Below are 139,003 nucleotides of genomic sequence, written 5' to 3'. Positions count from 1 at the left end.
TGCACTCAAACGCATCATTCGGTATGTTAAAGGCACACTTCAGCATGGCTTGCAGCTCACGCCAACGAAAACCTCCTCGTTAACGGCTTACACCGATGCTGACTGGGCGGGTTGTCCCTCGACGCGGCGCTCCACCTCTGGTTACTGCATCTTTCATGGTGACAATCTCATCTCATGGTCTTCCAAACGGCAACACACAGTTTCAAGATCAAGTGCCGAAGCAGAGTATAGAGGTGTGGCCAATGTAGTTGCTGAAACGGTGTGGCTACGCAACTTACTCCTTGAGCTTCATTGTCCCCTCACCACTGCCACACTTGTCTACTGCGACAATGTCAGCGCTGTCTACCTCTCCTCCAACCCAGTGCAGCATCAACATACGAAGCATGTGGAGATCGATATCCACTTTGTCCGTGAGCGGATAGCTCTCGGTCACATCCGTGTTCTACACATCCCTTCGTCAAGCCAATATGCAGACATCTTCACAAATGGTCTTCACACACCCCTGTTCATGGAGTTTAAGTCCAGTCTCGGCGTCATGAACAATCCGGCTTCGACTGCGGAGGAGTGATAGAATAGGAATACTGTAATATTCCAATTATGTCTTTATGTAAACTTAATACACTTGTATATATACTCTTGAATCAATACAATACAATACAAGGTGAATTACTAAGTTACAGGGCGGTGGAAAATAAAAGACGATCCTAATCGTTTCCTTTTCTCTTCCTTTTTTTTTTTTTTTTTTTTTTTTTTTTCTTCTCTTCCTTTTACCAAAGAGAAACATATGTTAAAAGAAAGGAAAAAAAAAACATTTTGACGTAACATATTTTAGTATCACTATCGTTGGTTCTCGTTCAGAAGCAATTGGTCACATAAGCCTTTAGTCGCATTTGTGGCTTATTGCCTTAACCATTACGGCTTGTTTTGTTTACATCCATGTACTGTACGTTGCTATTATCTTCTCTATATATGGGGATTTGCTTTTCCATAAGAAAGAAATATACATACATATATTTTAGTCTTTTACTATCACAAATATCACATAAATTCTTGGGTCTTCTTTTAGATTTCGTTACGCATCTCTATTATATTTTAGCAATAGAATGATTAGACGATACAAATTCAAAAATATGTGTAATATATTTCATGCATAATTTCATAAGTAATAAAGTATTAAGATATGCATATTGAGTTAGTCGAGATGAATTTAATGGCTAATTACGCCGAATATACAGTATTGAGTTAGTCGAAATGATTTTAATAGCTTACGCCGCATCTTTTCATTATCTATATTAACATTTTTACAGCTGTTTTGGCAAAAAAAAGCTTGGAGTTGGAAAATATTTACGTCCTATGCTATTGACATTTAATTTTTAGTTAAAAAAATTTAAACTAAAATATTAAAATTAATTTACTGATTTCGATCCCCAAAAATACATTAAAATCGGAAGTAACTAAAATTTGATAAATATGGTAACTAATTTTTTTTTTATGATGATAACAATAACCACATTTATAGGGGTATTTTCTAGACCTTTTTAATAAAAGAATATATTAATTGCTTACAAAAATCTTGCTATTAATCGTGATCTGCAATCTCGAATAAAGATCTAAAATGAGAATATTCCACATATACTAATGTTTTCACGTTAATCAAATAATTAGTTTTGTTAATTTATTCAGCCATAAATCTAGGAGGGTCCACACTCATTCCATCTCCCATATATATATGTTGTTTGCAAACATTCAACTAAAAATATATATATGCTGATGACGCAGGGCGTGGTGGGTATGTTGCACTACAAATATTGGTTTGTATAGCTACCGATAATATTGTAGTTATGTACATATCTTTGTCACAAAATTTGGCTTGCTACAAATTTGATTCAAAAATTTATTTGCGCCTATAGGTTAGTTGCAAAATACCCGATTGTGAGAAATCGTAGCAAATTAGCTACAAATTTGCTATAATTATTATTGTATCAATTTGCTTCAATTTTGTCTCAGACTAGATATTCACCTGCAGTACACCCGGGACTATAGTTTTGTTTAATGATGTATAAATACTTTATTTATTATTTTATCTATATGTAACTAAATGGCGGTTTTTTTTGCTATTATTTTTGTGAACTAAATGTTTTATATTTTAAAATGTACTATTGTTTTAAAGTATAATATATTATGTATTGTATAATTCCTATTGTGTATATTTATTGCTTGACCGCGGGTTTAAAATTTAAAATATCTTTATTGTTCTAATAATTTACTTTACTTTAGTAAACAGTGAGTATGTTTTTGTGATTTTGTATTTTATTTACAATGTATGGATAATATATTTGTAATTCTATAATTTTTTATAATATAATTTGTCAAACATAATTTAGGTTGTTTCATCTATATATCATTTTAACAATTTTGTATTTATAGTTGTGCAATTCGATTAAAATGGTGACCCGCGGTGTAATTGGTTATTTGATTTATAGCATTTGTTACTTATTAGTATGGATCAAATGTCTTTATAATAATGTATTAGGTATTAAAAAACACTTCTTTAAATAAGGTAGGAAAACTTAATAATTTATGTTAGTTGGGGGCCTTTGGGTAAATATTATGTTTGTTGTCTTTTTGTATTTTTTTTTTTTTTTTTACAACAGAATACAAGATTGGCTCAAACAAGCCAATATGTAGGAATATTGTTTACATAGGTAGCTGTATGCGGTAATGTGCGAACACGTCGCGCGAGATTGTCTGCTTTGCTATTCTGCGTGCCAGGAATGTAGACCAAAGAAAAGGAGACAAACTCCTCCTTATCCGTTTGAATGTCCTCCAGATACGCTGTAAAAGCTGGCCACTCAGAAGGCGAAGACACCATCTTCACTAAATCGGAGCAGTCGGTGAGAAAAATAACAGATTGATTATTTTCCCTAATCATACAACGCATAGCCCAAACAAGGGCTTCTACCTCAGCATGAAGAGGAGATAAGCTACGGCGGTGGTTGGCAGCACCCATAGTAGGAGCCTCACCCCAGGGGCGAAGTACAATACCATCCTTTACCCGCAAAATGATCTGTCACTTTCCAAGAACCATCAACACAACAAATGTAGCTCGATAGAGATCTAGGGATCCCTATGCCCCCAGTTCCATTTCGTCCCGCCTCCGCAGGTACATCTGTAGGTAAGGCCAATGCATCCTCCTGGGCCAAAGCCCAGGATTTTGCCTCATCCTCCGCTAGCCGCAAAATGGCTAGGGGATTGGAGTCAAGATTACCAAAAAGCTTATCATTTCGCGCTTTCCATATATACCACAAAATCCAAGGGAAAAAGGCATAATCTGGAGCGTCTTGAAACCGCCAAAATAGGAAATCCATATTTGTAAAAACAGAATCCGAGAGGAAAAGACCAGGGGCCGTCAGAAAATTTGACAAAGCCCAAACCTGTCTAGCTGGCGGACACTGGAAAAGAGTATGATTAATTGTCTCCTCCAGACATCCACACAACCCACACCCTGCATCACAGCTCATACCCCGTTTACGGAGGTTCGCCGTGACCGCTACACAGCCTGAAAGCACTTGCCAAATGAAATGTCGTAGCTTCGGTGGGCACCTGATTTTCCATACAAAAGCCTGAAGAGGCACAATGCTTGGTCCAAATACTTCCGCATCAGTAGGAGCTGTTATATTTGAACGGAGAACATGGTACCCTGATTTGACCGAATATTTACCGGACTTGGTAAAATGCCAGCCAGATAGATCCGGGTTGTCCGGTTGTCGTATCGGCAAGGCGGAAATAAGAGCCACATCTTCCGGAACAAAAGTCGCCGTAAGCTGAGCCATATCCCAGGAGTTTGAGGTCCTGTCGATGAAATTTATAACTCGAAGCGAGGGGTCAAAAACCGACCCTGTGCTTAGTGCTGGTCTCGGGGATTGAGCAGGGATCCATGGGTCGGTCCATACAGAGATGGAAGTCCCAGATCCTACCCGTTTAATGAGTCCTTTATTCACCATAGAGCGAGCAGAAATCATACTCCGCCACCCATATGAGGGCGAGTAAGATTTAATTGGATCCAAAGGATCAGAATGCCGGTAGTAGCGTCCCTTAAAAACCCTTGCGAAAAGTGAATCCGGTACTGTGATCAGACGCCAGAGCTGCTTTGCTAGCAACGCGGTGTTATAATCATCCAAACTCCGGAACCCCAATCCGCCAGTATCTTTGCCAGAACAGAGTTTATCCCACGCCACCCAATGCAACCCTCGGGATTGACCCGACGAGCTCCACCAGAAATTAGAAATCGCACTAGTTAATTTCCTCGTAACCGTCTTGGGTATTCGAAAACACGACATAACGAAAGTAGGAACAGTCGTGGCAACGGACTTGATCATTACCTCCTTGCCACCTTTGGACAAAAGCCTAGCCGGCCACCCACTAGCCCGAGCTTGCAACTTATCCTGCACGAAGGAGAATATTTTTGTCTTGGCACCCCCTAAGCTTTCCGGGATACCTAAGTACGAGCCCATGCCACCCAGGTTCATGATACCGAGCACCCCTTTCAATTCGTCCCTAAGATCATTATCCACTGTATGTCCGAACTGAACCGAGGATTTCTGAAAATTTATTTGTTGGCCCGAAGCCCTTCCGTAGTTCCCTAGAATCCCTAAGACCGCCTCACATTGTTCCTTTGTGGCCCGACAGAAGAAAAGACTATCATCCGCGAACAAAAGATGGGAAATAGCAGGACTAGCTGTCGATACCCTGATTCCTGTAATAAGTTTCAGCCTCTCCGCCTTCCGAAAATGGGCAATAAGCACTTCCGTACAAAGAATGAAAATATAGGGCGATAGAGGATCCCCCTGACGAAGTCCCCGACAAGGTGTGATGGATCCATAGGCATGTCCATTAATCAGGACCTTATACTGAACCGATGTCACACAGCACATTATCCATGATATCCATTTGTCACAAAAACCGAATTGCCGGAGCAAGTGTTCAATAAAAGACCACTCCACTCGGTCATAAGCCTTACTCATATCAGTCTTTATAGCCATAAACTTTCCCTTGCACGAAGGATTGGTTCGCAGCCCATGAAACATTTCCTGAGCAATCAGAATATTGTCCGAGATCAATCGTCCCTCACAAATGCTGATTGCGTTTCCGAGACCAGGGAAGGTAAAATAGCGCGGAGACTCTGGCACAAAACCTTAGAAATAATCTTATAGCCAACATTACAGAGGCTAATGGACCGGAGTTCTGCAGTCTTTTTGTATTTTTATTTAAAAATTATTATTGTTTTTTTGTCTCAACCGAAGGAATGATTGTCTCCTCCACAAACAAATTAGTAAAAGTAGAAATGAGATGGACTTGGGCTTGTTATATTAACATTTAATTGTCGAACCCAATGATAGATTATTAATTTTTTAATAAATGACAATGGCATGGTTGTAAATAGGTTGGAACTTCATGATTTTTTAAATAAATGTCTCCAAAAATGTATATATAGATATATTGTAACTAGTTGTTACAAATTTCCACAAAATAAGTTGTCACTAAAAGTTACAAAAGACTACATTTAATGTGTAACAAATTTGCTACAAAATTGCTATCAATAAAACAGTGTCAATTTGCTTTAATTTTGGTTTCAGTATAATTGTTATAAAATTGTAAAAATCAGAAATGTGAAATGAAATTCCAAATTTAAAACAAATAAATCCCAATACCAATATTTTCAATTACCACAAGCATTCTTATCTTACATTTCCAAAAGACTCAAATAGTCATACAAAATATCTTAACTAGATATCCAAATGTTTCACAAACAAACTTGAAAGTAAAAATACAAAAACTATGCACACCATGTCTGTGTAGCCTAAACTGGCAAGTAATGTAAACACAAAATTAAATTATCACACATATATTTTCAAAGAATCAGTGTCACCTCTTCGACGTTTTGAGCTGTTCTTGCAGGTGCTTCTAAGAATAGCAGGTCATGTTCCTTGACAAACTGTTCTCCTTCCTCTTTGCTAACAGCTCTCTTGTGAGCAAGATCGCATTTGTTCCCAATTAGCATAATACTCATATTAGGATTTGCATGTTGTTGTGCATCCTCCAAAGCATTATGGTTAAATGTCTCTCCCCTGCAACCAAAAAGAACCAGAATTTTGAGCTTTGAGGGCAGAAAGATCAACACATGATAAAACTCTCGCAAAACCTTCTTATATGTCTTTCATACTTGGTAAAAATTTCCACAAAAAAACAAAACAAAAAACAATGAAGATTAAGTCAAACAAATATAAATTGAAACTAAGATTAAATCAAAGGAAAAAAACAGCAACAAGAACAAATCGAACCCTAACCGCAACAGCCAAAAGAGACAAAGAGAGAAACTAACCATGCCCTTCATCTTAGAAGTAACGTGTCCACTACATTGTTGCTTGCTTGAGCTTAGTAAGGATGCATCTCTCGTGATTATCAGAGGATCCCTATGCATTGGAACATAAGTCACAAATCTACATCATGATTAAAGCAAAGAAAACGCAGTTTTTAAATACTAAAAGAGATTTATGCAAGACAGTCTAGTGTCAAGATTCCAAACAGTTGACATACCAAATCGTAAAAACTATCAATCCAAAGATAATTCCATCAAAAAACAGAACCTAATAGCTCACCTTCTTCGATGAAGACAGACAACCCAAAATCAGTAGCTTTAAGCATAGCATTCACCTCTTTACTAGAAAGCAATAAATTCTCAGGCTTGAGATCTCGATGAACCACACCCATAAAATGACAAATCTGAACAACATTGACAATAGACCTAATTTGATACTTTCTGATCCCTAGAACAGGGTAACGAATCGGAAATAGAAAAGATTAAGGAACAAGGGGCGAGACTTACCTTTGCCGATGTTTGCGGCGGCGATATGACGTGATGCGAGAAAGAGGGATCCTCTGTTTGCTTTGGATTCCATGAATTCTCGTCTGACAGAGGGTTCGCTGTGATGCGAGAAAGAGAGAGAGAGATACATGGGCTCGCTATCGTTGGCTCTAGATCTAAGCAATCTCTCTCTCTTTCTTTCTTTCTTTCTTGCTTTCTCTCTCTCTTCTCTGGGCTGAAACAAGATGAATGTTAGATGTCGGGTCAAATGGAAGATAGGAATTGTGAAGGCTTCGCAGCAAATGGGACAATCGAGAATCTCAAGATCCATTAGCATCGTCGAGCGTTTCTTACCCTCTCTATTCGTTCTGTCACTGGGAGATAAAGAAGAAAGCTGTCTCTTTTGCGGGAGAATGGTGTGAGATCCATTTCCTTGGCCGGAAGCTTTTGAAATCGACGCTCCAACCATGTCAGAGAGAAAATTAGGTCTGATTTTTTCAAAGTGTGGAAGGTGAAAAGGAAAGAGTATTATTTAACAAAATTTATATTTAGAAATGATGTAAATAATAAAGTTAGCATCATTTTGATAAATGATGTTAAACTAAATATTTAACATCGTTTTTGAGAATTGATGTTAACTAAATAATTAACATCATTTCTATTTTCTGATACTAATAAAATATTTGGCATCATTTATTAAGTGATGCTAAAATTAATATAGATTAATATAAATGATACTAACTAAAAAAAAGATGCTAAAAATGAATTATCATATCATTTAATAAATAAAGTGATGTTAATTTTTTTAGGTTTACTGGATTTGAAATTAAAATTATGTCTACATTATAATTTGTAAGGATAATTAGTAACTAATTATTACAAATTTTGTTATGATACACAATATTGATTATATTTGTTACACATATATTGTTACTTATTTATAGCTAATTTACCACAAAAAATAATTAGTAACTAATTATTACAAATTTAGTCACGTTCCTAAATAGTTACTTATTAGTAGCAAATTACCACAAACTTTATTAGTATCTACGGTTGTCACTATTATTTACAAATGGTTACAATTTTGCTACAAAATTTTTTTATTTTAATTTTGTCACTAATTAGTAATAAATAGTCGCAAATATTTGCTACAAATTTTATTTGTGACATTTGTTGAAGCTATGTCATCCAATATTTGTAGTGTTGGTAGATACCGTGGTGGCAGTGGTACGTTTCAAATTATGTATATATTTTTTCATTGGTGAATCAGCTGATGTTGAATGACCACAAAAGACTTATGAGCATCGTAGCGGGACATATCGTGGGTAAGCTTTCTTTTTGTTTTGTTCACTATTTTGGTTGGGTTGTTTAACTTCTGATGTTTTGTGTTTTTTTTTGTTACTTGAAGATGTTAGTAAGTGATCTACAATGTGAGGGAGTGGTCATGGAAATTGGGGTACTATTGAAGATGAGATTCTTCCGTAAGTATCCTGCCTTAAGTCTAACTTTCACTCTCTATGTCGTGAACTCTATACTGTTTTACGAATTAATTTTTGTGAAATTTACTCAAACAACACTTATAAGTTCGTAGTTTACTCAAACAACACTTTTGACCAAACTTTTACTCAAACAACACATATAAATTTGAAAAAGACTTTAAAGCATTAGGTAAAACTATTATTTACAGGAGTGCCACTATTATCTGCTAAACCGATTAAAAATATAGTTTTGACCCTAAAACTTTTAGAGAGGATAAATCTTTCTTAAGAGGCTGCGAAAAAAAAATATTGGCAAGGACGAATCGTTGATTCCCAATACAAATTGTACGGGGTTTTGGAGATGTGGTGAATTAGAGTGGGGATAAATATTATTTATCTGGTGAGAGTGTTTGATTTAGAGGAAGAGAAGCAATTTGTGAAGGTTCGCGGAAGAACGAAGTCTTGGAGGATCTGCAAAAATCCGTTAAAGGTAAGTTTTGAGTGAAAGTTTTAGTTGTATATACTTAATAATTTCGGATGTGTTGTGTAAGTACAGTTGAATAAGATTAATTTTAGTTTGCTGAAGGTGGGTTGGGTAGATGATGCGACGACAGAGATAGATTGTCAAGAGCGACGGCGGTGAATTAGTAGAAAGACTGGGTAAAGGGTTGTAGTTTAATTTCGAGTGGCCCAGAAAAGTAAATTAGTAACACATTGAAACCATAACTGGAATTTTGATATTATGAGTTGGTTGATAGTAATTTGTGGCGGTTTGAGGTAGGACGAAGATAGATGTGGGTTGTCAGCAATTTGTGTGTAGAGAAATAAGTAAAAGGTAACTTGATTTGAATTTGGCGGGGATTGGTTGTGAAGATATAGGTTTATTGGTAGAGTTAAAGAGCCTATTATGTAGTAGTGGTAGAGATGGTATAGGAAGAGATCATTTGTAATGTGGTAGAGTTAGGTTTGGAGAGAAGATATTGTATTGTTAAAGTAAAATATTTTTGAAGTGATATGTTTGTCGCATAGATTCTGATAGGTTTAATAAATGTTGTTTGCAGGACATGGCATCTAGTAGTAGCGAAAAGAAGTTAAGGTATCCTCCGAGGCTATATCCGCCGGGAAAATTTCCTTTACAGAAGAGGAGCCTGCACATTAACTGCACATTAAACAGTTTTGGGCTGTTGAGAGATTGCATTGGGGATGATGTCTACAACGACATCCGTGACAAATCGCAAGTGGGAGTGATCTTGAAGCTCGCTGATAGTCGTTATGTATGGGGTTCTTAGATTGTGCATTATTTCTTAACTCAGCAATCGGCAATACAAAGGAGATATGAGATGTGGTCGCTAATAGAAGGTAATCCAATAAGGTTCTCGTTACATGAGTTTAGTGATATCACCGGCCTGAACTGTGTGAAAATTGATGAGGAAGACAGAGTGGATGTTGATCACATAGAGTTGTGGGGCCAGATGAAGGTAGATTCAAGGGTGGGACCAAACTGGAAAGAGTTGACTGACGTATTGAGGGAATGTAGGACATGGGATGAGCCGACTAGGAAAATGATTGGGCTATTGTTTGTGTTGCATGTCGGAATTTTAGGGATTTCACGGACTAGAGGATCCCTTTGGATTATGCAAAACGTGTACTCAATATGGATGCGTTTGAGAGATTTCCATGGGGTCGAGTAAGTTTCAAGCGACTAATAGACTCCATAAAAGTCGTGTCTTATGAGAACATCTCACATGTGGTCCATGGACGTGCCCATGTTCTTCTAATATGGGCTTTTGAGAGTGTGAGAGAATTAGGCAAAGTCTTTGGGAATAAAAATGGAGGTGATGATGTCCCCCTGCTTAGCTGGGATGCAGGCCATACCAGAGGAAATATAGGGGACTTTTTATTCTCAGAGACGAAAAAGAAGAAGGTTTGTGAAATGGATATATAGGTTTATTATACGTGCAGTGAGATGCAAGATGTTGCTATTTTTACTGACTTGATTATAATTTCTTCTATTTTGTAGCTCCAAATTTATCATTTAGTTGTTAAACCACAAGCAGAACTCTTTTCATACTGGCCTGACGAGACCAAAGGTTACGGTCAAGCAGATGGTGGTTTTAAATTGTTGGATCATTTGTTGGATGATATAATGAACGGGTGTGTTGATGTGCGATCATGGGATGATTCTGTTGTTGAGAAGAAGGCAGGAAAGAGGAAAGCCGTGGAGTTGGATGTGGTAAATCTGCATACCCATGTTCTGCTGTACCCCGAACTAATTGTCTAGCACATAGAAGAGTTCGACGTGCCTTCCAATAGTCAACCTACAAAACGAGTTATCTTATAAGGGAATGATGAATAATAAGGGGAATAGACATACACACTTATCCAAACGCATCAACTTGTAAGAAAAATTACTGTTAGACCAAACCTCAAATTTAATGTATCGGTCACAAGCATTGGTCGAACACTCCCTCCAACTCCACCCACAAATTCCTTATACAAATGCCCCAATATATATGGAGTTGCTTGACGGGCACGAGCAGAACGTTCAGTGACTGAGCAAGTATGGTCATTGACATATAATTGAATATGAAGAATAGGGGAATCTTCAATAGTACTAGCTCTGATACGCCATTGACATCCTTCTACCCAACAATTAACAGTATACAACGTAGGATTTGATCGATCCACATCAAAGTTGAATTTTTGTAGAACAGATACTATCTTCAGCCTACTCTCCAATGCTTCTCGTGACTCATATTCCTGACCAACTGCTACATCAACACCACCAACTTCTTTAAGCACTGAATCTTTAACATGGGTTGAACTCTTTGCTCGCAAAGGTGCCCTTCTCCTATTTCTCCTCCCAAATTCAAACTTTTCTTCCACATCTTTCTTCTCTTCGACATTTGAAAACTTAGAATACAAACAATAGTCTTCATCCCTGGAGCTAGCTCCATCACCATCCTCGCAACAGTCAAATCGAGACTCATCGTCCTCATCGTTTCTTTTCGTTTCATCGGGAGCCTCTGTTCTTTCTTCCTCATTCAACTTCGTCTCGGCTCTCTTTGAGTCAAGTCCTTTGTTCTCCTCCATTTTCTGTTCAGTGTGGATCGGTTCCTTCCCAACTACCTTCCTCTTGTAGTAATCCTCACCCCTCCTTTCTCTCTTTCTCTGATTTACTCCGCAGGACCCTGCTCGATCCACACTTTCTATTCCCCCAACAACATCTACCTCAACACATAGACGCTCCGATTTACAAACTCTAAGATATCCTTCAAACTGGCGATGATTGCAGACAAACACAGGAGCTGTATCAGCTGGGATTGTTTGCGACGTCCTTGAAAACTTATAAGTGAGATAAACATCAAACATCTCTCTCTCCAACCCAAAATCCTCGTACACCATTGAGACAAAATCTTCATACAATGTTTTCTTGCTCGCCATTACCACCCTCAAACCTCTTCTCTCGTCAACACAAATTCCCACCGCTTCTTTATTAAAACCCACTTTCCGCAAACTACTGAAACAACATCCATTGTGTACAAAATTTATAAACGAGATCTGTCAAGACAAAGGAGATATTGAACGAGATCTGTAGAAGCAGAGAAAACATATAATGTTTACTGTTCTTTGATGTATTTGCGGCGACTACAACAGTGTGTCTGAAAAGTGTAATCAACAGTATAACCTAAAACAGCAATAGTGTCAATCTGCCAAAATATCTAACTCTATCACGTCTATATGTTTAACTCTACTTAACTTTTGTTATTTCAGTAACAAATATGTCTACCACTTCATTAACTTATAACTCTATCGCTTTTAATTATGTCTATCAATATGGACATATCTACCATCGCGTATAACTAAATCTGTCATATAAATCTATCTCTGTCTATATGTCTGCCATAAAGACTACATAAATCTGTCAAACAAATCTGCCACCCGACATAAACCTTATATATCTGTCACCATTGTGCTAATATCTCTATCAAAAATTATTAATTCTATCATCATTACAATAAATCTACCCAATATATCTACCGCTAACCATAACTCCGTCAACTAAATTTATGTCTCCCATCACTAATCTATCTTTACCAATTTAATCTACTTAATTTTCAAACTCTATCCAATAAGCCTGCCAAAATTTATATAACTCTATTGAAAAAAATATGTCTATCGTCATATAGATTATTTGAGCGGGAATTTTTCCCCCCCAAAAACTTTGAACAGTTGTACAACAAACAGATACGTGGCATTACTTTTTAATGGCATAATTGTAAATTTATTTTTTCCTAACACACCTTCCAAAGGGTTCATATGTCATTAATATTTTCCGAAAATAAAATGACATTCTAGTCTTTTTTAAGCTTTTCTAAGCTATTACATTAAAGTTTCCTTAATTTTTGTTTAGCCGTCTTTCAATAACTCATTTGTGACATATGGAGAGTACAGTGAATGGAAGACAGTGTAGACAGTGAAACGAAGAATGATCTTTAAGGATAAGAGATTATGGTGTAATATACTTAAACTAACAATATATATTGTTGAAAATCTCATAAACACAAACTAGCCTAATTGTTACTTCTATAAGGTTTTTTCATTTGTTTGTTACAACATTTCATACTTTAAATTTATATGAAATCTATGTAGGTAACTTTAGTGAACTAGATTTGAATTGAAATTATACCTTTTAATTATAGGTTCTACGTTTCAAATTATGTATATGATTTTTAAAATTATTAAGATTCTGAAAAAAAACATTGAACATATATGTAATATCAATACTTAGTTACAAATATACTACGGGTTGTATCTAAAATTAAAAAGGTTTAAATCATATATTTTAGTAATAATATAAAAGTAAAATTTAAACATAATTGTATATATAAATAAACTATTTTCTTGCGGTTTATAGGTTTATAGCTGGTTAAAACCAATGTTTAAAAACCAAATATCAAGTTCAATATATATTCATGTTAATTTTTAAATACTAACTATTCTCTAACTACAAAATTTATTTGTTTTTGAAGAATTATTAAGTACTTCATATATGATTTTCATTATTAATCGTATTTACTTTTTTATATTTTATCATGATAATAGAATTTTCATACTTATATATTATATTTATTATGATAATTTATAATATTTAACCACCATCACATTTGCGGGTCAATCATTAATAAGACTTTCGATAACACACCAATTTTCAATTACTAGATTAATCATTCATAACAATTGATAACGCTAGGAGGCTAGGAGCAAATAACGTGTTTCTGCGAACTTTTGCAACTACAACCATTAAAACAAATCTAGCATATATATTTTTCTGAAAATTTTAAAATACAAACATTAACTCGCAGTACACCGCGGGTTAAATCTTAGTTAAAATATTAATACAAGAGTTATAATGTAAAGGTCATACCAATAGCGCGTTAATTATATAATTAAAAGAATAAAACTGTGATAGACACCAACCCATTAATAGCACAGTAGTGGTTTTGCCTTTTGTTTGGTTTGCGGTTTTACTTTAGAAATAACCATATCACTATATTTGATGGTAAAACTGCGATGATGTCAATGAAGTATTACTAAGATATAAAAAGAAGAGAGTTATAGAACGATTAAACTGGACAAGAATGAATCGTCAACACTCATTTCTAAATTCTTTAGTTTAGGTGCAAGATTGGTCATTTCAAAGAAATAATCATGCATAAATCTTGTTCCATCATACTTTATGATTGTAAGATATGCTATAAGTTTTTATATCAGAGATTTATTTGCAGTCTTAAACCGTTCTATTACTACGTTCTATAACTACAAGAGAAGTGTTAGCTTTATCTGCATATGGAAAGGAAGTTTTAACATTGCCAATTGTCACTCTTATAAAAACATCATGCTTAATCTGTTCAGTTTCTTCCAAGCAGAGCCTTTTTCTTCCTTAGTACTAGCAGAGCCTTTTTCTTCCTATGTTCTATAACTACAAGAGAAGTGTTAGCTTTATCTGCATATGGAAAGGAAGTTTTAACATTGCCAATTGTCACTCTTATAAAAACATCATGCTTAATCTGTTCAGTTTCTTCCAAGCAGAGCCTTTTTCTTCCTTAGTACTAATTATAGTTAAGGGATCTGACTCTTCTTCACGAAGTGCCAAATCCATATCTATTATCCTTATTGTGAACTCAACTTTCTCTTTCTATTATGAGAAGTTGGTTCCAGTGAAGATCAAAACAGTAGAGACCATAGAACACAAATTAGCAGGATATGATGTTGCAATTTAGAGAATAATAAGCTTTTTTGGGCTTAAAGTTAAACAACACATTAACTAAAATTATTGAATGCATATGACTATAGATTATAATGCTCATGTGGGTAGTTACTATAATATATCCTAAGATCATAGCTTTCATAAACTTTTCTCGAATGAATCAGAATAATTAAGCTATATGTGGATATACTTAATTAACTCGTATATGAACACTAATAAATTATTGATCATGTTTTATAACTATAGCTAGCCTACTCTGTGGGTAGCTAATTAATACATAAACATATCAAAATTTACTTAAATGTTTTTGTTTCCATGTCCAAATCATTATATGATATACCATTATGGTGATATCAATATCTTAATTTTGCACATTAAGAGAAAAATCTAATCTTTTATTACTTAGGATTATATATATATATATATATAATTAAAATTAAACAAATATTCAAGTATACAAACATCATAACTAGGATCTAACCATAGATCTATTATTCTTAATGGATTTATTAGATGTTCATGACTTGGCTCTCATACCACATGTTAAAAGCTAAGATCTTAAAACATCTATATTAAGCTTATAATAGAATCACAAAGAAGATTAGAGTAATACCTCCACTCATTATAGAAATGATGCTTTCTTGAAGCTTTCTTCTTTAGTGGTTAAGAGATTTGAAAATAAACTCTGAGATCTTTAGGTGGAAGATAAAGTTTCTCGTTCCTTTCCTGTAAACTATATTTTTTTTAGGTATTTTTTTTTTGTTCATGATGTTTTGTTGATTTGTGATGGAACAAATCATCTATTTATAGGAGGGAAGAGATCTTCTAATTTAATCTTATTAGGAATTTGCCTTCTAATTTAATTTCAACCATCCATCATGGTAAAGATGAAGGCATTGATAACAAGTGTGAAGGAATTTAGCTTGGTTCTATTAACCTAAGCATGACATATAATTTACCACTTCTCCTCTTATGAACCTAAGCATGCATGACATGTAGCTTCACACTTGTCCTCTTATGAACTAAACATGACAATTAGCTTAGCATTTTTCCTCTTATGCTTCTCTAAAATTGTAACGCCCCAACCGTCACCTCTTAGTGGGCCCCATGTCCAATTCCAGTCTATGGGCCCACCTTCCTTAATAGGCCTCACTTCCTCTTACTAGGCCCGTGAGCCCATCCATATCCGACGGTCGGTTTGTTACGTCCGGGAGGCTTTAAAGACTTGTTACCGTCCCTACAAATCACCACATGATCTTTCCCTGTGTTTTGTCCTCACTCGCACAGTTCCGACAGTCACTTCCCAGAAGGTCACCCATCCTAGACTACTCCAGCTCAAGCATGCTTAACTCTGGAGTTCTCTCAGGATCTTTGACCGAAAAGATAAGTGCACTTTGATGACATAGGTGGCCAAATCAATTCTTTTAAACTTCTCCGCAAGTCTCTAAAACTGGGGTGTCACAAAAATCATTAGGAAATTAGCTCCTTAAGAACCAATTCTGTTGGTTACTAAATGTTTATCAAAATATAAAATTCTCATAAGAAACATACTAACTATTAGACCACATACATGGATAAAAAATAATTATTTTCTTACATATTTTGTACATTTTGACTTGCCATTGGTGTATCTCCCAGTTCTCCCTCCGCTACCGAATTCACTACCCATTTTCGGATCTCGAGTTGTTGATTATTCCTCGACAGATAGACCCACTGAAAAATTTGCTTTCCATTCGACGCATGTTTGAGGCCCTTGGCTACACTAATCCAGTGGACATCACCATTGTTGTAGAACGCCTGACTCCTAAACTCAATTTGATTTAGGAAAGAACACTTGCGGCAGAAATGAATTTTCAAATTGCGTCTGATATGCAGATTGTAGGAGATCAATTAAGCCTCCGACAGGGCTACTAATAAACTCTTGAAACTTCAAATGCTCATAACATCGGTACATGTGTGATGCATCTTTGTAAAAATCATTAATATAGATGCTATTGAATTAAAAAATTATATAGTAAACACATAAATGGGGTTGATGAAGGCCACATGAATTTAAAAAATAGCTTTCAAAAGTTACTTAAAAAAATAACATGCAACTCCTACTTTGTTGGAGAGGTTGCTTCTCACTGTTTCAAGACAGATTGTGCGGTACTAGTCACGATAATTCAAGTCCCTAAAGACTGGTCCGCATATTTTAATCTTCTAGATGATTTCTACTTGCTCTGCGCTTTCTTTTCTCTCTTTTCTCTGTATAAGATATCACGCTCGTCGAAAACTGATTATCTCTTATTATCAAAAAAAAAAAAAAACTGATTATCTCGCTCGGTCGTCTAGATCTTTAATCTCTGTAATTTTGTTTGTATATACTTTTCATCCGACTTGTGCTACCAATTTTAGAGCTATATTGTAGTTAATGTTTGGTAAAGAAAAAAAATTTCTTATAAACATTTTAATGATTATAAAGGTAATATTGTATAATTGTATAGCTAACTAGTTGTGTTGGACACTGCATGCATGTCACGTAAAACATGGCTTCGATCAAATGAATCAAATCAAAGAGGCCACTAATTTTTGACAAAAAAAAAAGAGGCCACTAATTAAGCCAATGATGTTATAACAAGAGGTTTAGGGAATTGTTCTCTTATATTATTCATCTATCCCACATGATATAACATATATATAGTTATACAACATTAGGGTTTTAGGTTATACATCAGATCAACTAATGGGCCGATAATGGGCATCCATACAATATAGAATATTCATAACACTATCTCTTGGATGACCATTATAAAAATGTAGTCCCAAATGTGCATATGAGCATTCGTTAAAAACCTTACCATGAAAACCCAGTGGGAAAAACCATGGTTAAGGGAAAAAGAGTGCAGCGCGCTTTTACTCCCCCTCTTGAGTACATCACTTGAAATCTTCGAAATGACCGATCCAATATGATGAAGTAGCTTCTTAAAAGTAATGGCTGGAAACGCCTTGGTAAATGGTTCGTCAAATCTTCACTTGAATGAATCTGTAGTAAACGTGTATCGCTATTCTTCTATTGGTCATGGGTCTCGGAAGTGACTCATCTTTATCATTATCTTTGTTTTTCACAATCTCATCAATGTATATCAAAGACTTTGAAGATGATAGTCTTTCACCATTGGAATCATAATATTCCTCTCCAGACATTTATCTTTTGCGTGTTCTTTGTTGTCTCGTTAAAAACCTTTCATGGAAAAACCCAATGGGATAAAAAACTATGATAAGGGAAAAGAGTACAACCACGCTTATGATCATATTTCTCCCCCTGAAAGCATCATCTTCAGGTTATGCATTATGATCATATATATCATCTTTCCTGAACTGTTATAAACAGAGCTTTCAGGTACAAACTCATATGATCATCATATATTCTACTGGGTCATTGAACTTCAAATTATTTGAACCCCTTTCATATAGAAGACCTATTTAAACTTAAGCCCAAATATTCTTTTACATGTTGTAAATGAGAGAGTTCAAAGTCTAGAATCTCTTATTCTCATTAATCATTATCGAATAGAGGTTACATATATATTGCACAGTGTTAAGCCTTATTATGACTAATTCCTAAACATAATAGGGAATACATAAACCAACTTAGACTAATGAGCTTATGTCCGATGGGCTTCATGGATATGGACCGTGTTTGGGCTTGGTTATGGAGTCCATCCTTAAGTGGTTTATAACACTCCCCCTTGGATGACATAACCATGCCGATGCTAAGGGATCGATGCAATGTGCTTGGGGATGCTGCCTCATTAAAACCTTACCAGGAAAACCCATTGGGACAAAACCATGGTGAAGGAAAAAGAGTACAGCACACATTACTCCCCCTGTTCCAAGCATCACTCTAAGTCCTTAAGTCTTCGCATTCCAATCTGGTGCGTGAGCTTCTTGAATGTTGATGTCGGTAGTGACTTGGTGAAGAGATCGGCTGAGTTGTTGCTAGACTGAACTTATACCACTTGAACTTCTCCGGCCTTTTGTAGTTCATGTGAAGAAGAACTTGGGTAGTATATGCTTCGTCCGATCTCCCTTGATGTAACGTTCCTTGAGCTGTGCGATGTTGGCAATATTGTCCTTATATAATATGGTTGGCTTCTTGTCTTCAATCATGCCACAATCTGCTCTAAATGTGTTGAGTCATCGACCTCAACCAAATACACTAAACTTTCTTTGTTATAACTTGCATCAGCAAAACCAACTAAACCATCTTTGTTATAGTTAGTATAATACGGTTGGCTTCTTGTCTTCAATCATGCCACAATCTGCTGTAATGTGTTGAGTCATCGACCTCAACCAAATACACTAAACTTTCTTTGTTATAACTTGCATCAGCAAAACCAACTAAACCATCTTTGTTATAGTTAGTATAATATAAACCCAAATCTTTAGTTCCTTGTAGGTAACATAACAAATACTTAATTCCACTCTAGTGTCTCTGGGTCAGACAAGAACTAAATCTTGCAAGGAGGTTCACGACAAAACATATGTCTGGTCTATTGTGGCTAGCCAAGAACATTAACGCTCCTATAGCACTGAGGTATGGCACTTCTGGACCGAGAATCTCTTCATTGTCCTTCTTTGGACCAAATGGATCACTTTCCAAATTTAAACTCCTCACAACCATTGGGCTGGTCAATGGGTGAGCTTGGTCCATATTAAACCTCTTGAGTACCTTTTCAGTATATGCCATTTGATGCACAAGGATCCCATTATCAATGTACTCAAGTTGCAGCCTCAAACAGAACTTAGTTTTACCTAGGTCTTTCATTTCAAATTCTTTCTTGAGATATTCTACTGTTTGGGCTATTTCACCAGAGGTCCCAAGGATGTTTAAATCATCCACATACACTACTATTATTACAAACCCTTTGTTTGCAATCTTCTAAATAAAAATACATGGACTGATTGGGTCATTCTTATAGCCTTCTTTAGCTAAATACTCACTTAATCGATTATACCACATTCGACCATTCTGTTTCAGTCCATAAAGGGATTTGTTCAGCCTAATGCAATACTGTTCTCGAGAACCATTCTTATCTTTGAGTTCAATACCCTCTGGTAATCTCATATAAATTTCATTATCCATTGGACCATATAAGTATGCGGTTACAACATCCATTAACCGCAGATCCAGTTTTTCTCTTATAGCCAGACTTATTAAATATCTAAAAGTCGTTGCATCCATCACAGGGGAGTATGTCTCCTCATAATCTATTCCTGGTCTTTGAGAGAATCCGCATATCTCACGATTTCATTATTCTCATTTCTCTTCCTTACAAAGACCCATTTATGTCCAACTTTCTTTATATCACATTCCTCTTCTTTAAAGAGTTTAACTCCACGTCAATGGCTTCTTTCCATTTTAACCAATCTTTACTTTTGAGTGCACTCCAATATAGACGTGGGTTTATGATCCTCATTTATCTCAAGTGCTACCTTCTTTGCAAATATTTCATTGATGTCGACATCTTTACGGTTCCATTGAATTCCAGACATGATATAATTTATTGAGATCTCATTATTATCAATACCTTTAGGTCCTTGAGGTTCAGCGTCCCAAACCTCATTTGGTACCTTAGGATTTGCCGCGGCCATGTCTGTTAATTCCTTAACCTCGGTTTTATTTGCACCTTTATTAGATTTCTGAGGGTTCTTATCTTTGGAACCTAATGGTCTACCACGTTTCAAACGTGCCTTAGAATCTGTAGCAACTTGATTATTGTGTTCCTTTTGAACATCAATACGTATTGGTGCATTACAAGCTGGTATGTACGATTTCATAACTCTCTTTGGGTCAGCAAAGGAATCTGGCAATTTATTAGCTAGCTTTGCAAATGAATAATTTTTTGAACCTCTGCATCACATGCTAGAGTCCGAGGATCTTGCCAATTTAAGGATGTTTGATTCCATGTTAATTCTTTAACCAGCTTGCTTGTCTCTCCACCCAACATCAGGAAATTCGGATTCTGTAAACTGACAGTCCGTGTATCTGGCTTTAAATAAATCTCCTGTGGTCGGCTCAAGATACTTAATAATAGTGGGAGACTCATATCCAACATATATTCCCATCCTCCTCTAAGGTCCCATCTTTGTTCTCTGTGATGATGCAATATAAACAACACACCCGAATATTATTTTAGATGGGATATGTCTGGCTCATGACCCGTTAATAATTGAGATGGTGAATATTTATGTTCACTAGATGGCCTGATGCGTATAAGCTCTGCTGCATGTGATACTACATGTCCCCAAGCCGACACAGGGAGCCTTGACCTCATTAACAATGGACGAGCTATTGATTGAATACATTTAATCAAGGATTCATCTAATCCATTCTCTGTATGTACATGTGTTCCACACTTCCCCCCATGTACATACCATAACTATTAAATGCTTGGGATATAGATTCACCAGCCTTATCGTATAGTCTTAAGTGGAAAATCTGGTGATGACCTCATAATGAGTTTCCCTTGTGTACATGCTACAAACGTGAGATTTATAGGGATAACTTTTCTCTCTTTTTAGGAGTGTGCCCATTTGATTTTAATATCAGCTTACGCATCATGTTAGAACCCGGATGGCCAATCCGGTCATGCTATAAAGTGAATTATCTTATTCATTGCCAAATTAGCCTCTATCATATTAATCTTAGCATGGTAAAGACCAGTGGCTAGTGCAGGTATAGTCTCTAGGACTTTCTTATGTCCTTGTTCGATTTTAGTAATATATAGGAACTCGTTGTTTCCTTCACCCTTTATTTCAACATGATGACCATTCAATCGAATGTCTTTAAAGCTCAATAAGTTTTTCTTAGAGCTGGGTGTATACAAGGCATCACTTAGTTCAAGATGTGTGCCATAAAATTTAAGTCTCACCGTAGCTATCAATTTGGCTTACTATACCCGCTATTTTGCTAATGTTGGCATTTTTCATAATGAGATTGTGCAAAATATCTCTTAACCTTCAAAATTGTGTGGCTTAATCCACTATCCACCACAATTATGTTCTTGCCCTTAGCCATTTCTCAATATGGACAAGAATTTATGTTTTAAGCTTTAAAGTAATAAAACAAGCAAGTATATATTGAAGGAAATAAAATCATTGAATTTAAACCAAAATAATTATCCAAAACAATAATTCAATCAAATGCAAAGCATAAAATATAAAATTAAGCAAATACAATTTTTGAGTTTAATTATCTTCTTTTAAGCAATCGGATGTCTCATAGTCCAATTGGTCGTCATTCTCATGGTCAAAGTCACCCTCACCATCGAGATGCACCAAATTGGCTTCTTGATTTTTCTTTAAATTCTCTTGATAGAGATCAATAGGATGCTCAACGTTTTGCCCATCTTGTCCCAATGATTCGGCATACAAACAGGAGATGAGACTTGCATATGTTTTAAAACTTCTTTCACGAATTTGCTGCTGAAGCAGTATGTCATTAGTGTAATAGGTTGAGAGTGTCTTCTCTATCAAGTCCTCATCAGTAACCTCTATACCACATAATTTCAATCTTGAGGCTATCTTAAATAGCTCTAAATTATACCTATCCATGGATTTAAAATCCTGGACCCTTAGGGTTTTCCAATCGACTTGAGCCTTTGGTAGGAGCACCATCTTTTGGTGTCCATATTTGTTTGTCAACTCTGTCCAAAGCTCAAGAGGATCCTCAATAGTGAGGTACTGACTTTTGAGGCTCTCATCCATATGATGGCGTATATACATGATTGCCTTATACTTATCTCCTTTAGAACAGTTATTATCATCCTCAATGCATTCGCAAAGCTCTTTTGATTTCAAGTGGATCTTAGTATCCAATGCCCATTGTAAATAATTATCACCAGAGGCGTTAAGGGCTGTGTACATGAGGTTGTTGAGCTTTGCCATCTACAATGCAAAACATACATTCGATCATTAGCATGCGGTATTATGAGACCGATCCATGCAATCAATATTAGTTCATGCGGTAATGAGACCGAACCATGCCTTAGGCCATGCGGTATTTGAGACCGAACCATGCCTTTCTTTTACTCATAATTTTCGTTGCTTAATATGCATGCAAGACAACAAATCCTAGATAGATACTAGCATGCAAAGTTTTCCTTTTTTCTTAAGTAATTTGAGTTTTAGTAATTTTCCTTTTCTTAGATTGATTTTCTTTTTATCTTCTAATAGGATAATGTCAAAGTTCCGATTTTAATGGCTAGGTTTTAGGATTTCGAATTTATGCAATCCAACAATGATAATGATCGAACAACCTAGAACAAACAGATTTTGATCTTCTTCTAATTCGATTTTATGTTTCTAGGTTCGATTAATGTTCTAGATCAAAGCTTTCATGCAATCATCAATAATTGAAACTAAACAATCAATCAATCAACCACAAACAACCAGATTTTAATCTTCAAATAATCGGTTCAATTTAACAAGCAATCTAGCATCCTAAACCTCACGCAATCTGATTTTAGTATTTTAGGGTTTTAGGATCTAAAACTTATGAATTTATTTGTTGTTGTTTACTTATAGTTTTAGGGTTCATGCAGCTTGATTAACATGCAAAAATAACTTAAGCAATAAACGATTTTCTAACACCCTAGACATGATCCGATTTTCATACTTATGATGCATGCAACAAACAATAAAGCAATAGCAACAATAAACAAACAATCCATGACAAGCAAATCCAATTTTTAGGGTCATAGGAATCATAGATCTTAATCCTTTTGTTAGATTGTGCAGTTGCAGGTTTTAGGGTTCAATAGTTTTCTAGGTCAGGTTCGATTATATGGTCCCATAAGTTTTCGATTTTACCTTAACACCAAAGGGGTATGACAGGTTTTGATCTGGGAGCTAAAGACCTCAAATTTCCCTTGATCATGAGCCACGAACCTCGATCTAGACTGCAAACTGCTTTCACACGAACAGATCTCGGACCGCTCCTTGTACTGCTCTCGTCCCGCTCCACGTACCGCTCACGTACTGCTCTCGTACCGCACTCGTCTCGGAGCCGCGAACCACACAGGTACCGGACTACGAACCTCGAACTGGTTTCGGATGGAATTTGATCACAAGCACATGTTTGCTCGTGAACACCAATAGATCTTCGAAACAGGAACTAGTCTCGAACAAAAGGGAGGAACGTCGGTGGTTTAGGGTTTTGATGAAAGAGAGGGATGAACGACGGCTCTTAGGGTTTTAGGGTTTTTACTGAGCTGGGCGTTAGAGCAAGTCGTGCTGATAACGTGTTGTAAATTAGAGAGTTCAAAGTCTAGAATCTCTTATTTTTATTAATCATTATTGAATGGAGGTTACATATATATAGCAAAGTGTTAAGCCTTATTATGACTAATTCCTAAACATAATAGGGAATACATAAACCGACTTAGACTCATGAGCTTATGTCCGATGGGCTTCATGGATATGGACCGTGTATGGGTTTGGTTATGGAGTCCATCCTTAAGTGGTTTATAACATTACATACAATTTTCCAAACAATCATCTTATATATAGGAGTTATTCATAATCTCCTTGTAAAACATTCTCTTTCAACTTTTCTTCTTAGTATGGTACTACAATACCATTTTTCTATGTAAGATGAGATAACATCTCTTTCATCAGATGTCAAATCTGTAACCTCAAGAAATTTCATGAAATATCTAACTTTATACAATCTGATTCTCCATCTTTCAGGAGTAATATTTCATCACTGATTATTTCTCCATATATTCCTTGGTATGTGAAGTCTCTACTGGAGATTAGATAACATTTTCATCATCAACATATTCGCACTTGTTCATGTACCTTTCTTTTAACAAGAACCACTTGTAAGTGCTGAAGAGAAAAGAGACAAATATAATTTTTCTTTAACGAGGTTCAGCAAAGGCCTACGTCCTCAAACTTTTTTTTTGAAAATACTTCTTGAACACAATTACAATTAGTGTTCAGTCTCGGATTTACACAACCCTAAGATCTTCTCTTAGCTTGTTTTCGATTTATTTTCAATCCACTATGAGATCCCTAAGATCAACAACAATGATCTAAACTCATAATATTCTCATAGAGATAAACTCTTACCATTTTCTCCTCAAATGTGTCAAAAGTCATCAAGACTTTTACTCGCTTTTACAATGTTCTCAAGAACTATAATTTATTGCTTCAAGCAATATAATAACTTTAAGCGATAGACTGAATCAAGTCTTGCTTTTATTGTCGAACTCATAAGGGATCTAAAATAGTTGCTTCCACCAAAATAGAATACATCTCTCATAATTATTTTCTGAGAACCATTGTACTACTACACATACTTTATTTCTCATAAATATCCACTTATGTCCAACTCAATTTACACTATCAAGTGTAAGGACTACAAGTCCAAACATTATTTCTTCAAGAAACTGAACTATCTCAAATAATTACTTCTTTCAATGATTAACCAATCATTCTTTGTGTACACTTTTCAATGATAAAATTTCTATTAACTGTGGTTTATGATCCTTGATTTTTATCCATAAAATCATCAACTGCAACACTGCATGCAAACATATTAATTTACGCTCCTTTTCTTTTCCGAGGATGCTCATATTTAGAACCATAAGTCTATCATACTTCATGCGATCTTTAGACTTACTAGCAGTTGATTTTATCCTTCTAGGATATAATTTCAATTGGAGCACAGCTGGTATATGTGACTATGTCACTCAAGGTCAGAAAATGCCTTCTAACATATTTGCTAAGCTTTGCAAATAAATTATGTTTTTCAATATCTAGCGCACATTTAAAAGTAAGAGGATCCAGATAATTTCTTCCAATAAATATATTTTCCAGCTGTTTACTTTCTCCCCCTCATGTTGGAAAGACTGACTCACTGAAACAGCAGTCTCTGCATCTCGAGCCTCAAACTTTCAAGATATTCAATCTGTAAAAGAGATTCATATCCAACTTTTTTCCAACATTTTTTTTTCAAATACCATCTTATATCACTGTGGTGGAGCAACTCAACATGTATAACACATTTTAGATGGAATATATCTGGTTTCTGACCCAAACCAATTATAATGGGGATACTCATGATAATTCGTTGGTCCAATGCGAATTTCTTGACATATAGAGACATTTATGTCAATTACATAGCTTGGTTTCACCACCATTGTCAATTAACCAAATACTCTCACAAACTCGAGATTGCATGTTCATAACAAACATATATAGTGGATGATCAGTCCACAATATCTCTTTGTATACGTACCAGAAAATTGACACTATCCAAATTCATGGGGTCGGTGAAAGCCATATAATCGGCTTGCTTTCTAAAGCAGCACGCATAAAAAATCACTAGGAAAACTCTTTAGGTTCTCTAATAAATCTTTTCAGAAATTTCTGATTATTCTTTCGCATCACTACTGAACCGGAATGGCTTAACCAGTCATGCCAAACAGTAAGATTTTCATTAAACTTCTGGTTTATTATAAGCATTTTATCTTCTAGATAATGCATGTAATCTCTAAAATACTTTTCTTGTCTTGGGTAATACTTATGATTTCAAAGTATTTTTTTCGCTTATTGTCTCAACATGATCACTTTTCAAATCCTCAAGATTTGCTCTTTCATATGAGTGATTAAACTCATTTTGGATGTGAACATAATCTTATATTTGTTCCATCACCTCTGTATGTGGGATTCCTTAATTCTCCCTCTCGAGATGATGACACTTCATGTCTATCAATCTCGATTTGAATCCCACTCTGTAATCAATAACATTCTCAAATTGGGTCGTCTATTATTTTTATATATAAATATATATTTTAATCAGTTAACAATGAATATAGATTTTTTATAAAACATTAGCTAATAAAGCTTATTTATTTGCTAATCTACAAAATACATGAAAGAATACTTATCTCGATTGAGACGGTATTAGGAATCCGAGACGGAAATATCATTGGCGAATGAATATTTGCTTAGTCCTTCGACTTATGTTGCAACACAAAACTTTAGCTCGATCTGAGTGGTCGGCATATTATTTATTCCATCTTTTGCTCCGAACTATGACATGTCGGCAAAGGATTTTGGTGGAAAAATCTTACGACCGATCGTTTCCTATCATATATTAAAGTATGAGTCATTCATTAGACATCAAACACCAATATATACACTAATAAGAAAGTGATGATTATTAATATATTATATATGAACAATCAGATGATTATTACTATCAAAATTTAGAATCACCGAGTAACTAAACCGACTTGAAAGCAATGATGGACCAAACAAAACAATAAAATTTATCAAGCAATAATAACCAGACGTGTGTATGATCGGTAATACCATAACAAATAAAATATTAAGTGCTAACAAACAGATCTCCTTGTCAAGCTATAATTATGAAATATGATACTTATCTCGATTGAGTAGTTGAAACCGTATGCTACGGTGGGTTCGGAAGCAGAGATCTAAACCAAAGACCGTGTCTCCAAGCAATGTCTATTAATGAATACTTGCTCCATCCTTCGCTTTAAACCGTTTTTGTGAAAGCAAGGATGTTAGAAAGTGGAGATGTGTCCGCTGAGGATCTTGGCAGCAATATTTATGACCAACTATTTCCTATCACAGATATATTGAAGTATGAATCATTAGATATCAAAAGTGGAACGTCTTTAGCTCGAGAGAATTAACCAAACTAAAGCATGATAATATTGACTAGTTGGAATGAAACAATATAATTATATTAAATAAAGCTCCCATAGAAGCATGGTGAAATTCTTAAACATGAGAAAGCATGATACGTCATGTCCAACTAAGAGGAAGTCATAACGATAATTATAAACTAGCAGATGGACCTCCACAATAAACTAAGCATGAGTATGATTATATATACGATATACTACATCGACAATTATAAACCATGTCAGGATCAAAAACAATAAACAAACTAATAAACCATAAGATATGAGCCAATCAAAAACAATAAACCATAAGATATGAGCCAGTCGATAAAGAACAAGGTTACTTATCTTGATGGAAACATCATTACTCATAAGAACTCAGAGAAATAGACACCATCGACGAATGATTATTTGCTTGGTTTACCAACTCATGTTGCAACAGCAAATTCTCGATGGAAACAATTAGAGAAGTTGGTGACGTTGGAGAAAGAGGAACGATGACGGCTGCTCAAACGTATCAATGGTTAGGGTTAGAGCATGCTGATAATCGTGTTATAACAAGAGGTTTAGGGAATTGTTATCTTGTATTATTCATTTATTCCACACGATATAACATATATATAGTGATACAATATTAGGGTTTTAGGTTATATATCAGATCTACTAATAGACTGATAATGGGCATCCATACCATATAGAATATTCATAACAAATGATGCCAATAGTATGGACGATTTTGTGCATTTACAAATATGCCTTTTCAATTTTTGTTTACATGTATATATACTAGGATTGGACCCGCGTTACAGCGTGGGAAAATATTCATTAATATGTAATTTGATTTGTAGTAGAAATTGGAATACGTAAAATATTGTAGAAGATTGCATTTGTAAAAACACAAACTCATAACATATGTTTTGACGGACTAACCCGTAAAACATTGTAATCGTATAAAAAGATACATTTAAAATAAAACGCATTTGTCGAACTAATCTGTAAAAGACTGCATTTATAAAAAATACGCAATCACAATGTATATTTTTACGGAACAACCCATAAACATTGCAATCCTAAAATTATGTACGTATAAAATTACACACTCATAGTATATGTTTTGATGGACCAATCAGTAAAATATTGCATTCGTAAAAAAATATATTTGTAAGAAATACACACTCATAGTGTATAACAACCCACTAAAAGAATGTATTCATAAAAATATGAATTTGCAAAAAATACACATTCACAATATATTTTGATGGACCAACCCATAAAGGATCGTATTCATAAAAATATCAATCCTAACCGTCCTACCATATGATTGTGAGTTTTGCAAACCAACCTGTACACTTTTATAAAAAATCCTATATTCGTCTAAATCCTATATGTATATATTAGATTTGCTAGATTTGATTAACTTTTTAAAAATATGTTGTTGAGAAGTAATTTTTAAGATATTATAGATATTCTAAATTCTTATAATACAGCAGAAATTTAAGTCCAAAAATATATCAACTTATATTTTTGGATCATTTTTTAATAGTATAGTGTTATTGCATATATTTGGTCACTGTTTGTTCTTAAAGTAATATTACAAAGCCTATATATATTATGTAATCCAAATGAGGTAATTTTATTTTACATTAAATGATTCCATAAACCTTATAGTTTTCAAAGTTTAATATGAATAATATAAAATATTATATGAGGTAATAAGTAATTGCCACTGGAATACTGTTTTTTTTTTTTTTATGGGCAAAACATGTATGAAACAACCCGACCCTTTTTTTTTCTTTTTAATAATTAAATACAATATATAATTAAGTATCCCATACTACTTAATTAAACAAACCAACCCACACCCGGTAACCAACCAATAATAAACCAACATCCAATTACATGCACAGCGGAAACATATCAATAATACAAAACCAATACAATAGCATTTCTATCCATTCTATCCAGCAACCTAACATATCTCTATCCAAGGTTCCATCCTAAACAATATAACAAAGACCAACAACACACAAACGAGACCCTAGTTCATCCTCCTCCTCATCGCCATGATTCCACGTCACATACCTGCACACCACAAACAACAATTGAGATGCGTAAGTATTATCATAAATACTTAGTGAGGCCGTCCTCCCATCTACTGGGTTATACACACAAGCATATGAGACCCTCAAGTTTAAGCAAAACAAACAACACACAACAATACATCAAACCAGGAAAACAAGTCTCGACTGAGACCAGTGTCGACCGATGCCTCACGGTGTCGATCGATGCTACAAACAATGGTGTCGACCGATGCTAAACAGTGTCGACCGATGCCACTCCAAATGGTGTCGACCGATGCTTCCTAGTGTCGATCGATGCCTCCTCTGCAGACACGATCTGCGCGAAACCGAACATCAAACTCTCCTTCCCAATCATCTCGAATCCGTCTCAAACTCACCCAATTACCTCAGAAATCACTGGGAATCACAAAAGCAACGAACCCAAGCAACAAAACAACACAAACAGCAAAGAAAACACACAAACAAGAGAGATCTCATGCTTAGATCAACCATGGTCAAGCACTCACCTCAAGAACAGGAAGATTGAATTGAGAAACGTGGAAGACAACACCTCCAGAAGCTCCCCCTTCGTTTCCAGCAACAACTAACCCTCCTATAGCCTCAGATCTCTCCAAAAACTCCAAGAACAAGCCCAGAAAGTCACAAAAACGTTTTCTCTCTTTTCTCTCTTTCTTTCACTAGCGGCGACCAAATAGAACTCCCAAAACCCTCAAATTCGTCCTTAGACACTTATAACACGATTTAGGGATTTAATTGAACCAAACCGAACCAATTCGGCAATTATTCAAACCGGCCGAACCCAGAAATTAGTGGTGTCGATCGATGCCACTAGGGTGTCGATCGACACTCCTTTCAAAATCACAAAATCCGGTTCGCGGATGTTACAGTGTAGAAGATAAATAATGTGTTTACAAATATGCCTTTTTAATTTTTGTTTATCTAATTTAATAAAGTAGAGTTACACCCTCTAAGAAGCTCCCTCCACCCGACACGTGTCATCCTCTAAATTCTTTTCTTTTTTAATTAGATGCATTTGTTAACGGGCTGTAACTGGGTTTGTTAATGGGCTGTAACTGGGTTAATGCCACACAATTACGACGGAATCTTGGAGAGTCGGAGTAGTCTTCTCCTCTTCCCCGGCTCTCTCTCTTCCCCACTCCTCCATGCTTATCTTTTCATCTCCGGCAGATCCCCGTTGCCGATCTCCTCAATTCCTCTCTTTTTCGAATCAAATTTCTTCATTTCCTATTTGAAAGTGCGATATTAATATTCAGAATTACAGGGTTGTGTGGATCTTTTTTAATGGCGTCAAGTGATAAACAAAGAAGCCCAAACTTCACCTTCACCTCTCCAAGTATTGATCGGGTAAGTTATGTTTTAAAATCGATTCTGGCCATACCCATTTTGATTACGCCCATAGAATTTTGTGAAGGTTACTTCTTTTATTTGGTTATAGAGTTATTCTCGTGTTTTGATTCTTTTTTAAAGGTCGGGTCATGGTCGTGGGATCCTTTTTAGTTTGAATAATTGACCATTCATTTCAGATTTAGGGGTCTTTTAAATTGTTCTAAAACGATCATTGAGATAGAGACATAGGTCGTTTCAGCTTACTACATCGTGTCCTGTGAGAAAGATTTGTTAAGCTTAAACTGAAATGTCATCTATAGTTTTGATCATCTATGTTCCGTATGTAGTTGACAGAGAAAGACCTAGACCCATTTATCGCTTCTTCTGTGTTCGCTATGTTTCTAATGATCTTCTTCCCTTTTTCTCTCAGGTTTGTGAGAACCAAACTGCGTCTGGCTGGGAAGATTTTGGAATTACTCCTCAACAGCTTTCTCATAATGTTGACAATGGATCACTACAACAAGCACCAATATGGACCGTGTAGGTTTTCTCTCATGAAACGTGCTTATATGTGTATGATTTGTTTTTAAAAATCTGACTTCTTTAGCTTACTTAGGTATTTTTTTTTTGTGTTGGAACCACCCTCAATGATTGTCGAATTTGATGAGCTACGTACTACCAGAGGAAGATATGCTCTCATCTCATTCCATTGACCAAAAACAAACTGAGGTTTGTCAGTGACTCTTTAGTGTTGATTTGTTATTTTCTTCCTCTCTTCTTCTTCTTCAAAGAGGTTTCTTTGGAATGTTGGCTTTAGGAGTTTCAGGTTATGGCCCTGATGAAGTTATAAATTTTATTAAACTTGCAGGAGAGGTCCATTAGAATCTCAAATGTATTTAGCGTCTCTGTTAATTTACTGGGCACTGCTTATTGTTGTTTCCTCCCATTTAACTGCAGGTTGCTTGGACTCGCTGGATAGAAATATTTCTTTACTGCAGGCCAGGTTGGTAAACTATTAAATTTGAAATGTCCTTAGGTTTTCCTCCCATTAAAACTAATTCTACCCTGATTTTATGCCTCTCCTTAATGGTTAAATGGCCTAACCACCGTGACTCCCTAATTACCTTCCTAAGCTCTATCACATTACTATTTTCCTGCCATAAATGGTAATTCAACCCTGATTATATGCCTTTACTTAATGGTTAAATCGCCTAACCGCTGTGTTTTCCTAATTACGTTCCTGATTATTTGCCTTCCCTTAATTGTGCGATCCGTTACAATTTCACCATAACTTACTAATTACTACCCCGATTTAAAGCCTTACCTTTTCACATATATATTTGATTTCATCCCTCATGAAATTTAAAACCTAAACAACCCTTCCTCCGACCTAGAAAAACACAAATGTCTTCCAAAGATCCTCCTTCATATACCCCTATTTTCTCCTATCTCAAGCTCGATGAAATTACCGAGTCCATAGACACACCAACCATCCTCATTCGTCTACTCCATTTCTGGGATGCCCGTGATTTCAAACGCAACAATCTTCTTCTTAGTGTCGAGTGTCTTCTTTTGGATGAGGAGGTACAAATTTTATTCTTCTTCTAAGAAACACTTACACTTACAAAATGTCCTTGATTGTCAAATCTGATCAGATACGTACTACCAGAGAAAGGCATCAGTGGACATGATGATGACTTGCTAGAGCGCAAGACCATTTATGGTTTCTGGTATGGAGATCCACATTTGTTTTTTTGTTCGTTGTTTCTTAGGTTTTCCCTTTCTCACTTTCTCATAATGAGTGGGAGAATGATTCGTATGTTTTCTCTCCTTCAGCTGGGAATGAATTTTGAGACAACCAGGTCGCAGGTCTTCTATCCTTTATGCTTTTCCGTTTAACTCAGAGAAGAAACGAGGTGGTGTTACTGTTAAAAAAATGGTAAATATCTGCTTCTTCCCCAGTCCATCGTGTGTGTTAGTTCAACTTCATGTTCGATTTGGTTGTTTTCATTATAATTAGAGAATAATTTGATAAAACGTACACTGACTCACTCAGTGTCTCTTCTCTTTTTGTCTTCTAACTAATGAATTAGGGTTTCCACGGGCGCTTCTTATTAGAACGAGCAAATTAAGGTATACTAATCCTAGGGTTTATTTTTTTAAAGTTAAGGTAAGGCATCTTCTCTTGTCTTTTCTTTGTCTTCTAACTCAGGAGGATTTTGGTGCCCGGTGAGGATCGGAGGACGTTGGTTGTTTTGTTTCCGTAGTTGGTGTCTCTTCTTCTGGTTTGACCGACGGCCAAGTACAGGTTTTAAAAATTCTAGGGTTCTTTTTTTCTGGGTTTCTCTTTAAAGTCGTTGTTTGATTCAGACTTGTAAAATTAACTAATATGGTTATAATCTAATTTTGTATATGTTGTGCAGGTCGGTTGAAGAATGAAGACTGACTAAGGTAAGTTAACTCTGTTCTCTTCTCTTTGTTCTTTTTTACTTGGATTTTTGAGATTTACCAAGTTATACTACTAACCCTGCTTCTAATGTTGTTTTCTCTTTCTCGCTCAGCTGATTTGATGGTTGTTGCAGTAGCACTTGGGATAAAAACAAAAACAGAGGTTTGTCACAGGTAATTTTTCACTTAATATATGAGATTTTCCTTTTCGATAATAATGACTCTTAGTGTTGTTCTGATGCTTTCTTCTCCTCTGCAGCTGTCCGTGACTACAGACTGTCTCTCCAACCTCAAAAATTGAATGGAGGAAGCATTGCATTTCCAGTGGTTCTTATCACATGTAATTTTAAGTTTTTTCACTTTATATGTGAATTTTATATAATGACTCTTTAGTGTGGATCTGATACTTTCTTCTCCTCTGCAGCTGTTGTCAGTGACTACAAACAGTCTAACTTGAATGATGAAAAGAGAAACATACATATGGAGTTATAGAATTGTGAGACAATGGGATCTGCCACCACTATTTTTCTTTGCTGCTTAGGTTTTCCCTGTTCACTTTCTCATATGGCCTATTGGATTTTCTTTCTCGACAACTTTGTGGGTATGACATTGTTTCTTTCTCTATTATATTCAGATTGATGAATTGGCATTCTTCGCTCCTTGAATGTTGGCTTTAGGAGCTTCAGATTATGGCCCTGTTGAAGGTTAAAAGTTTATTTAACTTGCAGGAGAGATACATTAGAATCTTAAATGTATGTAGTGTCTCAGAAAATTTTATGTTGTGAACACTCAATTCTTACCAAAACAATCGCTAAAATATTTGCTTCCCAACATAAAATATCCCAAACTCCTCTACTAATTACTATACGAACATAAGTTAGCAGTTTCGAAATTTGAATCCCAAATCAAAATAAATAAATACCCAAAACTATGATTCCCTCCTATGTCCGTTAAATTAAATATTTACTTCAACCCCTAATTTTTAGCTACCAAACGTCTTTACGTCAGCACTTATATTGCATTTTCAGTTCTTACATCATACTTACTTCCTAATTTCCTTCTCCTAAATCTCTTATTATTTCAATTTTCTTAGAAATTTAACATTTGCAGATACTATGATTCCCAAGAAAGTCTATGTGTACCATGCATTTTTATTAAATTTAATAAATAAATGTTTTCTGATATTACATATTTAAAAGTTTATGTGTTAAGTATTTTATCTTGGAACATATAAAATCAACAACTCTTAATAAGAAATTTAAAATAAATAACTATATTTAAATATATATATAACTAATATATTAATATAACCCACGCAACGCGTGGGATTTTTCCTAGTATGTATATATATTAGGTTTACAAGTTAAAAAAAGGTAGGACGTGACATTTGCAGGTAGAGCCAGGGCCGGTCCAGAGGGGAAGTTACCCAAGCAAAGGCTTCAGGTCCCAAATTTTTGTTTCTTTTTTCTTTAGTAGTTAAGGCCTTTTTTTAATTTTATGTAAGTAAGTCTATAGAAAAATGTTCAATTATATAGAAAATAAATAGATTTTTGCTCTAAAATCAGATTTTAGTATGAATTTGGGTCAAATTTTTTAATTTTTAGGATAAATTTATTAAAAAGAGGTCCATAATTTTTTTCTTTAATATAAAGGATACAAAAAATTGTTCTAAAAACCTTTAAACCGGGTTGTGCGTAGGGCAGCCAATAATACCAGACTGGCACTGGGTAGAGCATTTGACATATGAAAGTTTTAAACTTTTTTAAAGTAATGGAATCTGAGTAAGATAGTTCGGAAACTGATGTGTCAGATTGGGACCATCTTTTAAATACATATAAGTTAACCATCGTTTTTGTTAGTAGACGACATCATGTGTCATATGCATGTGGAAAGGATTTGTCCCATTTCTTCACCTAATTATAATTTTCTTCACCTAATTATAATTTAAGGACCATTATTATAGAGTTTAATCGTTCTGTAACTCTCTTCTTTTAATATCGTAGTAATACTTCATTGCATACATCATTGCAGTTTTACCATTGAGTACGACTCTCCTTCCTTTATTTCTCGTTTACTATATATATATATATATATATATATAGGAAAAATCATATTTTAAATTTTCAAATTATCACTGAGTAGCACTTTAAACTTCGAGATTTTTTCACTAACACTACAAACCTTTAAAATAATTTCACTAACATTTTAAACATTAAAACTAACTTTCTTGTTTGCACTGCCATAAAAGATGACAAAACAGTTATATTCGTCAACGTGAAATAGTTAAATTATGTTGGTTTGATATAAATACTAGTTTAATTAATTTAATTTAATTTTACTATTTATTAAGATTAATTAAAAAAAATACATTTTTTGTCCATTCACCGTCCGATCATAAACTCTCGTCCAACCCTAGTCTTATCATGGTTACTTATTACTTACGCCTTTGATAAAACCTCTAAAACAAGAGATTAAAACACAAGAGAACAATAATCAAAGGAAAAAATGAAAATTCAGAGAAGCAAGGTTAAAACATTTGACAAATGTAAAATTGAAGACGACAACATATTTTTAGAAGCTTCATTGGTTTCCAATGAGAAGTCAATCAGTTTGAATCAGAATCCAGTGGAAATTTCTTTACCAAAAGGATTAATAATGTGATGAATAACGCCGTAAAAGTTTCGTCTACAATGAAGATGATTTATTTATAAAAACTAAAACTAATTTAAATTTAAATTAAACCAACATATTTAACTATTTCGCGTTGATGGATAATATTATTTTGTCACTTTTTATGACGGTACAAACATGAAAGTTAGTTTTAAGGTTGCAAGTGTTAGTAAAATCATTTTAAAGGTTTAAAGTGTTAGTAAAATCATTTTAAAGGTTTATAGTGTTAGTGAAATTCTCTCGAAGTTTAAAGTGCTACTCAGTGACACTTTGAAGGTTTAAAATGTGATTTCTCGTATATATATTTCAGTTTTTTTTAACGCAAATTCTATTAGATAAAAGAGCAAGGTTCAAATATAGAAACGAGCATGACAACAAAAATGTAAGAGAGCATAACTCATTACTAGAACAGAGGAAAACAGAGCAAAACAGAGCAAGCTTGACTAGACTTTGCCCCTCCATCTCATCGGTCTGCTGCAATCCGATCGTGTAACCATCCCGGCCCACCCAAGGCTAGGTAAGATGCAAGCCGACCTTCCTTCGTAACACTCGATGCAATCGCCTTAGCCAAAGAGTTGGCTTTCGGTGAAGAGAGTATAATTACCACTTCCCCCATCACCTGTATTGCAGTAGTGATCTTATCCAGCTCAGAACGATACTTTGGCCAATTTTCTGGTGACTCTAAAGCCGTTACCACCGCCTGGCAATCCGTCCAGATTTCACAGGTAGTAAAACGAAGAGCAGTAAGACTTTGGAGACACCATAAGAGACAGCTAAGCTCAGCAGAAATTCTATTACTCCTCGGAAGGAATTATTTTTTTCAGTTTAGGAATTATTTTTTTCCTTTTGATACTGATTTTCGATTACAATAAACAAAAAAGATGGATACATGACTCTTATACGAACGGTCTAACAAGATAAAAGAAGCAGTCAAAATTTGAGATACCAAGATAATTTTTATTTTTATATATTTAAATAGTCTTTTTATGGTTATCATTTTTTTCGATTGTTTTTTTTTTTTTTATAACGCAGTGTCCAGACCACACAGTAATCTGACTAGCCCACTGGGCCTAAGCCCGCGACCAAGGATTTTTAAGTCTCCACTTAAGGGCCCCCTGGAACTGGTGGTCTGCAGCGCTAGAGCAAGTCCGCATGTTAATTCCCTGGTGGCCAGAATCGAACCCGGATGGCGGGCGTCTCAGCTGAGGTTTCTTTACCACCAGACCATGATGCCTGGTTATTTATTTATTTATTTTATTTTTTTTTTTTCGATTGTTGATTCCAAGATTTGATTAAATATGAGTTTCATAATTATTTTATTGTTTTCAGTTGAACTATCAAAATCTTGATGGCTTCAAAAAGCATGTCATAATCGATTATTTTGGTTCTATTGATCGTCGTTGCTTCCTTGCGCTCCATAAGTTAGCTAGGTTGAACATTTTACATTGCGAACTTTCTTTAACTCATTAGGATGCTCCAATATTCTTTCTTACTCATAATTGGATCAGCAATCTAATTAATAAACGATCGTCTAAAAAAGATGCATGTTGCATGCACTACAACAAATATCTACATTGATAGCAGTAGAGAAATGCTATAATATGTTATTTATAGTTTTTTCACAAACGCTATGTTAGGTCACTGTCATCGTAGGTACCACACAAATGATAGCGCTGGATACGTAGACTCTACCATAGCAGTAGCGAAATGCTTTGTTATCACGTTTTTCTAATTTTTTAAAATAGTGTTATAAGTCATTTTACACGCTATGTTAGGAGTTTCTACCGTAACTATATTATAGCACTAGATTGTAACACAAAAATAATGTTATTTTATATGTCATAGTATTTTTTCACAATTTATATAATCAGATTTATATTTTTATATTTCATAAAATAATCAACATACATAACCTTAATATTACATTAACCAAAATAAGTCTTACATAAGTGCCACCAAGTCTCAAACAAAACAAAACTAACATTACAAAGAACAAGAGACAAACTTTACATGAACAAAATAAAACTAACATTACAAAGACGAACTGCTTCCAACCTTCAAGAGGGTATGTCAAGGTCTTACCAAGCAATCCAGCGACAGACCCGCATACAAGTTTCAGGGAAATGTCTTTCTCATGTTTTGCAGGGACATGGCGTTTCATCTCTTTCGACGTAGAACTTCAATCCAGATTCTTTGTCTGTCCTCGAGAAACAATCTACAATACCTCTATACACAATTTGTTCGAGGGGAACAATGGTTTTTAAACCAAACCAGTTAAACAAGTTTGATGCTTACCTTTACTATTATCCATCTCTCAATGCAAAAACCTGTAACGTAGTTAAACGTTTAGACAAAACAAGAACAATCACACTAATGTAATAACTAAACACATTTTCTGATTCCAAGAGCTATCGAACACGACTTATTATACACTTTCTGATTCCAAGAGCTATCAAACACAATTTTTGTAATTCCTTACATAAGGATTCAGAAAATATTGGATCCCCACCTACACAAGAAAATTGTTGATATACCTTCCCTATTCATTGCGGGCTGGTTATTCGTCAGCACCGATTCGACATTTTCTGATTCCTAGAGGCTATAAAAACAGGAAAGATTTGACATTATCTGATTCCTTAGGCTATCAACTACAGTCTAAGCAGTTCCCATCTCAATATGGAGTCAATCTTCCTAGGAGAAGTGACAAAGAATCTATAGCCTAAGGAAAGCATAACATAGAGAAAGAAACTTGATCTTCCTATCTTTTAACTGCCTTGATTCTCACTATAGATACCACAGAATATGCAGAAACAGGGGAATTGAGTACAACCTCTGAATCCCATCAAGAGAACGTAACAAGAATAATAATACTCAAACAACAGCAGAAACACATTTTGCCAACTCACAAAATGAAATTAGATTAACGGTTTTCATCTCACAGAATCCCTAAAGAACAAATTTTACATGACTTGACTTGAGCCATATTCTTTTATCCCAAACCTCTCTGTTCACTCTCTCTAGTTAGCATCGTTAGGCAATGTAAATGAAAAACTACACGACCTTTTTAAAAAAAAAATCAAAAGACTGAAAAGATTGAATACAAAAGAAGGAAATATGTCAAATCCAGAATTTACCCAAATATGACAACAAAACACACACATCATCATTCATCAACAGAATTATATTGTATCTTCCCCAAGGGCCACTGCCAATTAGCAATCCGACACCAAAGTTACCTTCTTCTTTATCTGCATCTTCCATTTCAATCTCCTTATCCTCCTTTTGAAAGACACAAGCAATATGCGTATAACTCTATAAAAAAAAGGTTGAGAAATTATGTATATCATATATATACAAGTACACACAAAATTTAGGAGAGACGAGAATGCACACCAAAGCTAAGAGTCAATAAAATCCTACAAACTTTTGGAGTGAAGAAGCAGACATATTCAAAATCGAGAACTAAAGAATTTCTGACCTTGGTGAAGATCGATCTCAGAACCATTTTATAGACTATAGTCAAATGCTTTGAGCTTACTTGCAAGCCATTAGATGTCTGCAAAAAAAAACTCAAATCAACTAGGAAAAGACCTTAGATCTGTTTTATCTCAAAGAAGAACAAAAAAGTCTTCGGAGTACCATCTCAAGCTCAAGTTTCAAGCTCCTCCTTTTGAGCTTTAAGCTCATCCTTTTGAGCTACAAGATCCTCCTTCTCATGACACCTTCTTCTTCACATGAGTCTCTACTGCAAAATACAAACCATAATAAAAAAATCATTCACTCTCCAATGGAGGAGAGAAATTACAAAATTGCAGCAAATGAGTAGACATAGTCGAGTATTAAACCAATCTACGAGACCAGATTTATGTATATCCTCTAAATCTATGAAGAAAGCAGCGTAAAGAAAATCTAAATCCGCTATCTATAGAGTCCCAATTCGAGATCTGAAAACGTTTAAACTATAGTAACAATGAACCACGAGAGCTGGGATGTCGAGAGAACATTGAAGAAGAAAAAGAAGAAGAAGAAGAAGAAGCAGAAATGGCTGTTGGATTGGCCGCGAAATAGAACCCAACGGGACTAGCGGAGCCGGCTATTGATCGACGAGGAGGAGAAGCAGCGACGACATTGGTGGCCAGGGTTTTGAGATGAGATGAGACGCTTCTTATCCACATGGTGACGAAGATGGATCAAGAGGAAAGATTGATTTGTGTTCTGATGAGGCCGACGGCCTAGGTTTTGATCTGGGGGAATTTTTTTTTGTTCTTTCTCTAAGTGTAAGCTTTTTTAGTTTTTTTTTTGTTGTATTTGGAATGTAGGACTTTAATTTTTTAGATCTAGGATACATGGCGGTTAAGTGAATTTTTTCAGTAAGTATCGGTGGAATAAACAATTTTTGCTTTCCGCTTAGTGATTTTTTATCTTAGCTTTTATTTAGTGTTATGGTATAGTGATTAAAATAAAATATAGATCTTTCATAGAGTTTAGAAAAATGAGTTATCTTCGTGTGCTATCGATGTTGATATTTCTTGTAGTGATGGTTGATTGAATGTTTTTGTTTATCTTGAGTCCCACTTGATCGATTGACGTACGGTCATCGGTCTTTTTGGTATATTCCTAATAAACTCAAATCCTATCAATTGATAAAAAAAGATGTAGCCAACGATATGTTATAATCCATTGCAGGTAATATCTATGAGGAAATTTTTTTATGACAAACTAAAAGACCTTCTGCTGGTACAAAATGTAAAGTATTTCTATATAGTCTGAATTAATTTATTCTTAACACAATTCACTATTTATTTTCTTCTGTGAAATGTCATTTTTGTTTAACAAATTATTATTAAAAAAAAAAAAACTATATTGGAAGGCTAGAACTTCACTATTTAATCATATAAACCACCATATATCATATAAATATAAGAAATTATGCATAAGAAAATGAAAATGAGTAAGAAAACCAGATACATTGATTTCGAAAGACAAATGAGAAAGTGTCAGCTAAAGCTTTGGGGATTACAAGGCCCCATGTGAGATATGATCTTCATTTTTATGCTTTGGTTGATTGACTAACACTTTGAGTCGACACCCCCAATATCCCTTTTGAGTATTGCAACGACTCATTTCTAATATGAGTCTCCCAATTTCTAGTTTTATAGTATTTAAATTTGTAACTATGAGAAGTAAATTCATATTTCAAAGAACACTTTGGCTGCAAATGGTTGCTTAAAATTGAAAGAGTTGAAAATATTAAGTTGAACAAAATTGAGTTGAATATTATTTAATCCATTTATCTTTAAAATAATAGTTAAACAAGTTGAATATTTTTGTTGTAGGAATGGTTTATTTTTTCAACTTTTTAGGTTGAATGAGTTGAATAGTTCTTTTCAACTTCTACAACCTCTTGCATTCAAATGGAAGTTGGCTGAATATTTTTTTTCAACTCCTTCAATCATTTCAAATGGTGAAAGTTGGTTATCTCATAACCATCCCAAAATACAATGTTTACAAGTAGTTCATCATATTAGAAATTTTGAAAAAAAAAAATCTGGTTAAATGCGGCACTTCTTTTTAGCTACTAGTCCAAGACATGCACTATGGAGCATCTCATGTTATCCTAACCACTCCCATCATCAATAGTAACATTTTTAAAATATATTTTATATATTAATAAAATATTATACAAAATATTATCATATACAAAACAAAAATTTAGACTCATTAAAAAACATATAGAATCTTTATTATTTCTTATATACATGTATATCCAAACAATATTTACAACTAACTAGGTTTTGAACCCACGCTACGTGTGGGTTTATTTGATATATTTTGATGAAAATTATATATGATTGATGACCTTTGATGAAATATTATCTTATAAAAATTTAAATTAGTATTAAAGAAAAATATAAATTTCAGATACACAATTTTTAAAAATATAAAAATCAGTTGTGTTATAAAATCAAATATGATCAAAAAAATCATGAATTTAGCTCGACGTCCAGGTGAAGCGGATCAAACTGGTGACCTCACATATCGTAAACTATTTCTTTGACCACCAAAAAAACGAAACAATTTTATAATCATGAATTTATCTCGTTTTTCATATTTAATTCGCTACCACCTATGTTTTCATGTTTTTTATTCAATATTTCCTTATTCTTCATATTTTTTTTTTGTTATTTTATTGTTAAATTTTATGGTAATTATCATTGTTATTTTTACTGTCCGGTTCTTCGTTATACTCTTATTCTTCTGCCTCGTAAACTTCTTCACATTCTTCTACTGAAAAAACATTTTTTTAGACTACCACACAACTTGTTAACCCATCAAACTCCAAGACCAAAATTAATTCTTTTCTCACAAAATTTGTGCAATTCATGAAGATCAGTATAGTCATGAAGATCACATGCACCCAATTATTGATAATTTCATCCATATAGTTATTCGGTTTTAGATCCACACATATTGAAACTTCTCAAACCAAAATCCTTCCTTGCAGAAAAAGTAATATGAACACATGTATAGTTAAACCAATATTTGTGCTTTTCGTCGATCCTTCTTCTTTAAACTCAAATAACATCGAATCAAGGTCTTGCGACGTAAATCCTTCTTTCTTAGACTTAAAAATAAAAAATTTACTGCAAAAATATCAAATCATCAATAAAGTCATACACAAAAAAAATATATTTTTTACAGCTCATAAGAGATATAAAGCACAAACGGAGATCAGTACGATATTTTCAAGATATTAAAAATTTTGATATATAATTTAGTAATTCTTAAACTTTTAACTTTTTAATAGAGATTAAATATTTTAAATATTTTAAAATTTAGATGTAGTTTAAATATTTGTAACATTTTTTTTAGAGTTTAAATAGTTAAAATATGTTAAACTTTTTATGGAGGTATTTATAATTTTTTATAAACATTCTACAAAGTTTTAATATTTATAATATTTAAACCTTTAAAAATTTTAATTTGCTACAATAAATCAAATAAAACATTTAAATTTGGAAACCTGATAAATCAAGCTTCCTACTAATTTATAGTTAAAAACATATCCCCTATATATTAATAGAGAAGCACATTTGAGAAAAAGCTGATGTGTCGCCGCCAGAGAGCTCAAGACATTTTTTAGCAAAATACCCTTAAATCTTCTAATTAATTACAGTTCTATGCCATTGTATTTATTTTTAAAACAATTAACAGAATAAGAATTATATATGTTATCATTTCTCACACAAATTTAATAGTAAGGCAAAATTTCACTAAAATTTACTTACAAATATACACGTCAAAATTATATTAATTTTTTAATATTAATATAAATATTGATTTCTTAAAATCAATATAAGTAAAATATTCTAAAAGGGCTATAAAACATATCAATTAATATAAAGTTAATGAAAATAAAGAATATATAACTTATTAACAAAATCATATAAAAACAAAATGATATTTTTATGTTATTATTATTATCATAATAATTTAAATAACAAGCTTTCAATAGTTATTATAATTGATTATAAAAAGAACCCTGAATTATCTCCAACTCATTAAAAGAAACTTAATTCCCAATAAAAATAGATTTATATATAGATATTCATAAATAAATATAAAAATGACAACAAATTAGGGCATATCATGATGTGTGATTATTTATATATATCTAAGTATGTAAACTAATTAATCTCAACATTTAGTATGATTATTTATTAAAAATGGAAATATTGATAACCGAATAAGAATATATGTTCTAATTGTATATTCATCTATGTGCTATTAAAAGGAATGAGACAATAACTTTTATCATTATAAATAAACTTAGTAACCAAAAAAAATCATAATATATTTAAAATAAGTGATTAGTAGATTATGCAAAATTGTTATAGTTACTCGATAAATCATAAATATAAATTTGATTTTTAAAACACACAAAAATATATATTGCCATAAATTTTAACATTTTATAAATATTTTCTTTACCATGTTCACATATTTCACAGGTAAAATGTATTCTTACATGAATACGTTAATTTTGGAATTTCATTAATTTTTCATAATGTTTTTTTGATAATAATCCGTCATTTATAGAAAATATTAACCAACCGACTAACTCAAATGATTTAAATAGCCTAATCAAAAATATTAAATCAATAAATTAGATTATCTTCAGAAAATTTAGTTTAGAATATGATTGTTACTAACATATAATAAAATTAAATAATTAAACTACAAAGTAATTTAGTATATGTTGTTATGGTTACATAAGAAACATGCAAAATTGTTGTGATTACAAGATAAAACATAAGAAGATATGAATTTGATTTTTAAACCACACAAAATATATTACAATAAATAGTAATATTTTATCAATACTTTCTCTACCATAAAACCTCTTACACATTCAAAGATTTCATGGATAAAATGTATTTTCTATACGAAAAATGCAGCTTTAAAGAAATAAATAAAAAACTTTAGTTTATTATGTTTGATACAAACAGAAATTGGTTCTAGGATAATAATTTTACTTATATTAATTTTCTTTAAATCGATTTATCTAGTTAGTTACCTAGTTAGTTACCTAGTTAGTGCGGGTTGTTACCTAGTTAGTTTTATTTATAATGGTTCTCAGCCTTTGTCTAAAATTTTCTAGCCGATGTGGGACGTTGTACATATTTCTTTTATTTCTATTGATTTTACCTTTTTCTAAATTTTTTTTGATAATATAGATTACAACTATATTTCCATAAATATTAATTAGTGAAATATCTAATTCTTATTGGTTTTTTTTTAATATTCTATGTACACCTTTAGGAGTTTATAGCTTCAACTTTTTATTAGTATAGATATAATATTTTCAAATTTCTATGGAGGAAAAGTAATTGTAATATTTTAAAATATTCTATGAAGTTTAAATATTTTTAATATTTGAAACTTTTAAAAGTTTAAATATTTATAATATTCTTAACTTTTAAAAATTAAAAATTATAATTCTCTTAAAACCTTTTAAAAGCTAAGAAATTTTTAAAATTTATAAATTATAATATTTTGAAACCTTTTTAAAGCTAAGACTTTTAGTATTTTCAATATTTATAATATTTTAAACTTTTAAAAGGTTTTGAAATATAATATTTGAACCTTTTAAAAAGTTTCAGCATTTATAATATTTTAAACTATTAAATTTTAAAAATTATAATATTTAATCTTTTAAAAAGCTAAGAACTTTTAAAAGTTTCAATATTTATAATATTTAAACTTTTTAAATTTTTAAATATTATAATATTTTTTTGAAACTTTTGAAAGTTTTAATTTGATCAAATAAAAAACTGGATCAAACCGAATAAAACTTTTAAACTTGGACACCTTATAGTTCAAGCTTTCATGCTCATTCGTTGTTGGAAACATAATAATCTTATTTATATTTGAAACAACCCGACCCTTTTTTTTTTTAATAATAACATTAAATACAATACATAATTAAGCAGCCCATACTACTTAACTAAACCAACCTAAATCACAACTCCTCTTTAAACCAATAACAACCAATACACACAGCGGAAACATACCAACCCTACAGAACCATTACAACATCAATACAATACCAATCCTAAGCATTCTATCCAACAACCTAGCATATATCTATCCAAGGTTCCCAACATAAACAATATAGCAAAGACCAACAACACACAAACGAGACCCTAGATCATCCTCCTCCTCATCGCCATGATTCCACGTCACATACCTTTACCTGCACACCACAAACAACAATTGAGATGCGTAAGTATTATCACAAATACTTAGTGAGGCAATCCTCCCATCTACTGGGCTATACACACAAGCCACTGAGAAACCAATGCTTAACAAATAACAACCAAACACAAACAAACCAGGAAATCACATAACAAGCAACTTGGTGTCGACCGACACCAGAGAGGTGTCGATCGACACTGGCCAAACATGGTGTCGACCGACACCTAACTGGTGTCGATCGACACTCCCTTCGCAGACGCGAACTGCACAAATCCGAACGACGAACCTCCGTTTCCTATCATCTCCAATCCGTTCCAAACTCACCCAAAACCTTCAGGAACCTATAGGAACAATAACACAACCACCACAAGAAAGAACAACACCACTAACACAACCAATCAAGCAAGAACAACACCACAAAGCACCACCAATCAAGCAAGAACAACAAAGGATTCTCAGGCTTAGATAAGCCATGGTCATGCACTCACCTTATTAACTGATTATAACAACCAATACAACCAGTTGAGACCCTCCTAACGTCTGAAACAGCCCAGAAACGCCCTACAACAAGCCACACAACCAAAAACGACTTATAACAAAACAGGACAGAAACATCAGAAAAAAACAGTCTCAAAGACGAAACCCTAAAATAAAAACCAACCGTTAACTATCAAATCGCTCCGGTGAAAATCTACCCCTAGACGTCACGAAGCTTCCCACAAAATTTCAGCACGATCAGACACCACACGAGACCACGATCTCAGTTACAATCTCCGATGGTCCCAACTCGCGTCTGAGAAAACGTGTCTCACGAAACTGCCAATAACTCATCGAGTTTAAATCCAAAACTACTTCTGTAAAAAGGCGAATGACGATGAAACACTTGGGAATAAACCTACCAAATTTCATTACCTTTGAGAACGATTTGATATGCCGAAACTGTTTCCTCCCAAACCCTAACGATTCTGATCTTTCTCCTTTAATCTCCTTCACACCACAATAGGCTCTCTCCTCTCTCTCTATCTCTGAAAACGGCGACAAGACACCCTAAAACCCTTAAATTTGTCGCTTCTCTACTTATAACACGATTTAGGGATTTTTCCTTGAACCAAACCGAACCAAACAGCAATTAAAACGAACCGGACCAAACCAGAAAACATGGTGTCGATCGATACACCAAGGGTGTCGATCGACACCCACACCAAAACCTTAAAAATTGGTTCGCGGATGTTACAATTCTCCCCCACCAACAAGGATTCGTCCTCGAATCCCGCACAACCGTCCAACTGTCAAGGACCTCCGTGCCACCGTCAACATGGCCCGTACGTCCTCGACCGGACTAAATACCGTCAGCCAAGGTTTCCCGTGCACTGTCGCAACAGCCCGCACACCTCCGACTGAACCATGAGGTCTCCCTCTAGCCAATATACTCACATCAAAAGACACTATTTGCTCACAACTCAATGCTTCCCCCGTCCGTGGTCGCAACCAACAAATCATGCCGGCTCGCTATCAGGCCAACCGCCTTAAGCTACGGCATCCAGGAAGTCACTCACACACACACTCCCCCCGCTCTCAGGTCGCAACCTTCGAGTCATACCGGCTCACTGCCAGGCCACAGCCTACAGCTACGGTATCCAGGGCGTCTCAAAATCCCGCAAAACCGTCCAATGGTCAAGGACCTCCGTGCCACCGTCAACACGGCCCGCACGTCCCCGACCGGACTAAATACCGTCAGCCAAGGTTTCCCGTGCACTGTCGCAACAGCCCGCACACCTCCGACTGAACCACGAGGTCTCCCTCTAGTCAATATACTCACATCAAAAGACACTATTTGCTCACAACTCAGTGCTTCCCCCGTCCGTGGTCGCAACCAACGAATCATGCCGGCTCGCTATCAGGCCAACCGCCTTAAGCTACGGCATCCAGGAAGTCACTCACACACACACTCCCCCCGCTCTCAGGTCGCAACCTTCGAGTCATACCGGCTCACTGCCAGGCCACAGCCTACAGCTACGGTATCCAGGGAGTCTCACACGCCCACTCCCCCCGCTCTCGGGTCGCAACCCTCGAGACATACCGGCTCACTGCCGAGCCACGGCTCACAGCTACGGTATCCAGGGAGTCTCAAAATCCCGCTCTAAGGTCGTCACCTTAAAGCGCGCTCACGGATCGTCATCCGAAGCAAACATACCACTCCCACTCTCTGGCCACAAAGTCCATTGAGCTATCGGTATCACATGAGTTGGGCTCACACTATCCTGAGCAAATAAGTCCGATGTCAACGAGTATCTCCCGACTAGATCTACCTCAACACTTTCCATTTCTGGAAACTTCTATTTTTAGAAACTTTCCTCTTTTAGCATTGCGCCCTCACGAAAACTCATATCCCGAACACCACCATGACCACCACCCGGTCACCCTGGAACACCCTACCCCCAAGGTATTTCCATACACTTTTCAAAAAAAATAGAAAAGCTCTAACTCCTATAAAACTTTCCATTTATAGCAACCTTCTATTTATGGAAACTTTCCATTTATAGCAACCTTCTATTTATGGAAACCGTACATTTATAGAATTTCCGTGCTATTCCTTTCCAGTGGTTTTTCCACAATTCCCAAATCCAAAAATAACTCCAACCTTTATTAAAACCTCAATGCAATAATCGTTTACAAAACCAAACGAAAATACAAAATGAAAGAATGAAAAACAAAAGCTAAAACTAAGCGCTGGAATGGGCACCCGGTCCTCCCTTCGGCTGTGCCACAACCTCCATCATCTGCCTCCTCTTAGGACAGAAAGGCCTGATATGCCCCTCCTCCCCACAATGATAACACAAACGACGGTACTCCTGCAAGTCACCTTTCTTGGGACAGTTTGCCAACGTGTGATCCGTGCTCCCGCACCCATAGCATCTCTGGCTACCCTGGTTTGCCATTGTCGTCTCTTCCCGCCTCCTCTTACGCCTTTGCTCTGCCGGCCTATCCTTGTTTGGTATGCCCTGCTCCAATGTCTTCTCTGTCTGAGCCGCTGGACTGACAACCACCAACTGTGACCTCAAGTCATCCTCTATCCCAGCTGCAACCTTAACCAGCTCCGCTCTCGTAGCATAGCTCCTCACTCTGCACCGAGTCCTCAGATCATCTCGCAAAGCCAGCAAGAACCTCCGCACCTGAGCCGAATCTGGCTCCCAAGCCCGGCCTGCATACCCCACAAGCCGACTGAACTCTGCATCCAGCTCCCGCACTGTACGGTCCCCCTGAGTCAACCCCAAGAACCGTGCCTCCATACGATCAAGAGCCTCCTGAGGAAAATACTTGGAGTTAAACTCCCTCACAAAATCTCCCCAAGACATACCCCGCTGCACCCTCCATGCTGTCACCGACCTCCACCACACACGAGCATCTCCTGACAAGTAAAACACTGCCAGATCCACCCTGTACCGGTCGGGACACCTAAGCGAAAGGAAAATGTCCTCCATCCGCTCTCTCCACTCATCCGCGACACTCGGATCGGTACCTCCTGAGAAATACCCTGCTCCCACATGCCGCAGCTGCTCCATCATCCGCACATACTGAGCATCCACTGCCTCGGCCCCCGGCTGCACACCTGCCTGCAAACCCGCTGCAGGCTGCACCTCTGGAACCTGCCCACCAACCCCTGGTGGCACTACTGGAACCTGCCCACCAACCACTGGCGGCACCACTGGACCCTGCCCACCAACCACTGGCGGCACCACTGGATCCTGACCACCACCCACTGGCGGCACTACTGCTAGAAGTCGCTGCAAAACTTGAGCTAGCAAGTCCATCAAGACATCCTCCCTGCCTGGAGCACCTCCTGCTGCAACCCCCACACCCGGGGCAACACCGTGACCGACACCGGGCCCATCCGCCCTGCCATCACCAAAACCAGCCTGGTCTCCAGACACACTAGGATGAACCTGTGACTCCGCCACCTCCTCACTGGCCATGCTCTGGGCTACACTCACACTGGCCTCAGGAACCTGACCTCGTCCCCGACCACGACCACGACCACGCCCACGACCACGACCACGACCGCGACCAACAGCATCCTCTCTAGCCATCTGCACTACCCAAAACAGAAGGCTAAGCACTCAATTCAAAAACCGCACAAAGAGTACACATCTTACCGTGGAATCTCATTGAAGGCTCGAAGAGGATGATACTAGGACTCCATACCACAAACAATTGACTAACCACGCATAATCAATTTCATAACACAACAGCATGCATCCAGCTACAGGAAAATAATTCCACCAATTAAATTCCTAAACCACTCTAAATCATTCACTTAACCATCCTAGAACCGTATGGGCTCTGATACCAAAATGAAACAACCCGACCCTTTTTTTTTTAATAATAACATTAAATACAATACATAATTAAGCAGCCCATACTACTTAACTAAACCAACCTAAATCACAACTCCTCTTTAAACCAATAACAACCAATACACACAGCGGAAACATACCAACCCTACAGAACCATTACAACATCAATACAATACCAATCCTAAGCATTCTATCCAACAACCTAGCATATATCTATCCAAGGTTCCCAACATAAACAATATAGCAAAGACCAACAACACACAAACGAGACCCTAGATAATCCTCCTCCTCATCGCCATGATTCCACGTCACATACCTTTACCTGCACACCACAAACAACAATTGAGATGCGTAAGTATTATCACAAATACTTAGTGAGGCAATCCTCCCATCTACTGGGCTATACACACAAGCCACTGAGAAACCAATGCTTAACAAATAACAACCAAACACAAACAAACCAGGAAATCACATAACAAGCAACTTGGTGTCGACCGACACCAGAGAGGTGTCGATCGACACTGGCCAAACATGGTGTCGACCGACACCTAACTGGTGTCGATCGACACTCCCTTCGCAGACGCGAACTGCACAAATCCGAACGACGAACCTCCGTTTCCTATCATCTCCAATCCGTTCCAAACTCACCCAAAACCTTCAGGAACCTATAGGAACAATAACACAACCACCACAAGAAAGAACAACACCACTAACACAACCAATCAAGCAAGAACAACACCACAAAGCACCACCAATCAAGCAAGAACAACAAAGGATTCTCAGGCTTAGATAAGCCATGGTCATGCACTCACCTTATCAACTGATTATAACAACCAATACAACCAGTTGAGACCCTCCTAACGTCTGAAACAGCCCAGAAACGCCCTACAACAAGCCACACAACCAAAAACGACTTATAACAAAACAGGACAGAAACATCAGAAAAAAACAGTCTCAAAGACGAAACCCTAAAATAAAAATCAACCGTTAACTATCAAATCGCTCCGGTGCAAATCTACCCCTAGACGTCACGAAGCTTCCCACAAAATTTCAGCACGATCAGACACCACACGAGACCACGATCTCAGTTACAATCTCCGATGGTCCCAACTCGCGTCTGAGAAAACGTGTCTCACGAAACTGCCAATAACTCATCGAGTTTAAATCCAAAACTACTTCTGTAAAAAGGCGAATGACGATGAAACACTTGGGAATAAACCTACCAAATTTCATTACCTTTGAGAACGATTTGATATGCCGAAACTGTTTCCTCCCAAACCCTAACGATTCTGATCTTTCTCCTTTAATCTCCTTCACACCACAATAGGCTCTCTCCTCTCTCTCTATCTCTGAAAACGGCGACAAGACACCCTAAAACCCTTAAATTTGTCGCTTCTCTACTTATAACACGATTTAGGGATTTTTCCTTGAACCAAACCGAACCAAACAGCAATTAAAACGAACCGGACCAAACCAGAAAACATGGTGTCGATCGATACACCAAGGGTGTCGATCGACACCCACACCAAAACCTTAAAAATTGGTTCGCGGATGTTACAATATTGGTCTGAACCATTGTCTAAACAATTTGTAGTCGATGTGAGACGTTATACATAGTTCTTTTCTTTTCCATAAATTTAAAATTCAGGAAATTTAGAAAATGTTAATGAATGACATATCAAATCCTGATAGGTTGTTTAAAATAATTCTTAATATAGGAAATTCTGAAAATTTTAAAAAAAATGTTAATGAGTGACATGTCAAATCCCGATAGGTTGTTTAAAATCGTATGTAGACAGCGTTAGGAGCTTATAGCTTCTACTTTTATATAGTATAAATTCTCTACTATTTATAATTTTATACAACCAATCACAATTAATGTTCTATAAAGGAGCGGATCCATTTTGGCTGGGAGCTGAACCATCACAACAAATATATGGGCCGCAAGCAACAAAAAATAGTGGGCCTACAAAATTAATGAGCTTAAAAAGAAAAGTAAAAATATGTAACAACCATCCCAAAATACAATGTTTATGTTATAGAATTAGTATGAGTATACATCACCTGCACAAGTGTCCCTCTTCATACAAACCATACAACAAGTGTCACTCCTCATGCAATGCATGTGACACTTGTTTATTTGATTCACCACTTGTCACCAATTTCTCTATGCATGTCTTTGTCTCCTCCCTCTATAAATAGAGCTATGTACAAGAGTGTAACATCCGCGAACCGAAATCCTGGTTTAGGGGTTGCATCGGTCGATGCAAGGTGGGTTTTCTGTGGTTCGACTTAAGTTAAACGCTGCGTTTTGGATCAGGAAAACCCTTAACTTGAGTTTTGTCTCATTAGTCGTGTTTAGCCGCTTCTGAGAGAGAGATAGAGACAAAAGGTTTCCCACATATTTTTTGAGTGTTCTTGAGGAGTTTGGGAGATTGGAAGTTGTTTCCTGTAGAGATATGTAGCTGGGATCGTTGTAGGAGCTTCGTGGAAGTGTTTTTTTGCTTGTTTGAGGTTTAGAATCGTCTTGGCAAAGGTAAGTGCATGACCATGGCTTATCTAAGCTGGAGATTTCTCTGATCTACTTGTTTATGTGTTGTTTGGCTTGTTAGAATGTTATTTGGGACGTTACGAAGCTTTCTTGTGGCTTGGGATCGAGTTTTGTGGTTGTAGGAACGAAGATCCGGTGAGCAGCTTCGGGGAAAACGATGCTCGGCATGTGCATCGGTCGATGCACTTTGTGCGTCGGTCGATGCAAGTGCGAGGACGGCGCATAAAACCTAGGGTTTGCGTGCTATGTCGAGCATGCGTCGGTCGATGCAGTGTGCGTGTTGGTCAATGCAAGCTTGTGTCGGTCGATGAAACCCCAATTTGTGTCGGTCGATGCAGAGTCATGGTTTGTTATTGTTGATTGTTGATTGTTGGTTGATGGTTAGAGATGTCTCTATTGCTTGTGTGTATAGCCCAGTAGATGGGAGGATTGCCTTAATAAGTGTTTATAAAATACTCATGCATTGGAATTTGTGTTTGTGGTGAAGGTAAAGGCAAAATGTGATCGTGGAATCAAGACAATGAAGAGGAGGATGTTCTAGTGGCTCGCTTAGTTGTCTGGCTTCTGTTAGGTTGCTAGAGTTGAGTCCTAGAATGTTTTTTAGGATTGCTGGTTCTCTGGTTTATGTTGATTGGATCATTAGTATATGATTAGAATTAATAATGATTATTATTTTATTGGTTATTGAATTATTGGATATTTATTGGTATTGTTATTTCCGCTGCTTGGTGTGTTTGTGGTTAGGTGGCTAGTGGGTATGGGACCACTAGCTGTAGAGTATTTATTTATTTATTATTATTATTATTATTTATTATTTAAAAAAAAACGGGTCGGGTCGTTTGAAAGAGAAGGAGAGTAGTGAGAAGTCTTATTATCTCTCTAAGTTTCTCTCAAGTTTTTCTCTCTCAAATCCAAACACTCATCTATCTAGATCTCTTCTCCTTTTGATCCTTCTTACAATAAACATCTTGTTACCTCCAAGCTTATAATATAGTTCACAACACGTTATCATCACGACCGACTCTCAATCCGTCATCAGTTTGAGGTAACATTTAACTTATGTTAAATTTGTTTAAATTTAATTTAATTAGTTTATTACTATATGTATTACTTATAGAGTAAAAGACTATATATAATTCTTGATCATAATGGTAGGCTCTGCCTCCTTGATCATTTAGATCTACATTCTTGATCATTATGGTAGGCTATGCCTCCTTGATCATAAGTTCAGATCTATATATTTTAATCATATGGAAGGCTATGCCTCCTACAATGATTGTTTTAATTTATGAATATATTATATAGCTTATATTTTGTTTGACGGTTTATATTTATTGCTAAAACAAGATTTTACAAAAGTGTTTCATAAAATTTTATATTTAAACAAATTATTTTATTATTTATATAGTAATCATGTCAATCTTGGCAAAGCTTGAATTCTCCGCCCTTGATGTCTCTGGAAAAAATTATATGATATGGGCATTAGATGCAAAATTCTATCTGAAAGGGAATGGGCTTCTCAAAACCCTTGATCTGCCAGAAACGGGGTTAGAAGAGGAAAAAGCAAGAACCATGATGTTCTTGCGTCACCATCTCCACGATGGTTTAAAAAATGAATACATCATGAGAAAAAATCCCGCAGATCTCTGGATCACGCTCAAAAATAGGTTTGATCACCAAAAGTATGTGATCTTACCAAAAGCCAAACATGAATGGCTAAACCTGCGGTTTCAGGATTATAAAAGTGTAAATGAGTACAATTCCGCTTTGTTCGGAATCACTTCAAGGATGGCTCTCTGCGGAGAAGAAGTTTCCGATTATGATATGATCGAGAAAACATTCAAAACTTTCCATCCTTAAAATGTACTCCTGCAGCAACAATATCGACAAAGAGGGTATACTCGATATTCTGAATTGATGCAAGTTCTGCATGTTGTTGAACAAAATAATGAGCTCGTGATGATAAATCATCAAACCCGTCCAACTGGATCAGCTCCACTTTTAGAAGTGAATGTTGCTACATCCAGATATAATAATTGGCAAGGACGAGGACGTGGACGCATACGCGGTCGAGGCCGTGGTCGTGGAGGTGGTCGTGGAAGAGGAAAAGAAAGGGGTCTCTCTCTTAATGACTTCAACGCGAGAAAAACCAACAAGCATCTTCAAATCAATAATGTTGGTCGCGTTTTAAAGAAACAAGGCGAAAATACTTGTTACAGATGCGGCATGAAAGGACATTGCTATCAAACCTGTCGTATTCCAAAACATTTGGCCGATCTGTATCAAGCATCCCAAAAGGGAAAAGAAAGGGATGTTGAGACCAACCTCATCTATGATAAAGCTGGACCTTCTTTCCATGGCCTAAACGATAAACCCCATCTTGATATAGCAGATTTTCTTGTTGATCATGAAAACGGAAAATCACGCGAATAAGGCCCATATGTCATAATATGCTTTGTCATAGTTTGATATGTACTATGTCTTTTTGGATAATAGTTTTATTGTAATATATAAGCCTTTTTGTAAGACTTTTTGTTATTTTATTAATGGTTATTTTATAAATATTTTATCTCACAAAATGTCAAATTTTGAGATTGAGGATGGAGATATGTGTTTAGCAGACAGTGCTACAACACACTCAATACTTAAAGAGAAAAAATATTTCTCCTCTCTCAAAATAGAAGACTGTGCTAGAAGCATGAGTACTATATGTGGTGATGCAAAGATTATTATAGGCTCTGGAAAAGCCTATTTTTCAATGCCAAGGGGGAAAAATTTTGAAATTGATGTATTATATTGCCCTAAGTCTCATAGAAACTTGATTAGTTTTAGAGATATCCGAAGAAATGGATATCATATAGAGACTTTGAATAAGAATGGCATTGAATACCTTTGCATAACATATGAGGAGAAACATATATTGAAAGAATTACCAATGTTATCCTCTGGATTGTATTGCACAAAAATAAATAATTTTGCATCTTATACTACAGTAAACTCTAAGTTTACTAGTACATTTAAGATATGGCATGAAAGACTTGGACATCCTGGTTCAGTCATGATGCGAAAAATTGTGCAAAATTCCAATGGTCATCCATTGAAGAACCAAAAGATTATTAGATCTGATGAGTTTTCATGTGATGCATGTTCTCAAGGAAAACTCATAATTCGGCCATCGCCAGCCAAAATTGGGAATGAATCACCATTGTTCTTAGAGAGAATACATGGTGATATATGTGGACATTCCTTCATGCGGGCCGTTTCGTTATTTTATGGTAATGATTAACGCATCTAGTAGATGGTCAAATGTGTGTCTATTGACAACACGAAACACGGTCTTCGCAAAATTCATTGCCCAAATAATGAGGTTGAAAGCTCAATTCCCTGATTATGCCATAAAGAAAGTCAGGCTTGATAACGCTAGTGAATTCACTTCACAAGCTTTCAATGACTATTGTATTTCAATAGGAATCGATGTTGAGCATCCTGTTCCTCATGTTCATACACAAAATGGCATGGCTGAATCTTTGATTAAATGGCTACAACTCATTGCTAGACCGTTAATATTGAGAACAAAGCTCCCAATTTCTATATGGGGTCATGCTATATTGCATGCTGCAGCATTGGTCCAAATACGACCAAACACATATAATAAATATTCCCCTATACACTTAGCATCTGGCCAAGAGCCAAACATATCCTATCTCCGTATTTTTGGATGTGCGGTTTATGTTCCTATAGCCCCACCGCAAAGAACAAAATTGAGGCCACAAAGGAGATTGGGTGTATATGTCGGTTATGCATCACCGAGTATAATTTGATATCTTGAACCGCAAACTGGTGATATGTTTACGGCACGTTTTGCCGATTGTCATTTTAATGAAGATGAATTTCCAGCGTTAGGGGGAGGAATTAAACAAGTACCAAAAGATATTACATGGTATACACCATCTTTGATATATCTTGATCCCCCTACACATCAACGTGAACTGGAAGTTCAGAAAATTGTACATTTACAAAGTTTGGCAAATTAATTACCAGATGCGTTCATAGATACAAAAAGGGTGACAAAGTCATATATCCCCGCTGCAAATGCACCATCAAGAGTTGAAATTCCTAGAGAGTAATTTGATGGAAGCAAAGCTAATGAACCTAAGGTTCAATTAAAAGGAGAAGGACAATGGGCTATAAAGATAAAAATCCCCGAAAGAAAAAGAAAATGGGAGAAGAAAAGGTTCAAGAAGTACCAAATAAAGAGAAAAATCCTCAGGATGATACAGAAAAATATGAGATTTCTATTAACTATGCCCAAAATGGAAAATTATGGTATAGAGATGAAATCGATGATTATAATGGAATATTTTCTTTTTCTGGATCTAAAGAGATCGATCATGAAAAAGATGATTCAGATCCAAGGTCCGGATCAGAATGCTAACATAGGCCTGATTGGGAGAAATGGAAAAAGGCTATGCAACTTGAGTTGCTCTCCCTCAATAAAAGAAATGTCTTTGGACCTCTTGTCACTGCATCTAAAGATGTAAAACCTGTTGGTTGCAAGTGGGTATTTGTGCGAAAAAGAAATGAGAAAGATGAAATCACACGATATAAAGCCCGACTTGTTGCACAAGGTTTTTCTCAAAGACCTGGACTTGTTTCGTTTAGTCATGGATGCAATTACATTCAGGTACTTAATGAGCCTAACGGCTTCTAAGAATTTTGAAATGTACCTTATGGATGTAGTGACAACATATTTATATGGATCATTGGATAATGAGATATACGTAAAAATCCCAGAAATATTTAAGATTTCTGAGGCATTAGACTCTAAGTCCAATGAAATTTGTGCGATCAAATTACATCGACCATTTTACGGATTAAAACAATTTGGGCGCATGTGGTATAATTGCTTAAGCGAATACCTACTGAAGAAAGGGTATGTTAATAATGAATATGCCCATGCGTCTTTATAAAAAAATTTCCATCGGGATTTGTGATCATTGTTGTATATGTTGATGATCTGAATATAACTGGAACTCAAAAGGAGATTGATGATGCAAGAATTCATATGAAAGAAGAGTTTGAAATGAAAGATCTTGGAAAGACAAAATTCTGTCTCGGGCTTCAAATAGAGCATTTCCAAGATGAAATATTTGTGCATCAAACAAATTATACGAAAAATATTTTAAAGCACTTTAATATGGACAAAATGACTCCTTTGAGTACTCCAATCGTCAATAGATCTCTGAATGTCAATAGTGATCCATTTAGACCTTGTGAAAATAACGAGAAAATACTTGGTCCAGAAGTACTTTATATGAGTGCTATCGGTGGACTCATGTATCTTGCAAATTGCACTAGATCGGACATTGCATTTGCTATGAATCTACTTGCAAGATACAACTCATCCCCTACTCGCAGGCATTGGAATGGGATAAAACATATTCCCTGTTATCTTCAAGGTATGATTGACTTGGGATTATTCTATCCTAAAAACTCTTCGGTTGGTCTAGTTGATTTTGCAGATGCAGGATATTTATCAGATCGACATAAATCCCGATCCCAAACTGGATATGTTTTCACAATTGGAGGAACTGCAATCTCATGGCGCTCACAAAAACAGACTTTGGTAGCCACTTCCTCAAATCATGCAGAAATAATTGCTCTTCATGAAACATCGAAGGAATGTGTATGGCTCAGATCAATTACTAACCACATACAAGAATCGAGTGGAATAGTCACCAGTAAAGAGCCAACAACATTATTTGAAGAAAATGCTGCTTGTGTCGCCCAAATCAAAGAAGGTTACATCAAGAGCGACAGAATAAAGCATATACCTCCAAGATTTTTCTCCTACACTCAAGAACTCGAGCAAAAGAAGGAAGTTGATATCCAACATATCCGCTCAAGTGACAATGCAGCAGATCTATTTACAAAGGCACTTCCTACTTCAACATTCAGAAAGCATGTTCATAGTATTGGAATGCGGCATCTACGAGATCTGTGAAGTTTTTTCGAGGGGTAGTTTACACTACTGTACTCTTTTTCCCTTGTCATGGTTTTTATCGACTGGGTTTTTCCATGATGAGGTTTTTAATGAGACAGTGTGTAACTCATCGCTGGTGATAGATACTCAAAGGGGAGTGTTATAGAATTAGTGTGAGTATACATCACCTGCACAAGTGTCCCTCTTCATGCAAGCCATACAACAAGTGTCACTCCTCATGCAATGCATGTGACACTTGTTTATTTGATTTACAACTTGTCACTAATTTCTCTATGCATGTCTTTGTCTCCTCCCTCTATAAATAGAGCTATGTACAAGAGAAAGAGAGTAGTGAGAAGTCTTATTATCTCTCTAAGTTTCTTTCAAGTTTCTCTCAAGTTTTTCTCTCTCAAATCCATACACTCATCTATCTAGATCTCTTCTCTTTTTGATCATTCTTACAATAAACATCTTGTTACCTCCAAGCTTATAATATAGTTCACAACAGTTTACAAGTAGTTCATCATATTAGAAATTTTGAATCTGGTTAAATGCGACATTTTTTTAGCTACTAGTCCAAGACTTCAAAACCACTTTTTTTTCTTTTTTTTTTGTTAGTTAGAAAGACAACTTTTTCTTGTTAACTGAAATCAAAATTAGGTGGATAAAATGCATGCACTATGGAGCATCTCACGTAATCTTAACCACTCCCATCATCAATAGTAACATTTTTAAAATACATTTTATATATTAATAAAATATTATCATATACAAAACAAAAAATTAGACTCATTAAAAAAACATATAGAATCTATATTATTAATTATATACATGTATATCCAAACAATCTTTACAACTACATATCTACTATTTATAATTTTATACAACCAATCACAATTAACGTTCCATAAAAGAGCGGATCCATGTTGGCTGGGAGCAGAACCCGCACAACAAATATATGGGCCGCAAGCAACAAAAAATATTGGGCCTACAAAATTAATGAGCTTAAAAAGAAAAGTAAAAATATGTAACAGCAGCATGTGAGATTTCGAACCGTGCACCTCTTCCCCTACTCAAGACTAAACAAAACCAACTTAACTAAAGGAACGTTTGTCAAAAATAGGGCCAAAAATATACTTATTTTTAGACGGCTGCGAACATAGCACCGGCTCTGGCTGGGAGCCTGGGAGTGGTGCACCAGATGAAATATAAAATTTGTTTGATTTTACATTAAACTTGTTGATATTAGTAGTGTAGTAGTACTACCTAATTCAAGAGGTGAAGGGTTCAAGTCTCCAGTAAATCAATTTTTTTTCTTTTTTTAATAGCGAAATTTACTCAAAAAATTCTTTAAAATTGATAGTTTACTCTAATAGTACTTTTTACTCAAATAGCACATAAAATTTCGAAAAAACTACTTCCTTTAGTCCAATATAGAAGATTTTCTAGCTAAAAGCACAAGGTTTAAGAAATCATAAATCTTTTGTTATTTTTATATAAAATATATGAGAAGCAGTATTTATTCAAAAAAAATAACCAATAAAAAAAACTGGAGAAAACAAATGGTCATAACATAATAAATAAACATAAATGGTGTATAAAAATCTAAAAACAAATCATATAAATATGAACAAAATAAAAAAGTTAAACAATCTTATAATTTCGAATGAGGGAGTATAATTAATTTTTTTTTGTCGTATCTACGATTCAATAATATATTATAAAATTTATTGAAAAATAAACAAAAAAAATAAAAATTATCATATCATTATTGATATCATTAAAATATTTTTAAAATTTCTATGTATCATTTATTTTAAATTAATTTATGTTTTACGTTTTAAGATTTTAGAAAACAACATTTTTAAATATCATTAATAATAAATTTTCTAATATCACTAAAAGAGGTGATCCATAAGCCAAGATTGGACATGAGGCTCACTAAGATAGTTGACGTTCGGGGCATTACAGTCATAATATCAAATGTATATATCTTAGTTAATAAAAAACATAATTATTAAAGAAAGAAAACTTTAAAAATTCATAAAAATGAAGACCCAACATTATTTTAATAAATAGTTTTTGTATGCGGTAATCTCATAAGTAATAAGTTTACTTCAAATCAAACTAATTTTAAGTTCATTCAAATAAAGAAATTTTCAGTATCAAGTATATAATACATAGGAATACGTAGTGGCCCTGATTCGTACAAGACTTTTAAGACTTTAAAACAAATTAAGCTTTGACAGTCATTTATTTGCCAATCATACTTTTTTTTTACTTTTTTTTTTTAATGCTTTGTAAGTCACTTTTTTTTTCCTTCTTTGTTTTTTCAGATTTTTTAAAGCATCAAAACTAGGCTTTAAAATTAAACCAATATAAAACTTTATTTTTTTCTCTCCCCATTATACTTAAAAGCTCTCCAAAAGTTTATATACAAATTTTATATAAATTATTTTTACACATTAATTATTCTTTTTTTTCTCTTTCTTTTAAGATCCATTTCAATATGTAACAACCCGTCCTGTGGACCCCACTAGCCTCACTGCTAGCCCACTAGCCTCACTGCTAGCCGCCCAAACGGACCCCAAGTTGGCCCTGCAGGGCATCGATCCTAACCCCTCACCGTGGCAAATGGAACTATTCATCCAAATCCACTGTAGGTTATTGCTGCGCCAGGCGTTCCTCGAACCCTGGTCCCCACCCTTTAACAACCTTCCCACAGGACAAGTTGCCACCAATTGATCTGCATGATTGGCATAACCGGTTATTGTCACCAAACAGTGAAATTTTTTTTTTGCTTATTGTCTCAACATGATTACTTTCCAAATCCTCAAGATTTGCTCTATCATATGAGTGATTAAACTCATTTTGGGTGTGAACATAATCTTATATTTGTTTCATCACCTATGTATGTGGGATTCATGAATTCTCCCCCTCAAGATGATGACACTTCTATCAATCTCGATTTGAATCCCACTCTGTAATCAATAACATTCTCAAATTGGGTAATGTATTATATCTTAGACCCTTTTGACTTTGAGACTTGGGAGACTATAACACATTAATTTAAAATTGTGTTCCCATAGACAATAGTATATATACTCTTCAAAAGCTTTCAATACTTTTTCTACTACTTCTTAATATTGTAGTAGAATAGTGGAAATTGTCTCACACTAGTTTCTTTCATCATCATCATATATATATATGAGATAAGTACCTCTAGTACTTATTATTCACTTCTAATAGAGTAACTAGTCGACGTTGATTGCGACTCTGTATATCATATCCACATATCATGACCACTTTCATAGCATAAAGTCATATTCATTTTAAAGAATAGACCAGCCCAACAGGATGTGATTCGCATCAACATCTCATAATTTTACTCATTCAAAAATAACAAGATTATAAACTTTTAAAAATATATTTTCTAATATCTTTCCATAAATGATATTATTTTCTATTATGTAATCTTGATAATAATTGGAATTAAGTTGATTTATTTTCTTTTATAGAATTTTAATAATTTACTTTCTTTAGATTATTCTAAAGAGCTAGAGAATTTTTATGATCATATACTTGGACTTAAACTTTCTCACAGAAGTAATGCCAAAAAAATATAATTAATAATCATTATTTAGTAATTTGTTACTAAATTTTCAATTTATTCACCAAACAAGATTGGATGACATTATTTAAAATATTTAATCATGATATTATATCTAATTTTGATTAGATTTAAATTTGTGATTAAACAAAGAAAGTAATTCACAAACATTATAACAATCATATAAATGAATGTTAAATAAGTATTAAACATCATTTCTTTATACTTTCATTTTAAAACGTTAAATAAATATATCTATGTATATATATTTTCTGTTTAAAACGTTTTATAAAATCATATATATATATATATATATATATATATATATATTAATAGTTTTTTTTTTTAATCATTCATAAAAGTATAATAATCGATAAAATGTGATGATAGTACTTATCTCGATGAAGATGTCATAAAATAATCATAGGCGGAGACACCATCAGCATATTATTGCTTACTCCAATTATTAAACCGACTAAAACCATCCCCAATCGATTTCAATGGTTTTGAAGTTTGGGGAATCAGTGGAGGTGGGGGCTTGAGATTTCCGGCGGTAATATTGATCAACACCACATATACCTCACCAATAAATGAAACATGAACAAAAGTTAATATTTATGCCAATATTTGAATCTATAGTCATCCATATCTATATATATAAAGTTATTTTTTCCTCTCTTCTGGTGCAGCCACCTCATCCACTTTTCTTAAATATTTTGATGGATTTTCGGATTTCCTTAGCCCAAAATTTTCAGGCCCAAACCATTTTCCAAATTCTATCGACTAAACCTATTAATGCCTCTCCTCCGCGCTGTCAAGGACAACGCTCCACCTTCACCGGTTTCTCCCCTCCTTCTTTGATCTTCTTTGATTATCCAGGCATGGGGAATGAGTAAGATAATCTATGTGTGTCGTCGGAACCGAATGTTGTTGTTGAAATCAGCGGATTGAATTAGTATTCCAATTCGCGAGTTTCATCAAAGGATCGACATTAATTTGCGAAACCCAATATCAGTGATGAGCCGTGAGGGCTTCTCGGTTCTTCAAATCTCAGGTAACTTCTTTTAATTTTCCTTTCTTTTTAATTCCTCTGTAGTGTTTTTTCATTTGTGTTTTGTTGGGCGACATTGATTTTATGTGATTCTCTAGATCAGTTCTTAGCTGCCGCCATTGATGCTACTAAAAAAGCTGGACAGGTCTCTCTCTCTTAATCGATCTCCTTGGGTTTTGGTCGATCTTCTGCGTAATCATGATTTAATTTGTCTTATTTTGTTTCATTCTGCAGGTCATTCGTAAAGGGTTTTACAAGACCAAACATGTTGAACACAAAGGCCAGGTTTTTTTTTCTAATTTTTTCTCTCTGCTCTTATAACTTTTTTGCAAGTTTGCATCTTTCTTTCATCTCATACAAATCATACATAGTTGGAATGACTACTTCTAATCATTGAGTGTCAATTTTGTTTTAAATTAATCTTCATTGGTTCATGAAATTGTTGTTTTTAGGCGGATTTGGTGATGGAGACAGATAAGGATTTGAAGATTTCGTCTTTAATCATCTCAAGCAGCTTTTCCCAACCACAAGGTGATTTATTATTCCTTCTTTGTTGATTTCCCCTTTTGTTAGCTCCGCCTTATCATGAGAGTTTGGCTATGGAATTAGCTTATTGGAGAAGAAACTACTTCTGCATTCGGTGTGACAGAACAAACTTGGATTGTTTATCCTCTTGATGGAACTTCTAATTTTGTTTGCGGGTGCGACACCTCAGTTCTTGGTCTGAAACATCGTTTCAACTTTGAATTGTAAGTTAGTACATATTCTCCATCTTTTCTAATCACTTTATTAGTGAGCATATGTCTCCATCGTTTCAACTCTATTTTTCTTTTATTAAGAACTAGAAGATACATTGAAGAAATTTCAAAACCCAATGAAAAAAGCAAAGTGATGAGTCAATGATCCCTTCAAAAGATCAGAGCTCTATTCAAGTTGTTTCTTCAGGAGGGAGAGTTGTTGTTACCGGGATGGTATCCCTTGCTGGTTCTAGAATTCAGGTTTCCTATGTTTCTCATGTAAAAAGAAGCCGTCCAAGGGAAAACAATCAAACATAATGACACTTGGGGTATGTCTCTGTTGCTCATGCCCTTCAATATCTTAATTGACCCCATTCCTTTTCATATGAGCTATGAAAATCTTTCCATATATCTGGCCCGTTCTAGATGATCAATTTCTATTGTTACACACTGGAAAAAAGAATAAAGAAGAATTTATCTTTTACCGTGCTAGCAGCTGTCAATGTAATTAAGGATAATGTAGTTTACCTGAACATTTTATAGGAATTTCATTCCAAGTCATGGGAGGTGAAAGCTACTCCAAACAAGAGTAACCTGAATTCAAATCTCTCTCAGTGGAACAATGATGTGAACCGAGTTTCAGGTGTCAAATCTGCTTCAGGACCTTTCAAGAAAGAAGTAAGATCACTTAGTCATTCTATATGACTTAACCATTTCTATTATAGTGGATACAACTTTTTCGATACATAATCCATATTTTTGCAATTTTATCTTTTGAAAGTTTTCATTAAACTTTGAGGAAAATGGTCTCATTCTCATTCTCAATTTGCAATTTTATATACCGAATTACTTGCATTTCTGGTATGACACAGTTGCTCACTGCTTTTTCTATTTTGGTTATCACAGCAGCAAGAACCATTTAAAACCGATTTTCAATGAGGTGGATCAAGACTACATGGAGTCAGAGAACTTAGACTCATCTGGAGATAGCTCAGACGGTAATAATCGCGTTGATCTACCACACAAAGTGCAATGAGAAGGAAGCATCATCGAGCTTGGACTGTCACTGAAGTTAAAAAAACTTGTCGAAGGTGTGACGAAATATGGAGTAGGGAAATGGTCTGAGATGAAAAAGGTTTCATTTTCATCATTCGTGTATCGTACCCCTGTGGATCTCAAGGTTGGTTCAACGTAAACTGCCTCTACTCAAATATTATTAGTCCTCCTGTTTATTTTGTTCGCTAACACTACACATGTCTCTCATGATAGGACAAATGGCAAAATTTACGAAGAGCATGCTTTTCTCAAAGTCCGTCAAACAAGATGGTTAGCACTTACCGAGATAATTTTTTTAAATATAAAACAGAGTCAAGTTAATGTATAATTATATTTGGTGTTAGACTCAATTAGTGAATAGTCGTGTTTTTGCAGGGAGGTCCAAAGAAGCAGGGGTCAATGGCCATTCCTACACAGATTATGTTGCAGGTAAGAGACCTTGCTCAGAAACAGTCACCGGTTCGCAAGGGTAGTAGAGTAGTAGTGAAGGGATCATTAAGAAATGGTTTCTTGTAGCGTTTTGTTTCGTATAAATTGACTGGCCTGGATGTGAGATTAACTACTCTTTTAGTTTCGATTTTGTAGACTTAAAGGTATTGTGATTTAAACCGGATTACTAACTGGTGTTATTGTAATTGATATGAGATGGTTCCTTACTATGTGTTTTCGTGCAAAATGTTGAAAGTTGAGAAAGCAAATTCCACTGTAGACCAGTAACGTTTAAAACACAGCGTTTAGGATCTAACAAAACCAGATAATCAAATTCCACCCCAAACCATACCGAATTAATTTGTATTATATATATAAGCCATGGATGCGAGAGGGCAAAAATTGCATAGGTTGGTATCGTAGATATGGGAGAACACATAAAACGACGTGATGATTCACAAAAGAACGTGAACAAAAAGGTTGCAACTGAAAAGTCACATCTTTTGGTTTAATCAATTTTTGACAATAAATAAAACTAATCTCAACTATTGGATTAGAAATATGATCTATCAGACCCTCAAAAATAGGTTTACTATTATACAGTAAAACCTCTAATAATTAATAAATATTATAACTTAAAAATTTTGATGTTCCCAAGTCGGATAAGATAACAAAATTTGATAAGATAATAAGATAACAAAATTTGATAAGATAATAAGATAATACTTTTTTAAAATTCTCATGTAAAATATGGTCTCAATAATTTCGTAAATTAATAATCATGTAAATTTACAAACATATATGTTTGTATATGTACTTTTTAGAATTTTGAATTTTCTCATAGAGCTCATATCTATAAAAAAATTTGTTATGTTATATTTTCAAATTATAATGATAGAATACTCTATAACATGTCATAAAAATAGCAAAGTTTTTTTTTTTAATTTTTCAATTTCTACATATGCATCATTTTCATCTTGATATTTTTATAGATTATTTGTAATTTAGGCCTGGGCAATCGGCATAAACCGAAAAATCCAAACCGAATAAACCGAGTTTCTCGGTTATCGGTGCAGAACGTATGAGGTGAAGTGAACCGATCGGCGAGATTATTTTGGGATTTCGGTTTTCGGTTCGGTTCGGTTCGGCACCCAGTAACCGAACGGTTTCTTCGGTTCTCTTACAACCCAATATTAAAGTTTGTTGTACGATTATTTGAGTTTGTTAAAACTTAAAACTTTAAAATGTCGATTTGGGCTTTTAATAATGTTCACTTCAGCCCAATATTAAACAAATGTTTAGTCCAATCTATCATTAATATTTTATTTAGAAAACCCTAGATGTGTTAGTAGCTTTTCCCTTCATTTGCATTTTTCTCTGCCTCCTTCTGTCTCTTTCAGAGACCCTAGCGAGAAAGTTAACATTTTTCTCATTTTCTTCAAATCTCTCATTTTCTTCTCCAAATCATCGCAAGCAACGACAATTTTAAGGCCAAAGATCTTGCTGCAGGTAAATTTACCTCCGATTACTTTTTATTTTTTCTGCCTCTTAAGCGAGAACTACTTTAATCCATTGTTATTATGACTTAGTGAATATTGTTCTTTCATTGTATCTTGTTTTTAGTTCTTAAAGACAAGGATCGAGCTGGCGCGATTCGTACGAATTCACATGAACAAGTTTTTATGCTGGTAACAAGTCTCGCGGGAAGGTGGGTCAAGCAGCCATCGTCTCAGTCACTATCTCGTCGAAAACCCAAATTTTTAATGGGTTTGGACTTGTAAATTTTATAGTGGGCATGTTTTATTTTCATGGACTTGTTATTTTAGTTGTAAATTTGTTAAATTCGTTTGTAAATTTTTTATTGGGCTTGTAACTTATTTCGGTTAACCGAATAAACCGAGGAAAAAAATCAATTCGGTTTAATTCGGAATACAATATTTAGCTTATAACCGAACCGAATAAACCGAGTACCGTACCGAATAAATCGAGTACCGTACCGAACCGAACCGAAGTTTTATCCGGTTCAATTTGGCGGAATTTTTAAAACCCGAATAAACCGAAAAACCGAATAAACCGAACTGGATAACCCGATTAAACCTGTAGTAATGTTTTCTAAATATCATAAATTCAATTCTAATCTTATATTTTGCTAAAACTGTCTCAATTTATAATTTTAAAAAATTTAAACAATTAAAAAATATATCTAAAAATTAATAATTATTAATTTACACTATAAAATAATAATTATTAATTTATAGATAAATTAATATCACTATAAATTAGTACAATGTTACGGTCCCAACATTATTAATTTATAGAGGTTTTACTGATGTTTATTCAGTCAATTTTTCAACTTGGTGGCAAACGCGAAGATTGTGATGATGATGATGGTTTTTTCAAAAAAGTTGTTGTGATTGTGACAACCTGTCCCGTTGACCCCACTAGCCCACCGCTAGCTTGCCCCCATAGACCCGCAGCTGGCCCTGCAGGGTATCGATCCTAACCCCTCACTGGGCAAATAGAACTATTCATCCAAATCCACAGTAGGTCAGGTCAATTGGTGGCAACTTGTCCTGTGGGAAGGTTGTTAAAGGGTGGGACTTCGAACGATACAATTCCAAGGAGCTTTCCAATCTATCTGGAAAATACTAATATTATATAATTAAAAATTTATGAATAAAGGGTTAATTATTTGATCAAATATATGTTTTGCCATTTTTTTTAAAGCAATTTAATTTATTTATTAATTACATATGCTTTCGTAAACCATAATTAAATTTTGATTAAAGTCCTATCTATTTATAGTATTAGGACAAGAAATAGTATATGCCAACTGAAACGGGTAACTCGAATAGTAAAAACAGTATAATTGAACAATTATTCAAAAAGAAAGGGGACATAAAATTTAGATAAAAATATGGAATCGAAAAATATAGGTAGATTAGTTCAAGTCTCAAACTTTCACTAATTTGGGTAGTTGTTGACTATGCGACAGGTAAATGAGCTACTTAGAAACGAGTATTTTGTGAATTTAGGATATTTTTGAAAATAGTTATATAATTTTTGAGAATTATAATTTGTTTTGGATAATTTTAACTAACTAAATAAAAATTAAATATTTAATATAGAATTTATCCCGTCTAAATTGCAAAACCAAATATCTATTAATAAATATTGTATATGAGTAATTATATAAAAGAGAACGATCATAGCAGAGAACTTTCTGATGGATACATGACATGATGACACGGGACAGGATGGAACGGGAAATGACGTGTTTTTCATTCCACAGTAGATACGCCTAGGTTATATACGCATAATAATTTAAAGGGCTTATTATTTGACCAAATACTCATATGTTTATGTATAATTAAAAATTTCTGACATAAAGGGTTTATTATTTTACCAAATATATGTTTTGCCATTGTTTTTTGAAGTAATTTAATTTACTTATTTAGTACATATACTTTCAGGAAAATCATAATTAAATTTTGATAAGTCCAATCTATTTATGGTATCAGGACAAGAAATAATATATGCCACTTGAAACAGGTAATTCAAATAATTAAAAACAGTATTCTAGAACAATGTTCCAAAAAAAGGGACCTAAAATTTAGATAAAAAAAATATAGGTAGATAAGTTCAAGTCTCCAACTTTCACTAATTTGGGTAATTATTGACTATGCGACAGGTAAATGAGCCACTTAGAAACGGGTACTTTGTGAATTTTGAATATTTTTGAAAATAGATAGATAGTCTAAAAGGGTTTAAAAATATGTCTAGGTTATATACGCATAATAGTCTAAAAGGGTTTATTATTTGACCAAATATATGTTTATGGAAAAATACTAATATTATATAATTAAAATTTTATGAATTAAAATGGTTTATTATTTGACCAAATATATGTTTTCCACTGGTTTTTGAAGTAATTTAATTAATTTATTATTGCATATACTTTCGGAAACCATAATTAAATTTTGATTAAAGTCCACTATATTTATGATATTAGGACAAGAAATAGTATATGTCAACTGAAACAGGTAATTTTAATAATAAAAAAACAGTATACTCGAATCAAAAAAGGGATATAAAATTTAGATAAAAATGTGGAATCAAAAAATATAGGTAAGTAAGTTCAAGTATCAAATTTTCACTAATTTGGGTAAGTGTTGACTATGCGAGAGGTAAATGAGCCACTTAAAAACCGGTATTTTGTCTATGAGTAATTATTTAAAAGAGAACGATCATATGATAGAACTTTCTAATATCATAAATGGAACGGGACAAGATGTTTTTCCGTTCCAAAGTAACTACGTCTAAGTTATATATGCACAATAATCTAAACTAAAATCAAACTGAAATTCATATTTAGATTTCATACTAATATTGTAAAGATGCAAAGATTACATATTTAAAATAATATAATTCTAACTTATTTTTATAATTTTAAAATTTATATGAAATTTTAGTCGAAGACGTCGAGATCACAAAATCTCCTATGTTTGCTTCTGATTCCACTGACATCTCGCAAACGCCGTCGTCCGAGAGAGAGACGATGAAAGAAGAGAGAGAAATGTGGACCAAACTTTTTTTTTCCGTTGTGACATTGTAGTTTCTTTCATTGTGACATGTTAGTAGTTCTAAATGTTTCTAAAAATCTAACCACAACATGACTAATAATTTGAATTAAGCCCAACTAACAACTAGAGGAAAACAACGACTTTAAATAGACAATGTTAACTTCTCATTACAATTTTTTGTAAAAAAAGGAACTTCATGATGATTACAGTTTATTTTAAACAAACAGTTCACTAAATTATACTTACTACAAAAACCTATTCAAAAAAATATTAAACAAATAAAACAACAAAGAAAAACAAAAGATCTACATAAAACAGCTGCAAAGATAATTTAACAGAAACAAAAAAAAATAATCTACAAAACCAATCTAAAAACACTCTAATCAAACAACTGCAAAGAGAATTATTTTCTAATCGAACATGAATAGTTTTTAAAAAAAATATCCAACAAACAACATAAACACCCAAATCAAATACAAAAACAGACATAAAGATGAATTTACATAACCAAAAATTAATATACACAAAAAAATCTGAAATATACCTTCATCTAACTCCCGCGCGTAGTTATTATTGAGGTTACATACAGGAAACTGAGAAAAGATGTACTGTAAGATGAAACAAGAATCCGCAATAATTTCGAGACCTGTTTGCCTTTACCAAAAGCTTACCATCACGGTCATGTAGAGTCAGGAAGTCTCCTTTCATTCTGACCGTATTCTGTAAGATGAAACAAGAGTCCGCAATAACATACCAATGCTATTATTACGAAGTGTTTTCTCATTCCTCCACATCAGCATTCACCTAATCAAATTTTTTTGTTTTTTGCATAATAAAAACTATTTTAATATTCATTCATTCCATATTTATTACTTATAATTAGTAATAGTAAAAAATAAATAAAAAAACGTATTAACTAAATTTATTCAATTTTAAAATAGTATAAACAATAATATAATTTTTTAGTAAATAATAAAAATAATAACTATCTAAAAATGAATTAAGTAAAATAAATGAAAATTTTTAAAATAGTAAAAATAATACTATAAAATTGTTTTAGTAATAATGTTATTATTAAAATTATAACCAAAAAATGATTATATTCCAAAATTTAGAATGGGTTAATGAGTTTTAGAATGTAAGTAAGATTTTAATGCATGGTGGAGTAAAAAAACAAGTTATGTAGTTGTATTTATAAAAATATAAACATGAAAATAAAATTGAAGTGAAACATTAGTTTCTAAAAAACATATACCATAAATATTTATTATTAAATTTTACTTATAAGAAAGAAAAGATTAATTACTTAATTTAACTTAACTTAAAAGTTTTGATCTAAAACAAAGACATTGTAAGGGGCACACTTTTTTTGGGAAAACTATGAAAAAGAATTTTGAAAAAATAATCTATCTAAAAAAACAAAATCAAAGATCAGGAAATATAGAAAAAAATGATATGTAAGCCGTTACAAAAAGTGGCATGTGATTTGTGTAGCATATCTCATAAGGTATATTATCAACAGGAGCTAAAATTTTATAACATGATATAAAATATATATAGAAAATATAACATATATCTATATATTGTCAAATGCTTTTAACCCAAAACATTGGTAAAAACAACATATTTAAAGTACATTATGTTTTTTTTTAGAAGATGAAGCTGGGGTTGCATCACAAAATTAACATCTGCAAATAACATATGAGATTTTAGAAAATATGTAACTTGGATTAGTGAATAGATATTCATTGTGGGATTTAAACGTTTCATCATTCTATTACAGCAGATGATGCATTTGAACAACCTCATTGTAGCGACATAGCACTAAAACTGTTCATGAAACTTTGTATATTCATATTTAATGTTGGATATCGATATATTTAAATGGTCTCTATAATTAGGTCAACGATCGACATTGACTTTAGAACTTTTAAAATTATGTTTTCATAGGATATGAATGAACTATTTTAAAGATAAATGTCAGAAGATTGTCGATAATATTATTGCAACACTAGACAATATATGTTATATATAGATTAGATAAATAAGTACGGCATTTATATAGATTTCTCTTTAATCTTCAAATTATATTCATATTCAATGATTCTTATTGATAAATAATTTAACTAAAATCTCACGTAAAATCGCAAATAGTTATAACAAAGAAATATTATCTTCAAAATATATATGTTGTATATCACTGAGTAAAGTAAATTTAGTATTTATATAGATTTATACTCAAAAGTTGGAATGATTATATTTGAGCTCAACAATTTCTATTGATAAGTAATATTTTAAATTAAAATATCGTGCGTGCGCGGGTACAAATTCTAGTATTATATATAATCAAGCGATATGCGGTAGAACATATGATTAAACCAACAATAAAGTATAAATCCGTCAAAAGAATATATAAAGTATAGATCTCGGCATCTCGCCGGTGAAACAATAAACGTTGATTCTGGTTTTGCTAAACCAACGAATTAATTACCAAACTAATTAAAAGCATGTTCTTGGTGAATTAACAAATTAAACCGATTTTTATATATACGCACAACTGACAAACAATAAGCTTGTCTTTGCTTATACAGTAAATCATGTACACAAAAAATAAGAATTTTGGTTTACCAAACCAATGATTCATCAAACCAATTACAAGCATAGATAAATCGATGGAACCTCCTTTATGTATTTGAGGAAAAATTAAAGTATTATAATCATATCTATTCATCACATGATAAAGCTTTATCAGTTTATCTACTGAACGAATTAAATCAAATAATCAGCTTAGGAGATAAAGAGTGGGCGGATTTATTTGGCTGAGGTGGGCGATTAGGGTTTTTTTACTTGGAGAACAAGTTGGACGATGTCGGCGGATCTGCCGCTGCTGCCGGAGTCTCTGGCGACTACCGGACTTATGGGGAGAGCTGTGCAGGCTAGTGGAGGGACCTCGAGTCAAAGTGTTGGTGGGAAACAGTCGGAGAAGGTGATCTCGGAGCAGGATTTCCCGAGCCTGGGGAAGTCTCAAACGGATCACATGGTGAAGCAAGATCAAAAGCTCTGGATGAAAGCGGTGCAGCAGCAGTCGTTTACTAAACATGATTTTGTCATTACGCAAGTGGATGGGAAGGAGAGAGTAGTGGTCCCAAAAGAGGTTTTTGTTGATACAAAGCCGCTATGAGAGGATTTCTTAATTGGCAAGTTTTTGAATGCATCGGCGCCTCATGTGGGCAAGATTCACATGATAGTGAACAAGATCTGGCGTTTGGGAGACAAGTCTTCTCTTATCGATGTCTTTGTGGTCAATGACACAACCGTAAAATTCAAGGTTCGTAGTGAATCGATGAGGAATCGTATATTGAACAGAGGAATGTGGAATATTGTAGGCATCCCCATGCTTATGACTAGATGGACCCCTTTTGCGGAGGAGGCGCAGCCTGCTATGCGTTCTATTCCGCTATGGGTTAAGCTTCAGAATGTTCCACACACTATGTTTACACATAAAGGTTTGGAATTCTTAGCTAGTGCGGTAGGGAAACCACTGAAGCTTCATCCAAAAACAGAATCATGTGTGAGCTTTGATGAAGCTCAAATTCTTGTGGAAGCAGATTTGACGAGAGTTTTGCCAGTGGAGTATCACTTAGCAGGAGAGGAGGAGGGTGAATTGGATGTGGTGGTTCGCTATTCATATCCTTGGCTCCCGCCTCAGTGTAGTGGCTGTGGGAAATGGGGTCACTCAAAGTCGGAATGTTTAATTCCTGTCCAGGAAGAATCACAACCTCTGCGCAGTCCTGTGAAGGAGAAAGACCGGGAGGGGGATACTGTTGTACAAACTGTGGGGGGGGGGGATGCTGTTCAGACTCTTGAGGAAGAGGGGGAACAACAGGGTTGGATTACTCCTCAAAAGACAGGTCATAAATCAAGTCCTCAGAAAAGCAACAAACAAGTCGGGGAAGGGTCTATTCTGTCCAATTCTTATGCCGTTCTTAGTGAACACAGTGAGGACGAGACTGATGTGCAGTCTGTCTCTAAAGAGGAGGATCAGGGAGAAAATGAAAATGAGGATCCGGGAAAGGACATGGGCGTTTCTAAGAATGTAGTTTCGCGAGAGACTGCATCAAATGACCATGATGAGCCAGCGAAGGAGGCAAACAATATTGGAGTTGTCGCTGATGCAGACGTAAGACAGAAAAACGGTCGTGGTACTAAAGCACCCGTCCAGTTGGGTGAGTCCATTCCTCAGGCCACGAAAGAGCAACATAAGTTTGGTTTAAACACTCAAGCTCAGAACCCTCGGGATCCGAGCAAGAGGTTCTCTCATCAATAATTTTTTTATGTCGAACTTCTTCTGGAATGTCCGAGGTTTTAACAAAGATTCAAAACATTCTGTGGTAAGAAGTTGGATGAAGAGTGAGCAGTTCAATTTTGGGTGTTTACTCGAGAAAAGGGTGAAGGAAAATAAGGCAGAGAGGATTGTGGGCTCTGTTTTTCCGGGTTGGTCGTTTCTATCGAACTATGATTCAAATTGCAGAGGAAGGATTTGGGTGCTTTGGAGCTCAAGGGTGAGAGTTACTCCCTTCTTCACAAGTAGTCAGATGATAACGTGCTCAATCCTAGTGGATGGTATGCAAGATGAGTTCTTCGTATCTTTTGTGTATGCTTCTAATAGTACTGAGGAAAGGAAGGTTTTGTGGGGAGATTTAAAGAATCATCAGGACTCGCCTGTGATCCGCACTAAACCGTGGATGATCTATGGTGATTTTAATGAAATTTTAGACGTTGAGGAGCACTCTCTTCATGATCAAATCCAAATTCTGGCTCCAGGAATGAGTGATTTCCAGGAGGTTATGAGGTATTGTTCTCTCCAGGACATGGCCTCACACGGCCCGTTATACACCTGGTGTAAGAAACGCGATACAGACCTGATATGAAAGAAACTTGATAGGGTTCTTGTTAACACCGTTTGGCTCCAGGAGCATAGTCAAGCATATGGCGTATTTGAGGCGGGTGGATGCTCTGATCACCTCCGCTGTCGCATCAAAATGGGGCAAGACCATGTACGCATTAGGAGACCTTTCAAGTTTACAAATGCACTTGTCTCGGACTCAAAATTTAAGCCGATGATTCAGGAGTTTTGGAATGGTACCGAGGCTATTTATTCCTCAACTTCTGCAATTTTTCGTTTCTCAAAGAAATTAAAGGCTTTAAAACCAAAGATAAAGAAGCTTAGTAAAGAAGTTCTTGGAGATCTCACTAGGAAAACGAGAGAAGCGTTTGCTACACTGTGTCAGTGTCAAGTGACCACTCTCTCGAATCCCACAGAAACTAATATGCATCAAGAATCAACCGCCTATAGTCGCTGGCTGCACGTTGCAGGACTTGAAGAGCGTTTTCTAAAACAAAAATCTAAACTCTACTGGTTGAGGGTCGGGGATGGTAACAACAAGGTGTTTTACAATGCTGCTAAAGCTCGAGAGGTTCGAAATGCTATACGCAAAATAAAATGTCATGATGGGACAGTGGTGAATACGCAAGAAGCGATGAAGCAGGAGGCAGCACGTTTCTTTCAAGATTTTTTGGGACACAAACCAGACCATTTAACAGCTTTATCTGAGGAAGCCATTCGTGAGTTGATACACTATCGTTGTCCAGAGAGGGATAAAGTACTTCTTCAAGCTCCTGTTACAGAGGATGAAATCAAAGGAGTTTTATTCTCCATGCCCCATTAGAAAAGTCCAGGGCATGATGGTTTCACTGTGGAATTCCTGAAGGAAACATGGTCTATCATCAAGCAGGATTTCGTTATTTCCATCCAATCTTTCTTCCAGTATGGCTTCCTACCTAAGGGTGTTAATGCTACTATTCTAGCTCTAATACCGAAGAAGAAAGTGGTGTACGAGATGAAGGACTATCACCCCATCTCCTGTTGCAATGTGACGTATAAGGTAATATCGAAGCTTCTCGCGAATCGACTTAAAAGGCTCTTACCCGATTTCATCTCTCCAACACAATCGGCTTTTGTCAAAGATAGATTGTTGATGGAAAATGTCCTTCTTGCTTCTGAGATCGTAAAGGATTATCACAAAGAAGAGGTTTCTTCACGGAGTGCAGTAAAGATAGACATTTCCAAAGCATTTGATTCAGTTCAGTGGACCTTTCTTCTGACTATTTTTAGAGCTCTGGATTTTCCACAACAATTTATTAAATGGATTGAAATTTGCATCACCACAGCCTCCTTCTCGGTTCAGGTAAATGGCGAGTTAGCAGGCTTATTTCAGAGTGCCAGAGGCTTGAGACAAGGCTGCTCTCTCTCCCCATATTTGTTTGTAATTTGTATGCAAGTGCTCTCTGCAATGTTGGAAAAGGCTGCTCTGGACAAACACATTGGCTATCACCCGAAATGTCACAATCTGCACCTTACTCATCTGTGTTTTGCTGACGATTTGTTGGTCTTTGCTGATGGCACAAAGCACTCTATAGAAGGTATTCTTCGCATTTTTGATGAGTTTGCTGATTATTCTGGTCTCAGGATTAGTCTGGAAAAGTCCACTTTGTATATGGCGGGTGTAAGAGAGGAGGATCAAGTTGATATTCTCAACTCTTTTCCCTTTGCAAATGGCTCTCTACCGGTACGTTACCTCGGGCTTCCCCTTCTGACAAAGCGAATGACCACGCAAGATTATGCTCCTCTCATCGCACGCATTAAAGAACGCATCAGTAGCTGGACAGCTCACCACTTATCTTTTGCAGGCCGTCTGCAACTGATCAGTTTGGTTCTCCACAGCCTCATAAATTTTTGGATGTCCGCTTTCCGTCTCCCAAACGCATGTATTAAAGAAATTGATAGCCTCTGTTCCGCTTACTTCTGGTCGGCTCCAACCTTGAATACTAAGAAAGTGAAGGTGGCTTGGAAAGATGTGTGTCTTCCTCGCGAGGAAGGGGGACTTGGTTTACGATCACTCAAAGAAGCTAACTTGGTAAGCTGTTTGAAACTCATATGGCGTCTGTTGTCTGCAAATTTGCTCTGGTCAAAATGGTTGAGGACATATTTGATGCGGAAAGGCTCCTTTTGGTCGATCAAAGAAAATACTGCCGCAGGTTCTTGGATGTGGAAAAAACTGTTGAAGTATAGGCACATTGCATCCGATTTTGTAAAATATGAGGTTCGAAATGGGAGATGCATGATAAGTGGTCGAGTTTGGGTTTTTTATTGGACATTACAGGCCTGCGAGGTTGCATTGATATGGGAATACCGTTACATGCCACAGTTGCAGAGGCGATAGACCATAGAAAAAGAAGGCACCATGTGGACTATCTCAACCAAATAGAGTCTATTCTGGATGAGATACGTTCACATGGGACGACTGATGCGGTCGATGTAGTCTTATGGAAAGGGAAAGGAGGTCGATTCACTACAAAGTTTACGACCAAGGAGACTTGGATGCAGCTTCGGGAGTCTCAGGGTCATAAAGACTGGGCAAGAGGGATATGGTTCTCTCTCGCAACACCGAAATATACTTTCATATCTTGGCTAGCAACACTGAATAAGCTCTCAACGGGTGACCGCATGCAAGCCTGGGGTGGTAATTTTAACACATCATATGTCCTCTGCTCGTGCTCTCTGGAAACAAGAGACCATCTATTCTTTTCCTGTCCTTTCTCAACGGAAGTATGGGCTGGACTCACTGCAAAGCTCCTAGCCAATAGGTTCTCAACAGTATGGGGATGCATCTTATCGCTACTCACGGATACAACACAAAGCTCAGACACCTTATATCTCTTACGCTATACTTTCCAGGCCACAGTCCATACTATCTGGAAGGAACGTAATGGCCGGAGACAAGGGGAAACCTGAAACCCTGCCCCTCTGCTTATCAAGCTCCTGGACCGGAATGTTCGCGACAGACTGCTCTCCATCTATGCTCAAAGAAACGGCAAACACAGGGCTGCAATGGAATTGTGGCTAGGCACAAGATAATCTCCAATTTTTCTTTTCTTTTCTTAAAGCTGTTAGATAGATTTTAATTTTCAAACATCTTAAACCTTCTCGATAAACGTTGATGTAAAAAGTTTTTTTCGAATAAATTTTACATTTTATTCAAAAAAAAAAAAAGAATTAAATCAAATAATTAATATGATGGCAGTGAGTTCGTGAAGCCATGATTAAACGAATACACCGAATAATAATGGATGATTCAACAATATGATAAACACATCAAACAAAGAGATAAAGCTGATCATATATTAATTTATATGATGGATAGAGTAAACTTATCTCAGTGGTTTCGGAGACGGATCGGAGACGTGTGTACACGAGACTGTTGACTAGTTTCGACAGAATTTTCTTTTATATCAAGTGTCCAAGTGTGTAGGAGAGATCAGAGACAACGCCTTAAAGAGTTCTCTATCGGATAGTTAGAGAGTGTTTAAAAGATGAAGAGTGTATTGTCGGAAACGTAGCTGAAGGTAGGAGACATAACGGAGAAATTTTTTTTTCGACGGCTAGAGTTTAGAGCACGCTGAATTGTTCTTTTGTATTATTAATTTGTTCTATATGATATAACATATATATAAGTCTATAATATTAGGATATAGGGCTTATATTAATGGGCTGATAATGTACATCCATACAACAATATAATCATTCATAACATACTGAAATTAATTATATAATAAGAAAACCGGAATTTAAATCGAACAAACCAATAAAAATGTTGATTCAGTTTCAATTTGGAATTGAACTCAGTATTTTTACATGATCCGAACCAAATGAAGAATCGAAGTTCGAATCCGGTCAATGTTGGCTAGAAATTTTTAGAACCGAACAAACCAAACTTTGAAGTTTACGAACCCAATTGGACCGAAGTAAGTCCTAATGAAAACCGGTTTACAGATATGACCAAATCAGCCGGTTAAGGTTCATTATTTGATTAACGTGCTTATTAGAGAAGAAATCAATCAATCAATCAGTAAAAATTTAGTCGTTAAACGAAGCTTGCGAAGAAGACGAAAATGGCGGATTTGGTTTTGAGTTCCTCTGCACAGTCCTCTCTCCTTCACGTCAGACCCAATCTCTTCCTACTCAATAGCTCCGTGGCTTCGCCGATCCGAAGCGTAAGATTCCTCAATCGCAACGGTTTTCATCCTCTGGCGTTCGCATCTGGTCATCGACGACTTCCTCTTGGTGCTGTAGTTCCCTCTGACTCGAAGAAGACGATCACCGGTACGATTACTGCTAACTGCGTTGCTTCGGGAGTCAAAGCTGTTGAAGTTGAGCCTACAATCGATTACGGAGGTGGTGGTGGAATTGGAGGTGATAAATTTGGTGGCGGCGGTGGTGGACGCGGCGATGGAAATGACGACGAAGGAGATAGTGATGAGGAGGAGAGTGATGGGAAGAAGAATACGCCTTTGTCTATGTCGCAGAAGTTGACTCTTGGTTACGCTTTTCTTGTCGGAGGTGAGATATCTTCATTGTGGAATCCATTGTTGTGTATAAGGATTTTAGAACTTGGATATGAAGCTAAGATTATCAATTATCTTGTTGTAGGTGAGAGATTCGATTTTGTCATCTGTTGGCACTTTTAGGGTTTAGGGTTTTACCTGCTTCGTCATTTAGGTTTGATTTTCAAATTGGGGTTTGTGGATCACTTTGATGAGTTACTGGTAGCAAAATTTTGACAGTTCTTTATCGGGGATTAGAATCTGATCAGTGATGATTTCCTGAACTCTAGTGTTTCAGTGGAATCCATTTTTTGAATGTTTTTAACAAGTTGATTTATCTTGGGGAGTTTTAGATACTCCCACTGATGAATTAGGAATTAGAATTATCTTCACACTCGTTAGTCTTTGTGAGAAGAAAAAAGTTCGTAGAGGATTAGTTGCTGTTGCAGATTTGCTAAAGATGGGTTTTGATGTGACTTGAATTCTGCATAACTTGATGCAATAATAAAGGTTTTTTTTGGATCTGACTGTCATAGCTTTAGGTTCAAATTGAATGGTTACTGTCCTTGTTGATGCCTTTAAGATTCTTTCTATGAGATAATGTTACTAATTTGTTTCAGATCGCTGAGTTTCACAATCCAAAGTTCGTTCAGTCTGTATCCTGTCCTGTGTATGCTTATTATTAGCTGAAGTTAATTTCCCATTTTATTATGGACTCACAGATATAGCGTATATAAGAACACTGATGTTATGCTTGCCTAGAAAGTGATGCTCAAATGCCCATGAACTGTTAAAATGGTTTTGATGCAGTTGGTGGACTGATGGGTTATCTGAAGAGTGGTAGCCAGAAATCACTCCTTGCAGGTGGACTGTCAGCTGCTGTTCTGATGTATGTATTCACACAGCTCCCAACAAAACCAGTTCTTGCATCAACTATTGGCGTAGGTAAGGAGAAACATATCCAACAGCAGAGTAGTTCTGTCAAGTCTCTCACATGTGGTAGTCATACCTTAATCCTAGTTGACAATTTGCTAGTTTGAAAAAAGGATCAAAAGTTGGACTCTTGGATGGTGATGAATGATACTCTATCTTTTTACAATGCCTGATAAAATTGCCGCCTTAACACTTGTGTTTGTTTGTGTTGTATAAAAAAGTGATGGCGGGTGCATTAACGTGGGTGATGGGAACCCGATACATAGGATCGAAGAAGATATTTCCGGCTGGAGTCGTGTCAATCATGTCTTTCATCATGACCGGAGGATACATACACGGTATCATGCGCAGCCTTCACTAAGCAGCAGCAGCCAGCACTCTCGAGTCCAATCTATTACAAAGTGTCTGACCTTTTTTCTTTGTGTGTGTGTTTCATGGTGTAAAGCAGCTTTTGCTACTTTGTTTTGTATGAACCGTAAGAAGAAAGAAACTACCAAAACGTTCCAGAGAAAGACCCTTTTACCTTTCTTATTTATTTCTTATGGATTTAGCTCTGTGGCCAGAATCCAAACTTAAGATGCGTTTTCGTTTCACAATCGTGGAACCAATTGAGTTCACTAAAGCTGCAACAAAATTTATCACCAAATTTAAAGAGAAAAAAAAAGAAAAAGAACAAAAAAATTACTTAACGCAATTAGACAAGTTTTTTTTTTTGACTTTTACGTTTGTTTCGTCTTCCCCACAACTGTACGGAAGCAAAAAAAGAAAAGAAAAAAGAGAGCAATATATGGAGTTTGCTTTAGCCAGTTCGAGTTTCCTGGGTACTCAAGTGGTTCCGGGGACTCTGTTTCGCAGACGAGCTCGAGTCGTGCCTCTCAGAGTCACTGCGAGTGGAAGAAGTTACAATCGCAGCAGAAACGATAAGGTTTACACGAGGCTTGACTCTTGTCTGGTCATCCCTCCTCCTCCTAGATTCAAGAAACCGCGTGCCATTGTTAAATTCTTGGGAGGTGCTTTCGTCGGAGCTGTACCTGAACTCACCTATAGGTACTCTTCTTCAGAGTAGTCTTATCGATGATTCTGGGTTTAGATGTTTATAGGAGGAGGAAATTGGACTAGTTTAATTATCATTATTTCTCTGCTTAGGATGATGAATAAAGGCTGTTGTAATTGTAGACTATGGCTTTCTATAATTCCATGGATTTGCTGAGTTTTGGGTCATGAAGTGCATATGAGAGATTGAAGTAACTTGTTTTTGTTAATCTTTGACATTCCTCTCAACGTGTAATTTGATTTTTAACTTTGAGCACAAGACTGTGTTTTTGGCATATCACATTGATATGGTTGACGATGAGCTCATGCGATTTGGTCATAAATCTATCATCGGCAAACATTTTGTTATCTAACGAGTATAGTCCACATCGGTTAGTCTGGGAATTTGGTAGTGGGGTATTTAGTCATGGTCTCATCTCTCTTGTGACTGGATCAGCTTATTTCTTTCAAAATTGCTTGCGTTTGTTTCATACATGTGTGAATGATTTATTCTAAAAACTCAAAAAATGTTCCTTTGTGTGTGTATGATTTCTAGTTACCTCAAGGAGCTACTGGCAAAGGAAGGGTATTTAATAGTATCAGTGCCGTACAATGTTACATTTGATCATGAACAAGCTGCTAAGCAGGTTTATGAAAGGTTCAATTCCTGCTTGGACACGATTGTCTCATCTGGAGTTCCAACTTCAAACTTGAATCCTCAAGATCTAGCTGACCTTCCTGTTTTCTCAGTTGGTCACAGGTGGGGGAAAATTTTCACTTCTCTCCTCAATTCAATGTGTTCACTTTATTCTTTATGTGTTTTTTATTTTTTCCTCAACCCTATGAATTTTCTATGTCCTGAATGCTGGACCACTGTGAACTTTTTATACAGTAATGGTGCACTGCTACAAGTTTTGACCGGAAGTTATTTTGCTGAGAAGATACCAAAGGTTAGGTTACTTGTCAGCTAAAATTTTCAATATCAGTAAAATCAGCAAAGATTAGATCACCAAGATACCAAAGGTTAGGTTGCCTTTTTATTTGTCTTAATTCTAAGCAAGTGTGACGAATATGTTATATCTCTTCTGAAAGGTTAATGCCATCATTTCATTCAACAATAAATCAGCGACAGAGGCCGTTCCATATTTTGAGCAGGTAATATCACCATTGGTTATGACTAGTCTCCTAAGCTTTGCTTGGTTTAGAATGTGTATTAGTTAATTGTCATTGTTCCCCTACATTTTCCTACTTAAACCTTCATTATATGACTCCGAAAGAGATCCCAGGATACAAATAAAGTAGCTAAACGTTCTTATTTGCCTGATCTTGGTGCTGGGGCTATTATCTTCACAATATTGATTGATGTTTGGAATTTTGTTGCTATCTAATGCTTCTTGAACTGAATTGATTTTTCAATAATATGAAAGCCAATCTGATCCTGTAGTTTACAGATGGATGAACCAAACAAATGAGACTATGATTGCTTGTATCTTAGATTTCCTCTGTTCCTCTGCAGCTTGGTCCTCTCATCCAGCAGATGATGCCAGTCGTGGAAGCTTCTCCAGTATATGAAATGGCTCGAAATGCTTCAGGTGTTACTACTTACGCTATATAGTCTAATTCAAATATTCTCTCAAATAATCTATTAATTAGAGCTTGCTAGTAGAAACAAGGTTCAGTCTTTTTTTTTTTTTTATTGAATCTTAGCAAAGAATGAATGAACTTCTCTAGTTAGTGTTCATTTTGTCCTGTTTCATCCATCTTTAACCTTTTTCAGCTTGGATAGTGCGTCCTAATTTATCCAGGGATATATGATTTTATGTTGACATAAGTTGGAGGACTAGACTTTTATGGTTCTTGTGAATCAAAAGAAGCTAATATCTTTGCACTTGTGCTCACTTACAGGTGATGTGCTGAAACTTTTACTTGACACAGCTGGGACAACGTTTCTAAATAACGATCAAGAAGCTCTGAAGTCATTTACTAATTTGGTGGATCAGTTGCCCTCAGTATTTGGTGAGGTATTTCTTCAGTAAAGACTTCTTGACTTTATATCGAAGAATGAGCTTTTGTAGTTCCCTTGTAATTAGCCAAGCCCTAGTAATAATTCTTTTTTTTTGAAATTTTCGTTCTTTATTCGTTGTTCTTGGAAGGTTGGACAAGGGGTGTCTGAATTTCGACCGTCACCACTTGAGAATCGCAATTGTTTCAAGTGCTCCTACAATGTTCCTCACACTTTACTGGTAATGCAAGTTCATTTAGAGTTATATGAGCTTTATGGTTCAAAGAAACACCATTTCACATTATAGGGACGTCTGTTGATTGAATAACGTATGGTGTTACATTAATTAGGTCGACTGAAGAGTGAACCAACTGCTAAGCAAACTGTCGTGTTTGTCCACATTGATCTTGAGTAGAGATTATTAGAGTCTGTTTCCGACAAGATTTGCGCTGGTTTACATATATGGATAATTTATTGGACATAAAGACTGTTTTGTTACTCAAAACTCATATAACTAATCTGTGTCTGTGTCTGGTTGGAACCAGTAATCCTCATATTTGATCTTGGTCTCCTTCAACATTTGTGGCAGGTACAATTCAACTCGGATGCAATCGATGAGACTGATTTGCTTGAAGAAACCCTTAGGCCTCGGATAGAATATATTGGTGGTACACTTGAAAAGGTCCGGCTGAATGGAAACCATCTCACACCTTGCGTACAGGTAATAACCAAGCAATACTAGAGCTAGTAGTTCTGCAGTTAAACAACACTGTTCTGGTTTTTTTTCACCATCTTGTTTCTCTCCAGGACCCAAAATGGCAGATTGGGTCTCTCTACACACCTGCAGATGCTGTGGCTCAGGCGCTAAAGACCATTCCTCTTAGCGAAACTCGAGTTCTTTCGAAAACTATCGTCGACTGGTTTAGACAGTTTGAGAATTGAGCTGTCTCATGTATTGTTGAAGCAATGTAAGGATGGGATATATGTTGACGAACAAGACTAGCCCTAATCATTCTCTGAACCAAAAAAAAATTGGTACAATATGTATACATGTGGGAAAATAAATACATTGGCGACAATTGTTTTCATTGTTACTCACCTTCAATGCAAAATATAGGGTTCAGGGGGTTTGTTAAATTTATAAAATCAATACGTACATAAGTGTGTTTAAGCCATATTGGCAGAGTCACAAAACCAGAGTAGAACGTTACAAGTTACAATCAAATTTGGCTAAATTGTGAGCCACTTACTCTTATCTTCATTTCGAAAAAGAGGAAATGTATAGCGGAAAATTCTGAAGCCCAATAATATTTTGGAGTATATTTGTTATCAAATGTTTTTCATTGGTAATCTAATCTTTATGAAAGTTTCACAATCTCCCTCAAAAAGGAATTTAAATATATTTATCTTGTTAGATTTTGATGAAAGAATTAAGATTTAAGCGAATTAGCTTGCATCTAAAGCTAAATGTTACTCTTTCTTCCAAAAGAGCAATATGGCACATCTTATTTTGGATGCAAACTTGATTTTACTCACATGAATGTGAAACTTATTACAAATCAAAGTTCACAATTTCACATGAATGTGAAACTTACCGATGCTGGTTCCATCCAACTTTTTTTTTTTAATTTTACTGTCTTTTTATATGACTTTTCCCTCAAATTTCTATGCAAAATGTATATTTATCTATAAAAAAATGGACGATTCGATTTCTCAGAGGTATTGAAAGAAAATTAAAGGAGACGTACCATGATGAAGAAATATACTGGCAACAAAAAAGTAGGAAATTCTGGCTCAGAGTTGGGGATAAAAATACTAAATAGTTTTACGCCTCCACTAAACAAAGGCGGGTAAGGAATAGGATTGTTGGTTTATTTGACACTGATAATTTTTCAAACGAATCGCCTTCGGGTATGGAGCATATTGCTACTAAGTACTTTGAGGATCTTTTTAAGAAGTCGACTGGTAATGGTATCTCAGAGATGATTCAAGAAATTAACCCACTTATCACGGAGAGTATGAACAGAGATCTTACTAGGAATATTTCTGAGGCGGAAGTCCGTAAGGCTCTGTTTGCAATGCATCCGGAGAAAACACCAGGATCTGACGATATGACAGCTTTGTTCTTTCAACGGTTTTGGTCTTCTTTGAAAGGGGATTTGGTGGCTTTGGTTCAGGACTTTTTTCGAACGGATCGTTTTGATCCTCGTTTAAATGAGACCAATATCTGCCTTTTTCCTAAAGTGGATAGACCGCAGCGAATGGCGGAGTTTAGACCGATCAGTCTTTGTAATGTGAGTTATAAAATTATATCTAGAGTTTTGTGCTTTCGGTTAAAACGGTTCTTACCTCTTTTGGTCTCAGAAACTCAGTCGGCCTTTGTTTCTGGTCGCTTAATAACAGATAATATTCTTGTCGCTCAGGAGATGTTTCATGGGCTAAATACCAACCGACAGTGTCAGGCGCAGTTTCTGGCATTCAAAACGGATATGAGTAAGGCATATGATCGGGTTGAATGGGATTTTTTGGAGGCGATTTTGGTTAAATTAGGTTTTGCCAGAAAATGGATTTTGTGGATAATGTGGTGTGTTTCTTCTGTGTCATATCAAGTTTTATTGAATGGAGAATGTAATGACCCTCACCCAGAGGTAAATTTCAAAATAGAAGCCAACAAGGAGAAAAGAAAGTTGGATAAAGAAAAGTCCGAGAAAATATGGACGGATCGAAAAATGGCCGAGTTGTCCGAAGATGTTCGAAGGACCGAGGATATCCGAAAAAAGTTGTCGAGAACTGTCGAGAGCGTCCGAGGAAAGTTGTCGAGAGTACCGAGACGGACCGAGTATTGCCGAGAGTCGACGACGATTGATCGAGAGATGCTAACCGAACCACAAGAAAATCTTCCTTCACTAAAAATCGACTAAGTCAAGAGAAAGTGGTGATTATTTTAATCGAGGAAGAGTTAGTGGAATTTTGTGGAAAGATTAAACAAATCAAGAAGGGTTAGTGGAGCTTAGTGGGATTAACTTAATCAAGTGGAGCTTAGTGGGATTAATTTAATCAAGTGGAGCCTAGTGGGGAATTAAAGAATTCAAGGAAGAATTAGTGGGAATCAAGGTGGCTTAATCTACTTCCTCACAAGTGTTAAGGCATGCACTAATAACAACTAAGAAAGAGTGAGCACTCCACATGCATTGGCTATCTCCACCGCCCAAGTTCTCTATAAATAGAGACTCACCTCTCTCATTTTCGCACAAAGTCACAAGGGGTAAGGAGAGAAATTGAGAGAGAAAAGTGAGCGAAAGAGAAGAAGGAAAAGAGTGGGCGAGTTCGTGAAAGAGAAGAAGGAAAGAAGAGAAGACGCAAGACGAGACTATCAACCACAAGTTGAATCGATAAGGAAATCGATTTCAACCGAAGGGGAGATCTGATTGTGCCGTGAGAGAAGCTTCACCAAAGGAGACCGATCATCGACGGTTTACTGTGAGTTCATGCACATATATTGCCGGACTAGATGGGGAATTAAAGACATCCATCTAGTGCACGGTTTGCATGAAGCATTTAGTTGCATTTACTTGAAATTCTTTTGTGATTTTCTTGTTTAAATGCATGCGCGGTGAGGTTACACCAGTTGCTAGATCGAAATGTTCTAGTGACATGGGTGATAACTAGTTAAGATACTTGAAAAGTTATGAGCTTAAAAACCATATAAACTCAAGTATCAATTTCGGTGAGGTCTTAATGCGCTTTAGTCCACGAGAAATTCCGGCTATGCGTAGTATGACTTGGTATTGCTATCTTTCCCCTTCCGTACCACATGCAACCGCGACATGCAACCCATGTTCGTGTGTTTGTAGGGTTGGTTACGAAGAGCTCGGAGGTTACTGGACTCGCTACCCTGGCCGAGGCTGTCTACACGATGGTGTGGTTTTGGGTGAAGTCCAATTACATGCCTATGTGGTTGTAAAACGAATGTTCTAGGGGATACGGAAAGGATGCATACCAGATTCAATAAATTAGAACTTGTTAAAACTCTTGTTTTATTTCAAGTTAGTGTTGTTGCATGTTGTTGCATGTTGTTGTATTTGCTTGCTAGCATATTTTGCTTAGCTCATAAGCTTCCGCATGTCATCTCTGATTGTTGTTCTATTGTTTGCTTGCTTGCATGTTATTTGCTTCGCTCACATGTTGTTTGTTTATGCTCGCATGTTGTTCGTATATGCTTGCATGTTGTTTGTTGATGGGGTTTGGGGATTAATTCTTTGCAGGAACCCTGAGCTCACTAAGTAATCTTATATTACTTATTATAATTATTTGTGGTGCAGGTAACCCTAGAGGGAACTAGAGGGCGTGGTGAACGATAGGAACCCGGAGTAGTTTTTATTTTGTGTCTATTGTAAAATACAAGTATGTTTATTTCAAATTAAACTTTGGCACTAAGCCGTATCTAAAAACTCTACAACCTTTTGTTAATCGTTTGTAACAAACTCTTTTTACTTAGCAATGTAATCGGATTTCTTTTAATCGGACGAGTGGTACTGATATAGACTTTGTCCGAGTCGGCTCAGCGCACGGCGTGTCTGTAGGGTTGCAAAGCCTTAAGGACGTGTCGTGTGGTCGGGAACCTCCCCGATAGACTGGCCAAGGGTCCCGATTTGTTCTTGCACCCGGCCGGATCGTTGGTGAATGTTTCCTTAGTGGCGTCCCGGGGCTGTCCGATGGCCTTCGTGGTCATAGTATGGTTTGAGGGCGTTACAGTCAGCCCCAGGGTTCTATTATTCCCCAAAGGGGTTTACGTCAGGGGGATCCTTTGTCACCGTATCTGTTCATTCTATGTCCAAAGCTTTTGATAGCAACTATTAAGAAGGCTGAACGGGAAAAGAAACTAACGGGTATCACAATTGTCCGTGATAGTCCTACTATTTCGCACTTGTTATTTGCTGATGATAGTCTGTTTTTCTGCAAAGCAGAGGCCACTGAGTGTAGGAAGGTAATGGAAATAATAGGGGATTATGGTAAAGCCTCAGGACAAGAAGTTAATCTGGATAAATCTTCTATTATGTTTGGTAAAAAGGTCCCATCGGATATACGATCTCACTTAAAATCCGTTATTGGTATTTCTAAAGAGGGTGGTATGGATTCGTATTTGGGTATCCCTGAAAGCCTCCAGGGTTCAAAAACTAAGGTTTTTAGCTATGTTAAGGATCAGTTGGATGACCGAGTAAATGGTTGGTCTGCGAAGTATTTATCGAAGGGGGGCAAGGAGATTATGATTAAGTCGGTGGCAATAGCACTTCCTACCCATGTTATGTCGTGTTATAAATTACCGCACGAACTGACATCCAAATTAACGAGTGCTATTTCCACCTTCTGGTGGAAGTCGAATGATGAGGCTCGCGGTATGCATTGGGTAGTTTGGGATAAAATGTGTAAAGATAAGTGTGAAGGGGGTCTAGGTTTTAGAGCTCTGGAGCAATTTATTGACGCTATGCTGGTGAAACAGTTCTGGCGTCTTATTCATTATCCGACTTCCTTGATGGCTCGGGTAATGAGGGGCCGATATTTTAGGAATAAACATCCTCTTATGGCTAAAAAACCATATAACATTTCCTTCGCTTGGAGGAGTATCTATTCAACCATGGCACTGGTGGAGCATGGCGCGAGGTGGGCGATAGGCTCTGGCTGTTCTATCTCGGTTTGGTGTGATCCGTGATTACCAGATATTTGTCCAAGACCAGCTAATGGTCGAGGTCGATGGTTGCTTCCGAGTTTGATGGTTAACCATTTAATTAATCCATCTACGAAGGATTGGCATTTACCTATACTAGAGGATTTTTTCGATCCGGTGGATACCGATTATTCGGAGTATAGCAGTCAATAAATTTTATAAACCAGACCGCCTAGTATCACATTTTACTAAGTCAGACAAGTATTCGGTGAAATCAGGTTATCGGTTAGCTCAGGAATTAATTGCGGACATTGAATACGGACCTACGTGTATGGCTCTTCGAGCCCAAGCGTGGAAACTTGAGGTGCCCTCGAAGGTTCAACATTTCTTCTGGCAGATCACTTCTGGTACTCTCCCTATATTGGAACGACTTGCGCATCGAGGTGTCCGTTGTGATACCCTGTGTAAACGGTGTGATTCAGCAATAGAGACCATCAATCACGCTCTTTTTGAGTGCCCGCGCTCGCAAAGTATATGGGAGCTATCTCCTTTATCGTTAGATCCGGAAGGCTTTCCATATGCTTCAATCTATGCGAATCTGGATTTTATATATTGGCGGTCGGCATCGCATTCGGGGATTTCTGATATCACTTTTCGTCTTCCATGGATACTTTGGTCAGTATGGAAAGATATGAACAAAAACGTTTTTCAGGGAGTGGAGGTAGAGCCGATAAAATATTTTAAATCAGGCGATTAATGAAAAATTATTGTGGGATGACGCCAAATCTTATACCGGGAGATTTTCAAATCCTCCGGATTCTTTGGAAGATAGGGAGTCTTCTCCCCGTTGTCAGATTGATGGTTCATGGAAAAGTTCGGATGTTTTTCAGGGTTTGGGGTGGTGGTTTTGTAGTGGTGATGATATGACGCTTCTTCTGGGAGTCTGGAGCCAGCGACGCGGCCTTACTCTCTTACATGCGGAGCTTCAAAACTATGGAGTCTCTATTGGAGGAAGGGGTAGATTGTCAAGTTTTTGAGATGGATTGTGCAGAGTTACTCGCGATGGTGCAAAAGCCTGACGACTGGCCCGCTTTCTCAAACCTACTGGAGGACTTCTCTTGGATCAGATCATCTTTACCTTCCTTCTTTCTGAACAGGATCCCTCGTGAGTCTAACGCAAGGGCAGATTGTTTAGCTCGTTCTTCAAAAACTTTAGTTTCAAAAATTTCTTTTGTAAACTTTTTTCCTTCGGTTTGGCTAACCAACCTAGGAATTCTCTTTTAATTTAATTTATTAATGTTTGGTTGAAAAAAAAAAAAAATTAAAAAAATTGGTGACATTCGTAATTTTGAACTATGCAATTATTATTGGTAATTTTCTCAACCGTTGCACTTGTTGAAGTTGCCATGTAAAAAAAAAAAATTAATTATCTCAGGGGTAAAACTGTAAACTCAACAATAAAAAACCCTACCCTTTAGTCTTCTTCTTCTTCCTCCGCCGGCCGTATCCCACTAAAAAATTCGAACTTTCGAAATAAATTATTGGAAACCCTTGGCCGATTAAGCCGCTCAATTCGACTTCTAGGTGTAGAATTGGATTTGGGTTTTGATATTTTTTAGTCATGCCGAAGCATAAAGATGAAAAATTTGTTTTTGATGACGGCGAAGACGAGGAAGAGAGAGATGTCGACGATGATGAAGAGGCTAATGAAGATCTGAGCTTGAAGATATTAGAGAAGGCTTTATCGAGGCGTGATGTTGGGAACAAGGTTGATTCGGATCTCTCTGATTCTGGTGTAGTTAGTACTGTGATGGTTAATGGAGGAACGTCTAAGGTTAAAAAGGACTCTGAGAGTAGTAAGAAGAAGAAGAAGAAGATTAAGAGAAATAAGTTAGAAGCTGCTAACGAAATTGTCAGTATGAAGGATTCTCTTCTATATATCTTCTTCTCATTTCAGTTTCAGTTATTATTGTAGTCTCTCTTAATTGCTCTACTGTAGCTTTAAATTTCCTACTATTTGCAATAGGAAAGTTTGATGCTTTTGTGTGTTTAATGCCTCTCGATATTTTTTTGCTAAATTTTGTATCAGCCTATTGTTTGGAAAGACCAAGATGAGGAGAAGAAGGTGGTGGAGGATGTAGTAAAAGGTGAAGGTGAAGATGAACATGAACATGATGAGGTTGAGAGATCTGCTGAACCAAAAGATGGAGAACCATCTAGCAATTTGGTTTTGAAAAAGCTTCTTGTGAGTTGATTGAATGAATCACTGCCTTTCTCTTCCTTTTTTTTTTTTTTTTTTTTTACTTTTGGGTAACAGTATACATCTCTGTGGTAATGACCATTGTTGGGGTCTTGTGTTATCTCAGCGTGGAGCAAGATACTTTGATCCTCCTGATGCAGGTTGGATGAGTTGTTATAGTTGTGGGGAGCAAGGTCATATAACTGTCAATTGTCCAACTCCTACCAAGCGTAGGAAGCCTTGCTTTATATGTGGGAGTTTGGAACATGGTGCAAGGCAATGTTCAAAGGTGCGGTTTTTAAGTTTGATTTTGGTAGACCATACAACTTTTTAGAGCTATTTTTGTTGCATTGGGTTGCTGACTAATTTTTTTCCTTATTTTGACAGGGACATGATTGTTACATATGCAAAAAAAGTGGACACCGAGCTAAAGATTGTCCGAATAAGTACAAAAGCGGGTCTAAAGGAGCTCTATGTTTAAGATGTGGAGACTTTGGACATGACATGATTTTGTGCACGTATGACTACTCTCAGGAAGATTTGAAGGTAATTTTGTTTTCTTGAAATTCATTCGTTGAACAAATTCCTATCTCGGAGGATTACAGCCACGATTGATGCACCATGAATCGGAGGACTCGAGTACATTGGCCTTATCACTAGTTTCAGTTGGCTTTCAACTTTCCCTGCAACATCTGATGATTTGCATACCTAAAACAACTTCATGTCAGAATTCGATAAAGAAGCATATGATTCATTTCTTATTCCTTCTGTTATTTTCTTATTGTTGTTTTAAAATTTCAATCAACAAGAAGACCCTTTACACGAAAAGGAACAGATCATGACCATGTCTGGATATATCATTTTTTTCTCGACTTTCCTTAACCTGAGGATATATCTTCTCTGATTGTATATCTTGTTGTATTTACTTTGACCAGGATATACAATGCTATGTCTGTAAAAACTTTGGCCATCTATGTTGTGTGGAACCTGGTAATTCACCGTCATGGGCTGTATCTTGCTACAGATGTGGTCAACTGGGTCATACTGGACTGGTAAGTTATTGAGATTCTGATTCTGAATTAGCCACACTGTCGATTGAGTGTGCCTCTCTAAACAGAATTGATCTATTTTCATTTTAGTTACAATAAAGATGCAGAACTTATTATCTAATTAAAATAATTCTCTCCAGGCATGTGGTAGACACTATGATGAAAGCAACGAAAATGATTCTGTCAGTCCATCATGCTTTAAGTGTGGGGGAGAAGGGCATTTGAAGCGCGACTGCCCTAACTCTTCCAGTGTGAGCTTTTCACAGAGAAGAGATTCACCAAGTGTATGCTTCAATTGTGATAGAGTAGGACATTTCGCTCGTGAATGCCCCATTTCCTCCCAGGTAGGCTCTATTTCTCTCTACATTTGGTGCTTTGAGCTCTTCGCTTCTTTTGTTTTCTCTCATGTTATAATGACTCACAGTGTTGCCTTTTTGCTACATATAGAGGGACCGTGATACATCTACAACATCGCATAAATCTCGCAAGAAAAATAAAGAGAACTCGGAACACAAATCTACTCCCTATGAATCCAATGGGAAGACTAAGAAGCATAAAAAATCGCATAAAGAAGAACAGTCCCAGACTTCACCACGGAAACGAAAACACCGAGGCGGTTGGACCGCAGAGGAACCAGAAGAAGAACCTTTCCAAAGAGGAAAGATGAGTAGGCCAAAGTCTCCCATTACACCATCGGGATATAACCTTAGGCCATCCAGTAGACATAGGGGTAATGACTATAAATCGCCAAGATTCAGTTCTGGTGGGCATCGCTCGGGTCCTTCACCATCAAGGTGGCAACCTTATCAGAATCACAGTTATGAACCTGCACCATCAAGGCATGGCAGATCTCACTACAATGGAGAGTATGCATGGAGCTATGAACGGTAGTAGTATCAGTTGATATGGTCAAGGTCAAAGCTGGATACTGTCGAGCTTGGAATCTATTATGCTTGATGGTGTTTACTGGGATCGATGGTAGCTTCCGTAGACCTCTTGTATTTGATTCGGGCTTAGGGGCAGCTTCTTGTTGTTTTCTTCTCTTCTCTTACACAGGTAGTTTGTTCAATCCTCATTTCCCCTTTACTCAATTGCTCAGAATTTTCCTTCGTTATGTCTGTTCTTTAATTTAACATTTGAAGAGAATTTTGTATTTGTCAAGCATAATTGCTACATCATTTATAATTTATAATTTTGAATTGGCTTTTGAGTATTTTGATAGAAGGAAACAGAGCACAATGAAAATATTCCTACACAGTGATAGAAGTCAATCTCTATGCTATAGTTGGAAACAAGTAGAGAGATAAATTAGTTATTGCTCACAATTTTGAGTTTGCGCATAATTTCCACTCCAAATAACTTTCAATGATATCTAGACCGCAGAGCTCCTTCACAACCGGCATTGTAGCCGGAACAGGCAACTGAAACGTTGAACTGGAGGAACCATCCTTACCTTTCCACATGCATAGCTGTTTGCGTGCTTCTTTAACGGCTTGTCTGGTGGCACAGTGCACCGAAGCTGCCAGTAGCAACGGAGGCTCTCCCGAGGCTGCACTTAAGACTAAACGATATGATCGAAAATGTTGATTGCAAGTTTTTGAAATGTTTTTTTGTTAACTAACGAGTGACTGACCTTTAGAAGAGAGTACGCGTTTTTCATGGCATCCACTGTTTAGTAGTTCGACGTTGAACCTTCTAGGAATGGTGTCAACGGTCGGAATCTTGTATGTCCATGTGCTGTCTGTCAAAACCAGTCCTTCTGAATCTGTTATGTACTCTTCAAGCATGAAAAACCCAAGTCCTTGCACAAAAGATCCTTCAATCTGAAGAAGATTTAGACAGAAACACATTACAAAAGAATTTTCATTTGCTTTGTGTGCTTTATTTATTTATTAATACCTGTCCTAAATCGACAGCGGGATTGAGGCTTTTTCCACAGTCATATAAGATATCTGTCTGTAGAACCGTAGTTTGTCCCGTCACAAGGTCTACTTCAACCTATATTAACATCAATGAAGCACCAAAGTTACTCATCCTTCATCCAAATTTCAAGATTTTTTGGGGAAGGAAAACAAAGCTTACCTCGCTGACAGCAACACCATAGTTAAGGTACCGCATGGGAAATTCTTCTGGAGTATATAAGTCACTAGCTGATAAGTTCACAGACTGAGCATAAGCCTGCGTATGGATATAACGAGAAGCTTAATCCTTAATTTGTTGCACCAGAAATAAGCAGAAAATCAAGGAAGAATACCTGAGAGATCAACTTGTTCCAGCTGATTGGACCACCCGATCTCTCCATCAAAGGTTTCAATCTTTTGACTAAGGTTTCGCAGCAGAGACGAACAGCTGCGCAGCTACCCTCCGATGTTGTGCTACTTCCTGTGAAATTCCCTTGGACCATGCTCAATGTATCTGATTGTACAACCCTTGTCTTCTCCAAGAGATCTTCGGTTCCATCGCATTGTAGCATACCGAGAACATAACTAGTCATCTGCTTCACCTTTGTCCATATTCCTTGTCCTAGCTCGATTCCACCAACCTCAACAACAACTGTTCCATCGCTTAAAACACTTACTCTCCCTGGAGTTGCAAACATGGAAACCTGATAAATGATGGGTAATCGGCATATCCCTCGTTTTCTCCACATGTTAGAGTCGTTGAACTCTCTGACAACTGAAACCCGCTCATCATAGTTTGAGGATACGCCAACCTTATCCCACATCGAAGACAAAGTGTACTCATGTGGTTCACCAGCACTATCCTTGTAGAACAGGGCTAAGCTCTCATATGTATGGAAATTAATCTTTCTTATTGTATCAACCTCCAAGGAGAGGCTAGACGCTACATTTTCGATGATGGCTTCAGCGATATATGTACCCTGCACGTCCCCAGGGGCTCTCATGATTGCTCTGCTTAGAAGATTTGTTTTACAAAGTTTAATATCAAAAGATAAAGCGCCCCAGTTGTACTTCTTTAGCGCCCCTATGATATTTGCTGAAATTAACGTACTAAAACCAAGAGTAGCCCCTGCATCAATTAGTATTTCTAGCTCCAAGGCTGTGATCTTCCCTGTGGATTTGAATCCCACACTGAACGTTATCTTCATTGGATGCCTCCCACCAGTCATTATCATATCGGTCTTGCGGTTTACATAAGTCCTCACAGGACGCTGCAGTTTAGTAGCAGCAACCGCGCAAGCTGTTGCAACCTGAGACAGTTGACATATTTGGTCCATTTCCTTCAGGAAGTGAGGAAAATAAAAAATAATAAAAGAGGTCAGTTTGTGAAAAAATTACTGGCATTGACATGACAGCTTTTCCTCCAAAACCTCCACCGACACGTCTGGTTATGACACGGACGTTGTTTTCAGGGATGCCTAGGCAAGTAGCGATAGAGGTGTGTACGTACTGAGGGGTCTGACTTGAACTATATACTACAATTGAGTTGTCTTCATCTGGCACTGCAAGAGCTGTTTGCGTCTCCATGTAAAAGAAGTATTGCGAGCCAAGACGTATCTGTTTCACATCAAAAGTAATAAAGATATAGATATCAAAGATTTAGCTTCAAACTTTGGAAGACAACTACGTTACATACTTCCGAGCTGAGAATTCGATGATCAGCTGCAGCCATTCCTTTTGATGTGTCACCAACTTGTTGTGGGTAAAAGATAGGGATAATGTCGAACATACTAGATTTCTTGACCGCGTCTTCTATAGATAAGATTGGTGGTTCCAAACCCTCTGTTTCGTATTCAACGACTGCAAGATTTGCTGCAGCATCCGCATGTCTCTGCGTATCTGCAACCTGCGAAAACAAACTGGTGCTAAAACTGCACCTGGTGTTATGCAATTGAACTAATGGAAAAATAGGACTGGACTTACCACAAGGGCGATGCATTCGCCTACATTAATGGTGAAATCCTCTGCGAATAAGCGAACTGAACCTAATCCAGTCTTCATACCCACATTTTCCCCACCTTTAGGAACATCCTTGCAAGAAATAACTGCAACAACTCCATGAGGTACCAAATTTTCTTTGAAATGAATACCTATTATCCGTGCGAATGGCTTTGTGCTATAGATGAATGCTCCGTAGAGGCAGTTTGTGGGAGATGGTATATCATCCACATAAACAGCCTCACCAGAAGCCTGAAGGGAAGCTCCAGCTTTAGTAACAGGTTGACCAACCGGATTATATTCATTGGTTATAGGAACATGTTGTGAAGAAGACAACATTGGTAATGGTTTTGGTGGATCCAAGTTATAACCATTTGAAGGTTTATCTGTAGTATGGTGAGTTGTTAAGGTGTAAAGGAACTCGAAAAGGAAGCCTGGCGCCAAGCTTGAACTGTAAGCAGGATTGCTTGTACCGCCTTCAGGTACCACGACATTCCCAAGTAAGGTAATAGCCTCATACAGAACTTTGTCAGTGATTACTTTACCAGACAGAAACTCTTCAATTTCCTTGCACCTAATGGCGTGTTTGGTCCCGTAAGCCCCGAAAGCCAATCTACAGTTAACTACCGTTGTATCCTTCACTTGAGCTAAGAAAGCAGCATTCAGGTAAGCCAGAGCGTTTCCATTTGGACGCGGTGCAGCTCGATAGGTTTCAAAGAGCAATTCAGAGTTTGTTTCAGAATGCCAAAATGGAATTTCAATACTCACAACCAGATCATGAGCCTCAAGAGGAGATCCTTGGAGAAACTCTTCCAGTGTTAGCTTTTCAAGTCCTCTTGGCAAGCTCATTATGTTAACAAATGCACCAGCTGCAAGAAGTATGGTGGCCATGTCGGAAGGAAACTGTTTCCTCTGAGCCATTACAAGGTTTCCCCCAATGCTACCTAAGTTCCTGATAAATCTCGCGGCGATCTTTTCCATATGAGTAGCAAGTTTTCCAAATATCTTCTCCACTTCCGGTGAGACCCTAATCTCCTTCAAAGCAGCAATAACTTTAGAGATTGATACCACTGATCCTATCTCAACCCCATTCGGTTTCTCGCTTATCTCTTTCAGCTGCGGGATTCGAGTTATATCTACGTATTTTTCATAACTCTGCTCTCTTTCATCCTTATAGTATCCCATACTTGTGTTACCAGCAACCAGTTTCATCGAAACTCCAATACCATTAGCATTGTAACCTACCAATAAGCTATGGAGTTCCTCAACACTCGCTGGACTGCACCATCGGTACATCCCTGAATTCGTAGACTTAATCTCATCCTTGAGAAACTCCGGAAATGTATAGACACGCTTCTCACTATCAAATCGAGGTAAGCTCTTAATAGAATCCTTATCCCCTTTCCTACAGAAAGAGTTGAGTCCAAGATCCTCAATGTCAATATCCGAAGCAAAGCTCTTGCAAGCATCAACAATCGGACGGTAGCCAGTGCACCGACATAAGTTTCCCGAGACAGCCTTCTCTGCTTCGACAACCGTAAGCTCGGAAGAATGAGACTTGTCAGCGTCTAAGAGTGCAGAGAAGAGAGAAACAGACATCCCTGGTGTGCAGAAACCACACTGAGAGGCGTGGAAACCGGATAATCGCTTGTGAACCGGGTGGAAACCGTCTCTGCTGTTCCCAAGTCCTTCTGAAGTCGTAATGCTGCAGTGGTTTATACTGCAGAGAAGGGTGAGACAAGAGCTGACAGTGAAATCTTCTACTTGTTGTAGAACAGGATCGTACTTGGAAAGAAGAACAACACAAGCACCACATCCTCCTGAACCAAAACAACAACAATAACACAATATGAGACAAAGAACACTACAGTGAAAAAGAAGAAGAAAAGAGATAATCAAGTAATCACCTTCGCCGCAGCTGAGCTTAACACTCTTGAAAGGAGTCTGGTAACGAAGGAACTCCAACAAAGTTGTTGAAGGGTCAACGGAGGAGAGCTCAAGGTCGAACCTTTGCCCATTAATTGCGAAAACCAAGCTCATTCTCTCTCCTTTTTTCTTTTTTCTCTTTCTTTCTCTGTCTGTGTAATCACTTATCGGTGCGTCCGTGCTCAGGCACCTGGTGGCTTAAGGCAAAATGTGGCCTAAATGTCAAAAAAAAAAAATTTGGTGGCTGTAGGCAAATGCCTTTTTGCTAACACCATAAGCACGGCTCTACTTAAGTGTATACGGAATATTCCTCGTCCACATACATAAAAAGGACAAATATTTTGACGACCCTGATTCGAGATCTTCAAGGCAGTGTGGACATCGCTTTCATCACTAAATCGAGACTTGTTTACCTAAATCCTGTCTCTGTGTACACTTTTTTGGTCTCCAAATGGTACAAGTCTAAAGGACCTCATCTGCCTACAGAAAGTATAATATAATAAGATGTCTTTATCACCCAATGGATAGTTGTTACAAAAAAAAGATACTTTCTAATATAAGAGTGACAAGAAAACCATTTTTATACAAGCTCAATTATTTGTGTGAAAACTATATTCGAATTAAAAACAAATTATACAAAAATACACAAGACTACAAGAGTATCAGATAATGTGGTATTAAGGAACAAGAGCGAAGATGTTAGAGTCATGAAGGATATCTGAATAATAAAGGTTGAAATTGAGGCAGTCCCAAAAGCGAGATAGCCCAGATTTCCCATGTTTTGGTGATCTCAGGTGACACTTATGCAGCTCCTTCAACTCTTTGTCAAAATTTTGCTTCACCATCATCACCTGTTTTAATGTGAATATAAAGCTCAGCTCTTGCAGCAAACTGAAGAAATGAGGATTTGATATGTACACTCTTTATCTTCTTCTTCTTTTTTACCTGAGATGTGTTTATGCCTACCGTTTTTGTCCATGAATCGTTTGGGACTCGACCTGTACTCTGCATGCCTCTGGGAAGACAAGACCTGAAGTCCACTGCGCATTGCAAGATGTTCTCTATGATGTTAGATATTACTCGTGTTTCGTCAGATAGGAAACATCTGCAAGTGTTTGATAACAGGCTGTTAGATTAAATGGTGTATCCCCAAAATGGAATAACTACATAAGGTCAGTCTAGCTACAGAACCACAAAAAGGTAAAAACTTTTCTTTGCAAATGACTTATGGCTTCTGAAGCTGAGAAAAGAAGACTTACATGCGCAGAGCTTCGCTTAGATAAGCCATATGTACAGATTCAAGATCCATCATATCCTTCACCTGACAAAACCAGAGGTGGTGGGATGTGTTATTCTTATGCCGCAAACCAAATAAAGATAAAACCACCACTGAAATCGCAATAAAATTGTACACTATGCACTTTAGTTTCAGAGTAGCTAAGCCATTTACGTTAAACCAATACCAATAAGCTAGAGTGACAGAAGTTCGCTTGAGGCCCTCATACTCAACAATTATACAAAGAAATCCTACTTTTTAGGTAACTTGATAATTAGGCAGGCCATCATAAACGCATATTTACATTTTGACCAAATAGATCGTAGAGTGTAAGGTGTGTGCCTAGACCTTATGCTTCAGGGAATGAAGGAACTTAGACCATGATACGTGAGACAATTCCGAATGTACATATTGCTGTAGTGCTGTTACGAAATGGTTGACCTGATGCCTGACACATAGAAGAAATGACGTCAAAGATACCCAGGAGAACACTCCATGATCTGATTATACATTGTATATCATACAAGACAGTTATGAAAGGTCACATTGCCTAATGGATACTTAGCTCAATGAGTCACCAGAACATTATGAACGTGTGAAACCTTTATTTTAAATTTACCTTAGTTTCATCAATATGTTTAACCACCGGAGTTCTTGCCTCAATATCTTCTCTTTATTCTCATGCAACATATGTCTTACATCCTAAAAGGACAGTTAAGTCATTGTGCCATTAACCCAGAAGATAAATAGTGCAACGAGAAATATAGGCAGACCATTAAAAACAATTTTCAAATAACATATTCCACGAAGAATATAGAAAATTGCAGCAAAATTTTATGTTAAGGGCTGCTACGTAACAAGGAGTGAACCTTTACCTTCAGTGAACACCAGACATCAGTGACTGCATAGGCTGCTAATTTCACTTGAACAAGAAAACCAAATACATCAGCATACGCTTTCAGCGCATCGCATGTTAAAATTATACTGATTGGCCAGTCTACTCGATAACCCAACCGTAGGAAATCAAAGGATCGAACTCCTGAAAATTTCCACATATCAGTAAAAGATTTAAAAGCACCACACACACAGTAGTAATTAATTTGCTAAGTGCAAGACAATACCAATGGTTGATGGCCGGAGATGCTGTGTGCCTTGTCCTTTGTACAAATATATCCTGTCTTTACAAGTGTCTCGTTCACATGATGATCGCTGGATAGATGATTCTAGAAACCCTTGGATTTCGGCAATTCTCTTATCTGGCTCTGTAACAAGCCATTTCTGGGAATCCAAACGAGAGAAAATAGATATAAGCATCATCTAGAGATGTTCAAAAAACTCATCACAATAAAATAGATTAATAGCAGACTTACATGATGCCAAAGGGACACTACAAATACATCTGCCCAATCTGCTAGTTCCATAAAATGATACCTACGTAGAGCTAGCAGATGTTCTTGCAAGCCAAATCCTTCTTCGAGCAACTTGATAGCTAGTTTACTTACAAAGTTATATCTTTTGTCTGTTAAGGAAAAAGTGATATATGAAAGATGACATGTTATCATGAGAAAACATCCATCCCTAGAAAGGAAATACCAGCCAGATGTTAAATTATAAACCTAAATATATATATATATATATATATATATATGTGTGTATAGCAAATGAAAGTATCAAGAAGGATACTGAAGATGTATTTCCTGAAGTAGACATTTGTCTATAACAAAATCAAGTGGCAATTCAAATGTGCCAGAGGAATCCTGTCTGCAATCACTAAATGCACTAGTTTCAGGGTTATTTGATCTAGTGAGCATACTCTCCCATCTACCTCCACCAAATGCATTTGATGTTTTTTTTTTAGCGCAGCCTTTTAAACCCGAAGATAAATGACTGTAAGAAACTTTAGGATCGTCAACCTGAAACTTATCTATGCCACATTCTTGGTTGGCATGGTGATGACACTCTCTATCAGTCTGAGAACCATGAGATTCCTTGTGAAAATCAATAGGGATTCCTACAGGTATCCTGGCAATACATGTTTTTGAAGGGTCATCCACCGCAGAAAAATCAAACCAAGGCAATGATTTCCCCTGGTCCCTTCTGTTTGTGTTTCCGTGCTTGCTCAAAAAATCACATCTCAGTAAAGGATTCATACTGAGAACCTTGTAAGGATAGTTCACATTTGTGTCTTTTAACAAATGTAATTTCGATGAGAGACAGCTTTCCAGGAAATCATGTTCTCTATCGTGTCTTGAACAGCTGCCTCTGATGGAACTGTTGTTTAAACAGAGTTTGCTTTCACCAGTATTCATTAAATGTCTCTGTTTCATCATAGCTCCTGTTAGATTTCGTGGATCTTCTCTGTAATCTTCCGCAGACTTCTTATCAACATAAAACGGATTTCTAGGTAATCCGCCAAGGGGCCATGACTGAATAGAATGAAGGCCTCTAAATGTATCATGCTCACATACTTCAACTGACTCTTCTTGCTCAATTTTCATCCACTGGAGATTAGTATCAGCCTTCTCACCTTTCCTCATAATATTATTTTCTATATAACCTGAATCACTATGCTGAGCAAGACTCTGATTACAACTCCCAGCAGAGGCAACAGAGAAACGTAGAGCTGATAAATAATTTTTTGGAGGTCCCACTAATGAATTTTGTGAATCAAGGAGTCCAACATCGGATGCTTCCAAAGAATCCCTAGACGATGAACATTCAGATGAGCATGACGCATCTATATCTGAAAACCATCTGTCTTCTATATTCTGGTCATCCGAATCCGAACCACTCTGGTCCCTGAAATCCCAAGAAAATGTCATCAATTCACGTTCAGTAGGCTGGGGTTAATGATAAATAGAATCAGGAAAAACACCTGCTCAAGTCTATTGCCACTGTTGAAGGACTTAAGAAACTATCATCCAGTGTGAAATCAACAGAACTTTTCTGAATTTCTTCTCCATTGCCATAGGATATGGGTAAAGATATTGCTCCAGGAACCTAAAATTAAAATGTCAATACAAGGTAGAATTGAAAAGAAGTAACTTCTCGTTAGCTCCAAATACAACGAAAAAAAGGATAGCATACAAGGTCCCTATATAAATCACTTGCACCGTCAGCTCACAGTCAACAAAACCAGAGAATGAGATGCTTTTACAATGCTGAATGGTGTAATATGAAGGAAGGCTTAAGTGCATCGCAAAACTGACACTGACTATGTACCAGGCATTAAGATTTTTCGTACATGCACTTTTAGGTCTTGTTAAACCAAGACATCTGCAAGCTACTGTATGAGAGAGACTCCATGATGCTGATTTTCATATCATAGTTTATAATGTAGGTTCGAAAATAGATAGTTGATATCATTCAGGACATAAAAACAAGGTTTCCAACAGTTCTATTAGTAGGATATTAAAATACCTAGGGGGAAATTGGGTTCACAAGAGTAAAATCATCTATGGCCTATAAAACGAGTAAAGTTAGGACTGGCATAGCAATGAGAGAGTACAATCAGACACATACAGAAAAACGAAGCTTCAGAAATAAAAAGAAGAGATCAAGCGCTAATATTGGTAGATAAAAATCAAAAGATGCATGATACCTGCCCAGGAAACAGTTCAAATTTTTTTGAAGAGTCACCAAGTTTTTCCAGCATTCCTCTGTAGTAATCGTCTCTTTTCTTTATCATCACTTCAATATGTAATTTGCTGAAAATTAATGGAGATGGGTACCCTGGACTATTGGTAGAATAATATGTCCAGCAGGGAAGAAGGTCTGTGTAATTTTTGTGTCTAGATGCAGGAAGATTACACAGTTCAAGAAGCTTTGTAATTACTTGAAGCTGTTGACCAGCCCTTAGTATAGGTACCAAAAAGCCGTTCAAGAAGCATGGAACAAGCCCTCCTTCTCGCTCCTGGGTTTCAGAAAAGGAAGTTTCTGATGCCCATGATTTAAAGATACAAAAATCAAAGATGCAGTAAACGGAAAGAAAATATTACCCTCACGCTTTCCAATGGGGAGATACCAGGCTTATTCCAAGGTTGAATGACACATTCCACAATGAACTCCTTGTGAGGATCGTTAAGTTCGGCTTTATATATCCAAGATCTTATAAACTCACAATATGGCTCACATGTTTTAAGGAACAAAAACTTCAGCATAGCACTATGAGCAGGATCGGCAACCTACAACAGAACATAGCGGGAAAAATAGTCAGAACAAAATATAAACTGTAGAAGATTCTGGCTCAGTACATATAGCTTAAGAGAGTGCGAGTTTCAGACTCGTCAGTTTATGTATATCACTTCCTTCTAAACATAACTTGAAGCTTTAATCACCATATCAAAATGTCCACATCACAAGGTGCATAGAATTATTTAAATGCCATGTACTGATATTCTTTCAAATTTCTTTACAACATGTGTATACATCAGTAACTAAAATGCAAGAGTATAGTACAAAGATGCAAAATTTAAAGACGCAAAGTAACAATCACTTAAACGTGAACTGGAAACAACTGAAACAGAAGGTGCCTCTAGGCTACATTAACCGATAACTATGTGCGTCATGAGAGAAAAAATGAGGACGGATACTAAACTTGGAATATAACGTAGCCTGACCTGTAGTTGGGCATATAAGTAAGTAAGCAGGTTGCTTCCTCTGTAGAACCTATGAAATCGCGTGGTGGCTTCCTTAATCAAACATTCCCACGGAGAGGTACAATAAGATAGGGCTATATCATACAAATAGCATATGTTCGCTAGAGCTTCAATCTGTGTTCGTAACTCTCTAGTATGCAGAAAAACTTCCAATAATGTTATCTTTGGATGAACGACGTTTTTAAGGCAGCCTAACCAAGACGAAGCATGGTCAGACCCATCAAGAATGTTTGATGAACGCCTCAGTTCTATAGATGCACATAATGTATCCAGTCCAGATATATAGCCTTCTAGGATCTTTCTCACAGCAATAGCAAAAGCCTGATTAACAAGAGTATAGCAGATCTTGTTATTGGCTTCTTCATTTTCACCAATTTTATAGCTCCCCTGTCCCTGAACAGTTGTTTCCACATCCAAATTCAAGCTTGTGAAATGGTCTATGAACTTGTGGAGAAGAAAAACCAAAGAACCAAAGCAGCCTATGTTTCTAAGAATCTGTCCCAGCGCATCAGTGCTTGACAACCGATGCCACAAGCTCGGAATTTTGTGGAGGGTCCTGTCAGCTGGCTCAGAGCATAATGCAGAAGAGAGCTGCTCTATGCTAATAAGAGAACACTCAACACCTTGCAGAGCATTAAGGGCCAACCTGACCAAGCTTGATTCCTATGACAAGAAACAAAACGTAAGTAAAGAAATAGTTTCAATTGCGCATGATATACAAACATTAATTTCTCAATTAAAAACCTAGATCGATTCTAAGTAACTAATAAAAATTGAAACTTTCCCAAATCCACAATTAGGGTATCCGATCCAAGCCACATTGATAATAGAAAGAAACAGATAGATACTCTAACGCAAGTTGCTCTCTTTTTCACAAGTACTAAACTTACAGAGACAGAGGAAGAGGACGAAGGAGTAGCAGAAGCACGACTTGGAGGAGGAAGAGATCGACGACCACTCTCAGAAGGTAAAGATTCCCAATTTCGCGGAGGAAGGTACGGCTCCTCCACTTTAAGCTTCTCCAGAAGAGAAACGAGGCTCGTCTCCACCACGGGCATTGTCACTTCTCCCAGTATCTCACTCCCAATCACACAACTTTAAACTTGGCCGGAATGGTTTCAACGGCAAAGGGTTTCGTCGAGTTGCTTCTCCAATCCAAAAAAGCAGAGATCTTTCGAAACAAGAGAACTGTAAAATACCCAGAAGCACAAAAGCTGAGTATGATGAGCTTTACGCACACACTCAGGGAGGAGGAGGAAGCAAACAATAGTGAAGATTTTGAAATACAAGAGAGAGTCTTCGTCGAATTCGATGAAGAAGATATGGGCCCAATGGGTCTAACTAATCTTTTTTCTTATTTTGGTAAGTGAGGGGGATGATTGTCCAAAGCTCCAAATTGTCTACATTTTCACAACCCCGCATTCTTCTTGGTGACGATTCATACATGAACTAAAAAGAATTGGTCTAAATCTTCTTTTTTTTTTTTTTTGGCTCAACTTCAACTTTATATTAACCAACAAATAAAACAAATATTTACAACTGATCTGAAATCACATTAGAATTAATCCAAAGAGGCATAATAGAAAAAAGCTTAGAAACGATAATTCGTGAAAGAATGGGCCTCCTTAGCAATTCTATCTGTTGGAATTTGTACCGGTTTATAACGATTTATAAAACTAGTCCCAAATTCTATTGCCAGGATTCATGTAAATATTGAATCAAATCTATGTCATAAGATTATGAATATACCTGGATAGTTCGCAGCGGAAAGATGAACTAAAATAAACCAAGATTATAAAGCACTCCAAACGTCGTGCCTCTACTGGTATCCACACGCACACAAACTGGATCGAACGGGATGCTAGTACCGTAGAGATCAAAATCTCAAAGATGACAAACTACTTTTGTCGGGTTATAGTTGCGGCTACCAAAAAAAAAGATGTGTTTGAACGTGATAACATATGACTACATATAGTCATTATCGTTAACCTAGATTAGTAATGGGCCACGAAGCCCAACTAACCTCACGTACATTGTATATATATATATGCATATCGTATATTACATATATATCTTTTATATAATAAACACTTTATTATAAATACACAGTCTATAGGTACATACATATCTCATATGATATATACTACAACTTAAACCCAATGTTGATCCAGTTTGCTTAGGTGTGTGACCCTGTAGGATCATATAATATTAGCAATGAACTTCTAAAGTCATTGATTATAAGAGGCTTCTAGCAAAACGTTATAATCATCTAATATTATTCGACTATCGAACCTTGACGATACAACTTAAACTAGAGTAAGTACAAATGATTTCAGGACATTCCCAACAATCTCCCACTTGTACTGGAATCATCTATTCCGATAATCCTTTCGTCTCTATATCTCGATCTTAGCATAAGGCAAGAAATAGTGTCATCCTTATTAAGCTAAATCATATTTATCAAACTCTGATTTATACTGATAAAACAAACGATTGACATTCACCTCGTTTGAGCACGGCCATGCATTTCTCAGTATCAAATCTTCGATGGGCCCAAAGATATTTATCTCCTGTTATATAGGAGGGACAAATCCCATCTTGTTTCATCCCTGTTCCTTACACAGTTCATAATACACCCAATCACTGTCTTTATAATCACCTGTTACGGCTGACGTTTGACAGGATCAAAGCGGACCAATCCATGTATAAAAAAACATGACAAACTCAGGTCAAAGGACTACACTCTATAGTTGTGATGAGAAACTGTTATGACACTCATATAACATTCTTGTAGAGTTCTCATAGCGGGTCAGTCCAATACTGTGTTCTCCAACACATATTAATGTGATTGACTTTAATACTACATATCAATGACTCCATGAAACTTAGTCATCAATCACCTCACATACTAGTCATTTATAGTTATTAATGTCCCATTTTAATAACCTTGACTAGGGACCTCAATAATTTATGTTATCTTTCATTTATAGGGTTTCATGATCAAGTCACGTACTTGATGACCTATAATGATAAAATAAATTATTTTGGGACAATTATTTAATTATCCAATAACCAAATAATAATGAAACAAATTTCATTAATTGAAAATACATCAAATGTATGTAAACATGAACATCATAATATGATATAAAATTCTCCCACTAGAATTGATATCACATCTTTAGGCATCTAATGCCACATCAGGATGAGTACATAGCATATTAAACATGTGGAGTACCCTACTCCCACTGTTCAACTTAGAACGAATTTCTCTCTAAAAAGACACATTTTCAAGCAACAAACACTTTGTTCTCGGTGTGGTTGTAAAAATAACCTTTGGTCTCTTTAGGATATCAAAGGAAGTAGCACTTAACAGATTTTATATATTTTATATGATTCATAATCAAATGACTTCAAAAGTCCATCACTATGAAGCTTTTGAATGTGTAAACGATAATGCCAAAGGAAATCAGGATTCAAGTCGTTAGGCTTAAATCTTTCAATCCTAATGTTATAGATAGGCACACTTTGATTCAGAACATAAAGCCCATTCTCTAATGGATCACCACCATAAAATATCACCACGATCAAATAAACAACACTTGTCTTTAATCGAAAAATGAAATCTTTCCAAATCCAAACAAGAAATAGAAATGATATTCTGCTCACAGCAGATACATAGTAGTAATTATTAAGTTCTAAAACCATGCCAGAAGGTAAGAACAAATGAAATATTCCCACAGCTAATGTAGCAACTCTTGCTCCATTCCCAACACGTAGGTCCACTTGTCCTTTCTCCAAAGTTCTACTGTTGCTTAGGCCCTGCATATTAACATAAATATGAGTACCACAGCCGGTATCCAATACCCAAGAAGTAGAAATGGAAGTAGCAACTTTTACTTCTATAACATAGATACCTGGAGAAGAAGTCTTCTTCTTCTTCTTCAGATCTTCCAAATACGTCACATAGTTTCTCTTCCAATGCCCAGAGCCATTACAATAATGACATTTGTCATCACCAGAGGGACCAGCCTTGAACTTCGGAGAAGGATCAGACGCACTAGGATTCTCAATCCCGCTCATCTTACCCTTTCCTTTGTTCTTAAAATGTTTCTTAAACTTTTTGCCCCCTTGCACCATGAGGACATGTGGAGTGTCCTTTCTGATGTTTGGTTCAGCAGTTTTGAGCATTCCATGCAGCTCAGTCAAAGTCTTTGTCAAACTATTCATATTATAGTTCAAAATGAATTGATCATAACTTGACGGCAATGACTGCAAGATGATATCAGTAGCCAACTCTTGGCTGATAGGGGAATCCAGTTTAGCCAGGTTATCAATATAACCCATCATCTTTATGACATGTGGACTAACAGGACTTTCTGTTGGTAGCTTGCAACCAAGGAGAGTCTTAACAGTGTTATATCTCTCTGTTCGTGCTTGCTCCTGAAACATCCCTTTCAAGCCATTGATTATCTCAATCGGCGACTCCACGTTCTCATATTGCTTTTGCAAGTCCGAGTTCATGGTAGCCAACATAAGACAACACACATCAACCCTATCACTGACATGCTTATCATAAGCATTTCTTTCTGCATGTGGATGATTTGCCTTAGGCTTCTCAAGCGGCAATTCCTTTTCAAGGACATATTCCTTTTTTCTCTTGTTTGAGAACAATTCTCAAATTTCGATACCACTCAAGGAAATTCGATCCATTCAACTTGTCCTTCTCAAGGACGGATCGAAGTGAAAAAGAACTGTGAGGGTTTGACATCTCTGTATCAAAAGAATAGCAGATGTTAAAATGATGTTCATAAAATTTGAGAAATCTCAACAATTAAGAAAACTCATACTATACTCTAACCAAAACTTTCCTCAAAAGATTATAGTGTTCCAAGATCCTTATTTCACTAAAATTCAAGTGAGCTTTGGCTCATCGCCCGAATAGTTAGTTATTTAGGTAAGCAACATCCTTGCTAATTATATCCAATATAATTCTTGGTTGTTAGATAACATCTTATGTCATATCCAACATATGTCTCTAAGCCCAAAACCGTTTTGATAGCTTAGTCAAGTAAACCAATCTTTTAATCAAATGGTAACTATTACCATCTGTCTTACTCATGTAATCGTGGACACTCTACTTGGTAAACCTATCACACAATGAAACGAGGCTTGACAGTTGACAAGATTGGGAAGACATAAAAAATACTTGATATTAATTGAGGAATTAATTTTATAACTCAATCTTATATTTAAAATTTATATCCAATATAAATAAAATATAACTAATACATATCTTATATGTAGTTGATAGAATTATAAACAATCTAATTATTTTAATCAAATTAAAATTATTAATTATTTAGAAAATTAATCTTAATTAATTTATATTTTATCTAAATTTTATATCTGATATATAAAAAGATATAAATGATACACAACTAATACATATCTAATATGTATAATCATTAATTTGTCAATCGTTCTTAATCATATTAGGATGATTTAATCAAACTAATTATTTTAATCAAATGATTAGTGGAATTTTAATTTACCAAGTCTCTGTGTTCACCGAACATACAAACCACTTGATCACGAATGATAAACAAGAACAATTAAGTTTTATTTAAGTTATACTATTAAATATTTTAATTATATTAAATTATTAATTATTTGAAAACTTAATCTTAATTAAATTTCAATAGCTCAAATCTGATTAGAACATAAAATTTAAAATTTAGAAACTACAGCTCCGATCAGTGTATTTTATAATGACTTTCATTATAAAATATGAATCCACTCAATCGGACATAAAGTTTTTATCATATATATTATACTTATTCATCAACAAACATAATATACATATACTTAAAAAAAAAACGTGATGCTTTAACAAAATATATCCAATATATTTTATTTAAATTAATTAGTTATATGTATCATCATATATGAATAACTATTATACCATACAAGAGACGTAATGAAACAAATCATAAGTCTCCTATATATATGATACAAAATCAAACAGACGTGTATTGCCAGAATACATATTGTTCTTTTAACCATATTATATTCATAATTCTTATGTGTTGTATAATAATACAAGCAACGGCGTAAACAACTTTACATCTCTGCATGTATCGATTATTAATTCATGTTAAATATACATGCAACGTAAACAACTTTACATCTCTGCATGTATCGATTATTAATTCATCAAACATGATAATCGGTTTAAACAAACAAAACAAAACAAAACTACTTTGCATATCAAATATGAACAGTAAATTAGGTTTAATTCAAAATTATACACGTAGGCTCTGATACCACTGTTGGAATTTGTACCAGTTTATAACGATTTATAAAACTAGTCCCAAATTCTATTGCCAGGATTCATGTAAATATTGAATCAAATCTATGTCATAAGATTATGAATATACCTGGATAGTTCGCAGCGGAAAGATGAACTAAAATAAACCAAGATTGTAAAGCACTCCAAACGTTGTGCCTCTACTGGTATCCACACGCACACAAACTGGATCGAACGGGATGCTAGTACCGTAGAGATCAAAATCTCAAAGATGACAAACTACTTTTGTCGGGTTATAGTTGCGGCTACCAAAAAAAAAAGATGTGTTTGAACGTGATAACATATGACTACATATAGTCATTATCGTTAACCTAGATTAGTAATGGGCCACGAAGCCCAACTAACCTCACGTACATTGTATATATATATATGCATATCGTATATTACATATATATATCTTTTATATAATAAACACTTTATTATAAATACACAGTCTATAGGTACATACATATCTCATATGATATATACTACAACTTAAACCCAATGTTGATCCAGTTTGCTTAGGTGTGTGACCCTGTAGGATCGTATAATATTAGCAATGAACTTCTAAAGTCATTGATTATAAGAGGCTTCTAGCAAAACGTTATAATCATCTAATATTATTCGACTATCGAACCTTGACGATACAACTTAAACTAGAGTAAGTACAAATGATTTCAGGACATTCCCAACACTATCAGCCACCATATTTCCCTTTCTGAGAGTGAAAACCACTTTTGTTTTTTCAAAAAGATGGAGAAGGTGTCGAATGTCTTGGATGATTGGATCAATATGAGGTACGTCTGTGTCCTGGTTGATGATCGACACCAGTTGCTGCGAGTCTGATTTAAAAATTACCTTCCTGTAATTGAATCGAGACATTGAGAGAACCGCCCACCTCAGAGCTTCAAGCTCTGCTTCCAATAATGATTTGGTTCTGGGTATGGCTCGGGCTCCCATCCATAAGGCCTTTGCTTCTGAGTTCCTTAGCACCCAACCAACACCGCAATTCTCTCTTTCCGCATTCCAGGCTCCATCACTATTACACTTAACCCATTGGTTTGGAGGTTTTTGCCAGCCTCCCCTACCTGAAGATTGTTTTATCCTTGACGCTTGTACAATGGGTTGTGAGTCATTGTTGGCTTTCCATTCTCTTTCATCCTCTTCCGCTCTTCGAACTAGCTCCAAAGCATTATGGTCCTTACCCTTAAACACAAGATCATTTCTACTTTTCCAAAGGCGCCATAGAATCCAAGGGACTAAGTTCTGTTCTCCAATCCAATGGGGATGAAACTGAGTAATGTTTAAGACACAATAAAGGTTTTGGTATATGGAATCTGACTGTTCCCCTTCAACGGGATTAGGGATGGGGGAGACTGCCCAAACCATGCGAGCGAATGTACATTTGATTAGCAAATGGTTCACTGATTCCACTGATGTCGGACATTGAATGCATGATCCATCCCTTGCCAAATGTCTGTAAGATAAGTTCCCTGCCACTGACAGACAATTACTGAGACACCTCCAAAGGAAATGTTGAATCTTTGGGGAAGTGTCCAAGCTCTAGACTTGTTGGTAAAGGGGATTGATATTGGGGTTACTAACTTTCTGCGGTATGTCTTTTTTGGCAATAATCTCTGAGTAAACCCAATAGCCAGACTTGACAGAGTAGAAACCATCCTTAGTGTAGTCCCAAGTGAACCGATCTTTTGTTGAAGTCCCTCCTGGTCTTAACTCCAAAATGTTATTGCGAACATCCTCAGAGAAACACTCTGAAATCAAGTCCGTTTTCCATTCTCTACCATTGTCACTCAGTAGATCACTTACTCGTTGAAGGGATGAGATCTGAGAGTATCTAGTGGAGTCCACTTTTTTCACCTCAAGGATAGCGTTAGCTGGCTTAGACTGTAGCCATTGATCGTTCCAAATATTGATATCCTTCCCACTACCAACTACTGCTCTAATCCCTTGTCTCAACAGAACCTGAGCTTTGTGTATACTTCTCGAGGCGAATGAGGGTCTTGTTCCCAAATGGGCATGAAGAGGATCTGATTTCCGGTAGTATCTGCTCTTGTAGACTTTTGCCAGCAGAGAATCCTTATGGGTCGTCATCCTCCATAGTTGTTTCTCCAACATGGCTAAGTTGAAAGCCTCAATGTCCTTGAAGCCAAGCCCTCCAATGGCTTTTGGTTTACTTAGGTGATTCCAGGCCTTCCAATACATCCCTTTTGAAACTTTGTTGTCCTTCCACCAAAACTCAGCCATGAGAGAAGATAGTTGCTCACATACAGTTTTTGGAAGCTTGAAGCACGACATAGTGTGGGTTGGGAGAGCCATTGCTATCGCTTTTAAAAGAACTTCTTTTCCTCCTGGGGATAGAAAGTTATTTTGCCATCCTGATACTGTCTGGTTAAAACGCTCCTTGAGATAACTCATGGAAGAGATCTTGGAGCCTTCGAATGACTCTGGCAGTCCCAAGTACTTGCCTTGACCCCCTTCTTGCTCAATGCCTAGTGCGCGTTTTATTTCAAGTCGTCGCTCTTCCGGTATGAGCTTACCAAAAGTAATACTTGATTTCTGATAATTTACTCTCTGACCTGAAGCTAGGCTGTACTCTTCAATGATCCTGATGATGTGATCCAGTTCTTCACTTTTTTCCTTGCAATAGAACATGCTATCGTCCGCAAATAGTAAGTGAGAGATTGGTGGAGCTTTCTTTGCAACTCTAAGGCCTGTTATCTAAGGCCTGTTATCTCTCCTTTGGACTCTGCAATCTGAAGCATTTGGATCAACATTTATGTACAAATAACAAAGAGATAAGGAGAGAGGGGGTCTCCTTGTCTTAGACCTCTTGTTGGGATAATGTCTCCATGCGGTGTACCGTAAATCAGAACCTGATACTTAACCGATCTCACACATTCAATAGTCAATTTAATCCAAGGATCATCGAAGCCTAGTGTTCTCATTGCTCCTTCCAATAAACCCCATTCCACTATGTCGAAAGCCTCTGATATGTCAGTTTTGATAGCTACGAACTCGGCTGCGCATTTGTTTTTAGACCCCAGTGCATGCAAGAGTTCATGAGCTACTAGAATGTTGTCGCTGATAAGTTTTCCTTCTACAAAAGCCGCCTGCGTCTCGGAGATGATTTTGGGAAGGATCTTCTTCAGTCTGGATGCGAGCAGTTTCCCAATAATCTTATAGAGGACGTTGCAGAGGCTTATTGGTCGGAAATCAGACATCTTGGTTGCCTGCAGTTTCTTTGGGATGAGGCAAATATTTGTCTTGTTTATATCTGCCTCTAGATGACCAGTCTCTAGAAAAGATTTGACCATTTCAGTGATTTGGACTCCCATGCTATCCCAAAATTGCTGGAAAAAATGACCTGTCATGCCATCCGGATCCGGGCATTTACTTGGATTGATGGCAAACGTTGCTTGCTTAACCTCCTCGAAAGTAACCGGCGCGAACAGGAAGTCATTCATTTGGGGAGAAACCCTTGGGGTAATCTCTTCCATCTCCTTTAAGGTGAAACCAACATCCACTGAAGTGAATAACATCCTGAAGTAAGCTTTCGCTACTCTTCCAATATGGGCATCTGATTGCCATTCTTTACCTTCATCATCCACCAGTGTTTGGATATGATTCTGTGCTCTTCTGTTTTTTGAAGCGGCGTGGAAGAATTTAGTGTTTTTGTCCCCTTCTCTTACCCAGGAATATCTGCATTTTTGACTCCAAAATTGCTCCTCCATTCTATACTCTTGATTTAGGCTTTACTTTAATTGTCTAAGGAGCTGAGGTTGGAAGAGGACTTGCCTGGTGGCAGCATCAATCTGGATTTGAAGATCTTGAATTCACTTGGAGGAATTAGGTTTGTTGGCTCTCTTCCATTGCGAGATCTCTTTCCTACATGCTGCTAGTTTTTCCGTCAATGGTCCTCGAGAATGCTTTAGTTGGTTTTGCCAGAGTCGATCCATGAACTCCTTAAAGCCCTCTCTACATACTAACCGTTTATCATACTTGAAGCCTGCCCATTGTTTCCATTTCTCTCCCATGAGGCTGTTGATAAGCGGACTGTGATCTGAGCAGGATTTACGGAGGTAAGTTGCCTGGGCTTGAGGGAATATCTCCATCCAAAACTGGTTTGCAACTGTTCGATCCAATCTGCATTGGACAAGTTCATTGTTTCTGTTTTCATACCAAGAGAACTGATAACCTTGATGCTTGATTTCCCATAGGTCGTTTGCTAGCAGCATATTTTTGAAATTTTGACATGATTTGACTGATCTTTCTGGACCTCCCCTCTTTTCTGATGGATCAACTAATTCGTTGAAATCTCCATTCATCATCCATGCTTGATCTCTAGTCTCTCCCAATCTTGTCAATCTTTCCCATAAATCTCCTCTTTCGCTTTGAACCGGCTCTCCATATATCCAAGTTAAGAAGAAATCTTTACCTTGCCAGCTGATCGACACATCTATCATTCGTTTGTCTGAGCTGAGTATTTTAACCTTCACTTATTCTTTCCACATAAGTGCCAAGCCCCCGCTTTTTCCTTCAGGCTCCACAGTGTGAAGATCAAAATAACCCATGTGACCCAGAACGTTCTCCAAATAGTTTCTCTTCTTCTTGGTCTCACAGAGGAATAGAACCTCAAGGAAATACTTACCACATATTTCCCGCAGGTGTCGAACTGTAGGGTTATTTCCCACCCCCTGACAGTTCCAACTCATAATCCTCATGCTGATTTCGAAGGGTTGGAATTAACCATCAACCCTTCCTTCCTGAGTTTGCCATTACCATTCCTAGACGAACCGCCAGAGGAATGGTGTCGACTTGCTGCCACAGAGGAGGCAGAATGACTCGAAACCTGAGCTGCCACATGGGCAGAATGATCTGATTTTTTAATAGAACCCGAAGCTTTTGGACTGGAAGAAGACACTTGGGATCCCAACCATTCAAAGACTGTTGGTGAAGGTGAAGATTTTCCTGCAGAACCCTGTCTCTCAGTCTCTTTTAGTCTCTCTGAGCTACCGCCAAGTCTTTCGAAAACAGAGGGAGAGTGATCAGGTTCCTCACCGGATCCTCTTCTTGCTTTCTTATTGGCCCTTTCACCGCTATTATAAGTCCTTTTACGCTTGCTCTGAGAGAGCGAGACTTCTCCTGAGGACTGAGAAATTTTACCTACAGGGTTAGGTTCCAACAGCCTCCCAGTTGGTCTCCATTCTTGTGCAGGAAGGGAACCTCGAGAATTTGTCCATTGGAGTCTATCTTTGATGCTTTTGCCTTTAGAGGCATTGTCATGTAGATTGGCTTCTGGAGCCTCCTTCGACGTGTGAATAACTTCCTCCTGGGCTAAATCATTTCCCTTATATTTGCCTCTTGGCCTCACAGAGGTAGCTTGAGACTTTCCTGACTTTCTTCCTCCTTTGGTGTCGTTGGCTTGGACTTGGAAAGGGCAAATCGATTGGTCATGAGTTAGTCTCATGCAGGTGAAGTAGACCTTAAGTAGCTTTTCTTACTCTAACTCAATTTGATGCTCCTCTCCCGAAGAGAACCTTTCTATCTTTAAGAATTGAAGGGGTTCCTCCGCATTAATCCAAGTCCTAGCTCTGACATATTCTAAAGACGAAGAGTTTTTCACGTGAAGTTCAACAGCCTCAACCTTACCAAGTTGTTCTATGATGCTTTCTACTGTCTGTTTCTTCAGAAGGTGAATGGGAATACCTCTTATTCGTATCCAGAAAAGCAAACGCTTTAGGAAGTCTGGTCCGGATTAGGCTTCCACTGATCCAGAGTTAGAATCCAACCGTTCACAAACCAAGGACCTCTGTAAAGAACATGGTAGAGATCCCCTTCGTTTTGGAAGATGAACTGGAAACGGTTTTCTCCAACCCCTCTACCTGTAACCCTATCCTCCATCCCCAAAATCGAGGGCAAGGCTTTGACCAAGCCTCCAACTTTATGAATTGTAGGGTTGAGACAGCAGACAATCACACTCATGGAGTTTTCTTCAATGAGATCCTCATTTGCCAGATCTGGGATCTCCACTACGGCTCCATCACCCAGGAGTTCCCTTTCCTTGAGCTCCTCCATGAGCGTGAGCTCCTTCTTCTTCCTCGGGCGGTTCATTGTGGTCAGAGATTTGAGAGAAAGGCCGCTACAAGATCGCCGAGTGAGAAGGGGACAGAAAAAGAAGACAGAGGCACGCAGAGACAAGAGGAGGGATCAGAATCACGGTGAGAATTAGAGAGATTAAGAGCTCAGATCTGAAAACGCCTCTCAAAAGAATCCTGAATGGAAACCCGGTCTAAATCTTCTTAAACATTAGATTTTTATATAGCATTTGTACCGGTACAAGAAAAGATATTTTTATTTGTAACAAAGTTAGATTTTTACAGTTTTCTTAATTAGTATTTAAGTTCTAGAATTTTTTTTCCTTTTTCTAATGTTTTATATACATTTTATCTTTAATATATACATTTTTATCAAATTAGAATGTTGTAATATTTTAATTTTATAAGAGTACAATATCCCCTATATATTGAAAGAAAAACATTTTGGAGAAAAAGCAGATGTGTCGTCGCTAGTGAGCTCCGTACCTAATTTATTATTCAACTTTAATATTCCATAAAATTACATAAAACTACCACTATTATATATTTTGTTTTGTCAACTGCCACTGATATTCAATTTATTTATATACACAATATTTTGCTCCTATAAATTCTAAAATTGGTAAACATTATTCAAAAATTGATAAATATTATCCCCTACATATTTTCGAAATTAAATTAATTTCACCATCTATTATAATATAATAGTATAACTATATTATGAGATGTAAAAATATATATTTAAAATTATATCTTTAAAAATATAAATAATATTACCTTTCTAATAATTTTATAAAGCTCTAATGGTGAAAGAATCAAATATCTTTCAATATAGAGGGGATTTACATTAAATTATCATTAGTATAATTAATGAATATTTCATTCAATAATTAAAGAAAATCTATACTATCAATTGGAGAATACACACTTAAGGGTTTAAAAAAAAATCATATCAAATATTCGTATTGCCAAACTAATCCAATCCCTACTATTATTTTAAAAGACGTTTATAGACTAAACCTTTGTTTTGTAAGAAATTACAAGGGTATGCCATTGGAGTTATGACCAAAATTAAAGAAATCGAAAAGGACAAAAATGACATTTTTATTAAGCTGAAAACTGATATACACGCGGATCCTTTTGACCCGGTAATTTAACCCGGTTTTATGTTATAATCTCAACCGTTCAATTGTTTTTGAGCAAAAAATCTCAGCCTTCCATTCATTTACACTTTAATAAACCTAATTTTTTTTTTCTTTCGCCACTCTCTCCCTCTTTCTTTGTCCTTCTTTTTCTTCTGGGAAACGCCAAAAAAATTCTCCAAAAAACCAAAACTGGAGAGAGGATTATCGAGTTGGAGACAACTTGGCGAGTAAGTTTTATCACTCACCATTTCCGATTTCACCGAGGAGAATCGCTTGGTTAATTAATCGCTTCACGGATTTTGATTCCTTAGGTATGTATTTTTTTTTCCTTTTTTTTACAATTTTTGATTTCTTTGTAGAATCAGTTGATATTGATTATTTTTCCGATGTCTTCTCTGATCATGAATGATTCATTGTATCTGTTCGATGATCGGAGCTTATGCAAGGGTAAGTTTTTTTTTTTTTTTTGTCTCTTTGTATCTGCATTATGCAAGATTTGGGTTTGGAGTTTTCTTAATTCCTATATTTGGTCTCGGTTTTGCTTAACATTTTGATATTTTTTTTTGGATTGCACCTCAGGAATTTAGGGGTTCGTGTAGTGTGACAGAGACGGAGAGATTCTAACTATGATATTATGATTAAAAGTCTAATCTATTTATGATATTACGGTGAGAAGAAGTGGATATGAGACATAAATGGGTAATTCATATAATAGAAAGCATTTTACTTAAACGATTTTCAAAAAAAGGTTGACTATATGACATGTAAAGAACTATCTTGAGACGAGTATTTTGAGAATTTGGGGTATTTTTATAAATATTCTGAGAGTTTTTGAGAATAAGAATTTCTATTAACTATATAAATTAAACATTCAAATGAAGAATATATGTATTTCGTCTAAATTTCTTAGCCAAAATTTATTAATAATATTATTATATTGGTAATTATTTAAAAGAGAATGGGACATAAAATTTCTAACCGGATGGATCGGAATTAGGTGAGATGGGATGAGACTGGACGAGATTTAACACCCCGTAACAAAATTACTTTAACATATTCAACAGACATGGACATAAATTTTAGATAAAACTACGAAATCAGAAAATATAGGTAGATAAATTCAAATGTCAAGCTTTGACTAATTTGGATAAGGATTAACTATGCGACAGATAATTAACCACTTTGGTATAAGCATTTCGACAATTTTGTTATTTTAAAAAATAATTATATAATTTTTGAAAATTATATATTTTTTTAGTAATTTCAACTAACTAAAATATATATATATATATATATATATATATATATATATATATATATTCAACGGAGAACTCTGGTATCCCGTTTAAATTTCTTACACAGTCTCTTTTAGTAAACATTATCTAACATTAATTATTTAAAAGATAACGAACATCAGAAGAAAAAAAATTTTGATGAATGCAGGATGAGACGGGATGAGAGGGGATAAGTTGGGACGTGAGTGGATGGGACGGGACGTGGCGTGTTTCTGTTTCAAAATAAATACGATTAGATTTTTAAAAAAATAATTTACATGAGAAATAACGCACCTATGCTATAACACCCGGATTAATATAATTTTAGTCATTTACAAATTTAAAATTATATAAAAATATTTTATCTCTTGCTGTAGCACGGGTTACTATATATACCTTCATAAACCATAACTAAATTTTGATTAAAGTCCAGTCTATTTATAGTATTTGAACGATCAACTAAAATGGGTAGTTCAAATGATGAAAATAATATAATCGAAAGATTTTCCAAAAAAAAAGAACATAAATTTTAGATAAAAGTACGGAATCAAAATATAGATAGATAAATTCAAATCTCAAAATTTAACTAATTTGGGTAATGAGCCACTTTGGAACGGGTACTTTGAGAATTTTATGTAGTTTTAAACAATAAAATAGTTTTTGATACTTATAATTTTTTAGAAATTTAATTTCAAATAACTATATCAAAACTAAATATTCAACGCAGCATTCGAGTATCCTGTCTAAATCTCTTACCCTATCCCTATTAATAAAAATTTCCTAACGAATAATTATATAAAAGATAATGCTCAAAGGACAGAAAAATTATGATGAATATGAGACGGGACGGGACAGGACGAGACGGGACGAGATGAGATGGAACAGGATGTGAACTTCCAAAATAGATATGTTTAGCCATCTAGATTACATACGCACAACAATCCAAAATAAAATCAAATTGAAATCCGAAATTTGGGATTAATACCAATATTGTATAAATAATTAAATTCTATATTTAAAATAAAATAATTTTAAAATTTATATAAAAAATATTTTGCCTCTTGCTATAGCACGGGTTACTACTTAGTTTACATATTAAGAAGAAGACTAAACAACAGATTTATTATATTTTAGGAAATCGTTCAAATTAGTTCCATAATAATCAGGTTATGAGAATTTTGTGTGAGTATATTTATGTATGACAAAATACGAGACGATAATTTTGGGATCAAGAATTCAAGCAGAACATATGCGGATATACTATTTACTCATGTGAATTACAAGGAATGAGTTTTTTCTGGGTCAAAAAAAAATTAAACGTTGCAATCAGACATATTAGAAGGATTTGATCGCTTGACAATTATATTTAGGTCATTTGGAAATTCTTTGATATACAACGGGATGGGTATGAACAAGTAGGCATGAACAGGGGTACAATTACGGTTTATTAACTATCAGTTATGGTTATATATGGTTGTGGTTATTTGACGATATGATACAATTGATATTATTTGATGATATGATATGGTTGATATTATTTATTTTCAATTGATATGCTCTTTCAGTGTAATCGTATAACTATATATCATACTATTTATATTAAATAAATAATTCTTAGTATATTTATTATATCTTAATAATAGCTACGGTAAAAAAAAAATTATAGTTTTAACTATCCGGTTGACCAACGGTTTTGATAAGATTACGGTAAATTAACGGTTACTGAAACAACCCTTCCCGTTTTTTTTTTAATACCTTAATTTACTAGTGGTCCCATACCCACTAACATCCTAACATCAATCAACAACCGCGGATAATCAAATAAAACAAATTCCATTAAACCAAAAGAATTCCAACATTCAAATCCAATAACCAATAACATCAATCAAATAAAGAGATAACCAACAACTAACATCCTACAATATTCCTTTGACTTAATCTAGCAACCTAACAACAGCTAGACCACAATCAATCAAGTCTCTAGAACATCCTCCTCCTCATAGCCCTTGATTCCACGATCACACTTTTCCTTTACCTGCATACCACAAACAACAATTGAGATGCGTAAGTATTATCATAAATACTTAGTGAGGCCATCCTCCCATCTACTGGGTTATACACACAAGCAGATGAGACCCTCAAGTTCAAGCAAAACAAACAACACACAACAATACATCAAACCAGAAAAACAAGTCTCGGATAAGACTAGTGTCGACCGATGCCAAACGGTGTCGATCGATGCTACAACAAAGTGTCGACCGATGCCAAACAGTGTCGACCGATGCCCATCAAATTGGTGTCGACCGATGCTCCTGAGTGTCGATCGATGCCTCCTCTGCAGACACGATCTGCGCGAAACCCAGCGACGAACTCCGACTCCAATCAACCCAAAATCGACTCCAATCAAGTCTAACCATCTCGGAATTCACTAGAAATCACACAAACAACGAACCCAAGCAACAAAACAACACAAACAGCAAGGAAAGCACTCAAACAAGAGAGATCTCATGCTTAGATCAACCATGGTCAAGCACTCACCTCAAGAACAAGAAGTTTGGATTGAGAAACGTGGAAAACAACACCTCCAGAAGCTTCCCCTTCGATTCCAGCAACAGCTAACCCTCCTACAGCCTCAGATCTCTCCAAAATCACCAAGAACAAGCCCAGAAATCTCAGAAAACGTTTTTCTCTCTTTTCTCTCTTTTTTTTCACTCAACGGCGACAAAATGAGACTCTGAAACCCTAAAATTCGTCCTAAGACACTTATAACTCGATTTAGGGATTTTAATTGAACCAAACCGAACCAATTCGGCAATTAAATCAAACCGGTCGAACCCAGAAATTAGTGGTGTCGATCGATGCCACTAGGGTGTCGATCGACACTCCTTCCAAAATCCCAAATTCTGGTTCGCGGATGTTACAATTCTCCCCCACCAATACGGATTCGTCCCCGAATCCCGCAATACCGTCCATCTGCCAAGGACCTCCGTGCCACCGTCATCACGGCCCGCACGTCCCCAGACCAGACTAAACACCATCAGTCAAGGTTTCCCGTGCCACTGTCGCAACAGCCCGCACACCTCCGACTGACCCTCGAGGTCTCCCTCTAGCCAATATACTCGCATCATAACACTATCTGCTCACAACTCAGTGCTTCCCCCGTCCGTGGTCGCAACCAACGAATCATGCCGGCTCGCTATCAGGCCAACCGCCTTAAGCTACGGCATCCAGGAAGTCACACACACACACTCCCCCCGCTCTCGGGTCGCAACCCTCGAGACATACCGGCTCACTGCCGAGCCTCGGCTCACAGCTACGGTATCCAGGGAGCCTCACATATCCCGCTCTGGGGTCGTCACCCTCAAGCGCGCTCTCGGATCGTCATCCGAAGCAACATACCACTCCCACTCTCTGGCCACAAAGTCCATCGAGCTATCGGTATCACGTGAGTTGGGCCCACACGGCCTAGAGCAAAACAAATACTGATGCTAACGAGTATCTCCCGGCTAGATCTACCTCACATTTCCACAAAACATTCCCATTTTAGAAACTTCCTATTTATGGAAACCTTCCTTTTGTGGAAACTTTCTATTTATGGAAACTTTCCAAAAATAGAAACCCGAGCTATTTCTCTTTTCCCATGACAACAACAGTCAAACATAAAGAAAAATACTCATCTTATTAATCTCAAAATGTCATAATCGTTACAATCTCAACGAAATTACATCAGAAAAACCAAAAATACAACAACCGGAGCCAACAACCCGCATCCCGAGCACCACCTGATCTTGATACTTAGTCGCACAACCAACCACCCCTAAGCGACCAAATACCAAGAGAGATGGGCTGGAATACTCCGTACCCGCTCCAGCCACGGACTACAACTCGGACCCGGCTAGACAAGCTCAAGTCGCGGTCTGCTTCTCGAACCACTTCTTAAACCTTGCCTTCATCCTCGCCTCGGGCTCCCAAGTCTGCTCCTCTACTCCGTCACAGTCCCACAGGACTCTCATCAAAGGAATCTTCTTCTTCCGAAGTTCCTTGACTCTCCTCTCGAGCACCCTCACTGGTCTCGCCTCCAAAGTCATGTTAGGCTGAAGATCCTCAGGAATCTTAGCCAACAACTGATCACCCTCGTGAAGACACTTCCTCAGCATCAACACATGAAATACCTTGTGGAACGCACGCATAACCTCAGGCAACTCCAGCCTATATGCCACTGGTCCCACCCGCTCAACCACTCTGAACGGACCCATGTACCTCGGACTCAACTTAGTCTCTGTCAAAGACCTGTTCGGACCCCGCAACATGGCCATCTTGAGGTACACTCTATCACCAACCTGAAACTCAAGATCCTTTCTCCTCTTATCAGCATAACTCTTCTGCCGATCCTGAGCCTCCTTCATGTTCAGCCTCAAAAACCGAATCTTCTCCGAGGTCTCCTGAACAAAATCTGCACCAAATATGCTCCTCTCCCCCACCTGAGTCCAACATAATGGTGTACGACACGGCCTCCCATACAAGGCTTCATAAGGAGCCATCCCAATACTAGCCTGGTAGCTGTTGTTATAAGCAAACTCCACCAAACTCAAGTGATCTGCCCAATGACCACCCCAATCCAGCACACACATCCTCAATAAATCCTCCAAAATCTGGATCGTCTTCTCTGACTGACCGTCCGTCTGAGGATGGTAGGCTGTACTCATATGCACTTTCGTGCCCATCTCTGCCTGAAACGCCCTCCAGAACACCAAAGTGAACTTGGAATCTCTATCAGACACAATACTAGCAGGTACACCATGCAATCTGACTATCTCCCTCACATACTTCTTGGCCAAAACCGCTGCTCCATCAGTTTTCTTGATGGCCAGAAAATGTGCAGACTTAGTCAAACGGTCCACAATGACCCAAATAGCATCAAACGTCCTCGACACAGGTAAACCTACCACGAAGTCCATCGTGATCAAATCCCACTTCCACTCTGGAATGGGTAAACTCTGTAACAAACCACCAGGAACCTTGTTCTCCGCCTTCACCAGCTGGCAAGTATCACACTTCGCCACCCAGTCAGCTACGTCCTTCTTCATCCCGACCCAGTGATAATACCGCTTGAGATCACGGTACATCTTGGTCGCCCCTGGATGAATAGAGAACTTGCTCGAATGAGCCTCTCTCAGTATCTCCTGCCTCAAATCCTCACCCTTGGGCACACAGATCCGACCATGCACAAGGATAGTACCATTAGCAGAAACCTGATACTCTGCACCCGCTGCCTTAGAGGCATTCACCAGCCCCTCATCACTCTCCTGAGCTAACCTCACTCTGCTCAACAAATCTGCTCTATCAACTGCCTCCAAACCCAAAGGTTCTTGTGAGATAGCACACAAACTCAATGCACTAATCTCACCTACCAACACCTCCATATCCTGCTCCTGAGCCGAAGCCACCCGCTTCCGACTCAAGGCATCTGCAACCAGATTAGCTTTACCAGGATGGTAAGCTATGTCCAAATCATAATCTGCTACTAACTCCATCCAACGCCTCTGCCTCAAATTCAGCTCAGGCTGAGTAAAAATATACTTCAGACTATTGTGATCTGTAAATACCTGTACCTTACCACCATACAGATAGGATCTCCAAATCTTAAGAGCAAAGATCACTGCTGCCATCTCCAAATCATGAGTAGGGTAATTAGCTTCATGCTTCCGCAACTGCCGCGAAGCATAAGCTATAACCTTCCCCTGCTGCATAAGTACACAACCCAACCCCACTCTAGAAGCATCTGTATACACAACATAAGGCTCGTCCTGCTCAGGCAATGCTAACACCGGCGTGGTAGTCAACATATGCTTGAGACTTGCAAAACTTGCCTCACACTCTGGTGACCACACAAACGGGACATCCTTCCCTGTAAGCTTAGTCATCGGCTGAGCCATACTCGCAAAACCCCGAACAAACCTCCTGTAGTAACCTGCTAACCCAGGAAACTCCGAATCTCAGTGGCACTCTGCGGCCTCGGCCACTCCCTGATGGACTGAATCTTCTCTGGATCCACTGAAACTCCCTCAGCTGAAACAATATGACCCAAGAACCCCATCTCACGCTGCCAGAAACTGCACTTATTCAGCTTAGCAAACAACTTCTGCTCCCGCAGCTTCTCCAACACTGCTCTCAGATGTACTGCATGCTCCTCAGGACTCTTAGAATATACCAGGATGTCGTCGATGAAAATGATGACTGACACGTCCAGAAACTCCTGGAACACGCTGTTCATCAATCTCATAAACGCAGCTGGCGCGTTTGTCAACCCAAACGGCATCACCACAAACTCATAGTGCCCATATCTCGTCCTGAAGGCTGTCTTCCTCACATCTGTCTCATGAATAGGGATCTGATGATAACCTGAAGCCAAGTCGATCTTGGAGAACCAAGTAGCACCCCTCAACTGATCCAACAACTCATCAATCCTCGGGAGAGGGTACTTGTTCTTCACAGTAACTCGGTTCAAACCCCGGTAGTCAATACACAACCGAAAACTCCCATCCTTCTTCTTAACAAACAACACCGGAGCTCCCCACGGTGAACAACTAGGACGGATAAAACCCTTGCCCAACAAATCCTCCAGCTGCTTCTTCAGCTCTGCCATCTCTGCTGGAGCCATCCTGTAAGGAGCCTTGGATAACGGCATCGTCCCCGGTTCCAGCTCAATGGTAAAAGGATCCGACCGAGATGGTGGTAATCCCTGCAATGACTGGAACACATCCTCAAAGTCCTCCACAACCGGAATACCGCTAACCGTAGACTTCCCCACTGACTCTGGCATAGATATAGTAACTAGATAGGCCTCACGGCCCTTCTCGATCATCTTCCCTGCCTGACCGGCTGAGATCACGAGACTCCCCGAAGTCGGTCTAATACCCTGAAAAACCAACTTCCCTCCTGGACGCTCAAACTCCACTCTACCCCGATAGCAATCCAAATGCACCTTATACCGATGCAACCAATCCATACCAAGAATGACGTCATACAACTCCACTGGACTGATAAGCAAATCCGCTGGCCACGACTCTCCTGCGATCTGAATATCAACTCCTCCAGCTCGTCCAATAACCCTCAGAAACTTGCCTCCAGCAACTCTGACAACTCCTGAACGCTCTCCAGAATCCCCTTTGATCCTCGCACTCACGGCACACTCCGGAGTAATGAAGCTACGAGAAGCTCCAGAATCAAACATAACATGGGACTTAAACCCGCCCACCAACAAGGTCCCTACACAAATCTCATGTGTTGAGAACCTAACACTTGACCACAAGCAAAAACAAATATAATCTGAACTATTGAATTGACTAAGTTCGAATCTCAGAAGTTATACCTGTGATCGCTCCTGCACTAGTGCCACCGGGCTCCTGGGTCGAGTACACCTGAGTCGTCGGCTCAATCCAACCCACCGGCTGCACACAATGCTGCACACCCTGCTGCACCCCTGGCTGAGCTCCAGCCTGCAACACTGCTACTGCCCTCTGCTGCAACTTGGGACAACGAGGCTTGATATGCCCCGTCTCTCTGCAGTAGTAACACACTCGAGTATCGGTCCGCGGCTCCGTCACCGCCCGCTGCTCTGTCACTGCCCGCTGCTCACCTCTCTGTGGACAGCTAGTCACCTTGTGGTCCCTACTACCACACCCAAAGCATCTCGCACCCCCGTGCCTCGACCTCTGCATAGCATCAAACTTCCGCTTCTGCCCTTGCGCAGGCTTGCCGCCCTTGCTAGGAACAGAAGACGGCTGAGACTGCTGTGGCTGCACTGAAGAACCGACCACAACCACCTGTGACCTCAAGTCATCCTCTATCCCAGCTGCAACCTCAACCAACTCCGCTCTCGTAGCATATCTCCTCACTCTACACCGAGTCCTCAAATCATCCCGCAGAGCCAACAAAAACCTCCGCACCTGAGCCGCCTCTGGCTCCCATGCCCTGCCTGCATACCCTACAAGCCGACTGAACTCTGCATCCAGCTCCCGCACTGTACGGTTCCCCTGAGTCAGACCCAAGAACCGTGCCTCCATACGATCAAGAGCCTCCTGAGGAAAATACTTGGAGTTAAACTCCCCCACAAAATCTCCCCAAGACATACCCCTCTGCACCCTCCGTGCTGTCACCGACCTCCACCACACACGTGCATCTCCTGACAAGTAAAACACTGCCAGATCCACCCTGTACCGGTCGGGACACCTAAGCGAAAGGAAAATATCCTCCATCCGCTCTCTCCACTCATCCGCTACACTCGGATCGGTACTTCCTGAGAAATACCCTGCTCCCACATGCCGCAGCTGCTCCATCATCCGAACATACTGAGCATCCACTACCTCGGCCCCCGGCTGCACACCTGCCTGCAAACCCGCGGCAGGCTGCACCACTGGAACCTGTCCACCACCCACTGTCGGCACTACTGGATCCTGCCCACCAACCACTGGCGGCACAACTGCTGGAAGTCGCTGCAAAGCCTGAGCTACCTGAGCTAGCAAGTCCATCAAGACATCCTCCCTGCCTGGAGCACCTCCCGCTGCAACCCCCACACCCGGGGCAACACCGTGACCGACACCGGGCCCATCCGCCCTGCCGTCACCCAAACCAGCCTGGTCTCCAGACACACTAGGATGAACCTGTGACTCCGCCACCTCCTCACTGGCCATGCTCTGGGTCACACTCACACTGGCCTCAGGAACCTGACCTCGTTCCCGACCCCGACCACGACCACGCATACGACCACGACCGCGACCAACAGCATCCTCACCCCTAACCATCTGTATCATCCAAGAACAGAAGGCTAAGCAAACAATAATTCTAATACACAAGAAACACAACTCACCGTGGAATCAAAATCAGGCTCGAAGAGGATGTTCTAGGACTTCATGCCACACACAATTGCCAATCACACAATCAATTATAGCATGTAATCCTAAACATCAACAGCAAAAGCACAATGAACCCTAGACCTAGAACCGTAAGGGCTCTGATACCAAATTGAAACAACCCTTCCCGTTTTTTTTTTTTAATACCTTAATTTACTAGTGGTCCCATACCCACTAACATCCTAACATCAATCAACAACCGCGGATAATCAAATAAAACAAATTCCATTAAACCAAAAGAATTCCAACATTCAAATCCAATAACCAATAACATCAATCAAATAAAGAGATAACCAACAACTAACATCCTACAATATTCCTTTGACTTAATCTAGCAACCTAACAACAGCTAGACCACAATCAATCAAGTCTCTAGAACATCCTCCTCCTCATAGCCCTTGATTCCACGATCACACTTTTCCTTTACCTGCACACCACAAACAACAATTGAGATGCGTAAGTATTATCATAAATACTTAGTGAGGCCATCCTCCCATCTACTGGGTTATACACACAAGCAGATGAGACCCTCAAGTTCAAGCAAAACAAACAACACACAACAATACATCAAACCAGAAAAACAAGTCTCGGATAAGACTAGTGTCGACCGATGCCAAACGGTGTCGATCGATGCTACAACAAGGTGTCGGCCGATGCCAAACAGTGTCGACCGATGCCCATCAAATTGGTGTCGACCGATGCTCCTGAGTGTCGATCGATGCCTCCTCTGCAGACACGATCTGCGCGAAACCCAGCGACGAACTCCGACTCCAATCAACCCAAAATCGACTCCAATCAAGTCTAACCATCTCGGAATTCACTAGAAATCACACAAACAACGAACCCAAGCAACAAAACAACACAAACAGCAAGGAAAGCACTCAAACAAGAGAGATCTCATGCTTAGATCAACCATGGTCAAGCACTCACCTCAAGAACAAGAAGTTTGGATTGAGAAACGTGGAAAACAACACCTCCAGAAGCTTCCCCTTCGATTCCAGCAACAGCTAACCCTCCTACAGCCTCAGATCTCTCCAAAATCACCAAGAACAAGCCCAGAAATCTCAGAAAAGGTTTTTCTCTCTTTTCTCTCTTTCTTTTCACTCAACGGCGACAAAATGAGACTCTGAAACCCTAAAATTCGTCCTAAGACACTTATAACTCGATTTAGGGATTTTAATTAAACCAAACCGAACCAATTCGGCAATTAAATCAAACCGGTCGAACCCAGAAATTAGTGGTGTCGATCGATGCCACTAGGGTGTCGATCGACACTCCTTCCAAAATCCCAAATTCTGGTTCGCGGATGTTACAGTTACCATATATTTACGATTAACAGATAAGGTTTATAAATGTTATATACGACTACGGTCCAAAATACGGTTATGGTTTAGGTTTTATCATGCGTAAGGACAGGATCACTTTCTCTCATTGTTTTTCTATTTAGTTGTCTTCTTTGTGTCTGTTCGGAAGTGAAACTAAACCAAATATCAAATTGCTATGTATTTATACCAGATATATATTTAAAGTTAATAAAAATTAAATTTATAAACCGAGAACACATTTATTCGGTCTAAATCTATTATAATAAATATAGTCAAACGTGTAACTATTTAAAAGAGAACGGTTATGGAATTTTTTGACGCATACAGAACAAGACGAGTATCTCATTCCAAAATATATACATCTAGGTTACATACGTAAAATAAATAAAACTGAAACCGAATCCAAATTTGATTTAACATCCCTAAACAAACAGTTGGAAATGTTTGGATTAATTTAGAATAATATACACGTAATATCACTTATCTAAATTATATCTTAATTTTTTCTTATATATATCACTCATGCAGGTCTTAGTAGAGGTTTACGTGAAAATTTTCTATTTTTAAAAACAATTATGCAAAAATAACTTCGCACGTAAGTGCGGGTCTGGACCTAGTATAACTTTAACAATTAATTTTTTTCTTCTAATATCTTATTTGGTTTTAGGAGATTGACAAATCTTCACTGTTGTAAAATATTGTTGAGATAAAATTGTTCAACATGTCTTATATTCTGTTATTAATGGTGTTGAGAAAATAAGAACTAAATTAATAAAAAATTTCAATTTTAAAATGTATTATTATCAAATTAATAATATTTAAATTATATTAGTGTCGATCCAAACTCATACGTCATATAACTTGTACAGTGATATTTTATTTTATTAAGTAAATTTGAATATTCATAATATCACTAAAAATATTGAAAGCTTTTTAAAAGTTTAGAATTTATGATATCTGGTATAATTAAACGGTTCAACTAAATAACTGAATGGAAATATTTAAATTTAGATGTTTCATGCTTGTTTAGTTAAGATTCTTGTTCATTCGAATTTGGATTTATTTTTGGTTTTATTTATATTATGACTATGAAGTATGAACCAGTATATTGTCTAAAATTTTAGCCTATATGAGACATTGAACATATATTTTCTTCTTAATTGATTAAGTACATGAGGGAATTAGCGAAAACTGATAAATATAGGGAGGAACATAGGGACAAAAGTGTGTGTGGATAAAGTGAAAAAACGATAAACTGATCAAGGTTGTAGATTTTTTTTTTTTTTTTTGAACAAAGGGTTGTAGAGAATAAGAATAACTTCATCAGTGGAGAAATCCAAAAGAGTTTCTTAAAAGTGTTATATTAACATTTTATTACATAATTTAATTTACTTTTTTAAAAGAATCAAAGCAGTAAAAAAGTGACAGGTGTTCTATGAGTATCTAAAAATGACAGTCTCTTTTCAATTTTTTCTTTTTTTCAATATTTTAAATGATGAGAAACTCTGAAATGACCCGACCCTTCTTTTTTAAATAATAATAATAATAATAAAGAAATACTCTACAGTTAGTGGTCTCATACCCACTAGCCACCTAACCACAAACACACCAATAAATAACCAATAATCCAATAACCAATAAACTAATAACCAGTATTAATTACAATCATAAACTAATGATCCATCAACATAAACCAGAGAACCAGCAATCCTAAACAACATTCTAGGACTCAATTCTAGCAACCTAACAGAAGCCAGACAACCAAGCGAGCCACTAAAACATCCTCCTCTTCATTGCCTTGATTCCATGATCACACTTTGCCTTTACCTTTGCCAAGACGATTCTAAACCTCAAACAAGCAAGAAAACACTTCCAGGAAGCTCCTACAACAATCTCAACTACAGATCTCTACAGGAACAGCCTCAAACTCCCAAACTTTCAACAAGAACGCTTAGAACTCTTTTTCTCTCTTCTTTTCTCTCAAAAACGGCTAAACTCGTCGAATGAGACAAAACACTCGAGTTAAGGATTTTCTCTAATCCAAAACGCAGCGTTTAACTTAAACTCGTCCGCACTAAACCGGCTTTGCATCGTCCGATGCACATAGTGCATCGGACGATGCAACCCCTAAACCGGGATTTCGATTCGTGGATGTTACAATTCTCCCCCACCAACATAGATTCGTCCTTGAATCTCAAACAACCATCAGCCAAGGACTCCCGTGCTACCGTCTCCACGGCCCACACTCCTCCGACCGATCTATAGAAGGTCACCTCTAGGCGATAGACTCACGTTCCAGGCATTATTTGCTCTCGAATTTTGGACTTTTCTTTACTCATAGGTCTAAACCTTGAGTTTTTATTGGCTCCTCATGAGGCCTAAGCATGCATGCCATAATGTTGGCTCCTCATCGGGCCTAAGCCCACATGCCATAATATATAAGGAAGTCCAATATTCGTCTCTCGGGTTTCCACCCTACAGCGCGCCCCCAGATCGTCATCCAAAGTCGATATACCAACCATACTCCCAACCCACAAAGTCTCATAATATGGTGGTAATAGGGGAACCAAAGTCCCCCAAGAGTAGCGAGCAAACAATTCTGAACATGTCTGAGTCCTATCCCTATCCAGGTTTCCTTCCCGTGGCTCGCGTAGTACATCATAATGCCCTACCAACCACATATCCCCTCTCTGGAATACCTCATGACCGCACAAGGATCATATACATGCCACAAGGGCCGCCACGAAGGCCAAACAAATGTCCTAAACAAGACCGCCACCAAGGCCAAACAAATGTCCTAAACAGAACCGCCACCAAGGCCAAACAAATGTCCTCAACAGGACCGCCACAAAGGCCAAACAACTATCCTCAACAGGACCGTCACGAAGACCACTCATCCTGAAGGACCGTCACGAAGACCACTTGTCTAGAAGGACCGTCACGAAGACAATACATCCCGAATGATCGCCTCAACAGGCCACACGTCCCAAAGGACCGCCTAAACAGGCACATTGGCTAAACAGTCCGCCACAGAGGCCACACAATTGGCTAAACAACCCGCCACAAAGGCCACACAATTTGCTAAACAGGCCACCACATAGGCCACACAATGTCTCAAAAGACCGCCACACATGGGCACAATGACTCAAAAGTCCGCCACTAAGGCTACACAAGCCCCTCCAAGGCTCATAACCACTAAAAATGGACAAATTCTATCTCACATAAATTTTCCATTTTTTAGATCTTTCCACTTTTAGAAACTTCTAATTCAGGAACTTTCCAATCAAAACCCCGCCTCACAGAAATTTCGTACCCCAAACACCACCTCATCTTGTTATTTAGTCGCACAACCAACCACCCCTAAGCGACCAAGTAGACAAGAGAGATGGGCTGGAATACTCCATTCCCGCTCCAGCCACGGATTATAGATGGGACCAGGCTAGACAAGCTCAAGTCGCGGCTTGCTTCTCATACCACTTCTTAAACCTTGCCTTCATCCTCGCCTCAGGCTCCCAAGTCTGCTCCTCAACACCATCACAGTCCCAAAAGACTCTCATCAAAGGAATCTTCTTCTTCCAAAGTTCCTCGATCCTCCTTCCGAGAACCCCCACTGGTCTCACCTCCAAAGTCATGTTAGGCTGAAGATCTTCAGGAATCTTAGCCAACAGCTGATCATCCTTACGGAGACACTTCCGCAACATAGAAATATGGAAAACCTTGTGGAACGCATGCATAACCTTAGGCAACTCTAGCCTATATGCTACCGGTCTCACCCACTCAATCACTCTAAACAGACCCATAAACCTTGGACTCAACTTAGTCTCTGCCAATGACCTGTTTGGACCCTGCAACATGGCCATCTTGAGGTACACTCTGTAACCTACCTGAAACTCAAGATCTCTCCTCCTCCTATCATCATAACTCCTCTGCCGATCCTGAGCTTCCTTCATGTTCAGCTTGAGCACCCGAATCTTCTCTGAGGTCTCCTGAACAAAATCCACCCCAAACATGCTCGTATCCCCCACCTGAGTCCAGCATAACGGTGTACGGTATGGTCTCCCATACAAAGCCTTATAAGGAGCCATCTTAATGCTCGCATGATAATTGTTGTTGTAAGCAAACTCTATCAGGTTCAAGTGATCTGCCCAATGGCCACCCCAATCCAACACACACATCCTCAGCAAATCCTCCAGCGTCTGGATCGTCCTCTCTGACTGTCCATCCGTCTGGGGATAATAATCTGTACTCATATGCACCTTGGTGCCCATCTCTGCCTGAAATGCCTTCCAGAACACTAAAGTGAACTTAGAATCCCTGCCATACACAATGCTCGTTGGCACCCATGCAATCTGACTATCTCCCTCACATACTTCTTAGCCAAGACCGCTGCTCCATCAATCTTCTTAATGGCCAGAAAATGTGTTGACTTAGTCAACCGGTCCACGATGACCTAGATAGCATCAAAAGTCTGAGACACTGGCAATCCTACCACAAAATCCATTGTGATCATATCCCACTTCCACTCATGAATGGGTAGACTCTTCAGTAACCCGCCTGGAACCTGATGTTCAGCCTTCACTAGCTGACACACATCGCACCTCGCAACCTAACTAACTACATCTTTCTTCATCCCGACCCAGTGATAGTACCTCTTGAGATCGCGGTACATCTTATTCGCTCTTGGATGAATAGAAAACTTGCTCGCATGAGCATCTCTCAGGATCTCCTGCCTCAACTCCTCATCCTTGGGCACAAAAATCCGACCGTGCACCAAGATATTACCATTATCTGAGACCTGATACTCTGAATCAACATCTTTAGAGGCATTCACCAGCCCCAAATCCTTCTCCTGAGCCAACCGCACCCTACTCAGAAGATCTGCCCTTTCAACCACCTCCAAACCCAACGGTTCCTGAGAAACAGCACACAACCTCAATGCACTGATCTCTCCTACCAGAGAATCCATCTCCTGCTCCTGACCCAAAGCTACCCTCTTCCGACTCAGAGCATCTGCAACCAAGTTAGCCTTACCAGGGTGATAAGCTATCTCCAAATCATAATCTGCCACAAGCTTCATCCACCGCCTTTGTCTCAAATTCAGCTCAGGCTGAGTGAATATATACTTCAGGCTCTTATGATCTGTAAACACTTGCACCTTTGCACCATAAAGATAAGATTTCCAAATCATTCTTACCTTCATGCTTCCGTAACTACCGCGAATCGTAGGCAATCACCTTCCCATGCTGCATCAACACACAACCCAAACCAACTCTAGATGCATCAGTATAAACCACATAGGGTTCTCCCTGCTCAGGCAAAGCCAACAATGGCGTAGTAGTCAACATCTCCTTAAGGCTTGCAAAGCGCTCCCCACACTCCTGTGACCAAACAAAAGGAACATCCTTCCCTGTCAACTTAGTCATCGGGCGTGCCTTACTTGTAAAGCCCTGCACAAATCTTCTGTAGTAACCTGCCAAACCAAGGAAACTCCTGATCTCTGTGGCAATCTGCGGTCTAGGCCAATCCCTGATAGCCTGAATCTTCTCCGGATCTACAGAAACTCCCTCTGCAGAAACAATGTGACCCAGAAAACCCATCTCACGCTGCCAAAAACTGCACTTGCTCAACTTAGCAAACAACTTATGCTCCCGCAGCTTCTCCAGAATTGCCCTCAAATGCACTGCATGCTCCTCAGGACTCTTAGAAAATACCAGAATATCGTCGATGAAAATGATGACAGACACGTCTAGAAACTGCTAAAACATGCTGTTCATCAATCTCATAAACGCTGCTGGCGTGTTAGTCAACCCAAAAGGCATCACCACAAACTCATAATGCCCATACCTCGTCCTGAAAGCCGTCTTCCTCACATCTGCCTCATCTATCAGTATCTGATGATAACCTGACGTCAGATCTACCTTAGAGAACCAAGTAGCACCCCTCAACTGATCCAACAACTCATCGATCCTGGGAAGAGGGTACTTGATCTTCACAGTGACCCGATTCAAACCCCGGTAATCAATACACAAACGGAAACTCCCATCCTTATTCTTAACAAATAGCACCGGCGCTCCGCACGGTGATAAAGTAGGACGGATGAATCCCTTACTCAACAAATCCTCTAACTGCTTCTTCAGCTCTGCCATCTCTGCTGGAGCCATTCTATAAGGAGCCTTGGATAACGGCGTCATCCCCGATTCCAGTTCAATAGTGAAAGGATCAGACCTAGATGGTGGTAATCCCTGCAATGACTGAAACACATCGTCAAACTCCTCAACAACCTGAATACCACTAACCGTAGACTTCCCCACTGACTCTGGCATTGATATAGTAATTAGATAAGCCTCAAGGCCCTTCTCGATCATCTTCCCAGCTTGAATGGCTGAGATTACGAGACTCCCGAAGTCGGTCTAATACCCTGAAAAACCAACTTCCCTCCTGGACGCTCAAACTCCACTCTACCCCGATGGCAATCTAAATGTACCATATGCTGACGCTACCAATCCATCCCGAGAATAACATCATACAACTCCACTGGACTGATAAGCAAATCCGCTGGCCACGACTCTCCTGTGATCTGAATATCCACTCCTCTAGCTCGTCCAATGACCCTCAGAAACTTGCCCCCTGCAACTCTGACAACTCATGTAAGCTCCCCGTGATCTCCTCTGATATCCGCACTCTCTAAACACTCTGGAGAAATGAAGCTATGAGAAGCTCCAGAATCAAACATAACGTGGGACTTAAACCCGTCCACCAACAAGGTCCCTACATAAACCTCATCTGTTGAGAACCTAACACTTTATCACAGGAAAACATAAAATCTGAACCTACTGAAATTCACAAAGTTTAAGTACCAGAAATTATACCTGTGATTGCTCCGGCACTGGTTCCACCAGGCTCGACCGTCGTGTACACCCGTGGCGCCTGATCAATCCGTGCTACCTGCTGCACTCCAGGCTGCACCAGATGCTGCACCGCTGCCACCGCCATCTGCTACAACTTAGGAAACTTGGGCCTGATGTGCCCGGCTCCCTGCAATAATAGCATACACGAACCACTGCCGTTGGAGCACTCCTCTGAGGACAGCTAGCTACCTTGTGCTCCATGCTCCCACAACCAAAGCACCCTGCACCACTCGGTCTCTACATAGCCTCCCACTTCCTCTTGGTTCCCTGCGCAGGCTTGCCGCCCTTGCTAGAACCTCCCTGATGATGAGCCTTCCTATACTGCACCGCTGGACTAACCGTCGCTGCCTTTGCCCGGATATCCTCCTCAATCTCTGCTGCAGTCTCAACCAGCTCTGCACGCGAAGCATAACTCCTTCCTTTACAATGGACCCTCAAATCATCACGAAGAGCCCTCATAAACCTCCTGATATGGGCCTCCTCAGACTCCAAAGCACAACCCCCATAAGAAAGAAGTCTACTGAACTCCAAGTCCAGCTCCCGCACTGACTGCGTCCCCTGTGATAACTGAAGGAACTGCACCTCCAACCGGTCTAATGCCTCTTTTAGAAAGTACTTGTGGTTGAACTCCTCCATGAAGTCAGCCCAAGTCATCTCCCTCTGCACTCTCCTAGCAGCCACTGATCTCCACCACACCTGAGCATCACCAACCAAGTTGTGGACCCTTATGCCCACCCAAAACTCCTCAGGACATCTCAGAGTCTGGAAGTTACGTTCCACACTCGTCCTCCACGCATCTGCAGCAGTAGGATCTGTACCACCCGAAAACCGCGCAGTATCGATGCCACGCATCTCCTTGTGCATAGACAAATAACGACTATGCCCTCCCAAATCCGCAGCCACTGGCTGCCGCTCCTCCGCCACCATTGGTGGCACTACCTGAGCCTGAGCCGGTACCACTGCTGGCAACCGCTACCAACACATGTGCTAGAAAAGCCGCAAAATCAACTTCAGGGACTCCACCCGCTGGAACTCCCACTCCCTGGACCCTAGCATCACCGGCCTCTTGAGCACCAGAACTGCCGCCTCCGGCCACACTCACGGAATCCTCTTGGACACCATGCGACTCTCCAACACCCTCAACTGTCACACTCTGGTCCACAGTATCACTAACTGTTGGGCCTCTGCCCCTACCACGACCACGACCGCGTCCACGACCAGCAACAACATATAGCCATATGCACTACCATGAACAGAAGACTAAGCAAACAATTTAAGCATAACACAGAAACATAAACTCACCGTGGAATCACACAGTAGGCTCAAGGAGGATGTTCTAGGACTCCATGCCACACACAATTGACTAACTAACATAATCAATCAAAGCATGCAAATCCCAAACATCTACAGCCTAGTGAACCCAAACCTAGAACCGTAAGGGCTCTGATACCAAACTGAAACGACCCGACCCATTTTTTTTTCTTTTTTTAAATAGTAATAATAATAAATAAATAAATAAATACTCTACAGCTAGTGGTCCCATACCCACTAGCTAACTAACCACAAACACACCAAACATCGGAAATAACACTACCAATAAATAACCCATAATCCAATAACCAATAAACTAATAACCAATATTAATTCCAATCATCAACTAATGATCCAATCAACATAAACCAGAAAACCATCAATCCTAAACAACATTCTAGGACTCAACTCTAGCAACCTAACAGAAGCCAGACAACCAAGCGAGCCACTAGAACATCCTCCTCTTCATTGCCTTGATTCCACTATCACACTTTGCCTTTACCTTTGCCAAGACGATTCTGAACCTCAAACAAGCAAGAAAACACTTCCAGGAAGCTCCTACAACGATCTCAGCTACAGATCTCTAAAGGAACAGCCTCAAACTCCCAAACTTTCACCAAGAACACTTAGAACTCTTTTTCTCTCTTCTTTTCTCTCAAAAACGGCTAAACTCGTCGAATGAGATAAAACATTCGAGTTAAGGGTTTTTCCTAACCCAAAACGCAGCGTTTAACTTAAACTCGTCCGCACTAAACCGGCTTTACATCAACCGATGCACATAGTGCATCGACTGATGCAACCCCTAAACCGGGATTTCGATTCGTGGATGTTACAAACTCATCTAGATCCTACCAATGAAATTGGTCTAACAACAAAGAAGATGAAGAAGAAATGTTAAAGTGAAGACACAAATTTTCTTTCTCTTTGCTACCTATCTTATATGTTTCTCCCTCTTTAGTTTAATTTCTCTCTTTGTATCTTCATTGAAACACTTTATGGAACCTAAAAGTATTGCTCAAAAAACTTTGAGAATTCTCTTCAGCTATAATATAGAGTAATAATGGCTTTAGCTAGCATATTAGGATTCCAATTTTGAGCAACCAAGTTTCCAATGAAACATCCGAAAATCGGATTTTAGCAGTCTTTAAATTCGTTGCTAAATAGCTACCAAATGACCAAAAATATCTACTTTTATATGGTTAGTTTGTACCCTTCATATGGCCATTGATATAAATAGGTGATTACATGGTGGCTAAATAAAAAATTAAGGAGGGTGTATTGAATTTAGCATTTTAAGTGATTTATTTAAAATTTATAAATTATATGTTATTCAATCATGGATTTGAATAAGTCTAATGAAATCCAATGTTATTGAACTAATGATTTTAAAAAATAATACTTAAAATCCATTGTTATTGAAAATATATTGAGGATTTGATTTTTAATGATTTTGAAGGATTTAAGAGGATTTACTTAGTTAAAGATAATTTAAATATCATAGTTTTAGGTAGGATTTGAAAGAATTTTATAATACATCATATCAAATTCCCTAAAATCAT

General features: G+C 37.3%; 11 protein-coding genes, 4 long non-coding RNA genes and 1 pseudogene across 20 annotated transcripts; 9 read left to right on the top strand and 7 right to left on the bottom strand.

Moving 5' to 3' along the window:
• Window positions 1–2,668: 2,668 nt before the first annotated feature.
• Window positions 2,669–3,010, bottom strand: LOC147938207 (uncharacterized). Its single transcript, XM_087465525.1, has one exon. The coding sequence runs from the start codon at window positions 3,008–3,010 to the stop codon at window positions 2,669–2,671; it is 342 nt and encodes a 113-aa protein (XP_087321651.1).
• A 6,397-nt stretch (window positions 3,011–9,407) lies between these two features.
• LOC147938206 (uncharacterized) lies at window positions 9,408–10,627 on the top strand (annotated as a pseudogene).
• Window positions 10,628–21,739: 11,112 nt separating this feature from the next.
• LOC104715207 (uncharacterized) lies at window positions 21,740–26,247 on the bottom strand. The gene is made up of 2 exons (XR_015565919.1): window positions 23,471–26,247; window positions 21,740–22,546 (listed from the first exon to the last, which is right to left on the bottom strand). It is a non-coding gene; the product is annotated as an uncharacterized LOC104715207 (long non-coding RNA).
• Window positions 26,248–29,088: 2,841 nt separating this feature from the next.
• LOC147938205 (uncharacterized) lies at window positions 29,089–46,860 on the bottom strand. Its single transcript, XR_015565859.1, has 4 exons — window positions 46,539–46,860; window positions 46,288–46,442; window positions 46,115–46,187; window positions 29,089–29,403 (listed from the first exon to the last, which is right to left on the bottom strand). It is a non-coding gene; the product is annotated as an uncharacterized LOC147938205 (long non-coding RNA).
• Window positions 46,861–53,945: 7,085 nt separating this feature from the next.
• LOC147938204 (uncharacterized) lies at window positions 53,946–54,392 on the top strand. The gene has a single exon (XM_087465524.1). It carries the CDS (start codon window positions 53,946–53,948, stop codon window positions 54,390–54,392), a length of 447 nt encoding a protein of 148 aa, XP_087321650.1.
• A 57-nt stretch (window positions 54,393–54,449) lies between these two features.
• LOC147938203 (uncharacterized) lies at window positions 54,450–54,965 on the top strand. Its single transcript, XM_087465523.1, has one exon. The coding sequence runs from the start codon at window positions 54,450–54,452 to the stop codon at window positions 54,963–54,965; it is 516 nt and encodes a 171-aa protein (XP_087321649.1).
• A 7,976-nt stretch (window positions 54,966–62,941) lies between these two features.
• LOC104774956 (inositol-phosphate phosphatase-like) lies at window positions 62,942–65,628 on the top strand. Of its 5 annotated transcripts, none has more exons than XM_087464285.1 (10): window positions 62,942–63,179; window positions 63,275–63,321; window positions 63,411–63,461; window positions 63,629–63,707; window positions 63,786–63,925; window positions 64,016–64,242; window positions 64,457–64,591; window positions 64,820–65,093; window positions 65,183–65,239; window positions 65,345–65,628. In XM_087464285.1, exons 1-5 carry the CDS (start codon window positions 63,143–63,145, stop codon window positions 63,851–63,853), a joined length of 282 nt encoding a protein of 93 aa, XP_087320411.1. In that variant the 5' UTR covers window positions 62,942–63,142; the 3' UTR covers window positions 63,854–63,925; window positions 64,016–64,242; window positions 64,457–64,591; window positions 64,820–65,093; window positions 65,183–65,239; window positions 65,345–65,628. The 5 variants fall into 5 exon arrangements, with proteins under 5 accessions (XP_087320411.1, XP_087320412.1, XP_087320410.1 ...); XM_087464284.1 differs by having other exon boundaries at window positions 62,951–63,179; window positions 63,826–63,925; XM_087464288.1 differs by having other exon boundaries at window positions 62,956–63,179; window positions 63,280–63,321; window positions 64,823–65,093.
• A 1,112-nt stretch (window positions 65,629–66,740) lies between these two features.
• Window positions 66,741–67,347, top strand: LOC147938202 (uncharacterized). The gene is made up of 2 exons (XR_015566541.1): window positions 66,741–66,907; window positions 67,022–67,347. It is a non-coding gene; the product is annotated as an uncharacterized LOC147938202 (long non-coding RNA).
• Window positions 67,348–78,918: 11,571 nt separating this feature from the next.
• On the top strand, window positions 78,919–80,870 carry LOC147938201 (protein FATTY ACID EXPORT 2, chloroplastic). The gene is made up of 3 exons (XM_087466535.1): window positions 78,919–79,441; window positions 80,236–80,370; window positions 80,580–80,870. The coding sequence occupies exons 1-3, from the start codon at window positions 78,994–78,996 to the stop codon at window positions 80,717–80,719; spliced, it is 723 nt and encodes a 240-aa protein (XP_087322661.1). The 5' UTR covers window positions 78,919–78,993; the 3' UTR covers window positions 80,720–80,870.
• Window positions 80,871–80,924: 54 nt separating this feature from the next.
• On the top strand, window positions 80,925–84,480 carry LOC147938200 (uncharacterized). The gene is made up of 9 exons (XM_087466534.1): window positions 80,925–81,405; window positions 81,947–82,150; window positions 82,283–82,340; window positions 82,483–82,545; window positions 82,907–82,982; window positions 83,296–83,411; window positions 83,544–83,633; window positions 83,982–84,113; window positions 84,200–84,480. The coding sequence occupies exons 1-9, from the start codon at window positions 80,936–80,938 to the stop codon at window positions 84,332–84,334; spliced, it is 1,344 nt and encodes a 447-aa protein (XP_087322660.1). The 5' UTR covers window positions 80,925–80,935; the 3' UTR covers window positions 84,335–84,480.
• A 5,974-nt stretch (window positions 84,481–90,454) lies between these two features.
• On the top strand, window positions 90,455–93,558 carry LOC104710863 (uncharacterized). The gene is made up of 7 exons (XM_087465123.1): window positions 90,455–90,969; window positions 91,147–91,302; window positions 91,424–91,585; window positions 91,684–91,842; window positions 92,232–92,348; window positions 92,486–92,689; window positions 92,793–93,558. Exons 1-7 carry the CDS (start codon window positions 90,679–90,681, stop codon window positions 93,234–93,236), a joined length of 1,533 nt encoding a protein of 510 aa, XP_087321249.1. The 5' UTR covers window positions 90,455–90,678; the 3' UTR covers window positions 93,237–93,558.
• LOC104715208 (indole-3-acetaldehyde oxidase) lies at window positions 93,538–98,598 on the bottom strand. Its single transcript, XM_087465120.1, has 10 exons — window positions 98,494–98,598; window positions 98,152–98,385; window positions 96,230–98,064; window positions 95,943–96,152; window positions 95,645–95,863; window positions 94,600–95,556; window positions 94,428–94,523; window positions 94,245–94,343; window positions 93,979–94,168; window positions 93,538–93,894 (listed from the first exon to the last, which is right to left on the bottom strand). Exons 2-10 carry the CDS (start codon window positions 98,282–98,284, stop codon window positions 93,665–93,667), a joined length of 3,969 nt encoding a protein of 1,322 aa, XP_087321246.1. The 5' UTR covers window positions 98,285–98,385; window positions 98,494–98,598; the 3' UTR covers window positions 93,538–93,664.
• A 103-nt stretch (window positions 98,599–98,701) lies between these two features.
• Window positions 98,702–110,743, bottom strand: LOC147938199 (uncharacterized). 2 transcript variants are annotated; one of them, XM_087465122.1, is made up of 15 exons: window positions 110,545–110,743; window positions 104,995–105,292; window positions 104,066–104,767; window positions 103,445–103,630; window positions 103,048–103,359; window positions 102,322–102,446; window positions 101,130–102,245; window positions 100,817–100,958; window positions 100,568–100,724; window positions 100,322–100,485; window positions 100,066–100,148; window positions 99,795–99,894; window positions 99,430–99,491; window positions 99,116–99,275; window positions 98,702–99,021 (listed from the first exon to the last, which is right to left on the bottom strand). In XM_087465122.1, the coding sequence occupies exons 2-15, from the start codon at window positions 105,160–105,162 to the stop codon at window positions 98,848–98,850; spliced, it is 3,651 nt and encodes a 1,216-aa protein (XP_087321248.1). In that variant the 5' UTR covers window positions 105,163–105,292; window positions 110,545–110,743; the 3' UTR covers window positions 98,702–98,847. The 2 variants fall into 2 exon arrangements, with proteins under 2 accessions (XP_087321248.1, XP_087321247.1); XM_087465121.1 differs by lacking the exon at window positions 110,545–110,743 and adding an exon at window positions 105,854–106,047.
• Window positions 110,744–111,104: 361 nt separating this feature from the next.
• LOC147938198 (uncharacterized) lies at window positions 111,105–115,195 on the bottom strand. The gene has a single exon (XM_087465522.1). It carries the CDS (start codon window positions 111,840–111,842, stop codon window positions 111,105–111,107), a length of 738 nt encoding a protein of 245 aa, XP_087321648.1. The 5' UTR covers window positions 111,843–115,195.
• Window positions 115,196–116,210: 1,015 nt separating this feature from the next.
• On the bottom strand, window positions 116,211–116,585 carry LOC147938197 (uncharacterized). Its single transcript, XM_087465521.1, has one exon. It carries the CDS (start codon window positions 116,583–116,585, stop codon window positions 116,211–116,213), a length of 375 nt encoding a protein of 124 aa, XP_087321647.1.
• Window positions 116,586–117,851: 1,266 nt separating this feature from the next.
• Window positions 117,852–118,549, top strand: LOC147938196 (uncharacterized). The gene is made up of 2 exons (XR_015567273.1): window positions 117,852–118,161; window positions 118,294–118,549. It is a non-coding gene; the product is annotated as an uncharacterized LOC147938196 (long non-coding RNA).
• Window positions 118,550–139,003: the final 20,454 nt, after the last annotated feature.

Source organism: Camelina sativa, chromosome 9 (genome assembly GCF_030686135.1).
Source record: "Camelina sativa cultivar CO46 ecotype springtype chromosome 9, ASM3068613v1".
NCBI lineage: Eukaryota > Viridiplantae > Streptophyta > Magnoliopsida > Brassicales > Brassicaceae > Camelina > Camelina sativa.
The sequence above is the reverse complement of the archived record's forward strand: the minus strand, read 5'-3'. Positions and strand labels throughout refer to the sequence as shown.

Excerpts from the sequence above, each read along its gene's own strand:
- LOC147938203 (XM_087465523.1), top strand. The coding sequence starts at position 54,450 with ATGCAAGTTCTGCATGTTGTTGAACAAAATAATGAGCTCGTGATGATA.
- LOC147938207 (XM_087465525.1), bottom strand. The coding sequence starts at position 3,010 with ATGGGTGCTGCCAACCACCGCCGTAGCTTATCTCCTCTTCATGCTGAG.
- LOC147938204 (XM_087465524.1), top strand. The coding sequence starts at position 53,946 with ATGTCAATCTTGGCAAAGCTTGAATTCTCCGCCCTTGATGTCTCTGGA.
- LOC147938201 (XM_087466535.1), top strand. The coding sequence starts at position 78,994 with ATGGCGGATTTGGTTTTGAGTTCCTCTGCACAGTCCTCTCTCCTTCAC. Across the intron at positions 79,442-80,235 it reads TTACGCTTTTCTTGTCGGAG|TTGGTGGACTGATGGGTTAT; the intron begins GTGAGATATCTT and ends GTTTTGATGCAG. Across the intron at positions 80,371-80,579 it reads TGCATCAACTATTGGCGTAG|TGATGGCGGGTGCATTAACG; the intron begins GTAAGGAGAAAC and ends TGTATAAAAAAG.
- LOC104715208 (XM_087465120.1), bottom strand. The coding sequence starts at position 98,284 with ATGAGCTTGGTTTTCGCAATTAATGGGCAAAGGTTCGACCTTGAGCTC. Across the intron at positions 96,153-96,229 it reads GCGAATGCATCGCCCTTGTG|GTTGCAGATACGCAGAGACA; the intron begins GTAAGTCCAGTC and ends TTGTTTTCGCAG. Across the intron at positions 95,557-95,644 it reads AAGCTGTCATGTCAATGCCA|GTTGCAACAGCTTGCGCGGT; the intron begins GTAATTTTTTCA and ends CAACTGTCTCAG.
- LOC147938199 (XM_087465122.1), bottom strand. The coding sequence starts at position 105,162 with ATGCCCGTGGTGGAGACGAGCCTCGTTTCTCTTCTGGAGAAGCTTAAA. Across the intron at positions 103,631-104,065 it reads ACTTATATGCCCAACTACAG|GTTGCCGATCCTGCTCATAG; the intron begins GTCAGGCTACGT and ends GTTCTGTTGTAG. Across the intron at positions 102,447-103,047 it reads TTGAACTGTTTCCTGGGCAG|GTTCCTGGAGCAATATCTTT; the intron begins GTATCATGCATC and ends TTTTAATTTTAG.
- LOC104774956 (XM_087464284.1), top strand. The coding sequence starts at position 63,143 with ATGAGCCGTGAGGGCTTCTCGGTTCTTCAAATCTCAG. Across the intron at positions 63,322-63,410 it reads CTACTAAAAAAGCTGGACAG|GTCATTCGTAAAGGGTTTTA; the intron begins GTCTCTCTCTCT and ends TTCATTCTGCAG. Across the intron at positions 63,926-64,015 it reads CATCGTTTCAACTTTGAATT|AACTAGAAGATACATTGAAG; the intron begins GTAAGTTAGTAC and ends TCTTTTATTAAG.
- LOC147938200 (XM_087466534.1), top strand. The coding sequence starts at position 80,936 with ATGCGTTTTCGTTTCACAATCGTGGAACCAATTGAGTTCACTAAAGCT. Across the intron at positions 82,546-82,906 it reads CCGTTCCATATTTTGAGCAG|CTTGGTCCTCTCATCCAGCA; the intron begins GTAATATCACCA and ends GTTCCTCTGCAG. Across the intron at positions 83,634-83,981 it reads ATGTTCCTCACACTTTACTG|GTACAATTCAACTCGGATGC; the intron begins GTAATGCAAGTT and ends CATTTGTGGCAG.
- LOC104710863 (XM_087465123.1), top strand. The coding sequence starts at position 90,679 with ATGCCGAAGCATAAAGATGAAAAATTTGTTTTTGATGACGGCGAAGAC. Across the intron at positions 91,303-91,423 it reads TGGTTTTGAAAAAGCTTCTT|CGTGGAGCAAGATACTTTGA; the intron begins GTGAGTTGATTG and ends GTGTTATCTCAG. Across the intron at positions 92,349-92,485 it reads AACTGGGTCATACTGGACTG|GCATGTGGTAGACACTATGA; the intron begins GTAAGTTATTGA and ends AATTCTCTCCAG.
- LOC147938197 (XM_087465521.1), bottom strand. The coding sequence starts at position 116,585 with ATGAACCGCCCGAGGAAGAAGAAGGAGCTCACGCTCATGGAGGAGCTC.
- LOC147938198 (XM_087465522.1), bottom strand. The coding sequence starts at position 111,842 with ATGGTTTGGGCAGTCTCCCCCATCCCTAATCCCGTTGAAGGGGAACAG.